Source organism: Dipodomys spectabilis, unplaced genomic scaffold, assembly GCF_019054845.1.
Source record: "Dipodomys spectabilis isolate Male_0828 unplaced genomic scaffold, ASM1905484v1 ptg000163l, whole genome shotgun sequence".
NCBI classification, from domain to species: Eukaryota; Metazoa; Chordata; class Mammalia; order Rodentia; family Heteromyidae; genus Dipodomys; species Dipodomys spectabilis.
The window spans coordinates 20603302-20726281 of record NW_024870840.1 but is presented as its reverse complement, the minus strand read 5'-3'; the positions used below and the strand labels follow the sequence as shown (position 1 = coordinate 20726281).

Below are 122980 nucleotides of genomic sequence, written 5' to 3'. Positions count from 1 at the left end.
TCTTAGCCTCCTGAGCTTGCACTCAACTTTTTATTGATTGAGATTAGTGGTGTGTGTCTCAAGACCCTTTTACCTGAGCTGACCGTGAATCATGAGAGTCTGGGTCTCGGCTTCCGGAGTAGCTAGGATTACAGACTTGAGCCGCCACACCCAGCTCAGCACACCTTATTTTGAAGCAAATTTGGGGGGTCTCTTTGGTACCTTCAGATGCTTTTTTTCTTTTTTTTGGTCTAAGCTTTGACAGGAGGCCTTGTGAGGGAAAACCTGCGCATGCTCAGAATGCACAGGCCTTAGCACTCACTGCAGGTGCTTGGTGTGTGGTACTGCCTACTACCATCAAACACAACGCATGCCCACTAAAGACCTCTTAGAAAATTTAGATTTCTTTTATGATTTCAAAGAAAGGCAGGGAAACACTTCACAGGTCATGCAACCCTTTAAACACAGATGGTAATACAAGACCGGGATCTTCTCCACAGATGCCGAGCTGCGAAATGCACAAGCAGAAATGGAGAGCTTTTGCTTTTGAAATTTCATTGATTTTTTTTGAAAATTATTATTTGACCATACTTGGTCAAAAATCACATGTAAAGCCGGGCGCTGGTGGGTGGTTTCCCCCTTGTGGAATTCTAGCTACTTAGGAGGCAGAGATCTGAAGGTCTGCAAGACTTTGTCTCCAACTAACCGGCCAAATGCCAGCCTGGAGGTGTGTCTCAAGTGGTAGAGTGCCAGTGAGCAAGAAAGACACATAAGCATGAGGTCCTGTGTTCAAGCCCTGATACAAGCATGCATACATGCATACAAACACACACGCACACACAGAACCAAAAAAAGAACAAATGTAAATAAGGTAGGTACTGTATTTTCAAATAACTACAGCATTACAGGAAGTTGTAAAAGATGGTACAGAGAGACCACCCCCAAAGGGACCATCTTAGTCGCTACCTGCTCATAACCACACCCAGAACTGACCCAGAGCTCCCTGACCCACCGTGCCCACAGCTGTACACAGGCAGATGCATTTCCAGGCAGACGCAGTTCCATCATGAGGGATGGACCTCCTCCTTTAGTGGATTTGCTTTGCTAAGATTTTATCTAGAGGGACTGGGGCATGGCTTGGGCAGAAGAGCGCCGGCTTGCCTAGCAAGTATGAGGCTCTGAGTTCAATCCCCAGTACTGGCCCTCCCACAAAGATAGGACATTAGAAATGATACTGTTCTAGCTGGGTGCCAGTAGTAGCTCATGCCTGTAATCCCAGCTGCTTGGGATGCTGAGAGCTGAGGATCCTAAATGGAAGTCAGCTCCAGCAGGAAAGTTCTATGACTCATCTCCATTTAACTAGCATTCTACTATCTGAGTGGTGGCTCAATAAAGCTAAGGAAACAGTACTCAGACCCTGAGTTCAAGCCCTAAGACTGGCACAAAAAGAAAAGATTTTATTTCAGATTTGGGCATCTCCTCTCACAAGCACAAGGACAAGGTGCTGTGCACTTTGGATACAGGAAAGCCATCTGTCTACCCAGCTCTCCCAGAGTCTCTTCCTACCTCTGTCTTGGGATTTTTGTCCCCTTCCTCCCCCCCTCCTCCTCACCCCGGTCTGTTCTGGCTTCAAGCAGTAGCCCCCACAAGTGGTAGAGAATGAGAGGCACCCCCAGGTCCCTGGAGCAGCCAGGGCTAGGATCTGCAGACCCTGGGATCCAAGCTACAGAAAGCTGACAGAGTTGTGACCTCAAAGCCAGCCCAAGGGGCCAGTCTCCTGGGCCCCTGTCTAAGAGGGGTCTTTGACTGCCTGCCCCTTCCAGAGGAAGTAGCTAAGAAGGGGCTGGGGTCAGGGGTTAATGACCCCATTGTGCTCAGGGCTGACGGATGGCCAAGCCTGTGGGGAATAGTGGGAGACCCTCCCTCCCCCTCCCCCATCCTTGGAGGGAAGGGTTCCTGCTGTTCTTTGATGGCCAGCGGGGGGCCTGTCTGCACACCACAGGGCACCAAGCCAGCCTCTGTGGTGGGGTCTGGTCTGCTGAAGGCCCGACAGAGCTCTCTACCACCTCTGCCCTCCTCTATCTGTTCTCTCCCTACCAGCAGTAACACAGGGCTGTTGGGGGGCGGGAATGTCCCCCATCCACTAGCCCCCCCCACAAGCCCAGATCATCTTCTGGATGCCTCCATCCTTAGAAGAGATCTGGTAGCACCCAGCTCCCCTACATTTTGGATGGGATGGGTGACTCAGTTACGGATCCGACCAGGAAGACAGCCAGGTCACGTGACTCCCTGCGCCTTGAGCCAGGATGTGCCAGCACCAGGGAGGTCCCCAGGAAGCAGATGCAGCCCTTCCCTGTGTGCCGGGGGCACGGGGGCTGGGAGCGGGGACCCGTGTGTGCCCCCACCTTGGAACTAAAGTGGTAAATTCAGGAAGCACAGCCTTGTGGGAGACAGGGAAGGAGTCCCTGGTCCTGCAGGAGGTCAAGGCACTTCCAGAAGAGGCTGATTCACAGAGGCTGGGAGGGAATCAGCCCGGAGCCGCTGAGGGCAGCAGGGAAGGGCATTCCACACAGAGGGAATGGCATACATGAAGGCACTATGTAGAACCAACCAGTGCAGTGTGTGTAAACCACAGCAGCTCAGTGGTGAGAGTCAAAGTCGCGTAGGTCGCCAGCCCAGGGTCTTTTACATCATGTTAAGATGTTTAGATTTACTGGAATAACTGTAATCCTAGCTACTCACGACGCTGAGGTGCAAAGGACAGAAGCTGAAGCAGCCTGGGCAGAAGAGCCTTGAGATTCCATCTCCAATTAGCCGACAAAATGAAGGTCTGGAAGCCTGGCTCAGTGGTATACAGCATTAACTGTGAGCCAGAAAGCTGAGCAAGAGAGTAAAGTCCTGAGTTCAAGGCCTGGTTAAAAAAAGAAGAAGAAGTTTATTCAGATTTGGCAGTTTGTCAACATTTCTACCATTTGGAGGGTGACATTTTGAAAAGTCTCAGTGTTCTGTGGCCCTCAGCTCAGCTCTGACAACAGCTAACAACTTTCTATTCGTTTTTTGTTTGTTTTTTTTTGGTTGGTCATGGGGCTTGAACTCTGGGCTTGGACACTGTCCCTGCGCTCTTTAGCTCAAGGCCAACGCTCTACTACTTGAGCCACAGTACCACTTCTGGTTTTTGAGTGGTTTATTGGAGATAAGAGTCTCATAGACATTCCTGCCTGGGCTGGTTTTGAACTGTGATCCTCAGATCTCAGCCTCCTGAGTAGCTAGGTTTACAGGAGTGAGCCACCAGCGCCGGGCTTGAAAATCATTGGGAAGACTGAAGTGAAACAAGCTTAGAATAGTGTCTAAGTGGGGCCCTTCCGCCCCGCAGGCCTCCACTTGCCCTATGAGCTCATTCCGCCCTTCCCCGGTCCCCACAGATCTGCGAGACTCCAGACCTTCAGGCTCTCCCAGCAGCCGAGACACCGCCAGCCCCTCCCTACGCCTGTCTGCCCCTCTGCGCCCCGCCTGGAAATGAAATGACCTTCCACCTGGTCACCCAGGCCGGAGCCCAGGGGACACTGTTTTGTCCTCCACCATCCAGTTCATCCGTCTGGATTGTGTCCCCATATCTCTGTGCCCAGCGCTCTGGTGTCTGATGCGTTTCCTTCCATCACTCACTGGCTGCCGTGCCTGGGCCAGATCACTGCACCTGTCTGAACCTTGGCTTCCCAGAAGCAGGGACAGCGATCCTACTTGTTCTGAGCATCATATGAATACAATACACAAGAGCTTGATCGATGTCCCTGTTGTTGGATACTTCACCCTCCCATGTGTGCCACAGAGGCCCAACATGGCACTGCTGTTCATTTGCCATGGCCTCTGGGTGCAGCTGGCCTCTCTGCATCGATTCTGAACCTTTACTGTGCACTGAGCAAGGTGCTGGGGACTCAGCCACAGCGCAGACTGGCACCCACGGGACAGCGATGCTTTTGTTGTGTTTTTTTTGGGGGGGGTCCAGTTGTGGGGCCTGAACTCTGGGCCTGGGCGCTGCCCCTCAGCTCTTCAGCTCAAGGCTAGCGCTCTACCATTTGAGCCACAGCGCCACTTCCGGCTTTTATCTTTTTGCTTATGTGGTGCTGAGGAATCGAACCCAGGGCCTCATGCATGCAAGGCAAGCGCTCTACCACTGAGTCACCTTCCCAGCCCTTGTTGTGGTTCTTGTACTGGGACTTGAACTCAGGACCTGGGTGCTATCCCTGAGCTTTTTCACACAAGACTGATGCTCTACCACTTGAGCCAAACCTCTACTTCTAGCATTTGCTAGTTAGAGCTACAGACTTCCCTGCCTGAGCTGGCTTTGAACCCTGAGCCTCAGATCTCAGCCTCTTGAGTAGCTATAGCAAGCATTACAGGCTTGAGCCAGTGGTGAACCAGCAGCAGTGATCTTTCTAGAACACAAATCTGACCCTTTTAAGCTCAGGGATCATCCTGTCTGTCCTCAGGAGTCCCCTTAATGCTGAGTCTCTCCTCCCCTCTGACCACTTCTGAATTGTCTCTGCCCCAGCGCCCAGCTTCATATTCCTCCACGCCACTCACTGTCTCCCTCCCCATCTCTCTCCCAATGCCAGCTCTATCCTACCCCTCTCTCAATCACCCTGCCAGCGACACCTTTACACGACTCCATTCATGATCACCTCCTCCAGGAAGCCCTCCGTCCCTAGCTTCCAGGCATGGCTAGGGGCCCTCAGTGCCACCCTGTGAAAATGAACGGTCACTCTGTTTGTGTATGTGCAGGGGAGAGATGAGACGGAGGAGCAGCAGAAGCTCCCCAGAGCTCTGGTTTCTGTGATTCTGGTGCCTGTCATCAGCCTGTGTCCCCTTCCTTCCCCTCCTCAGACTCTCTCAGGGTAGGCAGGCCGTGGAGGAGATGACCTGAGCTGGAATTAGTGGAGCAAACTCCAGACCCCGGCTGTGTGGCCCTCCTCCCAGGTGCCTCAGTTTCCTCATCTGAAAAATGACATCAGCTGGTCCCAGGCCGCCGTGGGAGGGGAGGGACAGCGCCATCCGTCTTCTGGGGCAGCAGACGCCCATTGTCTGGCGGGCTTCCTGGTTCTCGTCCTCTGTGTCATTTTGTAAACTTCCAGTGCTTTGGCCCTGGCTTTCTCTGGCGTCCCAGCCCCACTGTGGGTGTGCTCCCAGGGGTCAGAGCACTTTCTGGAGAAGTCTGGGGGAGCCCTGTGACTTGGTCCCCACGGCAGCACGGCTCACTGAGGCCCTGGGACGGACGGCACTCACCCCGTGAGCCTGGCCTCCATCTCGCTGGCCTCAGGAGGCTGCTGTGCACATCTGGCAAGATGGCGGCTGGAAAGGCTTCTTGTCTCAGAAAACGGGGAGGCAGCCTGGGCTAGAGGATTGGGGTCCAGCCTGGCCTGGGAGGACAGGAGGTAGCCCATAGAACATCACTTTGCACCCCAGCCTTCTCCACTGTGACCTTCCCCGGCCCCACAGACCTCCGAGCAGCTGGGGGTGAGCGGCCCCGCAGGGCGGCTCTCAAAATGGCCACCAAGGCCCAGTCTCCTCCCTGAGCGCTTCAGGAGAGGGAGGGCGCCACGGCCAGGCCACGGTCACTCCTCGCAGCCTAGGGGTGCAGAGCGGGCGGGAGGCGTGGGGAGGAGGCAGCCGGGGGTGGGTGGGGGGCCAGAGAAGCACCAGAGAGAGAGAGAGAGAGAGAGAGGCCGGGAGAGGAACAAAAGGTCCCTTTGTGGCTGGGCAGGGAGAAGAGGGAGCGCATTACCCAATGCCCAGAAGCCATGTTGTAACAAGAGAACCATTCTCTGCCTCGTTGGAAAACAACTTGGAGCGAGAGAGATAGGGAAAGATTTAACCCCATGGACGCGGGCGCAGGCCCCCCCCCCACCCGCCCTGCCAGGTCACCATGGGATCGGGGAAAGGGACAAGGGTACGGCTTGGGGACCCTCCAGTCCCCATCAACTCAGTTTCCTGTCTCCCAGGCCTGGGCTGAAGAGGACAGGTCCAGAGTCCCAACATGGCGGCTTGGCCAAACCCCAGCATTCTCTGGACCAGGAGCCGGAGCGGCAGACAGGCTCCCACCTGCCTGGGCCTTGTCCCCAAACCCAAGGGGACACTACTGACAGCTTTTGGCTTTAGGTCTCAGGCCCGGGGCTGTTGGGCCTCCCGTCCTACTGCTGATAGTGACTTTCTCTCTTCTCACCTTTGTCCTGTAGGTGGATATTCCCTAAAATTTAATCAAATCTCTTCATTCCCAGTCCAGCTTTTCCCCTTTCCCTCTCAGCCCTGGAACTCAGGCTGGCAAAGGCCACATCTGATACCAGGGCAAGGGACTTAACAAAACTTCTGGGGGTAACATTGTCCCAAAAGAAATGTATACTCATTATGAAACGGGAACTCCTCTGTACATCACCTTTATAATAATGATTTTAAAAGAATCTTCCGTTCCTCTCTCCCTCTCTCCTCCCTCTGTTCCGTTCTTCCTCCCTCCCTTGCCCCTCTCTCCCTTCCTCCCCCCTTCTTTCTTTCTTATTTCCTTTCTTCCGTTCTCCCTCCTTCCCTCCTTCCTTTGCTTCTAGAAACAATGACGGAGCATTGGCTGTGGCCCCAGCCTTGTTCTGGCCCTGGGCTGGGGCAGTGAGCACAAACTGCCCTTAACCTCCTAGAGCAGATCTTCTCTTTAGGGAGATGAACAAAAAAACAACCACCCTGGGGCTGGGAAGGTGGCTCAGTTGTAGAGCGCTTGCCTCACATGCCTGAGGCCCTGGGTTTGATTCCTTAGCACCACATAAGCAGAAATAGCCGGAAGTGGCGCTATGGCTCAAGTGGTAGACTGCTAGCCTTGAGCTGAAGAGCTGAGGGACAGAGCCCAGCCAGAGTTCAAGTCCCATAACCGACAAAACAAAAAACCCTGTGAGCTAATGAAGGTAGAGGTAGGCAGTTTCATTTATTTATTATTGTGCAATACAGGGCTTGACCTCATGCTCTCACTGAGCTCTTTTGTTCAAATTAACACTCTACCACTTGAGCCATAGAACCACTTCCAGCTTTTTGCTGATGAATTGGAGCATCTCACAGACTTCCCTAGGCTGGCTTTGAACCTCAGATCTCTACTTCTTGTTCACAGGTATGATCAAGCCACTGGCGCCCAGCAGTGTCATACAGTCTTATATTCCATGGTGAAAAGCAAGGCAGGGTAAAGGGAGAGAGGCAGGAGGAGTTTCACATTAGAGATGGTGGACAGGGGCTGGCTGCCGGTGGCTCACGCCTACCTACTTAGGAGTCTGAGATCTGAGGATCATGGTTCAAAGCCAGTTGGGGCAAAAAGTCCCTATGAGACTCTTAATCTCCAATTAACCACCAGAAAACCGGAAGTGGCGCTGTGGTTCAAAGTGGTAGTGTGCTAGCCTTGAGCAAAAGAGCTCAGGGACAGCACCCAGGTCCTGAGTTCAAGCCCCATGACTGACTCTCTCTCTCTCTCTCTCTCTCTCACACACACACACACACACACACACACACACACACACACAAATAAATGGTGGTCAGGGAAGGCCTCGCAAGCATGTTACTGACAGAGGGCCAAAGGAAGATGGGGGAAGACAGTTCCAGACAGTGGGAAGAACAGGTGCAAAGGCCCTGAAGTGGGAATGTGCTGCTGAGTTCGGGACAGCCGGGAGGTCATTGTGGCTGGAGCAGAATGAGCCAGGGGAGCTGAGGAAAAGAGGGTTGACCTGGGTTTGGAGATGCAGCTGTGAGATGGGAGGGGCCGGTGGGGGCTGCTGAGCTGGGGGCAGTGGGGCCCAAGCTCTATCCGGACAAGGACCTGGCTGCCTCTGGGAAATGTCAGACAGGGGGTCCGGGACGGGGCTGCCAGAACCAGTGATCTCCATGGTGGGCGAGAATGGGCCTCGTGTGGGGAGGGCTGCCTAGTCCCTCGGCTCAGTGGCAGTGGTCACGGCCTCCTGAGGGGACCCCAGTTCCTAGAGATGAGCTGCAGCCATGGCACTGGCACGAGCACCTCTCTGAATAGACAGAAGCTTCTTCTTTGGGCTTTTTTTTTTTTTTTTTTGGTCGGTTGTGGGGTTTGAACTCTGGGCCTGGGCGCTGTCCCTGCACTCTGCAGCTCAAGGCAAGCGCTCCACCGCTTGAGCCACAGCGCCACTTCTGGTTTTCTTGTGGCTTATTGGAGATAAGAGTCCCGCAGACTTTCCTGCCCGGGCTGGTTTGGAATGGCAATCCTCAGATCTCAGCTTCCTAAGTAACTAGGATGACAGGCGTGAGCCACCAGCGCCTGGCTTCTTTGGGCAATTTCTGTCCAAGCCTACCTTGCAATGGCACCTGCAAATGGGTCAGCAAAGCAGGCACACGGTGTCCTGCTCCACCCTGGGACTGCTCTCTGACCCCTCACCCTCAGGCCGGTCCCTGGGCCCACAGAGCCTCTGCTTCCTCACCTGTAAAGTCCCACATACCTGGCAGGTTTGTGAGTGTGGAGAGCTTCCAGAAAGAGAAAGCCACATGCCAGGGCTTACCCCGGCTCCCTGTGCCATCGCAATGTACCTGGAGGGGCTCAGGCGAGGCTGGGGCAGTACAGCAGACAGGAATACACACGCACCCGGCACCGTGGGGCGGGCACTGCAGAGCAGCAAGCAGGCAGGAAAGGGAGACTGCATGCCCAGAGGACGGGAGCAGGGCAGAGCTCAGATCTCCACTGAAGATGGGCATAGGACAAGGCCAGAGGAATGGCAGTGGTTCAGAGGGGCATGGCGGATCAGGGAGACCACACAGGGCAGGGCAAGAGCAGGTGGATGACAGCCCTGACTGGCAGGGTGGGTGGAGAGGGGGCAAGGGATGCTGGAAGCCTTGGTGGCCCTCAGCACCCCCCCATCCCCACTCCAGCTCCACCCCCTCCCAGCCTTGGGCCAGAAGCTCCTGGCTGTAGCTCTCTGCTGGAATCCTCTTTTTCCTTCTTCCCTTACTAACATGTGACCATGAACAAACCGTGACTCCCTTGAAGTTTTTATTTTCTCAATTGTAAAATGGACAATTCCCATTGAATTGTGCAAGGAAATAAACTTCAAGGTATGTGCAAATCCCTGGGTTCAGTCATGTGGCATGCATGTGTGTAGATTACAGGTGAGATCTGAGGATCGCGGTTCAAAGCCAGCCTGGACAGGAAAGTCCATGAGACTTTTCTTTTCCCATGAGACTCTTATCTGCAATTAATCACAGAAAAAGCTGGAAGTGGTGCTATGACTCAAAATGGAGCGCTAGCCTTGAACAAAACGAGCCCAGGGATGGCACCCAGGCCCAGAGTTCAAGTGCCAGGACTGCAAAAATAGATAAATAAATGATTAAGCTCGGCTCTAGTAGCTCAAGCCTGTAATCCAAGCTACTCAGGAGGCTGAGATCTGAGGATCGCAGTTCAAAACCAGCCAGGGCAAAAAAAAAGTCCCCATGAGACTCTTATCTCAAATTAACCACCAGAAAACCAGAAGTAGTGTGGTGGCTCAAAGCGACAGAGCACTAGCCTTGAGCAAAAGAGCTCAGGGACAACACCCAGGCCCTGAGTTCAAGCCCCATGACTGACAAAGCAAAAATAAATGATCAGTTAATCGGCTTTGGATAGCTCCCACTAGCGTCTCCCACTGGCATTGACACTGCCCTGGGGACTCTTGAGTGCCCAGTGGGTTCTCATGGGTCCAGCTCTCTGGACTCAAGCCCACGTGAATCTCCACCCCAGGATGTGTTGGTTCTATTCCAAGGGGAAGGTGCTATCATTTCCTATCTTCACAGAGGGGAAACTAAGGCTCAGAGAGATGTCTGGGGTTGCACGGTTGCTGGGAGAGCTGGGATCCTACCTCAGAGATAGCCCAGGCTCCTTCAGGCCACTGTCCACCTCCCCTCCCCACCCGCCCTGTGCCAGGCACTTCCAACCTCAGTATGGGCGGAGGGTGGGGTGCATCACCCCCCCCTCCCCTCCTCCACTTCTCAGAGGAGGGCTGGGCTGGGACTCAGCCTGATCCTGAGGAGGGGAAGGGGTCTGAGGTGGGAAGAAGGGACAAGGCCACGGCTGAGGCCATGACCAGAGTCCAGGATGTGTCTAAGAACTCAAGAAAGACATCAGGAGGACCAGCCAGGGAGGGCTGGGGGGGAGGGGAGGGTTACAGCGCACTGGGGACAAAGCCCAGCATGGTGGCCCCAGACACATAGTGGTAGAGAGGAGCTGAGCAGGGGCGGCTGGGGCCTGGGAGGACCGGAGATGGCTGGTAAAGCACAGGTGGGGGGGGGCACCCTGCCCAGCCACTTCCCCGTGGCATGGCTCTGAGACACCATCGCTGGCGCGTGTAACTCACAAAGAGCGCACGGCTGCACACTTGGGGACAGTGGGTCACGCGGGACCTGGCCCCTGAAGGCCGGGTGCCCTCGCCCACGTCACCCCGTCGCCCAGCGGCCCGGGACGGAAGCCTCTAGGCCTTTCCATGCAGCAGTGTCGTCAGTTGGCGGAGTCACGCGGGGGTGGGGTGGGGGCTGGCGCCTTCCGGTGCTCCCCCCCCCCCCCCCCCCCCCCCGCCCCTCAGGATCCTGCCTCCACGTCTGGAAAACAACTAAGGAAATCGAGTGGAAACCCATATCCGCCACCCCGTCCCTCCTGTTCCTGGGGCCAGATCCTCCCCCATCCTGGCAAGGGGGAGGCCACGCCAGCGCCGTGTGGTTTGCCTTGGCGAGGCCTCCAGGGCACAGTGGCGGTGTCCCAGAGTTCTCCACAGCCGGGCTCGTGCCCCTCACTCCCCGTCAAGCCCTCCACAGGCCCTGGGGGCCTGGGCCAGGCAGATTCCAGGCCTGACTCCCCCAAAGCCTAGCTGGTCACTCTGGGCAAGTCCCTTCCCCGGGGTCCTGGCTTTCTCATGTAACATGGCACGGGTGGGGGAGGGTGGGGGGGGTCCCAGCCCCACGGACTGGAGAAGAGACAGGAACGGGGCAGCATTCGGTAACTGCGGGGGTTTGGGGCTGCAATGAATGGTCCCCGAGGCTGCTCACCTCACACCAGCAGCCTCTGCCCCCATCCTGTGAGCCTCCCCTCTCCCTTTCCTTGCTGCTACCTTACCCCTCCCAGCCTGGCCACCCCAAACACCTCCTGGCCTCTGTTACACATGCCTGGACCAGGAACAAACTGTCATTCTTTTTTTTTTTTTTGTCAGTCGTGGGGCTTGAACTCTGAGCCTGAGCGCTATCCCTGCGCTCTTCAGCTCAAGGCGAGCACTCTATCACTTGAGCCACAGCACCACTTCCAGTTTTCTGGTGGTTCATTGGAGATTAGAGTCTCACGGACTTCCCTTGCCCAGGCTGGCTTTGAACCGCAATCCTCAGATCTCAGCCTCCTGAGTAGCTAGGATTACAGGCAGGAACCACCAACACCTGGCTAGAACTATCATTCTTTTTTTTTTTTTTTGGTCGGTCATGGGTCTTGAACTCTGGGCCTGGGCGCTATCCCTCAGCTCTTTAGCTCAAGGCGAGCGCTCTACCACTTGAGCTACGGCGCCACTTCCGGTTTTCTGGTGGTTTATTGGAGATAGGAGTCTCACGGTCTCTCCTGCCCGGGCTGGCTTTGAACCGAGATCTTCAGATCTCAGCTTCCTCAGTAGCTAGGATTACAGGCGTGAGCCAACAACGCCTGGCTAGAACTATCATTCTTTAAGGCCCAGCTCGGCTGTCCCCTGTAAGTTAGTGGGGGGCAAGCAGAGTGCTTGTGCACGTGGTGTTGCAGTAGCACAGGCCTGAGGACTGGCCCTGGGGACCCCCAAGAGCAACCTCAGAAGCTCAGGAGGCTGAGATCTGAGGATGGAGATTTGAAGCTGCAGCCCAGGCAGGAAGTCCCCAAAATATCCATGTCGCCAATGAACCACCAAAAGCCACACATGGAGCTGTGACCCAAGTGGCAGAGCACCAGCCTTAAGTGAAAAGCCAAGCTTGAGCGTGAGGCCCTGAGTTCAAGCCCTGGCACACACATACACACACAGAAAAGGCCAAACCCAAGGGACGCACTGCTCACCCTCCACCCAGGGCCCCTCCCTGTCACCAGTGTAATGGCACCGGGCTGTGCCCCTTGCTTCTCTTGCCTTGCTAAAAGAACTCAGGGTTTCCTGCCAGGAAACAGTTGCGCCTTTCTAGAAGGACCCTAACAGCAGGTGCCAAAGCCATGCTGGGAGCCAGCATGGACGACACTGAAGGGACGCTGGCCAGTTCGAGTGTGGACAAAAGCCTTCAGATTTCAGACCAAGAAAGGGACTAGACTCCTGGGCAGGCTTGAGGGACCTGCGCCATGTCCTGAAGGAAAAACCATCGTGGCCGATGATGGCCAGCCACGTGGGGATGAATGATAGGGACCGATGAGTCAAAAGTGGCCACAGAGTGTCAGGCCTGGGTCACTGGAGAACAATGGGGTGGTTGGCTGGACAGGGAAGCAGGGTGGGGCCGGCTTGGGGGCAAGCTGGTGACATGGGTTTGGGACGTGGATAATTTGAGGACCTCAGAAGTCACCCAGGTCAGGTCACGTGTGAGGAAGTGGAGGCCAGCCAGGTGTGGAGCTGCTACCGCCTGGGAACCTTCTAGAATGACAAGACAGGAGGCCAAAGCCAGCCAGACCCTGGGCTGGGCAGGGCACCCCCCAGAGGCTCATCCAACCCAATACCCATCCTCAGTGGTGTGGCCATGGTCACGTGATGGGGACTCAGAGGGCTTGTGGGAAGGATGAGAGAAGAAGGAACTTCATCTCTCAGAACTACCTCTCATTCCATCCCTGCAGCCATCTTGCTAGATGGTCCCAACGTACAGATCAGCGGAATCTGGGGCCTTGCAAACAAGTAGTTTTCCAAATGTGCCACAGCCTAGAAACCTATCTTCCCAGAGGCAAGCTGGGGACGCTGGCGGTCTCGGGCCTGCCTCCGGCCCCTCTGCGGATCTTTCTGCTGCCCACCCTGACCTCAAATCCCCTCACTCACACCCTCCGCCCCTCCCCCCCTTCACTGGTGACAGCTCGCTGGTGTGTCATACAAATGAGCTGGCTGCAGGGTGAGCTGGAGCAAGCAGGGCAGTAGGTGTCTGAGTCACCAGGCATCCTGGCACTGAGCTGACACCAGATCTTGGACTGTGGCAAGACAGAGCGCAGAGGGGCCTTGCTCATCCACGGCGGCCCCAGGAACAAGCCAAGCCAGGCTGGGAAGAGCTGGGAGATTTGAGCAATCCCGGCTCATGACCCAGGGTAGCCAGGTCCTGGGGGGGGGGGGTCCTGATCCTGAGGAGAACCACGTGTTCCATTTCCTGCACCTTCCAGGCCCATGACACTCCCTTGCACACCCAAAATGTTCCCACTGGGAGCTTTCATACCCTCAGAATCAGGATGTACCCCTCGGTTCCTGCCCCCAGGGCTGGCTGCGAAGGCATCTGCCAGCACATCACTGGTCTGGGGGGCGGGGGCATCTCTTGCTCCTGGCCGGTGCCAAGCTCAGCTCCCCAAACCTATCAGTGCTACCAACCAGGGCCCAAGAGCGCCTCTGAGCGGCCGGCCCAGCCCCGGCAGCCAGAGCCGCCAGCCGTGGGGGCATTGCCCTTGGTGCCCCATGCCTCAGTTTGCTGAGGGGACCCTGGCTCTCTGGCTGCCGCGACGCACAACACATGCCTCCCACCTTCGCTCATGACATTCCCTCGCCCCACCTCTGCCTCCTGACGTGCTCCTGCCCTGTGATGCTGAGCCACAGCCCATGGTCTGTTAATAGACATTGATTGAACCAAGGGGGGAAAGCCTGGTACCCAGAGAAGGCTGGGGAACTCAGAATCCAGCCCCCTGCCTCAACACAGAAGCCTTCCCCTTCCCCAGCTCACTCACCATCTCTGGGGGAATGGGGTGTGTGTCCATGAAGGACTCCAACCACCCAGGTTATCTCAAGGCCAGTTTCTCTTTCCCTGGTCTAGATCTTGAACTCCTCCACATCCTTCAAAACCCAGCCCAAATGTGACCTCGTGGAGAGGTCACATGCCTTATTCACCTCCTGACATCAAGCTAAGTGCTCGGGCTGCCCAGCAGGCTTAGGAGCTGCTTCTTGAATCAACCTCAATGGATTAATTACTGCCCTGGACAAATCAGTCATCCCTTCTCTTTCAGCCTCAGTTCCCTCCTCTGTGTAAATTAGACTTGAACTCCGTAGCCTCCAAGTACCTTCTAGAACATTCTAGGGCATTATCATATGGAAATGCCCATCCACCCCCACCATGAGTGGCTCACATTCTTCAGGTCTTTCCTCAGCTCCCAGCAACACTCCTTCCTCAGCTACCACCCCACCTCCTCCTCCAGACCTTCCCTTCACCCCTCAGATTCCTGAGCTCAGATTTTTAGGGTGTCCCCTTTCTGAGGCTCTGCTGAACGGGCAGGGGTCACACCCACGAGGCCTCAGCATGCCCGAGCAGTGGGCTGGCATGGGATGGCCACAGCTTGCAAGGCCCAGGGCAAGTGGGCAGAGTCCCTGCTCAGACAGGCCTAGGAGCCGCCTGCCCGTGGCGGTGGCGCCCCCTCCCACGCCCGAGGGACACTAGCCACCTGCTGCCCTCGGCCAGGACTGCTACAGCCTTCAGAGCACAGGGTGGGCGACAGCCTTCCTCCCCAGGCTACCGAGAGGACAAGGCGGCGGCCCCATCGCTGTCCTGGTCGGTCCCTGCCTCCTCCCCCTCCTGTGCACACCTGGAGACAGATGTGTGCACGTGCGTGAACAACATCCGTGAGCTCCTGTGTCGGTCTCTCCGCACCCTGTTTGGGGCTCACGTGGGTGTCAATGTGCTGTCTCATCTGCACAGACCAGAAAGAGACCATAGGGCTGTTAGAATGATTCCCAAACCCTCAAAGGCCTTGAAGTGCCAGAACCTGGGGCCACCAAGGCAGAGTGCCCTGAAGCAAGAGACAGACAGACCCTGGCTCCTGCTCAGTCACCCCAGTCCTGGTGTTCTCCTGGGCTACCACCTACATCCCTACCTTGTGCTCTATCTATCTCTCACAGGCCCAGGGGTTAGAGAATCAGGCCCAGGGTGGTGCACACAGAGGAAGGTGTAGGATGCCAGAAGTGGAAGTTGGTGTGGTCTGGAAAAGCCCAGAAGGCACAGGGGAGCTGCCCTGGATTCTCCTCTACTAAGCCCTGCACTCTGTCACAGACTCTGATCTTCAGCTCTGTCTTCCTGTGTAACCCAGCAGCGCATAATGACTAGCACTCCCTCTAAGGCAGATGATGAAATGAATTCCCAGCTGGCAGGTAGTCTCTGCTCAGTGAAGACTCGCTGCTGCCTGTGAACCACAGCACATGCTGAGCACTGGGAAAGACAGCCATGGAGTTCATGAAGATGAGGGCAGGTGCAGACAGGGAGACAGCCAGTCCCGGAGTCTGTGAACGCATACACACATGCACGTCTGTCTCAACGCACGTTGGACATACAGGCAAGGACGGAGGTGGGACTTAGCCCTGACAGAGGGGACCAGAGAGCTATGATAGGCCCCCTAAGAGGGGAGGATCTCCCAGCACAGAGAAGCAAGAGGAAAGAGAGTTTCAAGCACATGGTGGCATGTGCACAACTCACATCCCTGGGACCATTACGACCCCGCAAAGGAGCACAGAGTTTCCTTAAGGGCCTGCACCTGGCCTCTGTCACCAAGTGCCAGTCCCCAGCCTCCCTCAGGAGCCTCTGTGCCAAAAGGGTCACCTCCCCTGACAGGTGTGTAACCCCAGCATACTCTTCCATAGTCATGGGTGCATGAAACCTTCAGGATGAGGGCCTCCGTAGAGACTAGCTGAATGAATGAATGGATGGATGGGTGAATGAATGAATGGTTAGATGGATAGATGGATGGATGATAAATGAATGAGTGGTTAAATGGAGGGATAGATGAATGAATGGTTAGATGGATGGATGGATGGATGGATGGATGGATGGATGGGTGGATGGATTAAATGGATGGATGAACTAATGGTTAGATGGATGAATGAATGGTTGGATGGATGGATAGAGGAATGAATGGTTAGATGGATAGATGGATGGATGATAAATGAATGAGTGGTTAGATGGAGGGATAGATGAATGAATGGTTAGATGGATGGATGGATGGATGGATGGGTCACCAGATGACCCATGACCCTGACATCCATGACCAAACTGCACAACTCACGGGACACTGACACACACCAGCAGGCCAGCACCATCCCAGAGACAGGGCTATTGCGTGAAGAGCACTTTCTTTCTCCCTGTGCCCCTCCCCACCCAGCTGCCACCCACACACGTTCCCTTCTGCCTGGGGCAGCTGGTGGGAGGGGGCCAGGCTGGGCTGGGGGCTGGGGGAGGCTGGGAAAGTCCAGGCTGTCCCTCCTGGGGAGCGGGGGTGGTAGGAGGGGGAGCTCGCAGGGATGGAGGGAGGAGGGTCGGCAGCCCCGTACAGCTGCAGTCCCCTCCCCAGCAGCCTGTCCAGGCACAGAAAGGCCTCTTTGTTCTCTGCCTTTAAAGGGTAAGAGAAACACTTACGCATGGCAAATTAGCCCAAAAATGTATTTCTCTAAAGCACCCAATTGTCTCCCCAGCCTGCAGCTGCAGGGAAGTCTCAGGGAGCTGGGGAGGGGCGGCTTTGGGGTGACCCTGGGGGACAGGGAGAGGAGGTGGGGAAAGAGGGGCCTTCCCGGCTTCCCGCCTCTGCGCTTGGAATCTCACAGTCACACAAGGCCACAGCTGGGCAGAGTCCTGTTGGCAAGGAGATCCATCCCCTGGTGTTACAGACGGGGGAAACTGAGGCTCAGAGATCCATCATGACTAGCTTCAGATCACACTTGAAGGGAAGGGCCTGGGTCTTCACGGTCAGCCAAAGAAGGAAAGGGAAAGGCATGGTGCCAGAAGGAGGGGGGACAAGGCCCCCCATCGAGCCTTGTCCCCCTCCCTGGTGTTCACCTTGGACATCTGAAGGTCAGAAGCCTTTGGGGGATGGAGGCTGGGGCAGAAGGGAGGCCTCCAAGCATGCCAGTCAGCCCTTCTGGTATGGAGATGGTTCTAGAACTCCACATGGCACCCATTCCACAGGGTAGAATATCACCCAGCTCCCTAAGACAAACCAGACACAGCCTATATTCCCAAGAAGACCAGGAAAGAGCAAATACCACCAGGGAAGCGGCTCACTCGCGACTCCTGGGGACAGGTTCTTTCTGTGAGGGTTTCTTAGGAGGTGCCCAGCACTGGGCCCATTCTGTGGGGAAACTGAGAGCAGGACGGGGACATTGTGGGAAGAGGGAACAGAGCCAGGACTTAGCATGGCTCCTCAGAGCCCTGCCTTTGACATCCAATTCAGACTCATGGATTTTAGACCTGTTCCTCACTCCTGAGTCATGGAGCAGTAGCAAGAAGGCAGGGTCCCTTGATGGCCAAGATCAGAAAGGGGGGGGGAATCAAAAGCTGGGCGCCAGTGGCTCACGCCTGTAATCCTAGCTACTCAGGAGGCTGAGATCTGAGGTAGGAAAGTCCATTAAGACTCTTATCTCCAACCACCAGAAAGACAGAAGTGGAGCTGTGGCTCAAGTGGGCAGGAAAGTCGATGAGACTCTTATCTCCAGTAAACTACTCAGAAAAGGCCAGAATTGGTGCTGTGGCTCAAGTGGTAGAGCGCTCGCTAGCCTTGAACTGAAAAGCTCAGAACACCCAGGCCCAGAGTTCAAGCCCCACAACAACAACAAAAAAAAACATTTCTATGAGACATGGGGATTTTATACATATTTTAACACACACACACACACACACACACACACACACACACACACACACACACACACAGAGCACTTTTAGGGCAGCATGGAGATTGAACTGAGAACCTCACACATCTATGCATGCATTCCAGCCTAGAGCTACACCCCAGCATCCCCAGAGACTTTTATGAGGAAGTCCTTTGCATTGGCTTTAAGAGAACATCCTTAGCAAGGTGGCTCACACCTGTAATTCTAGCTATTAAACAGGCTGAGCTCTGGAGGACTGAAGTCAAGGATAGCCTGGACAGAAAACTCCATGAAATCCCATGTCCAATTAACTAGCAAAAAGCAGAGCTAGATGCCTGGCTTGAGTGGTAGAGTACAGGATCTTCAGAGACTCAAACTGACCTGGTGAGGTGAATGAGAACCTTAGCCTCCTTCCCATTTTTACTTTTACTGTCATTACTTTACAACTTGCGTATGTTTCGAATTGTCGAAGCTGTGAAAAGCGCAGTGGACCTGCCAGGCTGCCATCTTGGGAACCAAATAGATGTTCAGGTCCTGTCAAAGGCCCCTCGTGGGCCAAAATGCACAGGACCCAAGTGGACTGTGCCCATTGCTTGGGTTGCTAAGCTGACATTCTGGGAGCTCAGTGGTAGGGCAGGTGCCTCGCTCATGCAAGGCCCTGGGGTCTGTCCCCAGCACCACACACAAAGCTCTCCAAACTCAGCAGCCAAACACATCCAATAGTGAAGACTAGAAATCGTCTAGGACCTTGTGACCCATGTCCTTAACAAGAAGGATGTGCAATCTGACAGACCAGAGACCATCTATGGCTCCCTTTAGCATATGGGCTAAGTGAGGCTCCACCGTCCTCACTGGGTCCCCAGAGTCAGCTGTTATTGTCCCCTTACAGGGGCAGAACATGAGGCACAGACACCCAAGAGCCCCCCATGGTAGCAAGGCTGGGAAGTGGCAGAGCCAGGCTCAGTCTAACTCAACCCCCAACGGTTCTATTTGCCTGCTTCTTCTTCTCCATCTTCTTGTCCTGAGGCCTGGGCGCTGTCCCTGAGCTTATTTTGCTCAAGGCTGGTACTTTACCCCTGGAGCCACACCTCCACTTTTGGCTTTTTGGTGGTTAACTGGAGCTGAGAGTCTTGCGGATTTATCTGCCTGGGCTGGCTTCAAACCATGATCCTCAGATCTCAGCCTCCGGAGTAGCTAGGATTGCAGGTGTGAGCCACTGGCACCCAGTCCTTTCCTCCTTGACAATGGTCCGACCCTGGCTAGTGTCTCTGTGCTTGCTGTGGGCAGGTCTTGTGATCTGGGGGGAAAGGTGACTTGCTGTCCCTGCAGCTTAGGACCTGACAGCTCCTGCCCAGCTGCCCCACGCAGGTCCCTGTGAGGCCACGGGACATTTCCAGAGCAGAAGCTTCTGGAGTGGGTCCAAGGACCAGGCGGTGGTCATGAGCACTCAGAGGAGGCAGCAGACACAGCTAAGGCTGGGAGATGCTGAGGGGGTAATGCTGCCCTCATCCTGACTCAACCACAGCCACACTTCGAACCTACACACACAAAGCAAGCGCACACGCTGTGCATACACATGCACACCCGCCTTCCCAAGTGTGTCTGCACACATTAACAGGCAAAGGCAGATGTCCCCAGACTTTTCCTCTTCTGGTCCAGCCTCTCCCACACGTCCCTCCCTGGCCCATTCTTCTGCACATAAGCCATGTTTCCCAAACCCAACCCTCATTAAGAATCTTCTGGGAGTCAGGCACCAGTGGCTCATGCCTATAATCCCAGTTACTCAGGAGGCTGAGATCTGAGGATCATGGTTTGAAGCCAGCATAGGCAGGAATGTTCATGAGACTCTTATCTCCAATTAACTAACAAAAAGCTAGACGTGGGGCTGGGAAGGTGGCTCAGTGGTAGAGCGCTTACCTTGCATGCCTGAGGCCCTGGGTTCGATTCCTCAGCACCACATAAGCAAAAAGAAAAAAGCCAGAAGTGGCACTGTGGCTCAAGTGGTAGAGTGCTAGCCTTGAGCTGAAGAGCTGAGGGACAGCGCCCAGGCCCAGAGTTCAGGCCCCACGACCGGACCCCCCCCCCCCCACAAAAAAAAGCTAGACGTGGAGCTGTGGTTTAAGTGGTAGAGTGCTAGCTTTGAGCAAAAAAGCAATGGGAAGTGAGGCACCAGTGGCTCACGCCTGTAATCCCAGCTACTCAAGAGGCTGAATTCTCGGGCTAGGAAGGTGGCTCAGTGGTAGAGCGCTTGCCTTGCATGCCTGAGGCCCTGGGTTCGATTCCTCAGCACCATATAAGCAAAAAGAAAAAAGCTGGAAGTGGCACTGTGGCTCAAATGGTAGAGCGCTAGCCTTGAGCTGAAGAGCTGAGGGACAGTGCCTAGGCCCAGAGTTCAGGCCCCACGACTGGACCCCCCCCCCCCAAAAAAAAAAAAGAGGCTGAATTCTGAGGACCATGGTTTGAAGCCGTCCAGGGCAGGAAAATCTATGAGACTCTTATCTCCAATTAACCACCAGAAAACTGGAAGAGGCGCTGTAGCTCAAGTGGTAGAATGCTCTAGCCTTGAGCAAAAAAGCTCAGAGACAGTGCCTAGGCCCAAGTTCAAGCTCAAAACCAGTACCCCACCCCCCCCCCCCAAAAAAAGAAAAAGCAACTAAAGGACAGCACCCATGGCCTGAGTTCAAGCCTCAGGACTGGTATGCACATATACACGTACACTCTCTCTCTCTCACACATACACACACCTGCAAATTCTGACATCAGTGGCTAGGTTGTCACTGGGGGGAAGGGCTGGGTGAGGATTTCTCCTGCCCACATCAGCCTCATTCTCTTGAAACCAGTCCCTCCCTAGAAGCAGACTGATTTCTCCTACCTTTCCCAGGGGCTAGCTGAATTGATGACATCCTCCCCTCCCCTCTCTCCACCCCCCACCCCTGCCCCACCATGGCCTACTTCATGCCCTTTGGTGAGCTCTCTCAGTTCTTCTAGACTTCTGGAAATCGGAGACTACCATAGAAAAACCTGGATGCAGTAGGGTCCCCATGCCTGAAGTATACACTCAGGAGTTCAGCCCCAAGCTCAGCCACCAAATAGTCAGATTCAGCCTCAAACAGTGCCGACCCATTCTGCATTTTGCGCCCTGACCTCAGGCAGCCACACAGAGCTAGACACCAGTTAGAGATGATCGGCCAATGCTGGGTGATAGCCAGAAGCCCCGACCCCAGCCTGAGCCAGAGCCTGACCCTGACCCTGAGGTCTGAACTCAAAGCACGTGCTTCTCAGCCTTGATCTGGGCAACAGACTGGACCCTAGTCCTGACCCTAAAGCAAATACTTACCTCATTCATAGTCCCAGTTCTGCTCCTAGACTGAACCATTGCCCTGTCTGTAACCATTGTCTATAAACCCGGTTTTGTTCCAAACTCCAGATGACTCTGCTCTTGACCCTAGACTGAACCCAAGCTTGAACCTGATCTAGACCCTTACTCTCAGAATGAACTTCTACCTCGACTACAGACTGAGTCTTGATCCTGGACATAGCCCGAGCCTGATCCTGACCCCGGAGACAGCAGTGATGCAGTTTAGAGTCTGGGCTTGGAGCTAGTTCCAACCCGAGTCCAAACTCTGGCCATGCCCCACCCCCACCCCTGTCCTGAGCCAGTTCTCAGGAAACTCTGTCCCCAGACCTGGGGATCATGCTCCTCACCCCACCCCAGACAGTAAAAACTCCTGTCTGGGGCGGGAAAGGTCTGCAGAGCTGTCCACAGATGCCCACAATAACCTGGCCGTGCGACAGTGTAGAGACGGTCCCCTCCCCCCCACAGGGAAGGGCACAGACCCTCGGGGAGGCTTGGCCTGCTCTGTGTGGTTCCATGGAGTAGAAAGAGGCAGAAACAACAAGGAAACAGACTTCAGGAAGCACTTCCCCTAAACCCTTGGCTGCGTTTGGCTGTGGACAGACAGAGCAACCCGGGTAGAGAGATGTGAGGCCGATTGCTGGAGCTACCCCAGCCGCGGCGGGCGGCTTGGTGCCTGGTAATACAGAGACCCGTAGAAGTATCAAGAAGAGAGGCCCATGGCAGCCCTGAGACTTCCAGCGGCTTTGTGACTCTAAGGACCACCCCCGCCCTTCCCCCAGCACACACCTGGATAAGCCAGGCTGCCAGCTGGGGAGGCCCAGAGCCTATCACCTGAAGAGCAACAGCCCTGTCCAGAGACAGGAGTGGGGGGGGGGGCAGCCCAGGCCCCACCCTCCCACACTGGGGCTCCCCTCTCTCCTTCCCCCCTCCCCTGTCCCAGGCCCAGATAGAGACAAAGCTCCCAGAGCCACGCTGGTGTTGGCACTGTCATGCAAGGGCACTAAAGACTCTTGTGTCCCCAAGATCCGAAGGACACACAACCTTTCCAAAATACCAGAACAGACCTGGGACACGGAAACCTGGAGAGGCAACTCCAGGCTGCTGGCACGGCCAGGCGGGGCCGAATCAGGATGTACCCTGACCCTGGCACAGGCCCCACTCCAGTCCGGACCCACAGCTGCCCGCGGAGGGTTGGAGGATGGTGGGGGGACTTGGTGCCAGGCGGCAGAGGCTGGGTAGGGGGGCTGGCTGGCCCCTCACTCCCCCCTCCCCTGTGAACACCCCAGCCTGGCTTCATGTAGCCCAGCTGCCGACACATCCGCCCAGGCCTGGGCATCAATCTACACCAGGTCCTCCCCAGCGCTCTCTCTCTCTCTCTCTCTTTCTCTCTCTTCCCTCTCCTCTCTCTCTCTCTCTCAGTTTCTCCCCCCCCCCCAACATGTCATTACAGTAGGAACAAAAAGCGCGGGGACAATGCGGGCATTGACGGCTGCCCCCTCCCGCCCCTCCCCCGCGGTGCGTGCCAGTACTCTTTCCACCCGCCCAGGGCTGGAACCCATGCCAAAGGAGCCCTGCTCCTAAACAAGAGGAACCAGATAAACCAGGAACACAATAGAGGGATTTGTTGCACTTAGAATGGTGGGAACAATGTCAACGTCGCGCGCAGCTGCTTCTAAGCCCCCACCCCACCAAGTCCTGCCAAGCAGCCCCCTCGCCCTCAGCCCCTCTGATTTATGAAAGGTCAGAGGGCATCATGGCTACAGGGCCCCTTCCTTGCATCCCTCGTTAACCCTTGGGACACAATGGTCCCTTCTCAGCGAGGTGGCGCCTGGGGGCGGGTGTCATGCAGGGACTTCCTGGAGCATCCTGTCCTGGTTGGTGGTGGCGCAGAGGGAGGGGTGGGCTTCATCCTGTCCTCAGTGATGGCTGAATTGGAGGAAGATTTCACAGCCCACCTTGGGCTGACAAGCTGCAGCCCAGACTGCTGTCCCCGCTGGACATTTGGGGGGCAGAGTGGTTTGCTGGTGCTCAGTGGGCACCGAGTCCCTGGCTAGAAGTGTGAGCAGGGGCGGGAGAGCCCTGAATCTGCAAGGAGCTCAGGTGACAAGTGGGGACCAGGGAAGCCGGACCTGGAACGGCTGCGGAGTGGGGAGGACCCTGGGGGATAGGGAGGATGGGGGAGTGGAGAGGACTGCAGGAAAGAGTTCCAGGAAGAGGTGATGCTTGAACAGAGGCGGCGGCAAACACCAGCACTTAGGAGCCGGCCACTGTCTCCACTTAGTGCAATGCACACAACAGTACCGATGTCCCAGGGTACTCAAAGACTAAATGATAACATGTCAGATATTTGGAACCATCCTGGGAACAGCAGGGGTGGTGGTGGTTGTTACAGGCTCTCACAACCCCCCTGACTCCATCACTGTCCCCCACAGATGGGCAGCTGAGGCTGGGGGGGGTCCCCTCAAGTCATATGGCCAGCGTTTGTAGAACCAGGATTCCAGTCAAGCCTCCTTACTTCAAACGCAAGACAGACCATCTGCCTGTGCAACTCCACTGCTGTGGAGGACGCCTCAAACCAGGAACTGGGGCTGAGGGAAAGGGGAATGCTAATGACTACTTCCAGGCTGGGGCCTAGTGGGCTCTCTTTAGGTTCTTTGCTAAAAATACCACATGGAATCCTTGAAGACCCTCCCTATGGAAGCCCAAACTGTTAGAAGATGCAGGAAAACCCACCCTCTGTTGAGCAGAGGCCTCCTGATGACACACCATCTTCAGGAGACCTCTGCACCCCCACAATCATCCCCACTGACCTCATTGTGAGTACTAGCTCTTTCTCTAATGGGAGGTCAGTATCCATTATCACCAATGTAAACAATCCCTCAAACACATCAAGAATGTCTAAGCTTACTCCGTTCAACATTAGACATCCTAACCAGTGCAATAAGACAAGAAAAAAAGAAACATAAGACAGTAGATTGGAAAGAAAGAAGTAACTCTGTGTTTATATCACCCAAGCATTTGTACAGAAAATCCTATGTAGCCTGCAAAAAACTACCATAACTAATAAGTGAGTTAGCAAAATTGCAAGATACAAGCCCAATAATCAAATGTCAGTTCTATTTCTAATTCTATTCAGACATTAAGACCTTTAAGATTTTCTTTCAATATTTTATTTTTTAACTGTATTTTTTTTGTCTTTTCTTTTTTGGTACTGGGGATCGAACCCAGGATGTTGCACTTACTAGACAAGCATTTTGCCACTGAGCTACATCCCAGCCCTCAGTATTTTATTTTTTAAAGGTCAAGGTCATGGGCTGGGAAGGTGGCTTAGTGGTAGAGTGCTTGCCTAGCATGCATGAAGCCCTGGGTTCGATTCCTCAACACCACATAAACTGAAAAAATCAGAAGTGGCGCTATGGCTCAAGTGGTAGAACTCTAGCCTTGAGCACAGAGACGCTCAGGGACAGAGCTCAGGCCCTGAGTTCTGGAAAACTGGAAACAACAACCACCACCAACAACAACAAAAACCCCACCAGCGTCAAGGTCATGAGACATTTTAATATTTTTTAATATCACAAAGGTAGTATTATAAAATATCAAATACTTGGGGATAAGTTGATATTCTAAATCCATCTTATAATAAGACTGAGGAAGGTGAAGGAGAAAGGAGTTGACCCAAATACCTTTGTACAATGGTGGTTTTAGAACTCATGATGCAGCTCAGTGGTAGAGAGCTTGCCCAGCATTTGCAATATCTTAGGTTCAATCCCTAGTACCACAAAAAAACAGGATGTGTTAAGTAGTGAGTCCCCCTCTCAACAAATAAATTGGGTGAGGTGGTACGTGCCTGTTATCACAATACTCAGGAGGAAGAAAATAGGAGAATCAAAGTCCAGGCTAGAATGGCCCATGATGCTAACTGAAAAAAACACTAAAACAAAAAAGTGCTGAGGGCGTGGCTCAAGAGGTAAAGCATCTGCCAAGCAAGTATAAGTCCTAAGTTCAAATCCCAGTATAGTCAAAAGAAAATTAATAAAGCAAGTCAGCCATTGTGGCATCATGAAGCCCCTGAGACCAGGATGAGACAGGCACACATCTCCATGGGTTCCACAAATTCACCTTCCGTTTTTGTTTTGTTTGTTGTCGGTCATGGGACTTGAACTCAGGACCTGGGCACTGTCCCTGAGCTCTTCTGCTCAAGGCTGGTGCTCTGCCACTTTGAGCCACAGCTCCACTTCCAGTTTTGTGGTGGTTAATTGGAGATGAGTCTCAGTGACTTTGCTGGCTTTGAACCACAATCCTAGGATTACAGGCATGAGCCACTAGTGCCTACCTCTGACTCCCATTTAACAAAGAGAAAACATCAGTGAGGGACATGCTACAAAACATTTTGCTCTTCAAAAAGGGATGCCAGAGGCTCATACCTGCAATTGAGCAAAAAAGCTCAGGGACAGCACCTAGGAAGCCTTGAATTCAAGCCCCAGGATGGTCACACACACATATAAAAAAAAAAAAAGCGTCTACATCATAAGACATAAGAGAAGCCTATGGAGGAACTGACAACAGATCAGAGACCACTAAGGAGTCAGACAAGGCGCTGTGTGTGGGGTTCTGGCTGGAGTCTGGAACAATCACAGAACATACATGGGGAAACGGGAGACTGGAATCAAGTCTGCAGATTGGCTTGCAGGATTTCACCAAGGTCAGTTCTCAGCTTTGATCATGGTGTGCGTGCACACTAGGGGTCCACTAGGACACTGTCATTGCAGGAGGCTGATGAGGGCCTAGTACCGCCCCCACTAGCCTGCTGCAATTTATTTATTTATTTTTTATTTTTTATTTTTTTTTGGTCGGTCGTGGGGCTTGAACTCTGGGCCTGGGCGCTGTCCCTCAGCTCTTCAGCTCAAGGCGAGCGCTCTACCACTTGAGCTACAGCGCCACTTCCGGTTTTCCGGTGGTTTATTGGAGATAGGAGTCTCATGGTCTCTCCTGCCCGGGCTGGCTTTGAACCATGATCCTCAGATCTCAGCCTCCTGAGTAGCTAGGATTACAGGCGTGAGCCACCAGCGCCCGGCTCCTGCTGCAATTTAATACCACTTCAGAGCGCAAAGTAAACACAAGAAGACTTATCAGTTTATCAAGCATAAAAATAGGAAATACATAGGGATAAATGTCACAAAAGATGTGAAATCAAGCCAGGTACTGATGGCTCGTGCTTGCAATCCTATAGACTTAGGAGGCTGAGATCTGAGGATCCATCATGGATCAAAGCCAGCCAAGGGCAAGAAAGTCCATGAGACTCTTATCTCCAATAAACTACTCAGAAAAGGCTGGAAGTGGCACTGTGGCTCAAGTGGTAGAGCGCTAGCCTTACGCACAGAGAGGCTCAGGGACAGCACCCAGGCCCTGAGTTCAAGGCCCCCAAGACCAGTAGAGGGTAGGGGAAGTATTGATCAATCAAATGAATAAAAGAATACAAACCTACATTTATTTTTCTGCTAGTGTACAATCAGAAAAGGAAGACACTTGGAAGATCACACCTGTAATCCCAGCTACACAAGAGGTGTAGGTGGGAGAATCACAGTTTGGCAAAGAAGAAACTCTACTCAAAAAACAACTAAAGCAAAAAGTGCAAGAGAGGTGTGCCTCAAGCAGTAGAGCACCTGTCTAGCAAGCCTGAGGCCTTGAGTTTAAACCCGAGTACTATGAAGAAAAACAAAACTACAACAAAAAGGCAAATATTTTAACACAAGAGAGGAGGCTCCAAATAATGATTCATCATTAGGGAAATGCAAATTAAAACCGCAGTGAAGTACCTCTCCACGTTTATTAGAATGCCAACATTTAATAAAGCGACAACCTCACAGACATGGATATTCTGGAGTGTTCCCAGCGGCTCGTGGGAGTGTGACACAGCTCCACAGCTTCATAAAACCTTCCCAAGACAGGAACTACCCCTTCGCTCTGCCCAGACATTCCACCCCCAGGTATTTACCTACCAGGCAAAGCACGTGTCCACACCACTTGGACAGGCATCTCCTTCGCAGTTTGCTTTGTAATAAGCCAAACTCTGGAGCCAACCCAGACACCTGTCAACAGGCCATGGGTAAACAAAGGATGCTCCAGCCAGACCATGGGATCTTCTTGCGAAATAAATAAAAAAGGAAAACCTACCCCCACACACACACCACAACATAGATGAATCTCAAAACAATTATGCTAGTGAAAGCCAGACAGCCAGACAGCCCCCCAAATGCATAGCATAAGAGTCTCATTTAGAAAACTCCAGGGGATGTGAATTGACCTGTGGTAACGGAGCAGGTCAGTGGTGCCCAGGGGTGGGGAGGGGAAGGGAAGGCTGAGGGTGAGAAATGATGAGTTCATTCGCCTGATTGTGGTGATGGTTTTATATGTGCATACAGACAGGTGTCGGATCTTGTCTAAGTATACATTAAGTGTGACGCATCATCTATTATATGCCAGCCAAGTTCTTCCACAGCTGGAATCCAGGACCTGCCACTGTCCAGTCCCACCTCATAAAGGCAGAAAGAGTCTGGAGACTGGCTCAAATGGTAAGGGTGTGGCCCAAGTGGTAGAGTGCCTGACTAGCAAGTGCAAGGTCTTACGTTCAAACCCTTGTGCTGCCAAAAAGAGAGACAGACAGAAAGAACCCTCTTCCTGGTTTCCTCGAGGTGTTCTCCATGCCTTAGTCCAAAAGGGCACAGAAAACACCAATGGCTCCATTCAAGAGGAGGGGGACACTGGGGAGGGGGCCAGCAGGAAATGCTTGTCCAGCACATGAGTGGGAATGAGGAGGAAATGTGGGCAGATTGTAAAGGAAGTGGGTACTCTCTGCCCTGCGTAGACCTTGCCTTCCATCAGTGCTATAATTCAGAGTCCTTGGGATAGAAACCTGTCGTTTTAGGCTAGGAATGTGGCTCAGTGGTAGAGTGCTTGCCCAGCATGCATGAAGCCCTGGGTTTAATTCTTCAGCACCACATAAAAGAAATAGCCAGAAATGGCACTGTGGCTCAAGTGGTAGAGTGCTAGCCTTGAGCAAAAGCAGCTCAGAGACAGTGCCTAGGCCCTGAGTTCAAGCTCCAGGACTGTCAAAAAAAGAAAAAAAAAAGAATCCTGTGACTTTGACAGGGTTTGTTTGTTCGCTCCCTTACTCGTTTATGTATTTGTTTCTTTATTGCCACACTGGAGATTGAGCCCAGGTTCTTGCGAATGCTAGGCAAGTGCTCCCCCACCTTGTGCCACATTCCCAACTGTTCGGTTGGCAATTTGCTTTTGAGACAAAGTCTTCTTCACCAATGCTCAGGCTGTCACCTACAAAGCCAAATGGCCAGCTTCCTTTCATGGCAAAACTAGCTAGTGGGTCTCCTCCTTGCCTGCCCACAGGACAGGCTTCCCGTTATGGCTCCAGACCTGGGCCTGGCCTTCAAGGCCCTCTGTAACTGGGCCTTAGGGACTACCCACCTGCTCTCCTTCCTGCTCACTGCAAGCATGAAGCTCACTGCATTCAGCCATCTACACGGTATATCGTGACTGTCTCCTGCAAGGAATGCTCGGATTGTTGTTCATCTTCAGCCAGCCAGGTCTCTCTGTGTTTTCTGTCCTAGCTGAAGGACAGAGACACCTTTTCTGGGCTTTTTGTGTCTACCCTTTTGGCTCTAGCAGTCCCTCTGGAAGCCAGGAAAGCAAAGTGGGCAATGCCTGCATATAAAGATGCCTGCACCATCATGGATCTAACTAGTCAATGTTCTAGTATCCTTGAATTCTCCACTGTACAAGGCCCTGAAGAAAGAGTACTCACTCAGAGAATGCTCACTTAAATGCAAGACTTCTCCCAATTAATTGCACCAACCACGTAAAGACCTCACATGCAGTGGGTATCTGAACAGGATTTCAACTTGGGATTGGCAGTTTTGCATTTGAATGTTTAAGTAGTTATATGTATAATAAGTGTTGTTGTTTTACTTTGTTTTGTTTTTACAGTAAAGGCATTGCAATTCAATACATAGGATCAGAGATTGCAGCTTTATGATCTGGCAAAGTTAAATTTAGGCCAAAAAAGCATTTTAAACAAATAGGGAACAAGAATTTCCTCAAGCTAAAAGGTAATCATAACAATGACACAACAGTATACATACAGATGCACCAAACAACATAACACCAAAACTCATAAAGCAGAAACTATAGGAGAGTCAAAGAGAAAAGAATTACTCTGAGAATAAGAAACTTGAAAGAGTCCTTGGGATAGAAACCTGTGACTTTGGGCTGGGAATGGGCTTAGTGGTAGAGTACTTGCCTAGCATGCATGAAGCTCTGGGTTTGATTCCTCATAAAACTGAAAAAGTTGGAAGTGGCTCTATGGCTCAAGTGGTAGAGTGCTAGCCTTAAGCAAAAGAAGCTCAAGAGAACAGGTACCGTGGCTCATGCCTGTAATCCTAGCTACTCAGGGGGATGAGATCTGAGATCACAGTTCAAAGCCAGCCCGGGCAGGAACGTCTGTGAGACTCTTTTTTTTTTTTTGGGTCCGGTCGTGGGGCCTGAACTCTGGGCCTGGGTGCTGTCCCTCAGCTCTTCAGCTCAAGGCTAGCACTCTACCACTTGAGCCACAGCGCCACTTCCGGCTTTTTTCTTATGTGGTGCTGAGGAATCGAACCCAGGGCCTCGAGCATGCAAGGCAAGTGCTCTACCACTGAGCCACCTTCCCAGCCCCTCTGTGAGACTCTTATCTCCAATTAACTACTAGAAAACCAGAAGTGGCATTGTGGGTCAAGTGGTAGAGCACTTGCCTTGAGCTAAAGAGCTAAGGGACAGTGCCCAGGCCCAGAGTTCATGCCCTACAACTGACCAAAAAAAAGAAGCAGCAGCAGCTCAGGAACAGTGCCAGGCCCTGAGTTCAAGCCCCAGAACTGGCCAAAAAAAAAAAAAAGACATCCTACACAAATTGAATAAACAAGAGTGAGAATCTTAAAGCTGGATAGAGTGGTACACATCTGTAATCCTTGCACTCAGAAGTCACAGCTAGGAGGACTAGCTTGGGCTACATGGTAGCTTGAACAGTAGGATACTATATGGAGAAAGAAAGAAAGAAAGGGGGGGGGAGAAAGAAAGACAGAAAGAAAGAGAGAGAGAGAAAGAAAGAAGGAAGTAAGGAAAAAAAGAAAGAAGGAAAGAAAGAGAAAATGAAAAGGCTAGGTGCCAGTGATTCACCACCAGAAAAGCTACTTGAGCTGTGGCTCAAGTGGTAGCACTAACCTTGAGCCCAAAAGCTCGGGGACAGCACCCAGGCCCAGAGTTGAAGCCAGTCCATCCACAGTGGGATTCACTGCTTCAAAGTTTGGAGATATTTATACAAATCTGTTAACACTCTCTGGACATCATGATCAGGTTGAGTTTTACCTTCTTTTTGTTTCTCTAGACATCCTAATTTGTCTATAAAGAATGTTTATCACAGGTTGTTGACTTTTTTTTTTAAGTGCAAACATGAAGACTCTGGTTAGTTGAAGTTTCATTGCTGGGAAGTTATAAGGATTCAACCAGAGACACATGCTCTGAAGAGGCTGGGCCCATGGCCCTCAGAATAGCAGCTGTTGTCATTCAGCAAATATAAATAGAAGGATCACAGTCTAGGCTGGCCCAGGCAGAAATGGGGAACCTTATTTGAAAAGTAACAAAAGTAAAAGGGGCTGGGTGGCATGGTTCAAATGGTAGAGTGTGTGGCAAGCACAAAACTGAATTCAAGCCCCAATACTGCAAAAAAATAAAGACAAACTTTCACCCTTCCTCTCCCTCTTAAAACTTCCTCATGGCTCCTAATTGCCCTTAGGATAAACCCTAGGCCTGATACCTAAGACCTGCCAACCTTTGGTCACCCTAGCCCTTCCCTTGTTCCCTACATCCAGAGTCCAAAATATTTCACCTTGCATCTAAATTCTCCTGCTGTTTTTTCTTTCTCCTTCTGCTTCTCCTACCTCAACTGCTATTTGCCACTTTTCCTCCTGTTCAACCCTTTACTCCTCTTGAAGACTGACCCATGAATCACCCCCTAACCGGGAAGCCCTTCTTGATTGGCCAGGACAGAGCTGTGGTGGCTGAGCCCCCCTCAGCCTCTAGGGCGCAGGGCTACCTTCTAAGACCTTTTCAAGTCTCTCCTTTCCCTCACGCATATCAAGCAGCTCAGATCATACTTGCCTCACATGATACAGTTGGTTAAGTGGTCATAAACAAGTTCTAAAGGACTTTAGGGGATCATCCAAACTTTTGATTCATTCCTTTTTTTTTCTTTTTCTTTGTGTATTTTGCAGCTGGTATGTTTTTCTTCAGACTCAAGCATTTTTTAAAAAATATCAATAGAAAAACTTATAGACCAGACAAAGTACAGTATCTTATGTTTATAATCCCAGCTATGCTAGCGGTAGAGATCAGGAGGGTCAAAATTCAAAGCCAGCCTGGGCAGAAACCTAGAGATACCCCCTCCTCCCATCTCAGTCAATAAAGCTGAGTGTGGGGGTTCATTCCTGTAATCTCAGCTACTTGGAAGGTATAAGCAAAAAGGAACAAAGTCCAAGTCAGCCCTGGCAAAAAAAAGGCATATCTGAAGCAAGAAGTTGTGGAAGTGTGTGTGGCTCAAGTGGTGAAATGCATGCCTAGCAAGTGAAATGCTCTGAGTTCAAACCTCAGTACCCCCAAACAAGCAAGCCAGTGCCCAAGGCAAGAAGGTCCCCTGGTGCTGACCGCTGGTGGAGAGTGTTCAGCCACCCTCTCCTCTGTGACCCTGGGAGCATCCAAGACAGCACCTTTGTCCTCTCTGTGTCCGAGGGCTGAGTAAACGCATGTCTACTAGAAAGCTTTTATTCTGTGAAGGCAATGCAGGGCCACCCTCGTTTCTTTCTGCTTCTGCAGAATTCTGCACTGTGTTGATCTGCTCAGAGGCCCTGTTTACAACTTGCTGTCCCACCAGTGCAGTGGACAGACCACGTCACGTGTCACCTCGTGCCAACAGGTAAGGAAACTGAGGCTCAGGAGAGGAAATGAAGACAGCAAGAGGCAGAAGGTGAGGGCTTCTGCCACCCTGCACAGCCTTACAGTGTGCCTGCAATCCTACCGTGCACCGGGCCTGATGCCCACGACTGCAGAGACAGCACCCAAGGCCAAGGCCACAGATCGGGAGCCCCCACTCAGGGACCCAGCCCAGCCCAGAGTGGAGGGCCACACAGCCCATCACAGCCCATCCAGGAGAGCTCCATGACCTGTGTGTTCCCAAAGGAGTCCCAACTTGGAGAACATCGGAGAATGTTGCCCCCAAAGCTGAGCAGAGAACCCTTGGGCTGCCCCACCCCCTCAGTCCTGCTGGCTCTGTCCCTCAGGTATGCTGTCTGTCCTCAGCCTCCCTAGGCCCCTGCACAGGGTTTGCAGCAACATTTCAGGCAGGCCTGGCCCACCTGCTGTCTACCTTCAAGGTGTGTGTGTGTGTGTGTGTGTGTGTGTGTGTGTGTGTGTGTGTGTGTGTGTGTGTGTGTGTGTGTGTGTGTGTGTGTGTGCGCCAAAACTGGGGCTTGAACTCAGGACCTCAACTCTCACTTGGCTTTTTCACTCAAGGCTAGTACTCTACCACTCGAACCACACCTCCATATCTGGCTCTTTGTGATTAATTGGAGATGAGAGTCTCGTAGGCTTTCCTACACAGGCTGGCTTCAAACTGAACTCCTAGGATCTCAGCCTCCTGAGTAGCTAGGATTACAGGCGTGAGCCATGGGTGCCTGGCTTCAGGACATCTTTCCAGGCCACAGGTCGACGTCACGAGAGGCCCCAAAGTGACCCTGCTATAGCCCCCATACTTGCAGATCATTTCAGTTAGCTCCAGGCCCCACCTCCTTTCCCACTTTGAGCCTCTTGCCACGCTGGCTGTGGGTAAGGAATTATCCAGGTCCATCAGCGCCTGGCACCACAGGGCAGGCTGGGACCCAGGAGTCCAGCACCCAGCCCAATGCACCTCAGTCCCCTCGAGCCTTGGAAAGGCTCCTCTTTTTCAGACTCCACTCCCCCAGCACAAGTTAAAAGGGTGAGGCTGGAAAATCCCACAACCCTTTCAGTGTCCACTACAGCAAGGAGGGGTGGCCATTTCACAGAGGAGAACACTGAGGCATAGGAGCTCTCCAGCCGCTGTGGCAGGGCACAACACAGGCAGGAGGCAGCACCCCTCCAGCAGGGCCAACAGAAAGAGTCACCAAATAGGGAAACCACACTGGCCCAAGGGAGCTCTGGGTGTCACCGACTCACCCCAGCAAACCACAGCGGAGAAGGAGCCCCATAGGTCCCCCACAATGCATGTGCCCAGGAGGGCTGGGCTGCCAGGTGCCACACAGGCAGCCAAGTGGTGCCCGGTGTGCCTTCTAGCCCAAGGGTGCTTAGGAGTGCCCAGATTTCCAACAATAATAGCAATCACAATAAAAATAACAACAGCCCACAGCGGTTCACCCCGGTGTCAGGCGCTTTACACCTGTCACCCAGAAAGACGCTACTGGCTGGGGCGGATGGGAGATGAGACGTCGTGGGGTAGAGATCGGGCCCTGCTGGGGCCCTGCTTCTGCCTCTCTGTGTCCCACACTCTGGGTCCACTGTGCCCAGTGCTGGCTGAGGCTGGGGGGGGGCAGGGGGCGGGGTATTTTGCTGCTGGCAGATGGCACAGGCCATTTCCCCACAAGGTGGGGGCCTAGTGGCTGACTCCTGCTCAGGGCCACGACTGGGCCTCAGTTTACATATCCACAGCCAGGCGTGTGGTCTGACACTCCCCCAAGGCATGTGTTAGGTAGGCTGGGATGTTCCAAATGTCTCCAGACCCCTCCGATTCTGCTGGGTGGCTCCAGGGAATGAGCCCCTCTGTGAAGGCTGGGTACCCCCTTGTCTCCACACACAGACAGGCAGCTAAAGGCACCCTCAGAGGTGGGCGCATGCCTGAGCTGGACCTGGAGCAGGGCCAGGAGCTGCTGGGTGAGAGACAAAAGGCTCAGCTCCGAAGCCCAGGCTGGCACTCCACAGCAGCCCAGGGCCACCGCCCCACAGTGCACCGAAGCCCCCAAAGCAACGATGGGGGGGGGGGCGGGAAGCTGGAGGAGCTCAGAAAAGCAGGACCAGCGGCTGGCCCAGACAGGCCCACTGCCTGGGCTAGGTTCCAGGCCTCAGGGGAGGCAGCACACGGGGGTGGAGGGTGCAGCCATCTGGGAACAAGGGAAGCTGGGGGGGGGGGGGCGGCAAGGATATGACGTGTGGGGACAGGGTACCTCTGTGGATAGAGGTGGGACCCCTACTTCAACCTACCAGCCAGGGTGACTGGTAATGCCAGCCAGACCCTAAGTCCTTCCTTTGACATTTCCTCAGCAGGGCTCACATGCTTCCTCTCCTCCCTCCCTCTCTCTCTCTCTCTCTCTCTCTCTCTCTCTCTCTCTCTCTCTCTCTCTCTCTCTCTCTCGCTCACATTCCTCTGGGAGTCGATCAGGGCTTGAATGACACCCCAGATGACTCTTTGCTATTAATTCCCACACAGAGAATGGGCCCCTTGTTCTCCTCTCCCAGAGGAATGGCCAAGCCATCCCAAGAGTTCCTGACTTAACCCTTCTCCCGGCCCCAGCCTCTCCCCGCACCCAGGGCTCCAGGGCCAGCCGGGGGAGGGGGAGAAGACATGGAGTCTCCGTGGGACAGGGGCTCCTTCCAGCCCAGGGCTCTTGGCACCGAGTCCCCAAGGAGAGCAAGGGGGCCCACCTCAGCCTGTCCAGGGAGCCGCCAGGACTCTAGAGCCAAGTGCAGACCCAGGGCCCTGAGCCTCCCCAGGGCAGCCCGCATCAGATGCACCCCAGGAGGTTCAGGTCCTTGTCTGCTCTAGCCCTGAGGGGGGTTAACAAGGCCTGGAGGGAGTATATCACCTGGCAGGGGCAGGTTGTCACCCCTGGTTCTCTATCTCCATCCCCCATACACATACACACACACTCACACTCATACCTGAAGCCAGGAGAGGCCAGCTCAGACAATGTGAGCAGGGCTTCAAAAGCCATCTATGCCAGCCCATTACTGTTCATATGGGGAAACTGAGGCCAGGGAGGGGCAAAAGACACACACACACACACACACACACACACACACACACTCCCTTTCTCACAGCTCCCTGCCCAGCCCTATTCCATAGGCTTGGGAACCCAAGCAAATCTTCCTGAGCTCAGAGGTAAAGGGTCAGGACACCTGTCCCGGCTTTCTCTGGGGCCAGCAGGGGGCCGGAACCTTCCCCTGAACCTTCTCCTGCAGACAGTGCTGCAGGGCCCAGGGGCCAGGCCCCAGGCTTGAGAGCTGGAAATAGAAAGAGGGAGCTGGTACAGAGCATGGGTTGAAGGGAGGGGCAGGTGACCCTGGGCATGCAGGTGGACTGGGCAGGTGGCCGGGGAGAAGCAAGGGCAAAACAGGAATTGCAGCCAGCGCCCGGAGGGCAGGCCAGGAGGACGGCTCCAGCCTCAGGGCTGCTCTGCTCTGCTCCCTGCAAACCTTCACTCAAAGCTTGGTTTCTCCAATCTGTCACCCTCCACAACTATCTCTCACTTGTCTTCTGCCCTCCAAACCCCAAAGCAGCCTGCCCCCAGCCCCCCACAGAGAAATGCACGGGAGAGAAAGAGATGGAATCAATGTGGCAAGGAGAGAAATAGAACTAGACTTGCAGGACACAGATGGGCTTGAGGAAAGAAAGACAGGGAGACCACATGAACCAGGGCCAGGGCAGGCCTCAGACAGAAGGACTCTGAGAGACTCAACCTATCAACTATCAGGGTCAATATAAGATGCTTCCAAAGAGAGGAGGCTGGGATGGAATGTAGAGAAAAGGGGAGTCTTGAGGAGAGGGAAATCAAGCAGAGACAGAATGGAAGGGAAGGGAGAAAGATTAGGAGGAAGAGATTTCTGAGGAGGGAAGAGGGAGGCCTGAGGTAACTGGGGCAGGTGTCTGTGGCTCCTCCCGGTAACCTGTGCACCTACTGTGCTCCAGCCCAGGTAGCTGGCAGATCCCAAGCCAGAACAGCCAAGGAAGCCCATGTGGGAGAGTCCAAGGCTGGGGAGGGGGGGACTTAGAAGCCATAATGCCCCGCCACATACATCCTGGGAGGCCTGGGAGGTCACTATTTATAAGCTCCCCCAAAAGTTTGCTGTGATGGGGGCTGTGGGCCACTCTGGTGGTGAAAGAGAATGGTGGTGACCAGAGAGGAACCATGCTCCACCTGAGGTCACACAGCAATTTCTAGCAGCCTCCCAGGGGGGCGCAGGGCTCTTCCTCCTCGAGGCCTGCTGCCTGTGGAGCCCCATGGCGCCAGGCACACAGGAAGGGCCCCAGTGGGCAGTGCCCTCCCTGCCCACTTCTGCCTCCTGAGCCTCAAGGCTCAGGCCCGGTATTCTAAGGCTGCCAGGGCACTTACCCTCTTAAGGCCCAGAAATCAAATGGGGAAAGATAAAGGCATTTGGCTGGGATGAGATTTCTAACCCCCTCCCTCCTCCACCCTCCTTCCCCCTGAGTGCCAAGGGCCTGGGGCTGAAAACTCTAGCCAGAGATGGGGGCGGAGGGTGGGGCAGGGGGGAGGAGGGGAAGACAGGGGTGCTTCCTGTTCCCCTCGCCCTGCCTCCCAGGGCTCAGGGCTGGGTCCCCGGGAGCAATGTGGCTGGTGCTGACAGATCTGCCCCGTCCTTCCTGCCTGCTGGGGAAAGGGGTAGAGCTGGCTCAACCGGAAGTCCCCTCCTCTCCTCACTAGGTCTTCACAAGCCTGGCTTCCCACTAAGCCCAGCCTCCTGATGGGGGGGGGGGCAGCTCCTAGGAAGGAAGAGCTGAGCCACCCGGCCTCCATCATGGGGGGAGGAGAGGGCGGGGACCAGGTGAGCCCCTCCGGTAACCCTCAGCCTCTGCCTTGAACCACCTTTCCCAGCCTCTTGTTGCCTCCCATCCCTGTCACTCATTCCTCAAGCACCTCCCAGGACCCCTGGGCTCTGCAAACCACCAGGGGCCATGAAGCCGAGCTTTCGGGAAACACAGGCCAAGAAAATCTGGTGATAGGTACATCATCCTAAATTGCAATGAAGAGCCAGGTGCTGGCAGCTCACGCCTGTAACCCTAGCTACTCAGGAGGCTGAGATGTGAGGGTCGCCGTTCAAAGCCAGCAGGAAAGTCTGTAAGACTCTTATCTCCAATGAACCACCAGAAAATCAGAAGCAGCGCTGTGGCTCAAAGTGGTAGAGTGCTTGTCTTGAGCAGAAGAGCTCAGGGACAGCGCCCAGGCCCTGAGTTCAAACCTCAAGATGGACTAAATAATTTGCTATGAGGTTTCTAAGGAAGTGTGGGGGGCGGGGAGGGTCTGGCAAAGAGGACAGCCAGTACTGGGTCACATCTGTAAACATGAGCGGGGACCCATGGGACTGGTGTGACCTGCCAGCCCAGGCCTCTCAGTGAATTAGCTCCACTACCAACCAGTTTGACGAGCACTTACTGAGAACCTTCTGTATGCTCAGTGCCCAACCTTGAGCAGCTGGCTAGGTGAAGACCAACCTTTTCTTTAAGGAAAATCCTAAACCCTGATAGTAAATACGCTAGAATTTCTGGGGAATGCAGCCAGAGGAGGTAGCTGACTTCCCCAAGGTCACACAGCAAGAGGTGGCAGAGCTGGGAACAGCTCCTCCCTAAAGCAAGTGTCCCAGCCCTGATCTCAGCTCAAATAGGAGGCACTCACACTTTCTCATTCTTTTCAATTGGCTCCCTGGTAAGGAGAGGTGAGACGCAATACCAGGAAGTAGGAAGGCAGACCACGCCCACAGGCGGCTGGTAGGCAGTGCCAGGCCTCAGCTGGGCAGCAGGCAGCTTCACACCCTGTGAATCACAGTTCCCTGCCAAGCGTGCACGATCCCCCCACCCCCGGACCCTGCTCTTATCTCAGTGAGCTCAGCATTTCACTTAGGAAGAAGCGATCGTCCTGAGTCTCCCTCACAGACATATTCAGCACTAGGATATCAGCACCCTACCGGTGAGGCCCTCCCTGCGGCCAGTCCCAGGCGCCAGCGGAGCACCTGCCATTCCTTGCTCCTTTCCAGGCTGGTTTGGTTATCCTCACTTTACACTTGAGGCGATGGAGGTGTGGGGACATTAGGTAACTTAGCCCAGGCCTATCACCATTGGCAAGTGGGGCAAGCACTGGCCTTGAACTCTGCCCTCTCTGGCTCTGGAGCCCTGGCTGAGCTCCCTTTATCATTATATATGACATTGCGGCACCAATAAACAAGGAAGCTCACTGTGGCAGGGTCCTTCAAGCTCACACAGATGCCAAAATCCTCCTGGCTTCCCCATTTCCATGCCCAGAGGCCCAGGTAAACCATGTTCACACCCAGCCTTGCTCCTGGGTAGGGTCAGGGCTTGACAAGGTGAAGTGAGTACAGAGACCATGTCCAGTTTTTACCTGGGAGCAAGACCACCCTGACCAGCCGCTCCCCCCCCCCCCCCCCGCTGCTGCTCCTGACAGCAGAGGAAAAAGGGTTCTGTGCAGCCACCCTCATATACAGCCCCCTGGGGGGGGGGGGTCGAGGGACATCCTGGGGACCAAAGCTGCCTCCCACTCTTCCTCCATCCACCTCTGCCGGTCTCACTCCTCATGCATGTCACGTCGGCACCATGTTTTCACATGGGCAGTGTACAAATGACGGAACAATTCCCAGTCCACCCATGTACTCATTCATCCCACCGATAAGCAGGGCCTCGCTTAGGGGTGTCCCCAGGAGACAGTCCAGTTCCAGGACCAAGTGGTCACACGGCCTCCATCACGTTCACTGGGCTGATGGTCCTGCCCTTGTTCTCCCAGCCTCCAGGGTTAGTGGGAGCAGATGGAGGGATACCAGATGGCCACACCTGGACAGGACAAGCAGCGATGGCTACCATGGTAAGGTCAGGCGACAGCCACCGTAGCCAGGCAGAGCCTGAGTTGTGAATAACAATAGCTACCATTTACCACGGGCCCCTCCATGGTGCCAGCCGCTGTCTTAAGTGTTTATAGACATTATCTACTTTAATCCTCACCAAGCCTGGAAGGAAGCCGAGATCCAAAGACCTTAAGCCAAGGACGCAAGGTTAAGTGGGGGTGCAGGATCCATCTCCGAAGCCAACCTCTCCACACGCTGCCTCCATACTCCAGGCTCATGAAGGAGGGGATCAGGGCCCAGCTCTCACCCCAGCAGGGATGCATCCCTGCAGGAAGGACAAGCCAGGCAGGAGGCGGAGGCAGGAGGCAGGAGGCAGAGCCTCACCATCAGCAAGACTGAGCCCAGGGGATCCACTGCACAGCCAGGCTGGGAGCCTGGCATGGCTGTAGCTAAGGCCAAGACAGGGGAAAGTTGGGGCACTGGAGGTATGAGGGACTAAGGGATAGTACTTTTTTTTATTGTGCCAGTCCTGAGGCTTGAACTCAGGGCCTGGGCACTGTTCCTGAGCTTCTTTTGCTCAAGGTTAGCGCTCTACCACTTGAGCCACAGTGCCACTTCTGGCTTTTTCTGTGTATGTGGTACTGAGGATTGTGCATGCTAGGCAAGCACTCGACCCCTAAGCCACATTCCCAGCCCTAAGGATGGTACTTAAAGGATGGTCTGATGCTCCCCGGGTCAGAGAGAGCAAGATGCAGAGGCCAGGCACCCCTGGCTCTCACCTGTAATTCTAGCTTTTCAGGAGGCTGAAGTCCAAGGGTCAAACTTTGGAGCTAGCCCAGGCAGACAAATCTGGGAGACATATCTCCAATAAACCAGTAAAAGATGAGAGTAGAGCTGTGGCTCAAGTAGTAGAGTGGCATCCTTGAACAGAAAAGCTAAGGGAGGGTACAAGCCCCAGAAAGCTAAGGGAGGGCACAGGACCCTGAGCTCAAGCCCCAGAAAGCTAAGGGAGGGCACAGGACCCTGAGTTTAAGCCACAAAACAGAAAGAAGGGAGGGAGAGATGGGAGGGAGAGAGGAAGGGAGGGAGGGAGGGAAGAGGAGAGGGAGGGAAGGAGGGAGCAAGAGAGGGAGGGAAGGAGGGAGGAAGAGAGGAAGGGAGAAGGAAGAGAGAAGGAGGGAGGGAGGAAAGAAGGGAGGAAGGGAGGGAGGGAGGAAGGAAAAAGGGAGGGAGGGAGGAAGAGAGGAAGGGAGGAAGGGAAAAAGAAAGAGAGGAGGGAGGAAGGAAGAAAGGGAGGGGGCAGGGAGGAAGGAAGGAGGGAGGGAGGGAGGGAGGGAAAGAGGGAGAAAGAAAAAGAAAGAAGAGAAATAAAGGAGAGAAAGAGGAAAGGAAAGGAAAGGAACAAGAGGGCTCAAGTTAGAGGAAAGCAGCTGGAAAGGAAGACAGATAAGAATACAGGATAGATAAGAATACAGGAAGGTGAGGATTCAAGGCGTAAGAAACATAAGGCGGAAGGGACAGGGGCCATATTCCACTTAACCCACTCCCCTGACAGGGTCGTCACCCAGCAAATGTGAAGCCAGGCTGAATGGACTCAGAACCAAAGGCCCCGTGACTTCCAGTGGAAGCACATCCACATCTCACGCCAGGGCCAAGGCGCCTCTGTGGCCACCATCCCACCCTATCACTACCATAGAAAGACACTAAAAATTGGCTCCTAGGTGGGGGCTCCCATCTAAAGCAAAGGGAAACTTCCTAAGTACAGAATGTAGGAATGTGAACACCCTGAGATCCATCCATGGGTCTCTGGTGAAAAGCAGTATTTGCCCATGTCTCCATCTTTCCTCCATGAGTGGAAAGATAGGGAGCATGCGCTAGCCTCCTGCTTGGAAATGTGATTCTCTGGCTATCAAATCTGGCAACACCCTCCAAGATAATCTAGTCAACCGTCTTTCATATGGGGAAACAGGTCCAGGAGGAGGAGGAAGGTTGTCAAGGCAACTTGCCTCTCCAGGAGAACTCAGCTGGGTTCTAGGCTCATTCCAGCTCAAAAGTTCATGGCAGCAGAGCAGTTCGGGGCAGAAACCAGGAAGGGCTTTCCGGCAGCTGGGTCTGGGTGACAGGAACGGGCAGTCCCTTCTCTGAGGGCTTCTAAGAAGAGGGCAGAGGCCAGGCTGCCCGAGGCGGTACTGGGCACCAGCCCCAGCTTCCTTGTTCCTGGAGTGGGTGGGGCTGGGAGAGGAGGAAGATTCAGGCCTTGGAACAGCCTCTAGCTCTCACCAGAAACAGTGAGTCGGGGCCAGAGCCCCTGCTAGACAGAATATAGGCCCTCAGCCTCCAGGAAGCCACTAGTGCCGGCTCTAGCCTTCCGGTCTTTTCCTCCTTGGACAGCGACTCAACTCAGAGAACATGACCCACATGATGGTTCATGATGGACCTGAAGGTCTTCCCCTGGCCCAGGGGCAAGGGAGACTTCAGTGGGAAGTGGGGAGTATGTCCTGTACACCAGGATGCACAAGGAAGAGCAGAAGCAAGCTTTAAAAGGCCCAAAGCCCAAAGGCAGGGGCAAAGGCCCACCAGGAGAGAAGGAAGAACAGGCTGGTGTGGCTGTACCTGGGGGCTGGTGGCAGACAGAGTGGTCACGGCCGGGCAGTCCACATTCTTGTATCCTTAGCTGGGTGAGCACAGGTGCACCCTGGACCTCCTTGTGCCTGGATTCCTTCTTAGGTGAGAATAATAACATAACAGATCTGCTTGGGAGGGCGGAGTCAAACAAGAGCCAGAAAGTGTGGCCTTTCCTGCTATTGAGGTACAGACAGGAGACTCACCCACAGGGAAGGAAGGTATCCCACCCCACCTGGCCTGAGGCTGGAATTTGAGAGACAAGCTAGAGACGAAGATGTAGGCTGAAGATGGACGTGAGACTCAAAGATGAAAGCGAGGGATGGAAAGACAGACTGAAGATTCAAAGATGAAGGCTGAGAAAGGAGCTCAGAGGAAGAGTGCTTGCCTAGCAGGAAAGAGACCCTCACCATTGGGAATCTCAAGGCCACAAAGATCCAACTCTTGACAGTGCTTCTACAAGGGCAGCACAGTTTGCACCTGTGCCCTGGAACTAATGCGCACCCCTCTCCTTCAGCCTGACATCTGCATTACTTTCTCTAATGAACATTTATTGAGCAGTGGCAAAGCCAGATGTGTGTGTGTGTGTCCCTCATACAATTGGAGAAAGAGTAGTTATACAAAATTTTCCAAGTGCGTGGCCCTGCATTCAAACCCCAGTACCACCACCAAACAAACAAATAAATGCATAAATCAATAATCCACACTTTACATATGCAAAGCCAAGCCCTAAGATTTTGCATAATGAGCAGTGGGTTTTCTAATGTCTCCCTACTGAGGAAGATGTTCAAAGGCATTGCCCCAGGGCAAGCTGAGGCAAATGCACGTGCACTTGCACTCTCTCTCTCTCTCTCTCTCTCTCTCTCTCTCTCCTCTCTCTCTCTCTGCTGAGAGTTTAACCACGACTCCCCTGAACCTCTAATCCTGCTCCTCAGCCCTCCCCTTCCCCAATGCACAGCCTCTCCCCAGCATTCCCTGCACAACCTGCAGACCTGGCCTCCAGCTCTGGTTTAAAGCCCCAGCCCTATCCCTTCTTCCTGGAGACACTGACTCTGGCTTTGTAGGCCTTTCACTGTCTCAGGGATCCAGAGACTCCCTGAGGGAGAGCAAGGCCTGCCAAAACATTACAAAAAAGCTTGTCTATCCCACATCCCCAGGAACTCAGAATTAGCTAGTCTGGAATAAGATCTTGCTGCTGGATTAAAAACAAAAAAAACCTCCACAAATGCTGGGCATGGTGGGATGTACCTATATAATTCCAGTTACTTAAGAAGCTGAGGCAGGGTGCACTTGGTTCTACATTGAGAGACCCTGTATCATAAAACAACAAAAAACTCCAGGCACAGGGGCTCATATCTGTAATCCTAGCTCCTTGGAGAGCCTTGGTCACAAGATTCCATCTCAGTGGAGAAAGTTAATGTGTGGTTATCATCCCAGACACAAGTGGAAAGAGAAATCACCAGAGGAAAAAAGGGCTGGAGGCGTGGCTCAAGTGGTAGAGTACCTGCCTTGCAAGCACAAGGTGCAGAGTTCAAACCCCAGGAAAACACACACACACACACACAATTCTACAAGTGATTCTAAAGCAAGAATGAGAGTGGTCATGCGCAGTTGCTCACAAGCTTGGTAGGAAGGTAGAGTCTCAGGGCCCCTGCTGAAGACCCAAGAGCCCCTCAGGTCTGAGAAGCACTGGGAGGCCTGGGAGGGGAGCACAGGACTGAGGTAAGGGGATGTGGGGACCCCAAGTCCCTCCACACAGCACGCAGAGGTGGGACAGGCCTGCCCTGCACCCCTCCTCGGATCCTCGCCCCGTCCTACGAGGGGGGTCTGGAAAGCTCCTCCTGACCCCACCAAAAAACTGGGGCTGGGGCAGAGGTTCAATTTGACCAGACCCTTCTCTTGCCCCTCGTGGGCCTGGCTCTGACACAGCCTGATTCCTTCCCGACCTTCATCCCTGTGTGTCCTCAGGGGAAAGGAGGAGCGTGGAGGTTTAGGGGAGAAGTGATCATCGCCTGTGTGACAAATGAGGAGTCTGGGGCCCAGGGTGGAGGCACGTGAGCAGAATGTTTCACCAGACAGAAACTGCCCCCTAAGGAAGAGGTCTGGGAAGTGAGGGGTTAAGTGCCACTGCTGACTTCAGGCACCTCTGCCTGTAGGGATTTGACTGACACATCTCATTCCTCTTCCTCCTCCTCCTCCTCCTCTTCTCCTCCTCCTTCTCCTCCTCCTCTTCCTCCTCCTCCTTCTCTTCCTCCCAGGTAAGAAAATCTGGGACCAGCCTGAAAGGAGTCCAGAGGATCCCAGAAAACCCTGGGGCTCCCAAAGGGCCTCTTGTCCATGGGAGAAAGCTAGAGTCCCACTGCACTCCAAGCTGGGGACAAAGCACCCCCCCCATTGTGACCTGGGCCTGTCACAGGACATCTTAATGTGGGTTGAGGAGGGGGACAGGAGCCATCCTGGGGGAGGGCCAGAATGGGGGGAAGCAGCCCCTCCCACTCCAAGTGGCCCCTCCAGAAAAGAGCATTCTGCAAGGAGCAAGGCCTGGGGTCTTCAGATGGGGCCCTCCAAGGCCTCCAAGCCCCCTGCTCTGCAGGGCTGAATGGGAAGGAGGTCTTCACCCTCCCCTGCTGGAGAAAACTGGGCTCCTCTGGGATGGACTGATGGGATCCCAGTTGTCAGCCTGGTGGGCAGGGATGTGTTCACAGTGGGGGACCCTCACTGGAATATAGGCCTCTCTGTACCCCTGCAGGCCCCCTTGCCTCTACAGCACCTGTGGGCAGAGAGCCCAAGCACAACACACAGGACAGCAGATGCAGGGATGAAGCCAGAGAGAGAGAGGGCATAGCCAGGCTGGCACGGCTTCTCTGCACACCCGTGTGCCCACTTCTGCTCCCACCCTGCTGGCAGCGGGGGGCCAATGAGGGAGGGGGCAGGGCATCGGCCAGAGGAGCTGCCGAGAGACCCTGCTCCGGATTTCTCACCCCGGCCCTCTCCCCCCACAGCACCCCTCCCTGCCCCAGGGGGTCTCAAGTCCAGTCACAGCCACAGCAGAGAGTGAGGAGGTGCTGCTCTCCAAGAGGAGGGATCAAAGGGGAGCGAGATGAGCGGGGACCCACCGAAAGAGAGATGCTGGGCAGGCGGGCAGCGGGCGAGCAGCAACGGGCGTTGGAGCCGCCAGGATACGACTGGCTGGATGCTCGTCCCTCCGTCCCTCTGTCCATCTAGGGCGGCTCCTGTCCAGGCGCTTCTGAGGCCAGGCGGGCGCTGTTAAAAAGCTTTTTATGTGTGTGTGTGTTAATCACATGATTGCCGTTCACCTGTATTTCGAACAAAGACAGCTCACTGTTTCAAGGCCCCGAACAAGAGTCTGGGCACAGGGAAGAGAAGGGAGGCGGGGGGAGGAGGGTTGGCAGCGCCGGGGGTGGCGTCGAGGAAAACTGGGGGGAGATTGTCCAAGGCTAGCAAGCGAGAGAAAGAGAAAACCCTTATCAAACTCCTAATTCACTGGACTCCGCAGCCCCAGACACACTGGCCCAATTGTCTGGCTGCTTGTGTGCGCGAGCATGTGTGTGTGTGTGTGTGTGTGTGTATGTGTGTGTGTGTTCCAGTGTCCGCCACCCCCCCCAACATGCCTTCACCTCGCGTGACTACCTCATTGTGTCCAATTACCCAACCCCCTTTACCCCCCAGCCTTCCCAAATATGAGGCCTTATGGCTCCAGACCCCTTGTTCCAACCCCACTCCTGGCAGGACCCCTTTAGAGGGGGCCTGGGGCCTTGCCCAGCTGCAGAGCGACTGAGAGCTATGCGGTAACCACCATAGAGCAGGCCCCTGCGTGTGTCCCCTCCATATACCCCACCTCTGCCTAGCTGGCTAAGCAAGTAGGGCTGCCCTGGCTGGGAAGGGAAAGGGTCTGTGACCTTTGGAGATGAAGGGCAGCAGCGGTGGGGGGAAGGAGGGGGGCAAGGAAGGGTTGGAGAAGGGGCAGCAGGGAGGAGAGCTTGAACCAAGGTGACTCTCACCTGTTCTCAGGATTGGGAAGTGGGGAACGAGGGGACACCCAAGATCAGGACTCCCCAGTCTGGAGAAGGTTGGATCCCAGAAAGGACAGTGAAGGCCTCAGCCCCACATGAAAAGGATCCTCCGCCCACCTCGCCTCCTGTGGGACCCCCTCCCTCCCTTAGGCCAGCCCAGCTGGAGAGCCAGGACCAGGGGCTAAGCTGGAGCATCTGCACTGGCCGAGGGAGTCCAACCGTGTGCTTTCTTCCCCAGGTGAGGACCACAGTCCCTCTTGCTGTATAGGCTGAGGCAGAGAAGGTACAGGACAGGCAGCGTGAGACAGGCAGGCGGTGGTGCCTGGCACCCAGTAGGCACTTGATACAATTTCCTCCATGAATCAACACCGGCTGCCACCTTCCCAGGTGGACCAGACCTTCGCCCGTCCCTTCCCATCCTTTGTCTCCTGCCCATCCCGACACCTGAGGCAGAGATCCAGGCCCCAGATGGGCCTCATCCTCCTCACTGCCGCCTGCATCTCTCCCTTCCGTCACCTAAGCACCCCAACTCTACGCCTATCCGGGGGACCCAAGCTAAGCCCAAGGAGAAGGGTTTGGACGGGACAGTGGGGATCAGGGCTGGGGGGCCTGGGTGGGGTAGAGGAGCCCAGGGTGCTGGGGATGAAGGCAGCGCTGGAGGCTCCACCTTCTGCCCTTCCCTCCCTCCTCTCCCCTCCCCTCCCCCCTTCCTTCCCCAGCCCTCTGCAGCCGCTCAGTAGCTCAGTCAGTCTCAGGCTGTCCGGCCAGGGTGGTTGGTGGTGAAGATTGAAGCTCCGTCCCAGCGAGGCCAAGGCGGTGGCCTGAGGTTCAGGGCCCCCCGGCCCCTCCCTCCCAGCCCACCCGTCACCTCCCAGCCCCCGAGCTGGACCGCACACCTTGGGACTCCGTTTTCCACTTCCTCAGGACGAGCCCCAGGCTGGAGGAGAGGCCTGAGGAGGTGAGTGCGCAGCCCAGCCAGCTCCTCCCAGCTGACCAGGCCCGGGCCCCCACTTGTGGGGAAGGGGAGGTGACACCCCGCTGTGCCCCCCACCCAGCTTCTCCAAACTCCTGGGGCCCGGGGCTGGCGGCAGAGGGGAAGGAGGAGAGGTGAGAGACAAGGTGGGAAATTCCAGGGGCCGGGATTAGAGCAGAATAAAGGGTCCGTTTTTCTTCCTTTCCATCAACAAACCTCCACCCAAAAGGAGGCTTTAAAACACACACACATACACACCCCACCACAGCCAGAGACGGGTGGGACGGGGTGGGCGGATGCCCGGGCGGGACGCGCCCCCCTAGGGTCGGGGCACGTGCACGGGCCGGGCCGGCGGGCGCCACCTCGGGCTGCGTCGCCCTCACCGGGCTGTGTCGCGCCCTCCTTCCCGTCCAGGTGGGCGTTGGGCTCTTTGCGAGGACCCCCGCGGCTGGCCCCGGGGAGGCGGCCGAGGCGGCGGCCGGGGGTGACATGGCGGAGGAGCAGGACCTGTCGGAGGTGGAGCTGAGCCCCGTGGGCTCCGAGGAGCCCCGCTGCCTGTCCCCGGGCAGCGCGCCCTCGCTGGGCCCCGACGGCGGCGGCGGCGGCGCGGGCCTGCGAGCCAGCCCGGGCCCCGGGGAGCTGGGCAAGGTCAAGAAGGAGCAGCAGGACGGCGGAGAGGCGGACGATGACAAGTTCCCGGTGTGCATCCGCGAGGCGGTCAGCCAGGTGCTCAGCGGCTACGACTGGACGCTGGTGCCCATGCCCGTGCGCGTCAACGGCGCCAGCAAGAGCAAGCCGCACGTGAAGCGGCCCATGAACGCCTTCATGGTGTGGGCGCAGGCGGCGCGCAGGAAGCTGGCCGACCAGTACCCGCACCTGCACAACGCCGAGCTCAGCAAGACGCTGGGCAAACTCTGGAGGTGAGCCGGGCCCCGGAGAGGTTGCAGGACAGCCTGGGGACCCCCTCCCACCCCCCAAACGGAACAGCCTGGAGCTCCTCCAAAGCAGGATGGCCTCCCAGGGGAAGGCACTTCTTGGCATGACCAGGTGTGGGGGCCCTGCCTGCCCATCTGCCACCAGGGGCCTCGTGGGGCTGAGCTCGCTGCTGCTTACCCTTGAACACCCAACTCCTGTGGCGGTGTAGGCCTGGCCTCCCCACGCCGGTGAAGGGGGACAGAAAGCGCCCCCGCGTGGTGGGAATCCTGTGCATCGAGAGCCACAAGGGCCACAGGAGATGGTGGCAGGGGGAAGGGGGGTTGATGGAGGCTTCACCGACTCATTCCACATTCACACACAAGTATCAGGGTGCCACCACCAGTTCCAGTGCTCAGGAGGGTGGGATAAAACTGAAGGCCTTGGCCAGAGACATGGAGAAACTGAGGCAGCCAGATGGAGAATCCAGGGGAGAGTCTTTAGAAAGTATGTGTGGAGGGGGGGGGGTGAAATGCACTTCCTGCAACCACAGGGTCCCTGTCCCAACTGTCTCCCCAGGCTTCTCTAACCCCACCCTCTGTCCCCAATTCCCCTCCCACCCTGTCCCAGTCTCTCTCCGAGGCTGGCGCCATCTTCTCTCCCAGGGCTCCACCCAGCATTTAGCAATGTCTTCCCCTTCAACCCCGGTTGTAGCCGAGCAACCTGGCCAGGAGGAAGCTGCCTTTCTTGCCCAGGGTCCCCCCAACTCCCAGGCTGTCTGAGACCAGCTGAAACCCCTAAGAAGGAAGCCTCCAACCCTCGCCCCTGGGGCTCACCTGGCCCTTGGCAAATGTGTGAAGCCGGGTATCTCCCACCCAAATCCAGGAGCCCCAAGGCAGCTCCCAGAGGGAACAAGGACTCCAGCAGATGCCAGCCTAAAGAGGTCGCCTGATCTCTACTACTGGCCAGAAAGGCTCTGCAAAGGTCACCTAGCAGTTGGTACCAGAGCCAAACCCAAATCTCCCAATTTGCTGCCAGAGGTCATCTCCGCATTGCCCCTCCCTGGTGACAGTGGTCGGCCACCCTTTGCTCTCGAGTGGTCTGGAAATGGTGAGGCAAGCAGAGAGGAGTAGTGGTGCTTCTGGGCTTTGGGGAGTCCAGGGTCTGCTGGAGGAGTTGGTTTCCACCCACTCCAAACACCCCCTGCAGGCCCAACTTGAAGACCAAGAGCTTAAAGTAGTGAAAGGAACAGAAGGGTTCCCAAGAGACTGAGATCTGCACCCCCTTTCTCCCTCCCCCACCCCCAGCACTTCCAGCCCTCAGCCCTCTGGGTTCACCATGGGCAGGCTAAGACTGAACCACCAGCTACCCATGGGCCCTGGAGCAGAGCTGGCAGCCAGTTCCTCTAACCAGGGTCTGTCCAGGTCCCAGTAGGGCTCAGTCAGGCCAGTGCCTTTTGGCTGTTGGACAAAATAATAATAATAACAACAACAACAATAATAAGGTCCATGAGTGAGCAGACTGATGAGAGATAAAACAAAGGTAGACTCCCCGGGGCTCCATTGTCAAGGTTTAAGAGGGGCCCCTCCATTGTCCCCACCCCAGTTCTACCACCAAGAACCCTCCAGCAGGACTTACTCCTGGCCAGTACTCAGGCTATGCTCATAGGAGTACCTAGGACAGGCAGGAAAGCAGGCTCTGCTAGCAGAGGACCCCACCTGAGCGGTGGGAAATGACGGGACAATGGCAAGGCTCCAACCTGTTTGGATCCTTTGGTTGTTTCAACGCCCTGCAAGCTCCTCTGGAAAGGGGATGACTGGGTGGACAGAAGAACAGGAGTCCCAACAGAGAAATCAGAGGGCAGAGCTGGGGTGCCAGAGCAAGTCTGCAGTCAGGCAGGTCCTCAGTGGGCTCCTGAAGCCCACTAGAGGCCAGCTGAGGAAGATGGAGATGCTCAGTACATGGGTGGCTACATGTTGGTTGATTCACCTGGAAAGAACAATTGGAGCCAAGAAGCTAAAGCCAGGAAGGTGTCAGGCTGGAGGTTCTCCCATCCCCAGTCCCACAAGCCCAGCCTAGGAGGGTCATTTAAATGCTGTTGGTTTGCAGCCAGTGCCCCGCCCACCAGAAGAAGTCCCCTTTTCCTTCTTGGCCCTTTTCTTTTCTTTTCCTTTTGTCAGTTGTGGGACTTGAACTCTGGGCCTGGGCGCTGTCCCTCAGCTCTTCAGCTAGTGCTCTTCCACTTGAGCCACAGCACCACTTCTGGCTTTTTTCTTTTTGCTTATGTGGTGCTGAGGAACTGAACCCAGGGCCTCATGCATTCAAGGCAAGCACTCTACCACTGAGCCACCTTCCCAGCCCCTCTTGGGGCTTCTCAACTCCTAAAAGCAGGGAAAAGGTTCCATGGGGGCAGAGTAGTGAGTGCAGCATTGGCATCAAGTTTAGCTGGGAGACTGGTTTCTAGACTCTGGTCCAGGGTAGGGTAGGGGTAGAAGTGGGATTCACTGTTGGCAGCTGGTGGGGATGGAACTGAGGTTAGTTGGGGGAGCAGAAGCAGTGGTGAACCCTGACTTGGGTTCTTTTTGTTGTTATTGTTGGTTGTGGGGCTTGAACTCAGGGCCTGGGTGCTATATCTGAGCTTTTTTGCTCAAAGCTAGTGCTCCACGACTTGAACCATAGCTCCACTTCTGGCTTTTTGGTGATTAATTGGAGAAAACAATCTCATGGATTTTTTTGCCTGGGTTGGCTTTGAACCATGATTCTCAGATCTCAGCTTCCTAAATAGGTAGGATTACAGGTACGAGCTTGGGTTCTTGTCCCAGTAATGTGTGGTACTGCTGAGGACTAGTTTCAGAGCTCACAGTGGAATCAAGTTTTGGAATCCTCCCTATTCTGGCCACCACACCCCCTGCCATTTTCTTGCTGACTGCTGATTACCTGCTGGCAGAGAACCCAGGCTATGGTTAGAGCCAGAGTTCAGTGACTAGCCACCCAGAAGCCTCTAGGCTGGGGCTTGCAGCTGGTGAGGTACTGACCCTGGCAGCGTCTTGCTCAGCTACAGGGTCCCTTGGAGAATGCTGGGCGGGCAGGGGCTCACTGGGAGGCTAAGCTGCAGAGGAATGCTGCTGCTGGCTAGGAGGTGGTGCCTGGCATGACCACCCACTCCCACCTCAGCCTTCTGCCACTTGGACATGCAAGGTGGGGCCACTGGAGGGAAGAGGCCTTCCAGAGAGGGCCAGGGCTGCTCCTATGAAGACTAGCAGACTTCACATCCCAAAGGCTGGGAGTCTACAATCTCTGCTCTCCCTTCTGCCCATTCTGCCCACTTCACCCTGGGGCAGCCAATCCTAGCCTGAGGCTGGCGTCAGGTGGGTGGGGCCCTCTGTCAGGGCTTTCTCCTACCACCCTTGGTCATGGGACTGTCCCAAGGTCTGGAAAGGGTCCTGTGCACCCTCTAACCTTTGCTAAACCCAGGTATTTGGGATCTTTCTCCACCAGACAATGTTCCTAGAATGAAGGGCCTCACACCTGGCCCCTCAGTCCCACTGCACTGGAATTTCTAAGTCAGTATTCCAGAGTTAGGGAGCACCCCAGCCCCCCTCTCCCCTCTAGCATCAGAGCCACATCCATTTCTGAGGTTTGGCAAAGGACAGTCTACATCCATTATTTCCGGGGCTCCCACACCCCAGGTAAGAGTTAGATCCCGTGTCTTATAAAACCTCAGATCCAGAGAAGTAGCTTCCTCAAGGTATCATACCTGGCTAGTCAGTGGCAGAGACTGGGCTCTGTTTGCATACCTCCAGCTCCAGGGAGCTCACTTCCAGCTATGAAACCAGCTCTACTTGGGAGAGTTTTGGTGATGAGAACCTTTTTTCTGTCCTAGAACTTAAGTCTTTCCCTTGTATAACCCAGGTTCCTGCCTCTATCCCAATTCTCAGGAACTGACCTCTCATGCTCTCCAGCCTGAGAGGTTTAGGGCTGGAAATCAAGGCCTCTGATGCTCAGCCTGGCATCTTCCTGGCCTTCCTGGGCCCTGCACTTCCCATCCTTCCATATGCCTTGTAGAGCCAACACTCAGAGGGAAGCCAGCCTGGGTGCTCTGGCACTCAAGCTGGCTCCGCTGTATCCCCCACCCCAGGCTGCTGAATGAGAGTGACAAGCGCCCCTTCATCGAGGAAGCTGAGCGGCTCCGGATGCAGCACAAGAAAGACCATCCGGACTACAAGTACCAGCCCCGGCGGCGGAAGAACGGAAAGGCGGCCCAGGGGGAGGCAGAGTGCCCAGGCGGGGAAGCTGAGCAAGGGGGGGCTGCTGCCATCCAGGCCCACTACAAGAGTGCCCATCTGGACCACCGGCACCCGGAAGAGGGCTCTCCCATATCAGATGGGAACCCAGAGCACGCTTCAGGTGAGTGCTGGGCTGGGGGAGGCTGGTTGGCCTGTGTCCCTGCCGCTCCCCAACAGCACTGGGCGCTGGGAAGGACTGGGCTACAAGAGCCCAGAGACAGCTCAATGGGGGCTCCAGGTCCTCCCAGGGTGGAGACGCGGTAGTGATGACATGGATGTGGCACTGCTGCTGGGGTCTCGGCTCCCTAGGGTGAGAGATGGCCAGTGCAGTTACAAGGAAAAGGGGCTTGAGGAGTAGGAGATCAAACGGAGGGGACAGACAGGAGCAGTGCCTCTTCCCACCTCCTGCTCTGACTGGGGACACCGTGGGGCTGAGCTGGTGCCGTGCAGGGTCAGCCATGGCCATTCCTGTTTAAGTCTCATGAATGACAATACGATCGGAGCACCTACTGTGTGCTGGGCACTGAGCCAAATGCCTTGTATGTACTACCACCTTCAATTATCCAGTCAGCCCTAAACATGGGAGTGGCATACCCAACAGTGGTGGCAGGTTACTGTCCTCTTATGGATGAGGAAACAGAAGAGGAACTTGCCAGGTGAGGTCTGAGCCCGTCAGTTGGGCTCTGGGGCCTTGCTCTGCTACCTGGCTGTATCTCTCATGTACAGAAGTGCCACATTTGGGTCTGGCATATGGAAAGTATCCAGTGAGCAGCTTTTACCAACTTGGAGTCAGGCAGTGGAGGAGACACCAGAAAGGGATCATAAGGCTACAGTCCCTGACTTCAAGGAGCTCATACTCCAGGAAAGCAAGCGAATTGTACATAAGAACAAACAAGGACATGAGAAGCCCCTCTGAGAGCCACGGGTGCAGTCTCTAGGGAGAAGCCACCCACTCACCCATCCACCCAGTCAGGGCTCCAGAAATGCCCAATACCCATCAACCTATAGTCAAGGAAGCCATGTCTGAGCTACCTGGTCTTGTCTCCTCTACTCAGAAGGAAACTGCTTAAGATGAGGGATTTGCTGAAAGTCACACATTAAGTGACAGAGCCAGGATTCAAACTGAGGCAGGTCTCCTGAAGTCCAGAGCCTTTGGCCTGTTGTATGACACAATCATACAACACACATCACACATGCACAAAACACACCACACACACACACACACACACACACACACACACACACACACACACACACACTAGCTACCACAGAACAAAATGGTCAGCATGGACTTTCTAGCCTTCAAGGCCAGTCCTCACCCCTAAGGAGGCCTCCCCAAACCACCAGGGCAGTAGGTGGCTTCCTGCTTGTTCTTTAGTCTCTCTTATCCCATCCTCACAGCACTCTCATCTGGGGGTGTCCCAGATCTCTCCCAGACCAGGAGATCTGGAACAGGGCCCTGTTTTACTCTTCATTTGTATCCTGGCACCTGGCACAGTAGCCCTGAGTGTTGCTAGGTAGTTGGGTAGCTAAGAAAGTGAACAGGGAACAGAGACCAGTGATCTCAGTATCCTCCGGAGCAAGGAGGGAAAGTGGGCCAGCAGGCGGCTCCACCCAGGGTGTCACAGAGCTGGGCAAGGCCAGTGGGACTGGCTCACAGGCAGGGTAGGAAGGTCTGGGGTTCTGGGGGTAGGGGGCCCAGCACTATTTGGGAACCCAGGCAGACACAAGTGAGGCAGTTACAAAAAGACAGGCAGCCCCAAGTGGAGAGGGTATATGAGTTCCAGCAGTAGAGAAGCCAGCAGAAGCCCAGGGTGCCTTGGGGAGCAGGCAGGGTCCAGGCAACCACATGGGGTAGGCCACCAAGGAGCAACAGGAGCAGAGAGGACAGAGCAGCAGGAGAACCAACTGTAGCCACATGAAGAACCTGCAACGAGAGACTTTGCACAGGGAAGCAGCAGCCCTCTCCATGTGGGGTGGATGGGCTGCAGGGGTCGAGGAGGAAGACCCAAACCCTGAGGTTGGAGAACATTCTCAACAACTGGACTCCAGCAGGTAGAAAAACAAATGCTGGTGTGTCAACAAAATACGGAACAGGAGGCTGCCAAAAACTAGGCCAGTCCATGTGGCCCCGCTTAGGCCCACCTGTCTCTGACCTGCTCCCTGCCTTGTTCTCTCCTTTCCATCCAGGCCAGAGCCATGGCCCGCCTACCCCTCCAACCACCCCAAAGACAGAGCTGCAGTCGGGCAAGGCAGACCCCAAGAGGGATGGGCGCTCCCTGGGGGAGGGCGGGAAGCCTCACATCGACTTCGGCAATGTGGACATCGGTGAGATCAGCCACGAGGTAATGTCCAACATGGAGACCTTTGATGTGGCTGAGTTGGACCAATACCTGCCACCCAACGGGCACCCAAGCCACGTGGGTAGCTACTCGGCAGCTGGCTATGGGTTGGGCAGCGCCCTGGCCGTGGCCAGTGGACACTCTGCCTGGATCTCCAAGCCACCAGGTGTGGCTCTGCCCACGGTCTCGCCCCCTGGTGTGGATGCCAAAGCCCAGGTGAAGACAGAGACCACTGGCCCCCAGGGCCCCCCGCACTACACCGACCAGCCATCCACCTCGCAGATCGCCTACACCTCCCTCAGTCTGCCCCACTATGGCTCGGCCTTCCCCTCCATCTCCCGCCCCCAGTTTGACTACTCTGACCATCAACCCTCAGGACCCTATTATGGCCATTCAGGCCAGGCTTCTGGCCTCTACTCGGCCTTCTCCTACATGGGGCCCTCTCAGCGGCCCCTCTACACGGCCATCTCTGACCCCAGCCCCTCAGGGCCGCAGTCCCACAGCCCCACACACTGGGAGCAGCCAGTATACACGACACTGTCCCGGCCTTAAAGGGGCCCTGTCGCCACCAGCCCCCTCCCAGCCCTCGAGGTCCCTCCCCGTAGCCCAGATGCCCTGCTCCTCACCCATCCCAGACCTGGTGGTAGTGGTGGAGGAGGCTGCAGAGGCTGACAGCGGAGGGACTCCTCTCTGCTGGCCCCTGCCCTGATGACCCACGGTCTCATCCCAGCCTGGCTGACAGCTAGGCAGAGGAAAGGGTTCCCCAGAAAGGACCCTCTCCCCAGGACCCGAGAAGGACCACTTACACAAGTCTCCAGTGTTGCATGGGCATCGCAGGCCTGTTTCCTGTCATGGAAAGAGGTCCCTGTAACACCAGACTTGAGAGCCAAGGGACCTGAATCAGAGCCTGGAGCCAGCCCTGTCCCATCACTCGGGCTGAGTACAACAACTCTGAACAGCCTTGTGGAGAGTAGGGAGGCTCAGTGGGGGCTTTTGTACCTTCACTGCCTGACCCCTACTGAATGCAGGGAGGAATCGACAGAGGCCCCAGGACGCAGGCCTCTATGGCATCAACCCCATCCTTTGTGAAACGGGAGCCCCTAGCCATCCTCCACCACAACTTCCTAGACCTTGAGACCTACGCCAGGCAGGAGGAGGCAGGGACTGCAGGAAAAGGGTTCAGAGACAATTCACAGAGCCTTCCTCCCCAGGCTCCTAGCCAGCTCCCTCTTCCCTCACTGGACGCTGTCAGCCCACCTGCCTGGACTCCAAGAGTCAGTACTGCACAGACCCAAGCCCTCGGCTCCAGGGGGAGACACAGGGCCCAGCACCCATGCTGGCAGCAGGCTGGACAGGAAAGTCCTGCTATGTACATTCTGCCCTTGCCTTTTTCCCTTTGCCTCTCAGTGGTATGTAGCTGTCACCTCTATTCTCCTGTTCTACCCCCTCACCCACAGTCCACGTGTAACGCATTGCTGTCCCCCTTTATTTATCTCCGTAGCCCCCTTGCTGCCTTCTTTCCTAGCTACTATCCAGTCCCTATTAACTCTGCATTAAGCATTTCAAGTAATAAAGGTTCCGGTTATCTGTGTGGTGGGCCTGAGCTGGCCTGTCTGTTGGTCTCTTGTCCCTGTCCCTGTGTCTCCTCAAAGGGTACACTCAAACATCTCTCTCCCCTAAGGAATTGGTATGGTGGAGTATGTCAGGACTGCCTGTCTGGGGGTGGGGGGGACTCTGCATGGGACTAAACCTCAGAGGTTTAGGTAAGAGCATGGCTGGGCTTTTATCCAGCCCAGCTGGCACTCACTACAACCCCTCTGCTCACCCAGCAGAGAGGACTCTACCAAAAAAAAAAAATTAAAAGATCAGACATTTGAAAGGGAGCAAGTGGGTTGGAGTCTGACGGGGCAGCAGTTAGGCCTGGTCCCTTAGGACGTATGCAGAGGGGCTTCTTTTGCCACAACCCTCCAGCTGCAACATCCAGCACACACCAGTCAATAAATACCATCTTTGCAGCTGCAGCCTACACCTAAGCCTAAACCCAGGCTGCCAATCTGGACCTTCAGTGCTCTCCCTAGGAACTCTGCCCCCAGTGAGGGCTGAAGGCCCCTTACCTCACAACCACACCACCCCAGAGACAGAAGTCTCTTCACCCTCTTACTCCACTGACAAGCGGCTGTAGGTCCTCACTGGGAGAGCCAGCAACTTTATTGTGTGCACCCTGGCCACAGATTCTTCCGAGGGTTCTGTCATTCAGGCCGGGGGGGGGGGGGGGGGGGGGGGTGAGGAGAGTGTCCCTGGCATCATCCCAGATATTCTGATGGGGAGACTGGAGCTTAGGGAGGCTGAAGCTAGGAAATGCTGGCACTCACCTCAGTGAAGCCAGCTCACCATCACCTCCTCCACCTGCCCAGGTCTGTGGGCTTCATTTCCCTTCAAATCTAGAGCTGTTAATCTGCTCCAAGCTCCTCCCTTCATGAGAGCCCTGGCCCCTGTCTCTCATCAGGACCCTGGGGAGGGTCAACACCAGTCCCCCACAGTGTGGCCAGAGGCTGTCCACCCAGAAGCCATGTCCCACAAGCTCTCTAGGACACCTCCCCAAACTGCTGGCCCCCCTGAAGCTCAGTGACCTAAACCCTACTACCAAATTATCTCTGCCAAGTCAGCCCACCTGGACCAGGTATTAAGCTAGTTCTAGTGTTTTGTAGATAAATGTGGGATTCGTGGATTTCATTTTCCAACAGATTCTTTGTACCTAGGTCTCCTTTGATAGCTTTATGAATCTGAAAACTTGAATCTTCTCATTTAAGTCACCAATAAAGGAAGAGGGGCAGGGCCTCTCGCACACCAAGAACTTCTCCAGGCCTCATCCTACACGCAGGCAAAGTGTCTAACTGGTTCTAAATTTCTCATCCCAAGGACACACTTCATCCACCACAGCCATGTAGACATTACCCAAGGCCTTGTGAAACTCAAGGTTCAGGATCTCTGGCATTCCCTAGACCTACCAGACCAGAAAGCAGAGAAAAGAAAGTGACTTGGCACTGATCTCAGAAACCCCATGCCAAGCTGGATCCCCCACTGTATCTCAGGGGTCTCTGACACACAGCACCAGTCTGGAATTGTCAGGGTCCATCAGAACTGCCCTGTATGCTCAGTCTTCACAACTCCCCCTTCCCTTCCCAAGGGGCCAGACACTTGTCCATCTCCCATTGGGGTACTGCTCTGGCATGCAGGGGTGCTGTGGACAAGGTTGAAGAAGCTGAAGCCACTGCCAGGACCTTGGACCTCATGAGACAGGGTAGGAAGTCACCAAGGGTGGGAGGAGAGATGGTCCCAGGGGAGGACAAAACCCAGGAAGTCAAAAGAGCAGGGCTGTAGGCTTCCCTTAGACCACTAGTTCCGGATGGATTTGGCTGCAGTAGTAGCTTCCCTGTCAGGAAAAGAGCCAGGTGTTTCTCGAACAACTGACAAAACTACATGTAAACCCTAACAGAACTCTGAGGATGGCAGGTGACTACACTCAAGGCAAGTCTAACCCAGACCTGGTGGCTGAGTTACATGTGGCTCCCCAAAAGAGAATACCAAGGGCAAGGTGAGAGCAAAAACACCCTTTCCTCCCATTTCCTTACCCCTATCCCCTAAGGGTTAACCCCCCTCCGCTCCCCTCAGCCCCCCCCAACACTCCCCTTAATCACATCTGATACTGAGCAGCCCAGCAGGGAACAAAGAGGCCATTTAGAGAAATGGGGCCGAGAAAGTGACCCCCGCACTCTGGGGCGGCTGCCTGGATGCCGGCACAAAGGCGGCATTTCAGAGCTGAAATTTCAGCACCCAACTTGATTAAAGGATTCCACAGGCTGGAGGAGGGTGGCAGGGGTGCTAAGTCCACTGCTCCCTGAATTAACCCTTTTCCAGAGCAGCAAACACCCCTCCCACTCTTGTGGCCGCTCATGCTCCCCACTCTGCCCAGTATCCCATCACGTCCTGGGGCCCTCCTCCTCCAAGGGAGTTGGAATGGGGGCTGGCTGAAATACTGGGGAAGCAATCTCCCCTTCTATCTCTGTTGGTGTCCTTACCCACTTTCTCCCCATCCAGGAAAAGGGAGGAGCCGATGTAATTGGTGCTCCCTGGGAGTCAGGGAGGGTGAGAAGAGGCCCATGGACCCTGAGGCAGGGGAGAGGGAGCTCTGGCCCATCATCCCAGCACCCATCCTGTCTAGAGCAGAGATTCTCAGCACCCACAGCAGGGAAAGGGCATTTTACAGGAAAGGGTTGGGATGCAAAGGGCACAGGTGGCAGACCAGAGGTGGGCCATGGAGGGCAGTGTATGGAAGGGGCCTGAGGAGGACAGGGTAGGGACGAAGGTGGTCAGGTGGTCAGATGGGCAGGTGCTTGGTCCAGCTGCTGACTTGCCCGGCAGGGCTGTGCTTGGGGAGGGTGGGGGATCATGGCACCCCATGCTTCCTGCTGGGGCACTGCTCCTGAAAGGGGATCTGAGCCCTCGATAAGAGCTCCAGGCAGGTCCTTAGGAAACAATGGGTGGCTTGATGAGACCTGCTCTGTGATACTCCTGAGAAGGGAGAAGCCCCTGCAGCCAGTCCCCACTGGAAAGGAAATTGGGGGTTTCCGTGGCAACCAGCTCCCTGGGCACAAAGACTCTCTGTCTGCTGGGAAGGCAGCTGAGGTGTCTCCCCTGCAGCAGACTTTGCTGTGGTGTGTGGGGAGATGGAGGGAGGGATGTGGGGGATCCATGGGGCCAAGGGCCCCTGGTCGCAAAGATAGCCACAGAGCCACTGTGACAAGTGCATGCTCCAAGCAGCAAGGGAGGAACAGGGAGAAAGTGGCAGCATCAAAGAGAGCTGGAGGGGTAAAAACATTCATGGATTTATTATTTACAAATATAAAGCGAGCATAAAAATGGAGCCTGGGGCACAGTCGGAAAGACGCTCCTCCGGCTCAGTCCGTGATGATAAGCTCATCCACCCCCCAATCTTCATAGCTCCCATCTGGCAGGTAGCGGCGGATGATGATGGGGATCTTTCGGGCCCTGTGGCAGGACACAAGTCACAGGACGTGAGGGCTTCCGCAGAGGACCAGACGGTAGAAGTCCACGTCACAGCAGTGCCCTCCCTCTGACTGCCCTCTCCCCATTCCTCCCTTTCCTGGCAGACTGACAGGAACAAGTATCAACTTCCCCAGCCAAGGAGGTCCAACAGATGCCCGCCAGGATTCTGGGTGGGGGAACCATGAATCGGGGACTTACTTGAGTTCCTTCATAGCAATGAGTAAAGGGTCTGTCTCCCCCTCCAGCTCCACCATCACAGGGGCACACATCCTGCAGAGACAGGGCAGGTTGGAGCCTGCAAACAGGGAGGGGCTTGCAGGCGGTGTGGTGGGTCTGGCATCCTGGTCTTCATCTAGTAAGGGTACCCTCTAGGCAGGCAAGAATGGAGGGGAAAATACAGGGCACTGCCAGAGACCTGCCCCAATGAACCTGGGAGCCAGCAGACTGGATTTAACTTGGACTTTCAAAGACTAGGCATTAGGTTCTCTCTAAATCTCAATATCCTCCTTTGAATGGGAAGAAAATCCCTGCCTCCCCTTGACAATGATGCCAAACTACTACTGTCAATAAGCAAAGGCTCACTGGGTACCAAGGCTGCCGTTGGCTTTTTTTTTTTTTGGTCCGGTCGTGGGGCCTGAACTCTGGGCCTGGGCGCTGTCCCTCAGCTCTTCAGCTCAAGGCTAGCGCTCTACCACCTGAGCCACAGCGCCACTTCCGGCTTTTTTTTTCTTTTTGCTTATGTGGTGCTGGGGAATTGAACCCAGGGCCTCAGGCATGCAAGGCAATGTTGGCTTTTTTTGTCAGTCATAGGGCTTGAACTCTGGGCTTGGATGCTGTCCCTGTGCTCTTCAGCTCAAGGCAAGCGCTCTACCACCTGAGCCACAGTACCACTTCTAGTTTTCTGATGGTTAACTGGAGATAAGAGTCTCATGAACTTTCTTGCCTGGACTGGCTTTGAACCACAATCCTCAGATCTCAGCTAGGATTACAGGAATGAGCCACTGGAGCCCAACTATTGTTGGCTCTTTACACTTAGCTCAGCTAAGGTAGGCTTTATTATTATTTGTTGTTATTTTTGTACCAGAGTTTGAACTCAGGCCTCAAACTGCTTGAGCCACGCCTCCAGCCTGGTAAGTAGCATTTTGATAAGAAACCAAGGCCCAGAGAGGTTAGGCTTAGGAACACCTCCCATATAATATGGGACACCTTCCATATAATAATAAGCTAAGCTAACTAAAGATCTGTAAAGTTAACCTCCCAATAGCCCGGGCACTCCTTTCCAACCTGACTCCATGAGCCCTGCACCAGTGCCCGGCCTGCTTCCCACCTTTTCCTTCTCTATCACAGCAATGCAGCCATCCAGGCTGCACTCTTCCAGCACTGTCCCCTCTGCAGCCTCACGCTCAGCCTCTGCTCACAGTGTCCATCTGTTACAACCCCTTCCATGACTCTTCATGGCCACAACACCTGATGCCAGAGTGGGCCCCACTCACCTTTCTAGCACCTTTTCATGCCATTTATTTCCCTGTTTTAACTCACATTCAAGCTATGCCAAACTATTTATGGCTCCCGAGTGCTACGGTTTAGAAGTGTCCCCCAAACTCATATCAATGGTACTTGGAGGTGGGCCCCATGTGGCATTAGTGACTGGATAAGAAGAGGGACAGAGACGCAAGCCAACATGCTGGCTCTGACTCAGCATGTGATGTTCTAGGTCTTGCACTGATGTAGCAAGGCCTGTGCCATGCTCCTGACTTCCAGCTCCAAGGTTCTGAGCTCACTGAACCATGCCAAATGAGCCAGTCTCAGAAAACAGACTAAGGCATGTGGGCATTCCAGGCTGCATTCCTTGCTATGAGCCACTCTAGAGACCGCCTGCTGAGTGCTCAGCACCCTGACTCCATTTGCTGTGCTTCTTTGGCACCCATCTCATTGAACACTGAACACCATAGGCCATGAGCTCTTTCTTGGTGACCTCTGACCAGGACTACATGTGCTTCACTATGGAGCCTAGCACAACGCTTGGCACACAGCAGAGCCTCCAAAGTCAAGAGGATGCCAGTTCCTGACCCATCCCGTATGAGAAGCCACCTTCATTAGAAAGCTGAGTTTACACTAATGGATCCAGAATTATTAGCAGACTGTGCTGAAAATACAGGTTCCAGGGTTCTGCTCTAGAATATTTAATGTCTCATGAAGAGACCTGAGACTCTATATTGGTACATCTGTCTAGGTGATTTTGATGATCAACCAGAGTTATCTTTACTAATTTTATTGATTTTAAGGATCAACCTTTCTAACTTTATTGCTAAATAATTTCCTGGTTTCTGTTACTCTTGAAAGTGTGGAAATTTCTCAGAGGTAGAAATCATGTATTTTGGGGCTGGGAAGGTGGCTCAGCGGTAAAGCGCTTCCCTTGCATGCCTGAGGCCCTGGGTTTGATTCCTCAGCACCATATAAACAAAAAGAAAAAAGCCGGAAGTGGGCTGGGAAGATGGCTCAGTGGTAGAGTGCTTGCCTTGCATGCCTGAGGCCCTGGGTTCGATTCCTTAGCACCACATAAGCAAAAAGAAAAAAGCCGGAAGTGGCGCTGTGGCTCAAGTGGTAGAGCGCTAGCCTTGAGCTGAAGAGCTGAGGGACAGCACCCAGGCCCAGAGTTCAGGCCCCACTACCGGACCCACCCCCACAAAAAAAAAAAAACAAAAAAGAAAAAAGCCGGAAGTGGTGCTGTGGCTCAAGTGGTAGAGCACTAGCCTTGAGCTGAAGAGCTAAGGGACAACGCACAGGCCCAGAGTTCAGGCCCCCCGACTGACAAAAAAAAAAGACAGGAAATGTTTGAGGCCAGACTGGGCAAAAAGTGAGATTCTATCTTAAAAACAAAGCAGAAGCCAGTGCTGGTGGCTTATGCCTATAATGCTAGCTTCTCAGGAGGTTGAGACCTAAAGAATCATGGTTCAGAGCCAGCCCAGAAAGAAAAGTCTGAGGCTCCATCTGCAAACATCCAGCAAAATGCTGGGTTAGAGGTGTGGATCAAGTGGTAGAACATTAGCTATGAGCAAGCTCAGCATGGGCAAGCAGGCTGAGGGAGCGCATGAGACCCTGAGTTCCAACTGGGTGCTGTTGCAAAACAAATAAAAAGCCATCCTGGTAGCATGTGCCTTTGGTCTCAGTTACTCAGGAGGCATAGGCAGAAAGACTGCAGTTTGACAAGACCCAGCTGGGTGCTGGTGACTCATGCCTATAATTCTAGCTACTCAAGAAGCTGAGATCTGAGGTTTGTGGTTCAAGCCATCCCCAGCAGAAAACCTCATGAGACTCTTACCTACAATAAACTACCAAAAAATTCAGAGGCAGAGTTGTGGCTCACATGAGCTAAAGAGCTCAGAAATAGCACCCAGGTCCTAAGTTCAAGCCCCAGGACTGGCACCAAAAAAAGGAAAAAGGAAAAAGGGAGGGAGGGAAAAAAGGAGGGAGGTAGGGAAGGGGAAAAGAGAAGAGTTTAAGACTGGGTTTGATAGTGTTAAAAAAAAAAAGAAAAGAAAAAAAGAAGGCTGGGAAGGTGGCTCAGTGGTAGAGTGCTTGCCTCACATGCATGAGGCCCTGGGTTTGATTCCTCAGCACCACATAAACAGAAAAAAGTTGGAAGTGGCGCTGTGGTTCAAGTGGTAGAGTGTTCGCCTTGAGCTGAAGAGCTGAGGGACGGCGCCCAGGCCCAGAGTTCAGGCCTCATGACTGACCAAAGAAAAAAAGAATAAGAAAAAAGAAATAAAAGTCCCTAAAATATAAATCATTAAAGAATGTGGCAAAATGCTACAGATAAGAGTGGGCACTCATTCACCCAGTACCTACCACACACATCTGATGTGTGTGAGGGGGCCCTTAGTGAATAACCACTTTATCCACCTAGTCAAAAGTGGAGATGGTGTGGGCCACCAGATGGTGCTAGTGAGCCAGATGGAAACTTCATTTGGCTTGTCTAAGTACACCTAAGTACACAGTAACAAGCCCAGTGAGTGGCAAGGTTGGGTTAAGATCCAGCCTGTCTGTGCATAGGCTTGAGGAGGAGGGCGTGGCAGCTCAAGATGGCATCCTATCCCTTAATAGGAAGGAGCACTACAGACTAGACTACACTGGATTATGCTTTGCTCCCCAAGGAAAAAGGGACACTTGCATTTGGGAGTGACCTGGATGTCAGCTTCATCAAACAAATGTCATTATGAACCTGTCACTCTAGGTATGAGTGACATATTCTCCACTGTGCTCCAAGGGGTTCCCTAAGAGATCTGCTCAAGAATGAGAAAGAATAATGTTGTCTACTCATAAAAACCTTCATTGAGACAGACAGCTGATCACCTTCACTTCACAAGACTACAGGTAAAGTCTATCTCAAAGGGGATATGCACAGATGGCAGGGTACCAGAGCATGCAGGCCTCCTCATACCTGGCTCAGCTGTTCTTTGTAGCCCCCTCCCTGACTCCCCCTATTCCTTCTTTGAGCCACCCTCCTCCAGATACCCATACCAGATTATAGGAAATTTTAGCAGGGACGCCTTTCCTCAGCCTCATGTGTCCCCATGAGGGACCTTCTACTGGAGTACCACTAGCCTTGCTGTCCCCTCCCTGTCCCCCTCACTCCTGCCCAGGTAACGGGAGAAAAGCAGGCATCTGCTTCTTCAAGAGTTCTGCTTGGGGGCTGGGAAGGTGGCTCAGTGGTAGAGTGCTTGTCTCGCATGCGTGAGGCCCTGGGTTCAGTTCCTCAGCATCACATAAGCAGAAAAAGCTGGGAGTGGCACTGTGGCTCAAGTGGTAGAGTGCTAGCCTTGAGCTAAAGAGCTGAGGGACAGCGCCCAGGCCCAGAGTTCAGGCCCCAGGACTGATGGTGGGGGGCGGGGAGGGGGGGGTCTGCTTGCTCAAAGATGCATGCTGACAGAGGTCTGGACTGTTTTCCACGATGCCCACCACTGAGGAGGAGGGACCTGCAGGCTGTACTGCCTGCCTGTGCTAACTGGGTGACAGCCTGATCCCATCTGTCCACTGATTCTTCCTGAAGCTTGCTCTTCTAAAGTTGAGAGAAAAGGAAGGCTGCTCATTCTGCAGCCCCAGAAGCCTACCACTACACAGGGCTTTCCCAAGTGAGGAACTGCATTGGCCCTTGTCTCCCTTGTGCTGAGAAGCACTTAAGCCTGCTGGGGTTGCCTCAGCCCTCCCTAACAGCTCACAGTCTAGGGCTTTCTGAATTTACTCATTTTGCTTCCAACCTGACCAACAGCAGTTCTGCCTAGAATTGTTATTTTTCTTCTCTACTGTTATTTGACTTCTTATATGGTATTTCTGCTGTGAACTCACAGGTTCCCCATGAGCCAGGATCCAGCACAATGCCTGGCAGAGCTCTGCTCAGACAGGAAGAGCTGGATTTCAGGTGCTAGGCTGGGCAGGACCAGCAGCTCAGGGGCTCTCTGTGGCCTGACAGATGGGTAAACACTCACGCGATCTGGAGTGCTCGGGTGCCCAGCACACGGGCTCGCTCATACTTGGTCATGTACGGGGTGGTGATTCGCTTCTGGTTGGCCTGCGGTCGCTCTCCAGAAGGGAGGATCTCCACATTCTCTTGACCCTCCTGGATATCAAGACAAAAACAAGAAAATTTCAGGTTATCTATTTTGGGTGAGGGGAGGTTGACAAAGACAGAGAAAAGCATCACTACTGTTAATGCTTACTGCATGCCTAGGAAAAGTTCATGAGGCCTCATCTCTACCAACAGCTGGGCACAGTGACAGTACGCTTGACAGCAAGGTGGCTCAAGCTGTAATCCTAGATACCTGGGAGATGGAGATTGGCGAATCCCTGTTCAAGGACAGCCCAGACAAAATTTAGGAGGCTCCATTTCAACCAAGGACAGCCCAGACAAAATTTAGGAGGCTCCATTTCAACCAATGGTTGGATGTGGTGGTACCCACCTTTCATACTACCTATTCTGGGAAACATAAATAGGAGGGTCACAGTACAGGCAAGGCCCTATCTCAAAAATACCCAATGCAAAGAGAGCTGACAAAGTGGCTCAAGCAGTAAAACACCTAAGTAGAAAGCTTAACAATCCTGAGTTCAAACCCCAGTTTGTCAGAGGGGAAAAAATTCCTGCCTGACCCAGGCCCTGATTATTTCTAAGCTTTAGCAGGCTATTCTCCCTGCACTCATCCCCAAAGAAATGTACCAGGCAGCCGGGCGCTGGTGGCTCACGCCTGTAATCCTAGCTACTCAGGAGGCTGAGATCTGAGGATCACAGTTCAAAGCCAGCCCGGGCAGGAGAGACTGTGAGACTCATCTCCAATAATCCACCAGAAAACTGGAAGTGGCACTGTAGCTCAAGTGGTAGAGCGCTCGCCTTGAGCTGAAGAGCTGAGGTACAGCGCCCAGGCCCAGAGTTCAAGCCCCACGACCGACAAAAAAAAAAAGAAAAGAAATGTACCAGGCAGGTATTAACACTGACCACATTTGCTGAAAGAATAAAGGTAATGTGGGGCTAGGAAGGTGGCTCAGTGGTAGGTGCTTGCCTTGCATGCATGAGGCCCTGGGTTCCATTCCTCAGCACCACATAAGCAGAAAAGTCAAAGGGGTGCTGTGGCTCAAGTGGTAGAGTGCTAGCTTGAGCTGAAGAGCTAAGGGACAGCACTTAGGCCCAGAGTTCAGGCCCCACTACCGACAAAAAAAAAGAATAAAGGTCATGTTTTATCTTCAAAAAAAAAAACCATAATTGCCCCAGAAGTCATGGGCTGTGGACCAAGTGAATTAATGGCACATCCTGCAGGGCTGTCAGGACTGGAACACTACTCACTTCTACTGGGATGCTATGTCAGGGTCTAGGAACACAAACTAGAGTGAAAAACATATGGGTAATAATCACCTAGCTCATACTCAGCAGCTAGGCTGCAGAGGTAGGAAGAAGCCTACAGCTAAATACTGACCTCCTCAGCATTCTCCAAGTCATCTAGCCCTTCATCCTCTTCAACGTCATCAAAGTCATCACCATCAAAGCTATACAGAAAGAGATGGGATGGTTAGTCACAGATCACTTTCCAGAATCAAGAGACAAAAATCTGTCTCAGATGTAAGGAGGCACTAGAACTCAGTAAACCTATACTTAAGGAGTGACTCAACCTTTGCTTTCATTTTACTCCTTCAAACTTAACCCAACTGCCCTCCAATTTTGCTAGAATTTGTCTATCATTACTACTTCATATTGAATTATTCCAGTCTGCACTTAAGCATGCAGTTCTTCTGCCATCTTTTTCCTTTTTTTTGTAATGCCAAGTGCAAGTGCTATATCAATTAAGCAACATCTTCAGACATTTTTTTTTTTGTTATTGTTGCTGGTCATAGGGCTTGAACTCAGGGTCTGGGTGCTGTCTCTGAGCTTTTTTTTTTCAAGGCTAGCACTTGACCACTTTGAGCCACAGCACCACTTCTGGTTCTCTGGTGATTAAGTGGAGATAGTCTTATGGCCTTTTCTGCCTGGGCTGGCTGCTGGCTGTGATCCACAATCCTCAAATCTCAGCCTCCTGAGTAGCTAGGATTATAGGCATGAGCAACCAGCACCCATCTTAGTTTTGGTTTTGAGACCTTTTTTTTGGCCAGGGCTAGCTTTGAATTCATGACCCTCTAGCCTCAGCCTCCCCACTTTGGCTGGATTACAGATGTAGGAGGATCCTGATTTAGTTACACAGTGAAATCTTGTCTCAAAAAACAAAAACCTTCAGGGCTGGAAGTGTGGCTCAGTGGTAAAGCAAATGCTTAGTATGTGTGAGGCCCTGGGTTCAATCTCCAGCACCAAAACTCCAAACAACCTTCTCCCGTAATACTAACACTGTGTTCCCTCTGGAGTAAAATCTGTGAAGCTTTCCAACTTCACTATGTCCAATTCCTCTCTTCCCAATCAGTCACAATCTCACAAGACTGCACCCTCCATCAAAACCACTCTTGAAGTTAATGGTCTCCATCCACACAGTTTCTTAGTCCTAATATATTTATGCTGATGACTCCCCAATTTTTTTTGGGGGGGGGGGTCCGGTCGTGGGACCTGAACTCTGGGCCTAGGCGCTGACCCTCAGCTCTTCAGCTCAAGGCTAGCGCTCTACCACTTGAGCCACAATGCCACTTCCAGCTCTTTTTTCTGCTTATGTGATGCTGAGGAATCGAACCCAGGGCCTCAGGCATGCAAAGCAAGCGCTCTACCACTGAGCCAACTTCCCAGCCCATGACTCCCAAATTTTTATCTTCAGACCACAGAGGTACAATCCCTGAAAAAATATTTTCAAGGGATTAAGGGAATAAAATAGTGGAGGAGGAAGTTGATCAATGTACATTATGAAATATCTATGCAATTAGCACACTAAAGGCTCCTTGTGCTATTAATGTACACTCATAAATACAGATAAATACAAGGGAGGGGAATCCTTTTGTAAATGGTACATGCCTGTCATCTCAGTATTCCTGGTGAGGATGAGGCTGGGAAATTCAGAATTCCAGGCCAGCTTGGGCTATATATAGCTTCTAAAAATAGGAAAGAGCCCTCTATACAATACCTTAAAAATAACAAAATTATATTTAAAAAAATACACCAACAAGAAAAAGACTCAAGTGGTAGAGTGCTTGCTGCTTGCCTTGTAGGTTGGAAACCTGGGTCCAAACAGAAGAGGAGTAGGAAGAAGAGGAAGTAGAAGAAATGAAAGGAGCGGGGCACGGGAGCTGGTGGCTCACGCCTGTAATCCTAGCTACTTCGGAGACTGAGAGCTGAGGATCACAGTTCAAAGCCAGCTGAGGAAGGAAAATCTGTAAGACTTTTTTTTTTTTTGGGGGGGGGGGGGCCGGTCATGGGGCCTGAACTCTGGGCTTGGGTACTATCCCTCAGCATTTCAGCTCAAGGCTAGCACTCTTATCATTTGAGCCACAGCACCACTTCAGCTTTTTCTGCTTATGTGGTGTTGAGGAATCGAACCCAGGGTCTCATGCATGCAAGGCAAACCTCAACCACTGAGCCACCTTCCCAGCTCCATCTGTAAGACCATCTCCAATCAACCATCAGAAGTGTCACTGTAGCTCAAAGTGGTAAAGTGCCAACCTTAAGCAAAAGAGCTCAGGAACAGCACCCATCCCCCAAGTTCAAGCCCCACCACCAACCAAAAAAGAAAAAGAAATGAAAGGGATGATGAAGGAAGGAAAGAAATGAAATCCTTTTGCTGTCGGGAAAGTGGCTCATACCTATAATCCTAGCTGCTCAGGAGACTATCTGAGGATCATGTTTAGAAGGCAGCCGGGCAAGAAAGCCCATAGGACTCTTATATCCATTAAATCTACCAAAAAACCTGGAAGTGGAACTGGAATTCAAGTGGTATAGCACTAGGCTTGAGCAATAAAGGTCAGGAAAAGTGCCCAGGCACAGATTTCAAGCCCTAGGATCAGCAAAAAGAAAAATCCTTTTGCCTGTCCTTTTAAAATATATCCGGGACTCAAGGAGTGGCTCAAATGGCCCAGCTCCAGCTTTGCAAGTAGGAAGCCCTGAGTTCAAACCCCAGTACTAGCAGGGCTCTAGTGTCTCATGCCCGTAATCCTAGTTACTGGGGAGGCTGAGATCTGAGGACTGAGGTTGGAAGCCAAAACAGGCAGAAAAGATGATGAGACTCTTATCTCTAATTAACCAGCAACAAGCTGGAGGAAGAGCTGTGGCTCAAGTGGTTAAGAGTGTCAGCCTTGAGTAGAAATGGCTAAGGGCTACCACCCAGGCCCTGAGTTCGAGCACCAGTACCTCAATAATCTTGTTTTATGTGTGCCAGTGCTGGAACTTGAACTCAGGGCCTGGGTGCTGTCCCTGAGAATTTTTTGCTCAAGGCTGTTGCTTTACCACTTGAGCCACAGCACCACTTCCGAATACCACCATATATATATATATATATATATATATATATATATATATATATATATATATATATATATATATATATGTATGTATATATAAATCCAGAATTCAAGCCCACTTCTCACCTGCTCCAAGCTCTCAGCCTACATCCAAACCCCGATGTTCTCTCCTCTGCAGGCCATGCTCTGGATGGCCGCACTTCCACCAACAGGTGGGCTGCCACGGCACTATTTCTGCCGATGGGCCTGCCCCCTCTTCCCCGAAGTGACGGCCTGGGCGCAAAGGCTCTCGCCGCCTTGCGGTGCCCCGGGGCCGCGTAGCGAGCCGGCCAGGGGGTGGCTGGACCCCGACACCTCTTGTGCTTCTTTCCCATGGGGAGACTCCGGACCTCCATCCGGGGCCTTCCGCGCCGAGCCCCTGCCCGGCCTACGCTCCCGGCTCCTCGCTCTCCGCTCGGCTCCTCGCTCTCCGCCCCTCGCACCCGGGTTTCCTCGCACCCGCCCCGCCACGCCAGGCTCCTAGGCCGCCCTTCCACGCCCCGCCTCAGCCGCCCCCTTCCCAAGCTCCCGCAAACGCCGCCCGCCCCCGGAAAGCACGGCCCGCTCCGGGCACCCACTTGTCCTCGTTGTCTGACATGACGTTCCTGTCAGAGCGCCCGGCTCGGCGCCCGAATCCCGCGCGCAGACCCGCGCCCAGCGCGCCGCCGCCTCGCGCAGCAACCACGCGTATCCTGCGCCTGCGCCGTGACCCAACGGAAATCACTTCCGGGAGGACAGCGCAGACGGTCTACGCATGCGCCTGGCGGCGAGTGCCGGTTACCATGGGAACCTGGACGCGGCTCTCCCGGATCCCCTGGGATTTGGTCTGGGCTTCCACCCGGTGCCGCTGTGTGCAGGAGGGGGACACCCAGGAGCGGTCTCACCCGACTCAGCCCCGCGTGAGGCTTTAACACGTGGGTGTATTTACTCGGTGGGCTCGCCTGTGACCCGGCGCTCTTCCTCTAGAGGCGTCTTACCTGCCACAGACGGAACCACGGTCTGCCCGAGTCGGGGAAGCAGGGCCGGGCGCTGCGCCCCTTCCCCGCCCTCACTCCCTCCGCCCGACCCCACTCTCGCCGGGGGGCGGGGGGCGGCGAGGGGGCCCGGGTGGGGAGGGCGAGGCCAGGGCGAGGGCAGGGTGTCTCCTTGCGTCTCCCCCCCCCCCCAGGACCCGCCCATGGCTTCGCAGGAGAGGACGGAGACCGCGGACAAAGGGCCGAGACTCTGGCACGCCCCCAAGAGCGCCACGTACACCCCGGAGACCTGCGAGCTGCTCCGAGGTAGCCTGCCTTGGAGGGCCGAGGCGGGGCGCGGCGGTGGTGGTTACCCCCGTCACTCGGTACTCCCTGCCTTGGAGGGCCGAGGCGGGGCGCGGCGGTGGTGGTTACCCCCGTCACTCGGTACTCCCTGCCTTGGAGGGCCGAGGCGGGGCGCGGCGGTGGTGGTTACCCCCGTCACTCGGTACTCCCTGCCTTGGAGGGCCGAGGCGGGGCGCGGTGGTGAGCGGCTTAGCCCTCGCTATGTTCTCCAGGTAAAAAAAAAAAAACGTGGGGTTCTGGCTGGGAAGGTGGCTCAGTGGTAGAGCGCTTGCCTTGCATGCATGAAGCCCTGGGTTTGATTCCTCAGCACCAGAAAAAGTCGGAAGTGGCGCTGTGGCTCAAGTGGTAGAGCGCTCACCTTGAACTGAAGAGCTCAGGGATGATGCCCAGGCCCAGAGTTCAGGCCCCACGACTTAAAAAAAAACAAAAAACATGCGGAGTTCAGAAAGGTTTAGGGTGCTACCTTCTTTTGAGGGTACAAGTCAAAGAACTTGTTAAGTGCAGGTGGTTCACACTTTGTAATCCTAGCTACTCAGGAGGCTGAGATGTGAGAATCACAGTCCAAAGCCAGCCCTGGTCAGAAAAGTCTGAGACTCTTTTTTTTTTGGGGGGGGGGGGGGAGGAGTCCAGTCATGGGGCCTGAACTCTGGGCCTGGGCACTGTCCCTCAGCTCTTCAGCTCAAGGCTAGCGCTCTACCACTTGAGCCACAGCGCCACTTCCGGCTTTTTTCTTTTTGCTTACGTGGTGCTGAGGAATCGAACCCAGGGCCTCATGCATGCAAGGCAAGCGCTCTACCACTGAGCACCTTCTCAGCCCCATGTCTGAGACTCTTATCACCAATTCACCACCAACTCCTAAGTGGAGTGGAGGTATGGCCCAAATAGTAGAGCACCAGCCATAATCAGAAAAAGTTCAGGAAATGGATATTGATCAAGACACATTGTGCTCATAAACTGACATTTATTGTAACCCCTTTTTACAACTACTTAAAGATAATAAAAGTACAATTTTTAAAAAACCAGCCAAGCTGGGTGCCTGTCATCCTAGCTAGTCAGGAGGCTGAGATCTGAGAGTTGCATTTCAAAGCCAGCCCAGACAGGGAAGTCCATGAGACTCTTATCTCCAATTAACCACCAGAAAACTGGAAGTGGCGCTGTGGCTCAAGTGGTAGAGTTCTCGCCTTGAGCTGGAGAGCCCAGGAACAGAGCCCAGGCCCAGAGTTCAAGCCCCAATATACTAACACACACACACACAGAGCCAGGTATGGTGATTCATGCCTATAATTCTGGCTCTTTGGGAGGCAGAGATAGGAAGAATCAAAGTTTGAAGCTAGACAAATAAGCTCATGAGACCATCTCAACTAATAAAGCTAGTTATGGGAATATATACTTGCCATCCAGCTATTCAGGAACCTGAAATAGGAAGATCATACTTCAGAAAAGCAGACCTTAGAAGTGAAAATGTAATTCTGTAAACCTCCCCAACCTTGGGACAGTGACTCTTTTCCATGAGCTGGTTCTGAGGAGGGACATTCGAAACCCCTTCACTTCAATAAAAATGTGTGCTGGATACTAGAGGTAGTACAGTGCCAGCTTAAAAAAAAAAAAAAAAAAAAGCTGAGTGAAAATGCAAGGCCTTGAGTTCAAGCCCCAGTATACACACACACACACACATACACACACACACACACACACACACACACACACACACACACACACAAATAAAATTCAACATCTAACCCTGAGCAGAAACTTGTACTGGGGTAAAAAATTATTATGATTTTTTTTCCAACCTACTTTCAGTCTACTGGTAATATATTCCTCTCCTAGTAAACTTTCCTATCACTTTTACTACACAAAAGAGACTGTGGGGCTAGGAATGTGGCTTAGTGGCAGGCTGCTTGTCTAGTATGTATGAAGCCCTGGGTTCCATTCCTCAGTACCACATAAACTGAAAAAGTTGGAGGTGGTGCTGTGGCTCAAGTGGTAGAGCGCTAGCCTTGGGCAAAAGAAGCTCAGGGACAGTGCCTCGGCCCTGAGTTCAAGCCTCAGGACTAGCAAAAAAAAAAAAAAAAACCAACAACGGGCGGGAGGGTGGGGGGGAACTGTAGGCATGTGAAGGTCCAGGATTAAACTGCTGCTGGGTGTAACTCAAGGGAAAAGCCCATGCTTAGCATATGCACAGCCCTGGGTCTGATCCCGCGAACACTTATTTTAGGTGAGTATTGACACCTGTGTGCTGCAGCCCAGGAGGCTTCACAGAAGGGCTTTATTTTGCAGTGATGATGAAGGAATCCCAGCTGACCAACCTCCAGCAGCGCCACATCATGGACACCATAAAAAGTAAGAAGTGAATAGTCCACAGACTTCTTAGGCCGAGAGGCTAGAGCCATAGTCCCTCTGTGTGTGATACCAGTACTGGGTTTGGATTCAGGGCCTGAGCCCTAGCTATCTCTTAGCATTTGTGCTCAAGGCTGGTGTTGACCACTTGAGACACAGCTCCATTTGTGGCTTTTTGCTGATTAATTGGAGATGAATCTCATGGACTGTCCTGCCCATGCTGGCTTCAAACTGTGATCCTCAGACCTCAGCCTCCTGAGAAGCTAGGTTTACATATATGAGCCTACTAGTGTCTAGCTGGAGGCATCTTTTTCTTTTTAAAGAAAACAAAAAAATTGAGGGAGCAGTCCTGGCCTCTGAACTTGAATGAAGAAGTTAATGGATAGTGCCCAGGCTCTGAGGTAAAGCTCCAGTACTGGCACATGGGTGTGTGTGTGTGTGTGTGCGCACACACACACACACACACACACACACAGCCTTCAATCCAAACACTCAGGAAGCTGAGGTAGGAGGATTACAACTTTGTGACCAGCCTGGGCTACATAGCATGACATCATCTAAAAAAAAAACCGTGCTGGGAAGGTGGTTCAATGGTAGAGCGCTTGCCTTGTATGCATGAGGCCCTGGGTTTGATTCCTCAGCACCACATAAGCAAAAAAGAAAAAATCCAGAAGTGGTCCTGTGGCTCAAGTAGTAGAGTGCTAGCCTTGAGCTGAAGAGCTGAGGGACAGCGCCAAGGCCCAGAGTTCAGGCCCCACGACTGGACCTCCCCAAAAAAATAAAAAATAAATAAATAACCCAACTGGACTAGGAATGAGGCTCAGTGGTAGAATGCTTGCCTAGCATGAATGAAGCCCCAGTTTGGTTCCCCAATACCCCATAAACAGAAAAAGCTGAAAGTGGTGCTGTGGCTCAAGTGCTAGAGTACTAGCCTTGAGCAAAAGAAGCTATCGGACAGTGCTCAGCCCTGAGTTCAAGCCCCAGGACTGGCAGAACAAAAACCAAAAAAAAAAAACCCAAAAAACATAAAACACCAGCCTCCAAACCTTGGTAGCTTCAGCTTCCCCTCCTGAAAGTCCTCTGCCTTTCTCCTGACCAAATTGTCCCAGTCGTTTTTGAGGTTTGAGTCTGTTGTTAGGTTTTTGGTTTGTTTGGTTTTTTGTTTTTGTTTTTTTTGTCGGTCATGGGGCTTGAACTCTGGGCCTGAGCAATATCCCTCAGCTTTTCAGCTCAAGACTAGTGCTTTACCACTTGAGCCACAGCGCCACTTCCAGTTTTCTGAGTGGTTTATTGGAGATAAGAGTCTCGCAGACTTTCCTGCCTGGGCTGGATTTGAACCATGATCCTCAAATCTCAGCCTCCTGAGTAGCTAGGATTACAGGCGTGAGCCACCAGTGCCTGGCTTGTTGTTAGGTCTTTTAAAAGACTTTGTTTTTTGTGCCAGTAGTAGTGGGGCTTCAACTCAGGGCCTGAGCACTGCCCCTTAGCTTTGTCATTCAAGGCAGGCACTCTACTACTAGAGCCACAGTTCTTTATAGCTTTTTGTGGTGATTGGACATTCCTACCCATGCTGGCTTCAAACCTCAGATGTCAGCCCTCTGAGAGTTAGGATTTCAGGCATGAGCCACTAGCACCCAGCTGTTGGCTGCGCTGTAGGCGCGCGTGCACACGCACGTGTGTATATGCACATGTGTGCCAGTACTGAGGCTTGAACTCAGGGTCTGGCTCTCTTGCCCCACCGCTAGGGAGCCACAGCTCCACATCCAGGATAGAGGGTCTTGAGGAGGGCCGGATAGGTGGGGAAGAGCGGCAGGCCTGTCCTCTGACTCCTTCATGCTCTTTGGGTCCCATCTCACACCAGCCACCTTTCTGCTTGTCTTTCGAGTCACATCCTGACTCCAACCACCTCACCTTCACCTTCTGGGCTACCACGGGGCCCGGGGCTGGATTATCATGCTATGTTACCTGAGCACTCTCACTGCTGGTGACCTCAATCTGCCCTTGGCTGTGCACTGGACCTTCAGCAGCCACTGAGAAGGGCCAGGCTTCCCCTCACAGCCCTGCCATGACTTTTCCACACCACAGGGTAAAAGGACCTTTCCAGAGGCCGTGTAACCTCTGACCTCCCCTTTCGCCCCCTTCCTGCTACCTTAGACTCTTGGCTGTGCCTTAGACACAGGGGGTACTCTATCTCATCATCTTTTCCCTCCACCTGGAATGTTTTTCCCCACAATATCTGCAGCACCATTGTCCTCATCTTCGCTGGTCTTTTCTTCAATGTTACCCTCTTCATGAGGCCTTCTATTCCTGGCCACTCTTAAAACTGCGCATCCAACCAGTGCCAGTGACTCACACCAGTAATCTTAGCTACCCCTGGGAGGCTGAGAATGAGAGGATTTGCAGTTTGAGGCCAGCCTGGGCAGAAACATTCTTGAAGCCTTTTTTTATACTCATAGCTGTGTGTAAGGATACTTACCTATCAGCTCAAGCTCTGTGGAAAGCTGCAGTTGGGAGGATTACAGTTCCAGACCAGAAAAGGACACAAGATTAATCAATTAAAACAAAAACAAAAAAAACTAAAACAATGTGCTAGTGGCTCATGCCTATAATCCTAGCTACTTAGGAGGCTGAGATCTGAGGATCATTATTCAAAGCCAGCCAGGGAAGACTCCTATCTCCAATTAGCTATCAGAAAAATAGAAGTGGCACTGTGGCTAAAAGTAGTAATGTTGGGCTGGGTAGTGGCTCAGTGGTAGAGCGCTTGCCTTACATGCCTAAGGCCCTGGGTTCGATTCCTCAGCACCACATAAGCAAAAAGAAAAAAGCCGGAAGTGGCGCTGTGGCTCAAGTGGTAGAGCGCTAGCCTTGAGCTGAAGAGCTGAGGGACAGCGCTCTGGCCCAGAGTTCAGGTCCCACGACCGGACCCCCAAAAAAAAAGTAGTAAGGTTAGCCTTGAGCAAAAAGACACCAGAACAACACCTAGGCCCCGAGTTCAAGCTCCACACCTGACAAAAAAAAAAAAAAAAAGAAAGAAAAACTGGATACGGTGTTGTTAGGCAGATTGAGGCTCAGGCATAAGCCCAGGTAGAAAGCAAGACTTTTCCTAAAAACAATCAGTAAAAAACAGAAGACACTGTATGAAAGGAAACGTACTCATTACCTGACATGTAATCAGAATCCCTCTGTACATCATTTCTATAATAACAATAAATTAATAATTAAAAAGAACAGGGCTGGTGGTGTGGCTCAGCAGTATGGTGCCAGCCTAGCAAGCACAAAGCCCTGAATTCAAACTCCCGGTACTTCTCGGGGCTGGGATACTAAACTGCAATTCCACCATACCCCTCAGTGCCCCAGCCGCCAAACAAGTTACTTATGCCAAGGTCATATCATACATACCTCTCAGTGTCTCCCCGCCCCCCGCCCCCAGCTCCTCCAGGGGCTCAGAAGACAAAGTCCCAGAATGCGTACTGTGTCTACATTCCATGATATGGAAAGCTAGAGAGGTAGAAAGGAGCCAGATCCAAGCAAGGGGTGAGGCCTGCTCTATGCTGGGCATGAAGGCAAGGAGAATGGGCCAACAGGAGAGGGCACACTTAGCTGGTGTGGGGAAGGAGCCATGGGTATCAAGAGTAGCCTAATCATCTCCTTCCTCCCTCCCCCCCCCCCCCCCCCAGGGCACCAAGCAGCACAAAAACAAAGAAAACCTCCAGTACATGAGTGGATTGCTGTACAAGAATGTTTATTGCAGCATTATTTGAAGTAGTAAAAAAAAAAGCATCAACAAAACCATTGCAAATTCTGAATGTCTGAAACTAGGAGACCAGCTAAATAAATAATGTAACCCCTCTAAGATAGATAGCAAATAACTTACATAGAAACAGGGTTTTCTGGAAAAATGAAAAATTGTTAAGTGAAAAGTTATTGGCTGCAACACAATCTGATCCAGTGTTTGCAAACAGAATCTTATATGCACATATAAAATATATGCACACGTATCTCGGAATACGTTTGTCTGAGTGTCAGGAAGTAAGGAAAGACTAGCCGTGTTTCCATTGCTTGGAGGAGAGGGATGGGCTTGGAGGGCTTCATCCATTTGACTTAGGATCACAGACAACTTGCTTTTTTTTAAATATAGAATGCTTCATGACTTTGCATGTCTTCGTTGTGCAGGGGCCATGCCAATCTTCTCTGTATGTTCCAGTTGAAGTGTATGTGCTGCCCAAGTGAGCGCAGCAACTCCCTTTTACTTGGGGGTGAGGGAAGCCAGGCAGATTCTCCTACCCCACCCTTCTGTCCCCAGGAGGAGACCCTTTGCCCCTACAATGCAACCCGACTTCCAGCCCAAGAAGATGCTCTGTCAAGCAGCCCACCTCCAGCCATCTGCCCCCCATCCTGACCGCCCGCTCTGGCCTCCGGCCCGCCAGTGTGTGCCAGGCCAACGGGGCCTACAACAGGGAGCAGTTCAAGCCTCGAGCCACAAGTAAGTGACAGAGCACCAGCTAGGCACTCCCTTCAGTCCTCTGGAGATGTAGGGGGCCAGAGACAAGCAGCCCCCAGGGCAGGTCACCTGCTGTCTAATCAAATGCCTTATACAAATGCTTTTGAGCCTTTGCACATGTTAGCATGGGGGAGGGGCTGTGGAGAGTACAGGAGAAAACAGGTCAGGGTTGGAGGCAAGGCTCAGTTGGTAGAGCACCAGCCAATGAGCAAAGTGTCAGGTACTGAGACTGAATCCTGGTCTCACAACAAAAGAAGAAAACAAAAACAAACACAGGTGGTCCCTTACCCTCTTAAATGTTTTCTGTTTGTTTGTTTTTGGGTTTTTTGTCCCCCAGAGTTGGGTGCCAGTGGCCCACTCCTGTCATCCTAGCTCCTCAGGAGGCTGAGATCTGAGGATCACGGTCCAAGCAGCCAGCGGAGGAATGTGCATGAGACTCTAATCTCCCAATTAACCAGCAAAAAAGCGAAAAGTGAGGTAGTAGCTCAAGTGATAGAGCACCAGCCTCGAGTGAGAAAGTTCAAGGACAGTGCCCAGGCCCTGAGTTCAAACCTCAGATCCCCCCCCCCCCCAAACCCCATCCCCCACAGACACACACATCCCCAAATTCCTTTATTTTTTTTTTTTGGGGGGGGGTCTGGTCATGGGGCCTGAACTCTAGGCCTGGGCGCTGTCCCTCAGCTCAGCTCAAGGCTAGCGCTCTACCACTTGAGCCACAGCGCCACTTCCGGTTTTTTTCTGTTTGCTTATGTGGTGCTGAGGAATCGAACCCAGGGCCTTATGCATGCAAAGCAAGCGCTGTACCTCTGAGCCACCTTCCCACCCCCCCCCTTTTTTTTTTAATTAACTGTGTTCTCCTAATCCCTGAGATTAGGAGGTGGCTGTGCTCCAGCTGCCTCCCAGGTCCTTCGCCCTGTTCCTGCCTGGCCCCAGGCAGCACCCCCAAGCTCCCCATACTGTTAACAGGCTGAGGAGGCCAAGGTTCCTGAGTTTCCTTAGCCTTGCTCTGCTCCAAAGTGTGTAGATTTTGGCAAACCTCTTGGTTCTTTTTTTTTTTTTTTTGTCGGTTGTGGGGCTTGAAATCTGGGTCTGGGCTTTGTCCCTGAGCTCTTCAGCTCAAGGGTCATGCTCTACCTCTTGAGTCACAGCGCCACTTCTGGTTTTCTGGTGGTTTATTGGAGGTTAAGAGTCTCATGGACTTTCCTGCCTGGGCTGGCTTTGAACTGTGATCCTCAGATCTCAGCCTCCTGAGTAACTAGGATTACAGGTGTGAGCCACTGGCACCCGGCTCTTCTTGGTTCTTTCCTTTCTTTCTTATTTCTTTTCTTCTTCCTTCCTTCCTTTCTTTCTTCTTTCCTTTCTTTCTTTCTTTCTTTCTTTCTTTCTTTCTTTCTTTCTTTCTTTCTTTCTTTCTTTCTTTCTTTCTTTCTTTCTTTCTTTCTGTCATGGGGCATGAACTCTGGGCCTGGGCACTGTCCCTCAGCTCTTCAGCTCAAGGCTCGCGCTCTACCACTTGAGCCTCAGCCCTACTTCCAGCCTTTTCTGTTTATGTGGTGCTGAGGAATGGAGCCCAGGGCCTCATGCATGCAAGGCAAGCGCTCTACCACGGAGCCACCTTCTCAGCACCTCTTCGGTTCTTTCAAGCACTGTCTTGACATGACAAGCTCAGAGTCAGCCAGGGGAGAAGAGGCTGGGTGTGCAGAGGCCCTCTCCACATGACCCAGACACCCTGCAATGCGCATGCCCATTGCAAACATTCTGGAGAAGGGTGCTATTTGCACCTTAACAAGGCCATTTCTGGGCCCGACAGGAGATCTGGACAAGGAGAAACGAAGGCTCCAAAACATCTTCGCTACTGGGAAGGACCAAGAGGAACGGAAAAAGAAGGAACCCCCTGTGCAGCAGCAGGACCCAGGCCCGGAGGTGGACCGGTTTGAAGAACGTAAGCCAGCTGGGGGAGGAGGGTGCAGAGTCAGATGGGACCAAGAGAGCAACATCACTTCACACAAAACCACAGCGAGGCCAAGGCCAGCATGGGTGGGAAAGTCCATGAAACTCTTATCTCCAATTAATCAGCAAAGGGCCAAAAGTGGAGCTGTAACTCAAGTGGTAGAGCACAGACCTTGAGTGAAAAAGCTTAGAGACAGCACCTAGGCCCTGAGGTCAAACCAGAACCAGCACAAAAATAACTACAAATCAAGAACCACTGTGAGGCACTGCACTAGCCCGCGCAGCTCATGGAGCCTGGGGTCCCATTTGCCTGGACACTGACGCCCATTTCCCTCTGTGCAGTGGTGAAGGAGATCCAGGACAGGAAAGAATTCCTGACTGCCATGGAGGCCCTGGGGCAGGGCAAGCAATACCGAGGGCTCATCCTCGCTGAGATCTCCCAGGTAGGAGCAGCAGCCAGAAAGTGGGGAAAAGGGGGGGTACCCCAGGAGGGGGGGGCCAGGATGGCAGGACCCTGAGCCAGCTGACCCCAGTTTCCCCTTACAGAAACTCCGGGAGATGGAAGACATTGACCGCAAGAGGAGCAAGGAACTTAGCAAGGTTCTAGCCTCCACGTAAGATGAGCAGGCCAGCGCAGCCTGGCCACAGGATCCCACCCACACCGGCCTCCAGCCATGTCAGCTGGTGGTGTGCCACTTCCTTGATGTACAGAAGCCAAGGGGCTCCCTCGACCCTCCAGGGATGTTTGGCACCCACAGTCAGACACAGACTTGGAATGCTGGAATCTTTTCTAGGGTGAGCGCCCAGATCCAGTGAAGGCAAGGCCCAAGCCTCACCCATCCCGGACATGCTGCAAGGCCACCCAGCGGTCCCTCCCACCCACCACCCACCTCCGCAGCCTCTGGGGATCCCGTTTGTGGCCTTTCCGAACTTAGGAATGAAGAGGACTCCTTCCATCTGCTGTCTTAGGACCTATTATTTATTTGACTTTTTGTAGCCTCTGCAAGGATTAATTGGCCTTAATAAAACACATTTAACTTGGGGGTCTCCACATGCAACTCCCTGCTTTCAGAGGGAAAATTATTTAGAACTTGTCAAGAACATATGATTTCCATCCAACAGGTGCTGGATGGAAAGAAAATCGTGAGACTCCGGTTAGCCACCAGAAAGCTGGAGCACCAGCCTTGAGTGTCCAAGCTCTGTACAGGTGTGTACATGCATGCACACATGCATGTACACACACACACACACAAGCCAAGCACCAGTGGCTCATGCCTATAATTGGAACTACTCAGGAGGCTGAGATCTGAGAATCACAGTTCAAAGCCAGTTCAACAGGAAAGTCCATGAGACTCTTATCTTTAATTAACCACCAGAAAGCTGGAAGATTCAAGTGGTAGAGTAATTAGCCTTGAGCAAAAAAGCTCAGGGACAGCACTCAGGCCCTGAGTTCAAGTGCCAGTTCTGGCACAAAAAGAGAAAATGGGACCCAGGCTCTTTCGAGCCCTCCATGGCAGCAACGATAGCGGGCACTGAACTTCAGTAGACAGTGGGCCTGGTTCATACAACCAAGGGCACTTAAGCAGCAAACAGCCTACTCAGATTAAAGCTTAGTTTAGTCTTCCATAAAGCAGACAAGAAATGAAGGGGTGGACAGGGCCCGTACTTGAGTGGTCCCAGCTTTGGCGTTCCAGCCTCACTATGTACTACATGACCTCAACCTTAACCTCTGAAAAACTCCAAACCCACAGCCTCCATGCTGGGTTATGCTTCTGAGAGGCTGAGGAGCGATTGACAAGAAAGCAGCCCATGCCGAGCCTGCCACAGAGTACTTCAGGGCTAGTACCCGCCCCTCAGGCTTCCGCCACTCCTAGCCCAATCTTCTCCAGGGCTCTCATCTTCCTGTCCCCACAAATCACCAAAATATTTTGGATATATCAGCCAATGCTGAGGGCAATCTCCTGTACCTGCAGGGTACCACATGATCCCATCAGATCACATGACCCAGGTTTTGGTTTATACAGCCGTCAACTATGTAAGGCTGACTGAGAATATCCCACAGGAAGCCCATGTCACTGTCCGAGGTATGACAGGGACGTCCTCCACACTGCCCCAAATTGGAGACCAGAACAGATTCAATCCATTCCTGACCAGATTAGGTATACATTCACAAGTTTCATATACAAAGTCTGGATTCCTCAGTTGCTTTTGAAAAAGGGGAAAGATCTGGCAGCCCTGGACTTGCGGGCTATAGCCCATGTTAAGTGGGTGTCAAGGTCCCCTTGAAGGATGGGACCTGACACCCAGCCTGAGGAGCCATTCAGGCCAGCTGCCTGCCCCAAAGGGCCTTGGAGGTGGCAGCCCCGCTCCAGATCAGGTGCCAGGAGCTGGCTGTCCCTGCAGAGGAAGAGAACCCTGCCCAGTGCCAGGCAACCCTCAGCAACCACAGGCTGGACACAAAGTGTGGCAATGGCAGGCAAGAAGGCAGACACGGCTATGCCCAAGGCTTCAGGGCAGAAACAAAATTATGTCCATTTATTGTTGGCAAAGAGCACCCTAGAGTTAACACAGTGCTATCTTTTCTCCCAAGACGCATGGAAGAAGAGCGCAGGGGGGACCCCCAGCAGCTTATAGAACAGTGCTTTGACCAAGAGCTGCCTGGACAAAACAAAACAAAAAGCAGGGCACTGGTGGCTCATGCCTGTAATCCTTAGCTACTCAGGAGGCTGAGATCTAAGGATCATGGTTCAAAGCCAGCCTGGGCAGGAAAGTTCATGAGCCTCATCTCCATCAGAAAATCGGAAGTGGTGCTGTGGGCTCAAAGTCATAAGCACTGGCCTTGAGCAAAAGAGCTCAAGGCCCTGAGTTCAAGCCTCACGACCTACCAAAAAACAAAAAAACCCACAAAGACAAAACAAAACTGTCTGTAGCACTCCTCCTGTCCCACAACGATCCAGAAGGTGGTAACCATCAGTCCCTCAGGTGGAAATCGGGAGGGAAGAGTACCAGAAGAGGCTGACTCGTAAGGACCAGAGGCAGGTATGGGCCCCATCCTTGGGTGTGGGATAGAAGAGGAAAGCCAAAATCAGGGGTCAGGCTACAACGTGACTGAGAACCATGGTTAGCACCTTCCTGAAGTGCCCCTTCCCTAGGCTGACAGTGGAGCCAAGAACTTCCCTGCCAGGGGACTTGGCACAGAAGCAGCTAATGTTGGCACCCACCTGCCCTGGTGCATTATCGAGGGCCCTCTGTGTGTGGGGAGAGGGGAGGGGGAATGCGAGGCTTCCTATAGAACAGAGTGAGTGAGAGAAAAAGCTTCTAGAACTCTGAGGGAGGGGAGGTGGGATTTGCCATTCAGGTCTGACAGCACAGACCACCCAGAAACCAGGAGCTGAAGACATCATAAATAGAGCAACTGATCGAGGGAACACGAGAGATGAGGCAGTGCATGGGAAGACAGAGAATCAGGTGGACTGGGTAGGAAGGAGCCACCTGGGGGCAGAAACGGCCCCAGGCCAGGAGCCCCAGGTGGAGTCCAAACCTGGGCAGAACTCTGACAGCAAAGCTTCCATCTGGCCTGGTCCAGAAGGGAGGAGACTGGCCAGGGAGCTTGCACCAAGGGGACATAACCTGCTCAGTCTCTGTCCCTTCCTTGTCCCCAGGTCCCTGCTTGCCTTGTGTGTCTCTCACAGCATCTGAAATGGTCAGAATTGGACCGGACACGGCTGAGTCACAGCTGTTTGGGATGCAGAGAAGAAGGAAGGAAACTCTTTGGCCCAGGTAAGTCAGAGGACCCCAGGGCGGGCAGGGCTCACCCCGACTCCCTCTGTGGATTGGAGGGTAGGAGGTTTCTCCAGCCCTTGGGGCTCCAGGAGCGGGCAGCCAGCGGGCAGCCAGCGGGCAGCCAGCGGGGGCAGCCACACGGCTCCTCTTGCTGTCAGCTCTTGTCCCGGGGAGACTTGCTCTTGGCATCGCGCTTATTTCCCAGCAGCCTCAGCATCTTCATGCTCTTGAACTTCCCCTTCTTCTTGCCCTCAGGTTCAGCCTCCTTCTGGAACTCTGCAGCAGAGAAAGGGGAACGCTTAACCAGAAAGGAGGGGTCATCGGGGAGGCCAAGGGGGGCCCAGCCACTCACCCCTATAGAAAACTTGGGACTAATCAGTCCACTAGTCCAAGTCCCACTTTGCTCCCCAGGATGCGGAGACCAGCCTCTCCCAGTGTTTTGGAAAGAACCAGGGACCCACAACTGTCAGCCCAACGTGGGACCCCTGGATCCCACATTGTGTGCTCTGGGTAAATGAGAACCCAACATGGACTGCCCAGCCAGCCGGGTCTCACCTTTCTTCTTCATCATGGCTGCCACCATCTTGTCTTCCTCTTCTTCCCTGAAGTGAGCAAGGGACACCTGAGTACCCATAGGAGGGTGAGGTCCCCTGAACTCCTTCCAGCCCCAGGGTGTGGGGCTGTGCCCAGCTGGTACCAAGGAGCTGCCCCACCCACCGAACCCCAACCCAGCACCTCTGCCGGTCCTCGTCCAGGCAGTTGATGATGGCATTGCGTTGCTCAATGAGGGTCACAATCTCCTGCATCAGCACCTTCTCCCGACCCCAGTCCTCCTCTGTCCAGTCTTTTTCTGTCAGGCAAGAAAGCCCAGATATGAACGGTGAGAAAATTTGTCCTCACTGGGGTGACAGGAGGTCCCTGGAGAGTCGGGCCCCTCAGGTTTCTTAGGGAAGTGAAGGTCAATGGAAAAGGAACCAAGAATACTAGGCTACCTTCCCAAGACACCCTTCAAGGAGCCTGAGCAAGACCAGCACCATGCAGCTGTAAGGACAGGAGCCAGCCAGTTGCTCACCCCTACAATCCTAGCTACTCAGCATGGCTGAGATCTAAGGATCCAGGTGCAAAGCCAGTCCAGGGCAGAAAAGTCTGTGCGACTCATCTCTAATTAACTACCAAAAAGCCAGAAGTAGAGCTGTGGCTCAAGAGGTAGAGTGTCAGTCTTGAGCAAAAAAGCTAAGGGACAGTGCCTTGGCTCTGAGTTTAAGCCCCAGCATTGGCACACACACACACACACACAGAAGTCAGAACTCAAGAGGCAGCTGCCTTCCACTTCCATGCTGCAAGCAAGTGGGTACCAGATGGCTTCCTTGGGGAGGCGCCATTGGGGTGGGACGAGGGGGGCAGGGGCGGGGGCAGGGAGACAGCAGGACACCCTCAGGGGTTCTCTTGCAGAAGCAAAGTAGCCCAAGAGGCACACAGGGACATTCACTCAAAGCCACAGAGGAGGACAGATGGAGGGGACCGTGGGGACAGGCCCCTCGCCAGGTTCCCTGCATGTGGTGCTTGTGGCCCCTCTGGTCTCCTCCCAAGTCTGTCACTGCAGAGGTCCATCTGACCTGTGCCTTTGTTTCCCTTTCCCGCAGTCTGTGGGCTCCAGAGGATGGGTGCCCCATTTCATACTTCCCCCCTACCGTCTGCCCCATGTTCAGAAATGAACACCCTGAGGCCACTCAGCCACTGCCCCATCCCCCAGTACCTCACGTGGCCAAAACCCAGGAGCAGATGACTAGCTCTGTCCCCTAGTTCTGGGGAGAGAACACGGGCTGAGAGCTATCACCCAAGTGCAAATCCAGCTCCACCACTGGGTCTGGAAATGAGTTAAGTCCTTGTTTCTGAGGTTCAAGGAAATCCGGCCCATGACATAGCAAAAGTGGGATCAGCGTTTTAATTGGGGCAGCCTGACACTCCAGTGGTGGCCATTGTCTTTTGGATCTCCAACCCTCATGGGGCCCTGTAGACCAGCTTCACCCTCCAAAATCAGCATCAGGGCCAAGCTGACCAGCCCAGGTTGTGCAGTCCCCATAGAAGCAACAACAACAACAAACCAAGCCCAGGCTGGCAGGGGAATCTGCATTCGTACGTCCACTGTGACCACAGGGTGTCGCTGTGGCTCCCTGAATAGTAGCCAGGCTCCAACCTCCTGGAGATGTGGGTGTGACTCACACAGCTGGCACTGGAAGCCTGGGACATTCTGTGTCTTTCCCAAGGCCACTCCAGCCTCCCAAGGTCCCAGTCACAAGAGACAGGGGGACTGTGTGTGCAGGGCAGAGAGCAGCCAGACCAGGTACCCTCCATTTCCTGGGCTGTGAAATGCAACTCCTTGCCCAGGGCTGGTGCCCTCCCTGGCCACAGGGAAGAGATCAAAAGCCCTGGCTCTTGGGTCTGTGGTGCCCTGACCACAGAGCAGGTAAGGAGCCCGCCCACCCTAGAACCCAGCTCACTGACAGCCCAGCTGACTTATGGAGTGCTTTCCCATCTCCTGTCTCCTGGTTACACAACACCTTCCAACGTGGGTCCCTTCATTTCTGTCCTACATACAAAACTACTGAGGTCCAGTGAGGCAAAGAAACCAGCCAAGGTTACACAGCAAGTTGACTGCCTGTCTGACTCCCATGTCCAAAACAGATCAGGCTGCTCGTGGGCCTGGTGTTTTCTGAGAGCCTGCCAATGTCACACACCCCAACCCTGTCCCGGTGGTTTTCTCTCATGGCTGGTGTTATTTATCACCTATAATGCTTGATCCCATCTTTTTTTTTTTTTTTTGGTCGGTCGTGGGGCTTGAACTCTGGGCCTGGGCCCTGTCCCTGCGCTCTTCAGCTCAAGGCAAGCGCTCTACCACTTGAGCCACAGCGCTACTTCCGGTTTTCTAGTGGTTAATTGGAGATAAGAGTCTCATGGACTTTCCTGCCGGGCTGGATTTGAACCACAATCCTCAGCTCTCAGCCTCTTGAGTAGCTAGGATTACAGGCGTGAGCCACCAGTGCCCGGCTCGATCCCATCTCAAGACTGCCCACCTGGCCCCTCCTGCCTCACTCCTGGCCCTGTAACCAGCCCCAAGGGGCAGACCCCAGCCCACTCCTCCCCACCCCAGCTGTGGACAGCGGTGCTCACCAGGTTTGTTGAGAAGACACCGGAGTTCGTACTCCACATCAGCCTGCCGCTTCTCCAGGTTCTGCTGCTTGAAGCTAGGGGGTGGAATGAAAGCATGGATGAACCTTGTGTCAGGAGGGTAGAGGGCAGCTGGCACCGGGGTTTTCAGTCCCCAGCTCCATGGACCCCGGGCAGAGGCGGGCAAGACTCACATGTAAATGAGCTCAGATTCCCGCCTCACCAGCAGGTGCTTCTCATGAATCAGCTTGAACCAGTCCACCAGCATGTCGTCCTCATGGCCCTCTGCAAGACACAAAGCCACTGAGGCCAGGGCTACAAGTATTTCCCAGCTTAGCCCACCCTCCACCAGGACAAGGGGCTCCCGCCACCCCCAAGCCCCTCAGTCAGCTCCCAGCGGCCCAGACCAGGCGCTCCGCCACGCAGCTTCTCCTCCAGCAGGACCCCATGATGTTCCAGGGCATCCAGTTGGCGCTCGATGCTGTCCATCTCTCCGTGAATGTCCTCCTCGGGGACATACTGGTCAGCCTGGACCTGCCAGACAGGGTCCTGGTTAGCTGGAGGATAGCCATCCCTCCTACTACCTGCCCTTCCTTGGCTCAGGCTGCTGCAGAGAATCTTATACTTTCTTTTGATGCTGATACTGGGGCCTGGGTACCGTCCCTTAGCTTTTATTTGTTTACTTGAAGTTCTTTCTTTTTTCTTTTTTTTTTTTGGCAAGTCTTGGGGCTTGAACTCAGGGCCTGAGCACTGTCCCTGAGCTCCTTTTTTGCTCAAGGCTAGCACTCTACCACATGAGCTAAAGCACTGCTTCTGGCTTTTTCTGTTTATGTGATACCGAGGAATCGAACCTGGGGCTTCATGCATGCTAGACAAGCACTCTACCACTGAGCCTCATTCCCAGCCCTGTCCCTTAGCTTTTAGGCTCAGGTCTGGCGTTCTACCAACTTGAGCCACAACCCCACTGGATTTTTGGTGGTTAACTGAAAATAAGATTCTCATGGCCTTTTCTGCCCAGGCTGGCTTTGAGCCCGGATCCTCAGATCTCAGCCTCCTGAGTAGCTAGTTATAGTCATGAACCACAAGTGCCCAGCCCATCTCTCTTTCCAGTTAGTGCTGGTCACTGCAGGGTGCAGGGACCTGGGTCTCCTCTCACCTGTCATCCTGAACAATAGCAGATGAGTGGGGAAGGGTTAAGGATCACACCCAGCACACCCTGAGTCCCAGTACCCACAGAGGCCCCCAGGGGGTGGAACTTCCTGCCCTTTCTCCCTCCCTCCCTTCTCCACTATCCCATAGAAGTTTCCATGCTTTCTGGCCACCCAGGGGGATGAATGACCCTTACAGAAACAACCTTGAGGTTACAGAAACAACCTTGAGGTTACAGAAACAACCTTGAGGACAGTAATTCAGTCTAAGTAGAGGCCTCACAAGTCTTAGTAACAAGTTAAATGCCCCACCCACTGCTCCTGGTTGCCTAGGGCCCAGCTGCTGTAAGAGCACACTGGCTGTACGTTCAGCCTTCCAGTCAGGCCACCCAAGAGCCTCTGATTACAACCCAGGCCCAGACACCCAGCCTAAGATGCCAAGAGGAGGGCCAGGGCCAGCTGGGTGTCTCTGGAATCCCTGGCACCTTGCGTTTGATGAGTGGAAAACCGTGCCCCGGGGCAGGTGGCCTGCTGGGTTTGGCTCCTTTGGTGGCCTTCTTTGTGGCTGGAGATGCTGCAGGTGATGGCTTCCGGTTGAAAGGGTTCTCCTTGCAGGAAGACTAAGGGGGAGGGACAGAATTGTTTAGGAATGGGAAGGAGGCAGCCTGATCACAAAGAAAATTGGAAAGTAAACCCAGATCCCAGCAGTAAGAAGGCTCCCCATAGGGAAAGAGGGCCCTGACAAGAACAGGATCCCCTCCAAACACTCCATTTCAAAGAGATCCTGCCACTCACCAGAGTGAGTGAGTTTTTTTTTTTTTTTTTGCTGGTCGAGGAGCTTGAACTCTGGGCCTGGGCACTGTTCTGAGCTCTTCAGCTCAAGGCTAGCACTCTACCACTTGAGCCATAGCACCCACTTCCAGCTTATTCTGTGTATGTGATGCTGAGGAATCGAACCCAGGGCTTCATGCATGCAAGGCAAGCACTCTACCACTGAGCCACCTTCCCAGCCCCCCAGAGTGAGTGTTTTTATCTATGCCATTACTGGTGTTCTACCACTTAAGCCACACCTCAACTTCCAGCATTTGGATGGTTTATGGATTTTTTTCTGTCCGGTTAACTTCTACAATCCTCAGATTTCAATCTCCTGAGTAGCTAGGATTACAGGTGTGAGCCACCAGTGCCCATCCACTGGCTGCTAAATCATATGCCTTCCCATTTAAACCTCCTAAGCAGGACCAAGGGTGTGTACCTCAGCCTAAGTGCTTGCCTAGCACACACAAGACCTCTGTGATCCATCCCAAACATCAGACACAAAGATTAAGTCTCTCACAACCTCCCTGCGAAGTGGGTATTGTAATGCCCATCTTACAGCTGAGCAAGTAAGTTGAGAGGTTAAGCACCACGCCCAGTGCTGCCCAGGCAGGCCTGGCAGTCACCAGCACCAAGGGGAGGAGGCCAGACTTTTTTTTTTTTTTGTCAGCCGTGGGACTTGAACTCTGGGCCTGGGTGCTGTCCCTCAGCTCTTCAGCTCAAGGCAAGCGCTCTACCACTTGAGCTACAGCGCCATTCCAGTTTTCTGGTGGTTTTATTGGAGATAGGAGTCTCACAGTTTCTCCTGCCCGGGCTGGCTTTGAACCGCGATCCTCAGATCTCAGCCTCCTGATTAGCTAGGATTACAGGCGTGAGCCACCAGCACACGGCTGAGGAGGCCAGACTTTGAGATCAAGTGTAACACACAGCTAGATCTGCTTCAGGCCTCACAACCAGACTCTGAGGCTCAGAGAGGCAGAGCGTCTACCCAAGGTCACCCATCCAGGAAGGGCAAAAGCAAGAACCTTGCCCTCCTTCTGGCCAGTAGATGCCTCACTCCACCACCTAGCCCATCACCGGCACTCCCAGACCCCTTGCACCCTTCCGCTGCTCTGCAGAGGCCTGTGCCCCTTTCTGAGGGGCAGGACCCAAGTTGCTGCAGGCAGGGCCCCGTCTGTCACGTGGCAGTGGCAGTGCTCCCCAGCTCATCGGAAGCGGTCATGTCAGGCCCTAAGTGCTCCAAGGAGAGTCATCCCCCAGCCAGGGAGGGAGGGCCTGGCCTCCCACGAGGACCGACAACTGCTCATCCAGACTACAGCTGCCCAGTGTGAGCTACCTGGCCACCCTCTGCCCAGAGCTGGCCAAGCCTTGGGGACTAGGAAAAGTCTGAAGAAGAGGTACCATAGCCAGGAAGGAGAGGTAACTGGATATCAGGCCATGCCAGGTGACCACAGGCTCTTGACACAGGACTGAGAACATAGGAGTCCATATGCACAGAGCATCTGAATACTGGCTGCCCAGACAAGGGGTCCAGCCAGACGTACCTTGTGTCTGCTTCATCCCTAAGGAAAGACACCCAGCAAGGGCTGGGAGGGGTCCAACAAGGGGCCTGAGTCTGCCACCCCCCTGCAAGCACCCCACACACAGCTCTCAACAGAGCTGCTCTGTAAGGCCTGGGTCCTGAGCCTTCCTCTTCTTGCAGACTGACCCTGTTCCTTCAGATGTCAGCAAGATGGCAGAAGGAGCCATTTACTCCAGCATCTCTCTGACCTGGTTGTGAGCACCCCATTGCCAGGATCACCCTGCTGGCAGTACCCCAGGATCCTAGGCTGCTTCCCTGCACCCCCCCCAATCTGCAGCAGGAGACAGGTGTCTGCTGAAGGGCATCTTCCCTCTGCTTTGTTGCAGACAGCCTTCTAAGAACAATCAATGTCTCTTCTACATGATCAACAATCATATGTAAGCTTCTAAATGGCAAGGAAGGTCTTAATACAATTGTGGCTGGGACCTGGGAACAATGGAGCCCCAGGGAGTAGAAGAATGGACAGGAGGTGTGTGGGTGAAGGGTGGCAGGTGAATAAGTCTCAAAATAGGGCAGGTGAGGAGATGGGTGGGAGTTCTGGCAGATGGATGGAAGGATAGACCAATGGATTGCGCCTCATTGCACAGAGTGGTAAATGGATGAGTGGACATAGCCAAGGCCACTCAAGCCAGCGGCTATCAGGGTCTTCAGACCCTGGACACTCATGGTGGTGGTGATGGTCCTGGGGTTTGATCTCAGGGCCTCACGCTCACTTAGCTTGCTTGCTCAGCTGGCACTCTTACCATTTGAACCACACCTCCAGCCTTGCTTTCTTCTGATTGTTTTGAAGACTCACATTTTTCTGCCTGGGCTGGCCTCAAACTGCAATCCTCTAGATCTCAGCTTCCTGAGTAGCTGGGATTACAGGAGTGAGCACCAAGGTGTAGCATCTTTGTACCATTCTTGCCCCACACCAGACCCACATCCACTAGCAAAGATGTAGCTTTGGGGAGGATGGGGACCACTCACCTTGACCTGCAGCTGTGGGGACGAGCTCCCCAGGGAAGGCACAGGGCTTTTGTCTCCAGCCAACACGAGAGGGGTAGGGGTGGCACCAATGCAGGGCTTGGCTAGCTGGGAGCCGGAGCTAGTCCTGGCCTGGGGTGCCCGCTCCCCACCAGGCGGTGTCAGCTCTCCGGAGGACAGGGAAGAGTTGGCTGAGGGGCTGGCAGAGTTGGCGGGGGTGCCAGGGGCAGTGGGGGCATGCACAGCAGGCTCTGAAGAGCTCTTGGGCACGGCAGGGGTTTCCAGAAGCTCCGTGCTAGCCGTGTGGCTACAGCTCTCGGATGCCAGACTTTCCACGCTGAGGGCTGGTGAGGGCGTGGCCGAGGGGGGCTCCGAGTGCGAGAGGCGGGAGGCGTGCAGAGCTGTGCAGAAGAGTAAGGAGGGAGCACACAGGGCACGGTCAGGGCTTCCATCCTCCCCCTCGTGCCCCTCCTCTGAGCTTCGGGTTGCCATGGAAACCAAGCCCTCCCCCATCCAGAGGGAGCCAGAGCCCAGAGATCAGCAAACAGGGCAGAACTCTAGTCACAAAGTATGCCCGCCCCGTGCCATGCCACTTTGTGGCTTATCTATGGCTCTCACCCACCCCACAGGACTGCTACCTCCGCTTCCCCATCTGTCCCATGTGTCTACGACCACTCAAAGACAAGTGGCTAGGACAGAGGAAGTGAGACTAATGGAGGGGAAGGCCAGGGAAGCGAGGCTCTCCTCCTGGTCTCCGACCTGCAACGCAGAGGCTGGAAGGGAAGCAACATGGCTACACGCTGAGCACTGTAAATACCTCTATTGCTACATACTTCCCACATGAGGCCGCAGATCCCAAAGCAAGGAGGCACTCACCCCAGCCAGAGCTGGCTTCAAACCCAGAGCTCTAGCCCCATGCTGGCTCCTGTCCTCTATTCCTAAGAATTGTGCATCTACTCTATGCATACGGAAGGGACCTCAAGACCACCTGGTGTCTGTCTGCAGCCGTGTCTCATGTCTAGCATGCTCATGGTCCCTCTGAGCTCTTGGAGGCAGCCAGAGCCCAACGGTGATGGAAAGGGACCAAGATGAGGGGAAAGGCAGTGCAAAACCTGCCCCATGTCAGGATGCTGGGCAGTCCAGGTGCTGGGCCCACATGGGCAGCCTGAAGACCCTCAGTAAAGGAGCTGCTCAGATACTGAGTGACAGTAACTGTGTGCCAACAGCTCCCACGGGCCCTCCAGCACAACACAGGGAAAACCACTGCCCCAGCTCCCATGTTGGATCAGCACAGCAGGAGGGTTAGGAGTACAGACTTCAGGGCTGGGCGCTGATAAATCACGCTTATAACCTAACTACTCAGGAGGCTGTGATCTAAGGATCATGGTTTGAGGCCAGCCCAGACAGGAAAGTTGGTGAGCCTCTTGATTCTAATTAACCACCTAAAAACTGAATGTGAAACTGTGGCTCCAAGTAGTAGAGCACTGTATTTGTGTAAAACAGCTCAGGGACATTGTCAGGTCCTGAGTTCAAACCCCTGGATAGGCATTAAAAAAAAAATTAGGCTTGGAAGGTGGCTCAGTGGTAGAGTGCTTGACTAGCACGCATGAGACCCTGGGTTCAATTCCTCAGCACCACATAAGCAGAAAAGGCTGGCAGTGGCTCTGTGACTCAAGTGGTAGAGCGCTAGCCTTGAGCTGAAGAGCTGAGGGACCGTGCCCAGGCCCAGAGTTCAAGCCTCAGGACTAACCAAAAAAAAAAAAAAGAGGAGCTCAGTGCCAGTGTCTCATGCCTGAAATCCTAGCTACTTAGGAAGCTGAGATCTGAAGATCAAGGTTTGAAGCCAGCCCAGGCAGGAATGGCCTCAAGACTATTATCTCTAATTAACAACCAAAAAGCCTTCTGGCATGTGTCTCAAGGAGAACATTAGCCTTGAGTGGAAAAAGCTAAGGGAGAGCGCAAGGCTCTGAGGTCAAGGTTCAGTACCAGCATTTAAAAAAAAAAGAAGTTACAGCCAAGCAACGGTGGCTCACGCCTGTAATCCTAGCTACTCAGGAGGCTGAGATCGAGGATCAAGGTTCAAAGTCAGCCCGGGCAGGAAAGGCCAGGAGATTCTTATCTCCAATAAATCTCCAGAAAACCAGCTCAAGTGGTAGATTGCTTGCCTTGAGCTGAGGAGCTGAGGGACAGCTCCCCAGGCCGAGTTCAAGCCCCACAACCGACCAAAAACAAAAGTACAGACTCCAGCTAGAGGCAGAGCCATGATTCAAATCCTGTCTCCAGTACTTCAGCACTGTGAGGTCTCAGGCAACTCTTCTTCCAGGCCTCTCATGCACAGGCAGAGGTACTGACACTTGCTCCAGGCCTGCTCTAGGAGGAAATGGAGAGGCTCCGGCCACATCTGTAGCCCCCACCCTGCCAACCCAAGGGTCCAGACAGCTCCAGGGACAGCACTCACCAAGAGGGGACGCGCTGGGTGCTCTCGGGGCAGGACGCTTCTTTGTCTTGGGGCTGCTGGTGGGGGTGATGCCGTACCAGGGGTGCAAGGACTTGGGAGTGGACTCGGAGGGGGCTGGGGCCGGGGCTGGGCTGGGCGCTGAACTGTGCACCACAGGGGCTGGCACCTCTTCCTCTTCCTCCTCTTCCTCAAAGGGGTTGTAGGGCTTGGGCTCTGGGCCTGCCGCGGGGCTCTGCTGGGCCCCATCTTCCACACTGCCATTCTCCACCTGCCTGCTGGCCTGGCCTGGCGGCCCGGGGCTGCTGCTGGGGGGCAGTGGAGCCGGCTTCTTCTTTGGCTCTGTCTGTACGAGTGTGATCCATGGGGGGTCTTTCCTGGGGGCTGGTGACCTAGAGGGAGGTCAAGGGAGGGTCAGTCTCCTGCTCTCTCAGGACAGTGTTGAGTCTATTTCAAAAGGAAAGGAGTAAGCCAGGCACTGGTGGCTCACGCCTATAATCCTGGCTACTTCAGGAGGCTGAGATCTGAGCATTGCAGTTCTAAGCCAGTCAGGGAAGAAAAGCCCATGAGACTCTTATCTCTAATCACAAAAGAAAGACAGAAGAGGGCTGGGAAGGTGGCTCAGTGGTAGAGTGCTTGCCTTGCATGCATGAGGCCCTGGGTTCCATTCCTCAGCACCACATAAGCAGAAAAAGCCAGAAGTGGCCCTGTGGCTCAAGTGGTAGAGCACTAGCCTTGAGCTGAAGAGCTGAGAGACAGTGCCTAGGCCCAGAGTTCAGGCCCCATGACTGACAAAAAAAGACAGAAGAAGTACTATGGCTCAAGTGGTAAAGCGTTAGCCTTGAGCAAAAAAAGAGCCCAGGGACAGCACCCAGGCCCTGAGTTCAAGGCCCAGGGCCAGCAAAAACAAAAAAAGGAAAGAAGATACTCTTTCTTCACCCAGCCCAAGGGCCAAGTATAGGCCGGAGGTTAGCCCATAACCATCACACCCCAATCAAGTGCTTTGAAGACTCAGAGAGAGTGAAGAAAAGAGGCTTTGTATAAGACCTGAACAAGAGTCGGGCGCTGATGGCTCATGACTGTACATCCTACTCAGGAGGCTGAGATCTAAAGACAGTTTGAAACCAACCTGGACAGGGCAGCCCATGAGATTCCTCTCTCTAATCAACCACCAGAGAACTGGAAATGGTGCTGTAGCTCAAAGTGGGGTAATTGTGCAAAATTGCTCAGGGACAGTGCTCAGGCCCTGAGTTCAAGATCCACAACTACCAACAACAACAAAAAAAGATCTGAACAAAGTCACCTGGCCCTCTAGGTGTCATCTGCTAATGAGGATAGTAATGTCCCCCCGCCCCACAGGGCAGCTGTCAAGATCCTCCAAATTGGATGTCAGGCTATGGGCACAGCAGTAAACCAGCAGCTCCACTGTCATTAACCTATGACACACAGCCATGGCTCTCCCACATACACAGGCCAGCCAAAGCATGGCTCCCAAGGAAAAGCTTCAAAGCTAAGTGCTGCCTGCTCTCTCCTGTAATCCTAGCTACTCAGGAGGCTGAGCTCTGAGGATCACAGTTCAAAGCCAGCTTGAGTAGGAAAAACTGAGACTCTTATCTATAATTAACTACCAAAAAGCCAAAAGGGGAGTTATAGATCAAGTGATAATGAGCCAGCCTAAAAAGGAAAAAGCTAAGGGGCAGCAATTATGCCCTAAGTTCAAGCCCCAGTACTGGCACCAAAAAAGAAAAAAGAGAAAGAAAAGAAAGAAAAACTACAAATATGCATCTTCCCCAGGGGTGGAGGACCTGGGATCCAGGCACCGAAGGGGGCTCCTCTAGGCCCTTCTACACTCTGTGGACAAGGCCTGGCCCCTTGTCTGGGAGACAGGCCATGCTTAGAGAGGACGGCTGTCCCCACCTGTGGAGGAGTGTCACAGAGGAAGGGGCCATGTTGGCACAGCTCTCTGTCCTCACCCAGAGATCAGCTTCTTCCTGAGCTGGCCCTGTCCATCCTCAAGGACCCCATTCCCACTCAGGCTCCAGAGACCCCCAGGGCCAACATACCTCTCTGATGGCTTGGGTGTCCCTCTCGGCTTGGGCACAGGGGGGTCCTGCAGTCTTCCTAGATGGGAAAGGAGAGTGAAGCAGGCCTTCATGAGCGGCAGGGAAGGGCCCCAGGAGCCCGCTAGAGCGCCTGCCTGGTCAAGGGTGCCCTTCCTCCACACCCGGCAGGTCATGGAGCCCAGGTGGCCACGGCGCCTCCCTGCCCAGGCCTTAGGAGATTAGATAAACACCAAAGGTGACCAGGAGAACAGTCAAGGCCAAGACCAAGAGCTCTGGAGACTCTGCTTTCCACTTAAGAGGAAGCTCAACTCCACTGGGACAGGGCAGGGGTGCTCTCAGCCTAGCCTAGACACCCTTTCTCCTAGAATGCTCCCCTCAGCCCCCCACCCCCATGTCCTTTATTAATCCCTCCTTCCCTCCCTCCCTCCTCTTTCTCCTTCCACTTTCACAAGCTTTCCATGTTCTACCAAATGCTCATGTTTGTCTCTGTGTATGTCTCTCTCTCTCTCTCTCACACACACACACACACACACACGCACACACACACACTGTTATGACCAAGTAGGTACAAAGACATCTGAACATTATTTGTGTCCCTGTCCCCAGGCTGCAGGAATGCCAAGTTGAACATGTAGAATGTTCTGGTGGAAGTACCAGGGAGCCCCTGGGCAGCTCCCTAGGTTTCCAGTGCATCTCAGGTTACCAGGAGCCTGTTTCCCCTGAGCTATGGGAACCCAGGCAGGCAGGGCGCCCGGGGAAAGGAGCAGCCCGCAGTGCAGTGAGCGGTGGAAAGCGGCCTCCACCGCACTGCGCTAGCTCAGGGGCCACCTGACCTTTTGTCCTCCCCAGCAAGCCGAGGAATAACCAGCCAGGCTGGACACAGGAGGTCGGGGGGCGTGAGGGGGGGACTAGCAGGACACTCAAATGATATCAACATGTGCAGGATTCCTGAGACACTCAAGAACACCCAGGATGGACACTCACCCCACCCCCAAAATGCAAGAGCGCATAAATCTCAGCACACACAAGCAGACTGGACCCCGACATGGGCCAGAACTTGGAGACAGAGGGAGGCAGTGACTGCTCGTGAATCACGAGCTCCCACACAGGTGATTCCCAGCACGCTCACCACACATGCAGTTACTAACACTCCCAGGCACACGGGGACATTTACATGCCCAGGTGCACAGATCCACTCACCCGTGAAGCCTGCCCACACCCTCACTCACCGTTCACGAGGCCACCACTGCTGCCACTCTGCTCCGCAGAGCCGTCCTGCTGCAGGCTGGACCGGGGCCGCGGCGTGGGGGGTGTGGAGGCTATGCTTTCAGAGGCTTTCCTGGGAGCAGGCGTAGGCCGGGCCACAGGGGGACTGGCCAGCTCCTGAGACTTGCCAGGAATCAGGGGCTTGGTGGGGACCTGAGGCCGGGCCTCGGTGCTGACCTTGGGTGCATCTGCAGCAGCCCCTGCAGGTGCCCTGGGGCTGGAACCACCTCCATCATTCTCCTTGGCTTCTGTGCTTTGTGGCTGCTTTGTCTGTAGGAGAGATCCAGGCCTGGATCCTGCCCGGGCCCCCGGGCCCAGCCTAGTGCAGCGTTCAGCACATACGAAGGTCCCCTCCTCCAGCCCATTCCTGTAGGCCCCCGGGAGCAGGGTGCTGGAGCACTGACAACACCTGCAAGCGACAGACAAGGACACCTTTAGCAGGGCAGCCCTGCCAGGTACTAGCTGTCTGTGCCAGGAGGATATAGACTTCTATTCAGGACTTCCCAGAAACAAACAAACAAACAAACAACAATCCGGGCACCGTGGCTCACGCCTGTAATCCTAGCTATTAAGGAAGCTGAGATCTGAGGCTCGCAGTTCAAAGCCAGCCCCAGTAGGAAAGGTCATGAGACACTCATCTCCAATTAACCATGAGAAAACCAGAAGTGGCTCTGTGGCTCAAGTGGTAAGAGTGTTCACCTTGTGCTGAGGAGCTGAGGAATAGCGCCCAGGCCCAGAGTTCAAGCCCCACAACCGGCCAACAAACAAACAAAAACAATAACTGTCAGAAACAACAAAACAATAAAACTGCTTGAGCTGGGCACCAATGACTCACACCTGTAATCCGAGCTACTCAGAAGGCTGAGGGTAAGGGTCCAGGTTTGAAGCCCAGGCAGAAAAAAGTCCATGAGATTCTTGTCATCCATTAACCAGCAAAATGCCAGAAGTAGAGCTGTGGCTCAAGTAGTAGAACACTAACCTTGAGCAGAAAAAGCCAAGAGAGAGCATACAGCCCTGAGTTCAAGCCCCAGTACCAGCACAAAAATAATCTGCTTGAAATCAACAACAGAAATTGTGAAATGCACCTTCAGTTTGTGCTGTAAGAGGAAGAGCAAAGGTTTGCCCCAGAGGAAGCTCTCTTGGCGGGGCTGCCACCAGATACTGCTACAGGAAATTCATTTGGCAGTTTTCAACCAACCATATTTGTGTATTTTTTTGGGGGGGGTCCGGTCGTGGGGCCTGAACTCTGGGCCTGGGTGCTGTCCTTCAGCTCTTCAGCTCAAGGCTAGCGCTCTACCACTTGAGCCACAGCGCCACTTCCAGCTTTTTTCTTTTTGCTTATGTGGTGCTGAGGAATCGAACCTAGGGCTTCGAGCATGCAAGGCAAGCGCTCTACCACTGAGCCACCTTCCCAGCCCGATATTTGTGTATTTTGTTTGTTTTGTTTTCCTTTTTGGGGGCTGTGTTTGTGTACAAGAGACAGTAATGGGGCTGGGGCTCAGAGCCCCACACTCCCAGCTTTCCTGCTTGTGGCTGGAATTCTGCCACTTGAGCAGTTCCTCCAGTTCTAGTTTTTTGCTGATTAAGTGGAGATAAGAATCTCTCCTATATTTGTGCAGGCTGGCTTCCAACAGTGACCCTCAGATCTCAATTTTTTTTTTTTTTTCTGACGGTCATGCGGCCTGAACTCTGGGCCTGGGCGCTGTCCCTCAGCTCTTCAGCTCAAGGTTAGCGCTCTAACACTTGAAGCACAGCGCCACTTCTGCTTTTTCTGCTTATGTGGTGCTGAGGAATCGAACCCAGGGCCTCATGCATGCAAGGCAAGCGCTCTACCACTGAGCCACCTTCCCAGCCCTGTTTTGTTTGGTTCTGATGCCAGTTCTGGGGGGATTAAGCTCAAGGCTTGGGCACTGGTCCCCTGAGCTTTTGTGCTAGCGTTCTACCATTTAAGTGGCAACACCACTTCTGGCTTTACTAGTGTTAACTGGAGATAAGAGGCTGGCTTTGTTGGCTTTGGTTGGTTTTGCAGTGATAGGGATGGAAATGTAACCCAGGGTGCACAGAAGGCTAGGCAACCTCTTCACCATTAAGCCACACCCCCAACCCAGGTTTGTTTGGAATTTTGTTGTTGTTATTGTTGTTGTTGTTTGTTGTTGGTTATGGGGCTTGAACTCTGGGCCTGAGCGCTGTCCCTCAGCCCTTCAGCTCACGGTGAGCACTCTACCACTTGAGCCACAGTGTCACTTCCAATTTTCTGATAGTTAATTGGTGATAAGAGTCTCACAGACGGGCTGGGAAGGTAGCTCAGTGGTAGAGCACTTGCCTTGCATGCATGAGGCCCTGGGTTCAATTCCTCAGCACCACATAAACAAAAAGAAAAAAGCAGGAAGTGGTGCTGTGGCTCAAGTGGTAGAGCGCTAGCCTACCACTTGAGAAGAGCTGAAGGACAGCGTCCAGGCCCAGAGTTCAGGCCTCACGACCGACCAAAAAAAAAAAAAAGAGTCTCACAGACTTTCCTGCCCAGGCTGGCTTTGAACCAAGATCCTCAGATCTCAGCCTCCTGAGTAGCTAGGATTACAGGTGTGAGTCTCCAGCGCCGGGCTTCATTTTTAATGAAACACAATAAAATAAAGTTTTGTAATTCCTATTCCAGTAGTATTTATGGATATACCGCAGGTATTTACATCTAATAGATGTCAAATGCATTTTCTTTAAACTAAGAGTCAGTAAAAAGTTGCTAAACGGCTGCCTAGGGGCCAGTTCAACCTGTTTCCCTACATCTCAACCCTGCAGTCAGATGCCTGGAACTCCAGGCCCAGCTCCCACCCCTCCCTTCCCTCATGCACACACTGAACTCAGTCCTACTGGTAATCAGTTTTCTTTTCTGGTAATATAAAACATTTGGGCTGGATTCTGGTGCTCACACTGTCATCCTAGTTATTCAGGTGACTGAGATCTGAGGATCATGGCTCAAAGCCAGCTCAGGCAGAAAAGTCTGTAAGACTGGGGCTGGGAAGGTGGCTCAGTGGTAGAGCGCTTGCCTTGCAGGCCTGAGGCCCTGGGTTCGATTCCTCAGCACCACATAAGAAAAAAGAAAAAAAGCCAGAAGTGGCGCTGTGGCTCAAGTGGTAGAGCACTAGTTTTGAGCTGAAGAGCTGAGGGACAGCACCCAGGCCCAGAGTTCAGGCCCCACGACCGACCAAAAAAAAAGTCTGTAAGACTATTATCTCCACTAAAATTCAAGTGGTAGAGGGCTAGCCTTGAACAAAAAGAAGCTCGGTGATAGAGACCAGGCCTTGAGTTCAACCAAGGACTGGTACAGACACAAAAAAATGGGGGGCTGGAAGTGGTAGAACTTGTCTATCATGTTCAGAACCTGGATTCAATCACCAGAATTTTTGTTTTGTGACAGGAACCCATCCTGTCAGCCCCACCTCCTCCACCCCCACCTCCCCACGGCTTCCACCCCCACCCCCACTCACCGGAAGCAGTGGCGGTGGTAGAGCCTGCCCTCTGCTAGGTACCGCTGCACCAGGTGCACATGCTTCCCGCAGGCCATGCATGTGCTGCTGGGGACCCGGTGGAGGCCCTGCTCCGCCAAGCTGCCGGAGAGCTCCTCACCCTGCAGAGGGATGGGGGTGGGGGGCGGTCACCAGCTGTGCTCTCTAACCTACCTCCCCCTTATGCACACGTGAAAAGATCAGAGAGTCAGAGGTCAGGAGGCTGTCACCACGTTCCAGAGGAAGCCAGAACCCAGAAATGAGTAGGACTCGATCTAGACTCCCTGAGTCAGGATAGAAACAAAAACAAAGAACAAAAAACAAAAAAACAGACTTCTAAGCCAAGCACCAGTGGCATACACCTGTAATCCCAACTACTCAGGAGGCTGAGATCTGAGGATCACAGCTTAAAGCCAGCCGAGGCAGAAAAGTCCCCATGAGACATGTATCTATAATTAACCACTCAAACACCAGAAGTGGAGCTGTGACTCAAAATGGTAGAACGCAGGCTGGGAAGGTGGCTCAGTGGTAGAGTGCTTGCCTCACATGCATGAGACCCTGGGTTCGAGCCTCAGCACCACATAAATAGAAAAAGCTGGAAGTGGTGCTTGGCTCAAATGGTAGAGTGCTAGCCTTGAGCAAAAGAGCTCAGGGACATCTCCCAGGCCCTGAGTTCAAGCCCCATGAGAAGCAAAACAAAAACAAAAACCAGACTTTCTAAGCTGGACCTGGTGACTCATACTTCTAATCCTAGCTACTCAGGAAGCTGAGATCTGAGGATCATAGTTCAAATCCAACCTGGGCAGAAAAGCCTATGAGACTCTTATCTCTAATGAACTTCCAAAAAGTTGGAAGTGGAGATGAGGTTCAAGTGCAAAAAGAAGCTTAGGGACAGAGCCCAGGACTGGTGTGTGTGCATGCATGCACACACACACTCACCCCTTGGAGGGGGGGTGGGGGAGGTCTCTGCCCTTAGGAAAGGCTATGGCCACTCCCAGTGGCTCCTCCTTTGGGGTGGCCACCAGACAGTTCCTGGGGGACTCATTCCTCCTGGCTCCCCTACCTGTGCTTCCTCCCCCCCCCCCCCCCCCCCCCCCCCCCGCCACCGCTGCTCTTCCAGAGCTGCAATTGAACCCCAGCTGTGGGATCTGAAGCACATGGCCGCCCCTGGCCCCGACCTGTTAGATGGTCTGGAAGCACCCCAGCTGGCGGCCCCAGCCCACACAGCCTCCCTGTGCCTGGCTCTCTAGAGCATGGGAAAATAAGATGTCCTTAGACAGGTGACTGGCAGGGTGGCCTCCACTTCACACTAGACTCAGATCCCAACCTCCCATCCTCCAGATTACTAGGAGGTCTAGACAGAACCAGGCTCGGTGGTCTGCATTTTTGCCTCAACTGGAAGCAGGGGGAGAAGGCCAATCAGCCTGCCCTCCCTCCCCATCCCAGAGCTGCCAAAGCCCTGGACTCAGCCTACAGCATGCAAGTGGCAGCCTGTCCCATGCCACCACACACACATACACACACACACACACACACACACACACACACACTGCCCACAACCCAACTTCCTCCCATGACAGTTACCACAAAGACAGTCGTCCCCAACCAACTTCTCCACTCCGGGCATCTGCCTACCTGAGCATCATCTTCTGGTTCCACAGCGGTGGGTGCCATCGGTGGGGAAGAGGGTGAGGATGGAAGGTCCTTTCTGGGTGGCGAGACACCAGCTGCCATGAGACAGGAAAGGTCCTGAGGCAGTCAGAGATCCTAGAGCCCAGGAGGTCCCAACCCACCGTCTGCGGCCGTGGCCTCTGGGCAGCACACCTGATGCCACTGCAAAAAGCAAGCTTCCCCAGCACAGACCAGAGGACACCTCACTTTCTTTTTTCTTATTTTACGTCGGTGCCAGTACTGGAGCTTGAACCCAGAGCCTGAACATTGTCCCTTAGCTTTTGGCTCAAGGCTGGTATTCTACCACTTGGGCCACAGCTCCATTGGAGATAAGAGTTTCTTGGTCCTTTTCCTGCTCAGGCTTGTTGTCTTCACATCGTGATCCTTCTATCTCGGCCTCCGAGTAGCTAGGACTACAGGCATGAGCCACTGGTGCCAGGCTGGCATCTTCACTTTCAAACACATTCTGAAGATAAGCCACTGATCGGCTGAACCTCCAGAAAGGAAGCCAGAAGTCGCTACTGCACTGGGTCATTATAAACATCAATGTCACAGGAGAGGCCAGTTTCCCAGCATGCACAGGGTGAGGGGCATCCGCTCACCAGGTTAAGGGGTAAGAAAGAAAAGCACAGGAGGCTGACCTGAAGGCTGGGGAAAATGACCTGTTCCAGGTGAGCAGAAGTGGCCCAGAACCCTGCCTGTACCCCTGATCAGAGAAAGCCCACCCCCCAGCCCACCCGGGGCTCCTCTCAGACCATCACCTTTCTCTTCAGCAAGTATTAAACAAAGCACTTGCTCTCCACCCAAGAACAAAAACAAAACTCCAAATTCCAGAGAATGGCATTCCCACCCAGCTCATTGTAAAACAAGCGAAGTTCCTCACTGTGATCTACTCTAGCAAGAACCAGACTTTATGTACTCTAGCAAGAACCAGATTCCAGAGCCAGGAGCTGGTGGCTCACGCCTGTAATCCTTGCTACTCAGGAGGCTAAGATCTGAGGATCGAGGTTCAAAGCCAGCCCGGGCAGCAAAGTCCGTGAAACTCTTATCTCCAATAAAAAAAAAAAAAAATTTACCAGAATACCAGAAGTGGTGCTGTAGCTCTAGTGGTAGAGTGCTAGCCTTGAGCTGAAGAGCTGAGGGATAGTGCCCAGGCCCAGAGTTCAAGCTCCATGACCCCAAAAAAAAAGAACCAGACTTCATTTCAGTCTACTCATAGAGCCTGAAATCATTCAGTGGATGCTAACCCACGCTTACACAAGACAAAAAATCCAGGACTGGGAAGGTGGCTTAGTGGTAGAGTGTTTGCCTAGCATGCTTGAAGCTCTGGGTTCAATTCCTCAGTACCACATAAAAAGAAAAAGTACCACAATACCTTCAATACCTCAGTATCACATAAAACAGAAAAAGCAAGAAGTAGCACTGTGGCTCAAGTGATAGAGTGCTAGTCTTGAGCAAAAGAAGCTCAGGGACTGTGCCCTGGCCCTGAGTTCAAGCCCCAGGATTGGCAAAAACAAAAAACTGAACCAAAACAAAACCTAGGTACTGGTGGCTCACACCTGTAATTCTAGCTATTCAGGAGGCTGAGATCTGAAGATGGTGGTTCAAATCTCAGACATGGTGGTTCAAATCTCAGACAGAAAGTCCCTGAGACTCTTATCTCCAATCAACCAGTAAGTGGAGGCGTGGCTCAAGTGACGGAATGCCAGCCACTAGTGAAAAAAAGCCAAAGAAAGTGAAGCCCTGAATTTAAGCCCTTGTACTAGCATAAATATAAACAAATCAAACAGAAGTGCAGTTATCTGTCGTGTGGCATATGTTACGTGCTGTATGGGGAAGAAGTGTGTGAGTTCTTGGAGTGGAACAGGAAATGTATTTCTCACTGTGACTCATGCTAGAAATCCCAGCAGTCTAGGCAAGTCCCTACAAGATTTTCCCACTGGGACAACACCCCCTCCCGCTTCCTCATCTCTTCTCCTCAGCAGCACACAAGCCCTACCACCCCTAGCCTGCAACATTCTATCTCAGATCTTCTCAAGGCTGCCTGGGTGGCCCCTCCCCATCCTTGTCTAAAGACTCAGTCCGAATAGCATCTTCTCGGAAGCCCTCCCTTGTCACCCATCTGAGATCTGAGGACGGGTGGTTTGAAGCAGTTGCTTAGTTCAATGCTAGTGGCTCACACCTATAATCCTAGCTACTCAAGAGGCTGAGATTTGAGGCTCACCATTCAAAGCCAGCTCAAGCAGCAAAGTGTGAGAGTTTATCTCCAGTTAACCACACACACACACACACACACACACACACACAAGCTGAAATAGAGGTGTGTCTGAATTAGTAGAGTACTAGTCTTGAGCAAAACCACTAAGGGGCAGTGCCAAGGCCCTGAGTTCTAGCCCAGTTCTAGCCCAGAAGAAGAGAGGAGAGGAAAGGAGAGGGAAAGGAAGGGAGGGGAGGGGAGAAAGGGGGAATGCAGAGGAATGCAGAGGAGAGCAGAGGGAGCTGGGAAGGTGGCTTAGTGGTAGAGTGCTTGCCTAGCATGCATGAAGCCCTGGGTTCGATTCCTCAGCACCACATACACAGAAAAAGCAGGAAGCGGCGCTGTGGCTCAAGTAGTAGAGTGCTAGCCTTGAGCAAAAGAAGCTTAGGGACAGTGCCTAGGCTCTGAGTTCAAGCCCCAGGACTGGCAAAAAAGAAAAGAAAGTTGGGCTAGCATGGTCCAGAGAATAGAAGCAGGAAGGAGAAGGGAAAAAGTGAAATCTGGAACCCTCAGGCAGCAGGTCTCATTTAAGAATATCCTAGCTCACCCTGCCCAAATTCTCTGCTGCGTGTTCTTAAGTACCTTGCTTCCCTCTCTGGGCCCACTTTTACCCTTTAAGAAAGGGAGGCCCAGCTGCCCCAGGAGAGGGTTCTGCCCAGGGACAACCAGCAGCCTCACAAGCAGAAGGAGCCTGACACCAAACCCCACACTCTGTGTTCCCCAGGCACTTGGTTTGCAGGCCTTGAGGTGAAAACAGCCCATGGAAGGGGCCATGATCTTCGGGAAGAAAGTGTCTCCCCATAGGAAGTGCAGGGAGGTGAACTCAAAGCGGATGAGCTCACCCTGCCTTACCTCCTCACTTCATTGTGTCCATTTTCTGGTTTCTGTATTTGACGTCCCCCACCCCGGACAGTGGGCAGCGATCATGCCCTGGCCGTGACCCCCGGCCCTGCAATCGCTGTCTTAATGAATATCTGAACAAGCGAACATATGGTTCGGCGAATGAAGGACGGGCTGCCTTCCCGGCTGTGTGTTCGCAGCCTTGCGCGTGCACGCACGGCAGAGCTGGGTCCCCCTCACCTTGGCCAGGGCTGGTGAAGTGGTTATAGTACTGGGACACGTAGGTCATGATGCTGAGGCAGTCGGGGACGCGCATGGAGACCATGTCACTGGGGTCCAGGAGAGCAGGGATCCCCAGCTCCTTCTCCGCCACTTCAAAAGCCTGGGGTGGGGCAGGTGTTGGGGTGGGGGCAGGTACAGTCATGGCAGGGAGAGGAAAACACAGGGAAGGCTGTGTGAATGGCCACCTCCCAGCGAGGCTGGGCTGGGATGAGGTGACAGGGGCTCCCCTCGGCTTTAGTACCACCAAAGCCCCACAGATGGCCTGGAGAAAGGAGAGCCTTTGGAAGCGGGAGGAGGGGAGGAGGGGAGGAGAAAGGGCAGGAAGAGCCTTCCACATGCAAGGCCATGCAAGTCCCCTGTCCCCCAAACACATGTGCATGGGCATGCATACAGTCTCAGGAGCTTGATTCTGTCTGGGAACTCACCAAACGGTTATTCTCGAAGACATTGTCCTTGGAAAGTGAGTCAAAGTCTCTGTAAGAAGCAGGGAGGAAGAGGTCAAAAAAAGGAAATGATTGCTAGGTGCCAGCTGCTCACGCCTGTAATCCTAGCTACTCAGGAGGCTGAGATCTGAGGATGGTGGTTTGAGGCCAGCCTGGGGAAAGGAAAGTCTGTCTATGTGACCCTTTCTCTTCAATTAACCACTCAAAAAAGCCAGAAGTAGAGCTGTGGCTCAAGTGGCAGAGTACTAGCTTTGAGCAAAAAAGCTCAGCAACAGCGCCCACGCCCTGAGTTCAAGCCCCAGATCAGAAAAATAAAAAATAAAAGAAGGAAAAAGAAAGGAGGTAACAGGTAGAAGTTGAAGACAGAAGGCAGCAGTTGGCCTTTTCCTGGCCAGTGTCAGATTCAGCTCAGCAGAGCTGAGGTTCCTGGAGAGAAAACTGAGGCAGCAAGCCCATGCTAATAGAGCTAGAACAGAAGAGTGAGCTCTCTGCCTCCTAAGCCCCAGAGGACAAGACATCACCTAGAAGCTGGGGAGTGGTGTCAGATCCCTTCCCTTCCCTTCCAGACTCTTCCTCTAGTGACCATATCCTGGTCAATTGCAATGACGCGACCAAGGCCAGGAGTTCCACCTGTGGACCACTGGTGTCACACTCAGCCCAGGGCTGAGCCTATATTTTCAGAACAATTCTATTTGGCAGGTTTTTTACTCATTCTACAGATGGGGAAACTGAGGCTGAGAAAGAAGAAGCCACCCAGGCCTGGGTTTCTATACTTCTGACAGTCACACTCCCATAAACCACAGCAACTCTGAGTGCACCCCCCAGCCCAGCCCAGCCCAGCCTCAGGACAAGTGTTTTTTTCCTTTCCTTTTCTTTTTTTTTTTTTTTGTCGGTCATGGGGCTTGAACTCTGAGCACTGTCCCTCAGCTCTTCAACTCAAGGCTAGCACTCTACCACTTGGGCCACAGTGTCACTTCTGGTTTTCTGGTGGTTTATTGGAGGTAAGAGTTTCATGACCTTTCCTGCCCGGGCTGGCTTTGAACCGCGATCCTCAGAACTCAGTCTCCTGAGTAGCGAGGATTACAGGTGTGAGCCACCAGCGAGTGGTTTTTTCTTTTTTTTTTTTTTGGTCTGGTTGTGGGGCCTGAACTCTGGGCCTGGGCACTGTCCCTCAGCTCTTCAGCTCAAGGCTAGCGCTCTACCACTTGAGCTACAGCACCACTTCCGGCTTTTTTCTTATGTGGGGCTGAGGAATCGAACCCAGGGCCTCAGGCATGCAAGGCAAGCACTCTACCACTGAGCCAACTTCCCAGCCCCGAGTGGTTTTTTCTTTCTGAACTTCTCGTCCATCCTCCTGTGTAGTTGGGTTACTCCTGGGAACCCCTTGGGACCAGCTTCCATTAAGGGATCAGTGGAGGGGTTTTCACAGTTTCTAAGTTGGGACAGGTGAGAGACGGCAGGACCTGCTGTGGTGAGGGGCAGCTGGCAGGCCTGCTGCTTTATTTAGCCCCATTCACCCTCCCTGCAGTGGGGCCGCGAGCAGCCCAGCTACAGCCTCATAAGCGCACAGGCATTCACTTCCTTCTATGGTGAAAAACTGCAGCCCAGACAGCCAGACAGGTGAATGCCAGATGAGGACAGCCTCCTATGGCCTGGATTCCAGGCCTGCCGTCCCAAGCTGGGCTGTGTGACTATGGATGGACCTTCTCCAGCTTCTATTTCCCCATATGCAAACTGCAAAGAACAAGGACCCCAATTCCCAGGCCTCCTAGAGACTCAGAGCAGGAGAGCACACCCCCCTCCCCACCCCAGCACTTGCCAGGCTCTTGTGCATCCCATGGACCCTGGACAGAGGGAGGGCAATGTGGAGTCTACAGAATCATAGCAGCTCCAGACCTCCTTAAGCCACGTGTGGCCAGGACCCTTGACTCCCTCAAGGACTAACTCCCTGCCTAACAGTGGGCCTCAGCAAAGACACCACCTTGTGCGTCTCAGTCTATGCTAGGGACCACCAGCCCCAGCGTAGAATGGTTCCAAGACCAAGTGACACAAAAGCCACCCCGCCATTTATTTACATCTCCTCCACAGAGGTCACAGTAAGACCTACATTTGTCCCCCCCCTTCCCATAACCCCCAAACTCTACACTCTTCCTAGTACTTAGGGAACACTGCATAAATGTTTGTTGAATGAGTAATGGGTGAACACTGGTTAAACTAACTCCCCCACCCCCTCCAAGCAGGATACTGCAGTGTCCCCCGACTCCTCTCCCCACCCATCTCTGCCCCTTATGAACAGCTGGGTAACGGAGATCTTGTCAGAAGCCTGGAAAGTTCCATTTGGCTCTAGGAGAGATGAAAGAACAAAAAGGAAATCCACAGGGTCCCTTGGCCTCTAGGGAACTCAGCGACGCGTGTGAGGGAGCTGCAGGAGCCTGACTGGCACCTAGGCAGGGCACAAGGCCCCAGACACAAAGTACAAGATAGCTATGACTCTCACCCCAGCCCTATCCCTCAGGGAGGCCTGTCCCTTACATAGATTGCTTGCCTAGCATATATGAGGTCCTAGCTTCAATCCCCAGCAATAATAATAATAATAATAATAATAGCAGATATGGGCCTCTACCCATCACTGAGGCCTTCCCTATATACCTTTTTGTGGGATCAGGGCCTTGGTTTCTCTCCTATGCAACTGGTTGGCTGCCCAAGCACTGGCCTTCCTGGCAAATGCCTAGTCTCAATTCTGGAAAAGTCCTGGAGGAGAAAAACCCTCCTCTCTACACGTTCCAAAGCTACATCCCTCTCCCCAGTCCACCCCCCTCCAAAAAAAAAACCCACATGGCTCTGGGGCTCCTTAGCCTGCTGAAGAGGCCCCCCGCAAACCTGGCGCAGCCCTGCGTCCTGACTCTGGCTGTCTGCGGTGGCCCAGCCCCCAGCATTGGGCATACCTCAAGCTTTGCACTCAACTGGGGCTCAGGCCCAGCCCTTAGCTGACCCGACCCTGACTTTATCCTTGAAGACTGTGCTATCCCAGAGAGGGCTTCCATTGGGGAACTTAGACAGAGCACATGGGCTGTGTGGGAGTATGTGTCAGGTTTTTGTGCTGCCGGCTGGTATCTCCATTACCAAGTACAATGTCCAACACACGGCAGCAACTTCCTAAATACTTGTTACATAAAATGAAGGAGTCAAACATCATCACCTCCTCCTACCACCCAAGAACACCTCTTAAGGTAGCTAATGTTAATTGCATGCTTACTATCTCATCTAACCCTCAAAACAAGCCTGTGGAGTAGGTCCTGCTATCCTACACCTATCTACATGCCTGGCAGGACCAACAATTTACCCACAGACCCAAATCCAAATCCAGTAATCAGGCAGCCATGCCAACAGACCTAGACCTACCACCCAGCTCAGCTTGAAAGATCCATCACTCGATACCTGATGCCTGTCTCTTGCCTTAGCAACTATCCCAAGCCAAAACAGAAGACCTTTGGAGCCAGGGCTCCAACACAGGGTCAGGTCCTAGGCCCTTCACCTCACGCCCTGCTCCTGACTCCAGGGTCCCGGCCGCTGGGCCTCCATTAGGAATGGCATGTGTTCTGTGGCAGACACTACTCCGTGGCACCGAGTAACCCAGGAACGTGGGTACCTTCGAATCTTTGAGGAGATCCTTCAAAGCCCTCCTGTGGAAGTGCAGACACTGTCGCAGGCCCTGCAGGGGTGGGCTGCAGGGAGGGGGCTGTGGACAAGCGCCCAGGACCAGGACTTTTTGTTTTTGCCAGTCCTGAGGCTTGAACTCAAGGCTTAGGCTCTGTGCCTGAGTCTTTCTGTGCTCAAGGCTAGCACTCTACCACTTGAGCCACAGCACCACTTCCAGCTTTTTCTGTGTATGTGGTACTGAGGAATCGAACCCAGGGCTTCATGCATGGTAAGCAAGCATTCGACCACTAAGCCACATTCCCAGCTAAGGACCAGGACTTTTGTCTCAGAACTTACTACTGAGACCTGAAGCAAAAGGAATGGTAGGTACCAAATGAACATTCACTCATTGTTTTGAGTGAATGAATGAATGAATGAATGAATGAAGAGGCTTTGAAGACACAGAGAGATGAGATAGAAGCCCCAAGTCAGCTACTCTGGAGGTCTGAATACATTTTTCCATGAGAACCTAACTGCGCAGCTCTAAGCAGGAAGGGGCCACTTCCCTGCGTGGGACAGCCAGGGGATGGCTGTGTATAAGTCCCGGGGAGTCTTCCGCATTGCCCACCCTGGGGCCACACACCTGGGGAGGGGGGATCCTAACTTCTAATTGAGGGGTATGTGGTAGACCACCAATGACCAGCAATTATTCACTAAGCTAGGGTCTCAGAGACAAGCTCCCCCTGCCAAATCAAAAGTAGGGTTCAGGGATGGAGGCATGGCTCAAGGGGTAGAGCACCAACTAAGCAAGCAAATCTAGCAAGAGCCAGTCCCCAAGTATTCACCCCTAGTATCAGCAGGGGGGAAGGGGAAAAGAGGGGGGAGAGGTCTGTGTCCTCATAGGGCATAAAGGTCCCACAGGGGACCAGCCAGCCCTCGGGCCTTACGGGAGCGGGGGAGGGCTTCCCTCCCCATCTGGGTTCTACGGCTGCTAGGAGTTTGACACGGAAAAGAGCTGAAAAGAAAGAAAGGGGAAAAGAACTAGATGTAATGGCCTACATTCCTATGGGAAACTCAGGAAACAGGGCTTTGAAGAGTCAGATGACTATAGATAGCGTCCTGAGCCCTGGAGGGAACCGGGCCGGGGCCGCAGGCCGGGGCCGAGGGCGCGGCAGGCCGGCCCGGGTACCAGCCGCCCGGGCGCCTCCCCGAGACACGGCCTCCCCTAGATCTCCCTCACCGGGGTACACTTTACAAAAGGTCGGCTGTGGGAGCTGCCCACACCAGCTCCAATCAGGGCAGATGAAGTCTATTTGGGGGTGGCTTATTCTCATCTCCCAGAGACCTATTTTGGGGTGCTGTGTCCAGAGCCCCAGTGTGAGCGCCCGCCGAGGGCGCCCGCCGGGGCGCAGGGTCCCGGAGGGCGGGGCCGGGGAGGGGCGGGGCGGGGCTCGGGGACGCCCCCGCCCGGGGTCGGGGTCCGGTCGTCGTCGGGGGTCCCCGGGGTGGGGCGGCGCCCCCCCCCCCGCGTCACTGAGGGGGGCGGCGGCCCCGGCCCCCCACCCGACCCCGCGCACGCCCGCCGCCCGCGCCGCCCCGGGACTCACAGCAGGTCGGGCCGGTGCCGGTGCAGGATGGCGCAGAAGGCCAGGCCGTCCCGGAAGGAGCCGCTCAGGTCGCGGACGTCCACGCCGCGGTAGCCCTCGCACTGGCGGCGACACCAGGCCAGCAGCGCGCCCCGCGGGCCCGCCATGGCCCCGGCTGCGGGATCGGCTCGGCGATCGGCTGCGGGATCCGCTCCGGGATCGGCTCGGCTCGGCTCGCGCCGCCGCCGCCGCCGCCGCGCCGGCCCGGTTTCCGGGCGCGGAGCCCCGGCGCCCACCGGCGGGCGGGGCGGGGCCTCGGTGTCCTCGCTGGGCTCCGGGCTCGGCTCCGCCGTCCCCGCCCGCCCTCCTGCCCCGACCTGCCCGAGCAGCCGCCGCCCGCGTGGCCCGGCCCCGCCGGCCGCCGCTTACTCACCGCGGCCCGCCGTCCTCCCTGTGGGCCGGCCGCGGGCGCCCGCCGCCTCCGTCCCCGCCCGGGGCCCGCCCGCGCCGCGGGGGAGCGGGGAGCCGGGGGAGGGGGGCGGGCGCCCCACCCAACCGAGGCCCCGCCCCCAGCGCCGAACCCCCCCCCCCCCCCGCAGCACACACGCGGAGAAGGCGCACCCCCATGGTCCCCCTCCTGGGCCATCCCCTTCGGGAGTCCCGCTGAGAAGTGGGGACCACCCACTGTAAGCTAGCTCCTCCCGGGCCAGCCGGCCTCCGCCCGCCCCAGGGCCTGCGGCCCTCCAGGCTGGTCTCCAACCCACCCACTCCTGGCCTGAAACTTTGTTGGGGAAGTTCCCCAGCAGACCTCAGGACACCCCCCCCACACACACACACACCTCACACACACACCTCCACCCTGCTCTCCCTGCAACGCCCCAGCCTGCTGGCTCCACCTTCCCCATCCCCTCCCCCTGTGCCTGCCTGGGAGGTTCGGGCCCCCTCCACCCACCATCTGGCCTGGCATCATCCATGGGGTGCTGGGATTGAGCCCACAGCCAGCTGGCCCTGCTTAGCTCCCCTCATCCCGGGATCCCTACACACACACACACACACCCCTTCTGGGGCACTCATTTTACTAGGACTGGGCACGTGACCCATCTGTGTGTCTCTGGGGTCTGAGGCCTAGAGACACATCTGGCTTTGGAAGGGCCCAGCCTCCCTGTCCATCTGCTGGCCCCTTCCAGACCCAGGCCAGTGGACCCCTCCTCAGAGGCTGCCTGACTCCAGAAGCAGATGAATCAGCCTGGCTGTTGCACAGGCAGTGATGTCACGCTGACCCAGGCAATAGCTCATTGGAATGAGTCTGTTGCTCTCTCCCCAGGAACAAGGTCTTAGTCACTGGGTTCTAGAGGCATATCCCAGGCTCCAGTCCTGGTTCCCCACCACTCCTCAGCTATGTGACCCCTGCCTTCCTAAATCTGTTTCTACATCTTGAAAAGGGAGCTGGCTGTGGTGGTGCCCTCCTGTAACTTCAGCAGACCAGAGGCCGGAGTTCTCTAGTTCAAAACCAGCTTGGGCCACATACTGAGTGCAGGCCAGCCTATGCTATATATAGACATTCTGTCTCAATACACAAAAAATAAGGATCTGGAGATGTGCCTCAAGTGGTAGAGCACCAGCTATGAATGGAAAAAGCAGAGAAAGAGTTCAAAGCCCTGAGTTCAAGCACCAGTAATGGTGTATACACACAAAGTATTTGAAAGCAGGGAGCCTGTGGCTCATGCCTATAATCTTTGTTACACAGGAGGCTGAGATCTAAGGATTGTGCACAGTTTGTAGCTAGCCTGGGCAAGAAAGTCCATAAGACTCTTACTTCCAATTAATCACCAAAAAGCTGCAAGTGGAGCTGTGGCTCAAGCACTAGCCTTAAGCAAAAAAAGCTCAGAGACATCATCCAGGCCCTGAGTTTAAGTTCCAGGATCAGCACCAAAAGAAAAGAAAAAAAAATGGCTGGCTGGGGCTGGAAAGGTGGCTCAATGGTAGAGCGCTTGCCTTGCATGCATGAGACCCTGGGTTCGATTCCTCAGCTCCACATAAGCAAAAAGAAAAAAGCCAGAAGTGGTGCTGTGGCTCAAGTGGTAGAGCGCTAGCCTTGAGCTGAGAGACAGCGCCCAGGCCCAGAGTTCAGGCCCCATGACCAGACTCCCCCCCCCCCAAAAAAAAAGCTGGGAAGATTGCTCAATGGTAGGGTGCTTGCCTAGCATGCATGAAGCCCTGGGTTCAATTCCTCAGTACCACATAAACAGCAAAAGCAAGAAGTGATGCTGTGGCTTAAGTGGTACTATGTTAGCCTTGAGCAAAAGAAGCTCAGAGATAGTGGCTAGGCCCTGAGTTCAAGCCCCAGGATTGGGGGGGAAAAAAGAAAGAGAAAAAAGGAAAGAAGAAAAGGCAAGCAAGAGGGCAAGACTATGAGTTCAAGTACTCATACTGGCAGTAAGAAAAAAAAAAAAAAGGAGGGCTGAGAAGTTGGCTCAGTGGTAGAGCACTTGCCTCACATGCATGAGGCTCTGGGTTCAATTCCTCAGCACCACATGAGCAGAAAAAACCAGAAGTTGTGCTGTGGCTCAAGTGGTAGAGCACTAGCCTTGAACTGAAGAGCTGAGGGACAGCGCCCAGGCCCAGAGTTTGGGCCCACGACCGACCAAAAAAAAAAAAAAAAAGGAAAGAAAATATACAACCAGGAGGAGTTGAGAATGTAGGTGGGAATGTATAGGATTTAACAGGCAAAAGGTCCTGGGTTCCATCCTTGAACCAAAACCAAAAAACAACAAAAACACAACTCAGCAGGAGAGGCTGGGAAAGTGGCTTAGTGGTAGAGTGCTTGCTTAGCATGCATGAAGCCCTGGGTTTGATTCTTCAGTACCATATAAGCAGAAAAAGCCAGAAGCGGCACTATGGCTCATGTGGTAGTGCTAACCTTGAACAAAAGAAGTTCAGAGACAGTGCCTAGGCCCTGAAGTTCAAGCCCCAGGACTGGCAAAAACAAAAACAAAAAACAAAAAAACTCAGGAGGAATTGTACCCCTGCTTTAAGGGGCTTCCTTTAGGTCCCCAGATACTGCTCTAGATCTGACTTTGGTCTCTTGCAGGCATAAGAGCTCACACTGCACTGTCTATAGCCCTATTAGCATTCTGTGGGTTCTGTGACCAGCTCACCCTGTTATGGAGTATGGACCTGCAGGCCAGACACCTCACCCCCATGAGCCCTAATTTCCTTCCCTATAATGTGGGGATAATAATCTGTGCTCTGCTTTGACCCAAGTTTGTGGGCAATCTAGGCAGATAATGGTGGAGAAAATGCTAGCCAACTGTGAATCCAGGGTGCAGATGGAGGGTGGGTCTGTGTTTACAGGTGAAATCAGAAGCCACAGACAGATACAGGCAAGTCAGACTACGTGGCCAAAGTTAGGCTGTGATTTTAGGATTAAGACTGAGAGCCTTGGGTCCTTTAGTGAGGCTGTTGTTTCCTCTGTAGTTTGAACTCAGGGCCTGCACTCTTGCTTGGCTTTTTCATAGATCAAGGCTGGCATTCTACCACTTGAGCCACAACTCCACTTCTAGATTTCTGGAGATAAAAGAGTTTCATTGACTTTTTTGCCCAGGCTAGCTTTGAACTGTGATCCCTAGGTCTCAGCCTCCTGAGTAGCTAGGATTATAGGTTTGAGCCATGAGTGCCCAGCCCAAATGCTGTTCCTAGTTAAATCTGGGGGTTAAGTTAGGACTCACGAGAGTTTTTGTTTTTTGTTTTTGCCAGTACTGAGGCTTGAACTCAGGGCCTGGACACTGTCCCTGAGCTTCTTTTGCTCAAGGCTAACACAGTACCACTTAAGCCACAGCACCACTTCTGGCTTTTGCTGTTTACGTGGTACTGAGGAATCGAACCCAGGGCTTCATGCATGCTTGGCAAGCACTATACACTAAGCCACATTCCCAGCCTCAATTTTTACAAGTAATTATAGTTCAAATTTGTAACCACTAGCAGATATACCCCTGCAAAATAACAACCACAAAGGGTAGAGTATCAGCGGAGCAAGCAAGCTGAGCAAGCAGGAGGAGGCCCTGAGTTGAAACCCCAGTACTGGGGATAATAAATAACGAGATTCATTTCATATATACGTGACATTTTGTGCTTTTAAACATATAGTTCCAACGTCCACTGAGTTGTGCAACTCACACCACTGTTAGAGTATATTAGATTTTGCCAGAAAACCACGCAAGTATCCAGGTACAAAGAACAAAGAAAAGGTTTATTGCCAGACCCTTCTCACAAGAAGAAGTGAGAAGTGTGGGCTATTGTCTGAGGTAACAATATAACCTACTGAGGTTAGGAGGGGCTAGAAGAATCTAAGAGGTGGAGAACTTGGTGTGGTGAGGGCCAGGGGCCTCATCATGGTGGATTAAGATTTATGGCTGCTGCCCAAGTAGTAGATAAGGGGTCCTGCAGCTATCTAGACCTGAAGGTCACTCTAAGGGGCTCTTGCTGCCTTATAGGGTGGTAGCTGCCCCAGAGGCATGCCATCCCAAGGTAAAGGGGGTTTGGAGGCTGATTATCTACTATCTACTAAATGGGAAAGAAGCATGCTCAGCTATGGGAAGGGGAGGAGTGTGCTAAGTCATGGGAAGGGAGCTTATTGGGCCAACAACCACTTTTTTTTTTTTTGGGGGGGGGGTCTGGTTGTGGGGCCTGAACTCTGGGCCTGGGCGCTGTCCCTCAGCTCTTCAGCTCAAGGCTAGCGCTCTACCACTTGAGCCACAGCCCCACTTCCGGCTTTTTTCTTTTTGCTTGTGTGGTGCTGAGGAATCGAACCCAGGGCCGCATGCATGCAAGGCAAGCGCGCTACCACTGAGCCACCTTCCCAGCCACAACCACTATTTTTTTGGTTGGTCGTGGGACTTGAACTTAGGGTCTGGGTGTTGTCCTTGAGCCCTTTGCTCTATCACTTTGAGCCATCGTGCCACTTACAGTTTTCCACTTATAGAGGTCAGCATCTCACCGACTTACCTTCCTGGGCTGGCTTTGAACCATGACCCTCAGATCTCAGCCTCCTGAGTCGCTAGGATTACAGGCGTGAGCCACCAGTGCCTGGCACCACTGTTTAATTTTAGGACATTTTCCTCACATTTAAAACTATGCACCCATTCGCAAGCACTCCTAAGATCCCTTCGTTCTCCCCTTCTCCACTCACGCCCTTTCCATGTCTATGGATTGGCCTGCTCTGGGTATTTCATATAAACGGCATACAGCCGGGCGCTGGTGGCTCACGCCTGTCATCCTAGCTACTCAGGAGGCTGAGATCTGAGGATCACGGTTCAAAGCCAGCCCGGGTAGGAAGGTCTGTGAGACTCTTATCTCCAATAAACCATTAGAAAACCAGAAATGGCGCTGTGGCTCAAGCGGCAGAGTGCTGGCCTTGAGCTGAAGAGCACAGGAACAGTGCCCAAGCCCAGAGTTCAAGCCCCACAACTGACAGAAGAAAAAAAATGTTGATCACATAAACGGCATACAGTATGCAGTCTTTGTGGCTGTTTGGCTTTCCACTTATCATAACAAGCTAGCATAACCTTTTAACTTTTATACTGTACATACACATGTATGACTTGCCATTTTAGCCAAGTTTAAGTGTACAAATCTGAGGCGATCAGTACATTTGCCTCCTTAGGCCACCACCACCCATCACCAGAACTTTTTCATCTTTCCCAAACGAAGCTTAGTGCTCACCAAACACCAACACATTCCCTCCTCTCCCCACTCCTGCGACTACTCTTCCACTTTCTGATTTTTTTTCATAAAGGTGAAAACTGTCCTGCATCTACCTCTATTTTATTATATTTATGTATTTAATATTGTTGCCAATATTGGGGTTTGAATTTAGGGCATCATGCTTTTTTTTTTTTTTTTGTCGGTCATGGGGCCTGAACTCTGGGGCCTAAGCGCTGTCCCTCAGCTCTTCGGTTCAAGGCTAGTGCTCTACCACTTGAGCCATAGCACCACTTCCGGCTTTTTCTGCTTATGTGGTGCTGAGGAATCGAACCCAGGGCCTCATGCATGCAAGGCAAGCACTCTACCACTAAGCTACCTTCCCAGCCCCAGCTTCATGCTCTTGCTTAGCCTTTATGCTCAAGTCTGGCACTGTACCACTGGAGCCACACCTCTGCTTTTGGCTTTTTGCTATTTTGTCTGTTCACACTGACTTAGAACTGGGATCCTCATATCTCTGTCTCCTGAGTAGCTAGGATTACAGAAGTGAGCTACGAGCATTCAGCTGCCACTGAGCTTTAAACTTTTGGTTTGCTTGGAGGATTAAGCATCTATTTGAACTTCTTTCACATCAATACAACCTTGCTAACAGTGAACCTCTCCAGAAGGAAATCCAGCTCTAGCTATATTCTATGATTACTATTATTGACAATTTTTTGTAATGCCAGAGATCAAACCCAGGGCCTTGCCCTAGGCAAGTGCTCTATCACTGAGCCACATCCCTAAGTCGTAGGCTCTAATTTAAAAATAAAACGAGCCCCAAGCAAGAAAAAAATTTGTCTACTCAGCACTGGGGCCACAGGCTAATGACTGGGAATATGAGAAGCCTGGGTTACTCAGGGTGGTGGTGGGGGAGCAAGAATCATTTTTCTAACAAACAGAAGATGATGAGGAAGTGGGCCTATGTCCTTTAGGCGGGACAGACTGGGGCCAGGACACCTGTGACTGTCTAATCCAGGGCTGCACTTTTCAATGCAACTCTGAGCTTCAGGGTTCTTGACTTAGGATTCTCCAAGTTCCATAGCTGCTTCTGTGGGTCTGCCTGGGATTGGCCCTGCCCTTGCCCTTGGCTTCAGCTGCTCCCTGGGGGGGCAGCCTGGCAGAACAGGGACAATGGGAGCATTGTGGGACCTGAGGAGCAGGACCGGGGCCAGTGGAAAGTGGGTGGGAGGCTCTGTGGCAGGAGTGGCAGCATTTTCCCCTCCCCATCATCCTTGCTGTGCCAGAGCAGCCGGAGCCCTGGCTGATCCCACCCAGATGAAACCTGGGTTCCTAGAGCCCAGATATCTCCAGATGGTTAATCCCAACCTTCCACCATCCTGCCCAAGCCTATACATGTTCTAGAAAATTCTCCTGACAATAAGTAGGCTTGCTGTCTTGTCTCCAAATAGAACTCCTTCCAAGGGAGTGGTACTTAACTGAGCTGGGTAATCTTTGTTACCTTGGACTGTCCAGGAGGGGACAAGCAGGCAAGGTCCCCAACCTAGCAAAGCTCCCTCCAGGAATGGATGGTGCAAAGACTGTGAATGAGGCACTCCAGGGGGGCCCATACCCCCCCCCCACACACACACACAGAGCGCTAGGCTGCTCTTAGGGAGCCCAGCCTGTCAGACTGTCTGTCTCTCCCTACTTTTTGGCTGAGCTGAAATGCCTACTGCTATCTCTTCGAAGCCATCCAAAGGCTCTAAGACTGGTTCAGACAGAAGCTGGCTCTAAGACTTCTCACTGAAAGTTGCCCTTATGCGGTGGGACCCAGAGGGGAAGTCCATGCTGAGAGTGGATTTCCACATGCCTACCCAGGAGGGCCCAGGGATAGTGTGGAAGACAGATCACGGGATAATTACCCCTAACAGGCACAGGAAGGCAAGGTGGAAGACGAGGAGAAAAGCAAAGTGGTAGCTGTGTGGTAGCATTTGAAGTTACCCATGTTGTCTGTCATGTGTTTGTGCAGATACTGAGACTTGAACTCAGGGCCTAGGCATTTAGCCTTTTCCACTCAATGCTGGCAGTGTAACAGCTGAGCCACAGCTCTACTTTTGGCTTTTTGGTGGCTAATGGAAATAAGAGTTTGAAAGAGCTAGGTGCCAGTAGCTCATGTTTGCTGAAATTTGAGGATAGCTGTTCAGACCCAGCCTGGGCAGGAAAGTCCACGAGACTCTTACCTTCAATACACTACCAAAAAAAAAAAGCCAGTAGAGCTGTGATTCAAGTGGTAGAGTGCTAGGCTTGAGAGAAAAAGCTCAAAGATGATGTCTAGGTCCTGAGTTCAAGCCCTAAGACTCCAAAAAAAAAAAAAAGTCTTTTGAACTGTGATCTTCAGATCTTGGCCTTATAGGCATGGGCTAATAGCATCTGGTTTATGTTGTCTGTCTTGCATTTTTACAGGGTTCTTTCTGCCAATTGACTGCAAGATGTTTAAGTTCATAGTCGGCTAAACTTAACTGTAGTTCAGGCTTCTGGTATGTTTGTTTTTTAGGCCTTTTTCCTGGTTGATTCCTTTGACAACTATGAGCTAGACTCTAATCTTCATTCCTGCTTAGCCATAGGAGTAAGGCTGGTGGGAGGGGTTAAACACTCAAAGCTAGGTGCAGGCAGCTCATGCTGGTAATCCTAGCTACACAGGAGGCTGAGGTCTGAAGATTACAGTTTGAAGCCAGCCTAGGCAGGAAAGTCCTTGAGATTTTTTTTTTTTCAGGCACGGGGCCTGAACTCTGGGCCTGGGCACTGTCCCTCAGCTCTTCGGCTCAGGGCTAGTACTCTTACCACTTGAGCCACAATGCCAATTCCGGCTTTCTCTGTTTATGTGGTGCTGAGGAATCAAACCCAGGGCCTCAAGCATGTAAGGCAAGCACTCTACCACTGAGCCACCTTCTCAGCCCAGTCCTTGAGATTCTTATCTCCAATTAACTGTCAAAAAGCCAGAAGTAGCCGGGCGTGGCTCACGCCTGTAATCCTACTCAGGAGGCTGAGATCTGAGGATCATGGTTCAAAGCCAGCCCGGGGAAGGAAAGTCTGTGAGGCTCTTATCTCCAATAAACCACTAGAAAACCAGAAGTGGTGCTGTGGCTCAAGAGAGAGAATGCTCACCTTGAGCTGAGGGACAGCGGCCCAGGCCGAGTTCGGGCCCCACAACCAACAACAACAACAACAAAAAAAACCCAATAAAACAGACTGCTGGGAGCCACCCAGCAGGCACAAGCTACAGTCAAGACACAGCCTGGCTCTTTCTGACCTAACAAAGAACTTTCCTCACCACTAAGAATCATGGCAGGCATTGTGTCCACTTCAACACTGCATAAGGTTATCAAATAACTTCATTCATGTTAGCTTTCAGGGAGCTGGTGAATCAGAACCCTCTCAGGAGCTCTGGCCCCCCAGCCCCTGGTCACTCCTGTGCTAAGGCCAAGTATGAACAAGGCAGCCTCCTGGTCTCTAGCCTTAGCCTTCTGGAAATGTCTATTCCACTGCAGTATTTATTGCTATTGGATTTTCCCACCTGGCCAGCTGGGCCAATGTTTGGGTCTAATGTGACATTCAGGGCCCTGTTAGGCTCTTGCTGCTCTGGAGCTTCTCAGGGGCAGAAATTTGGCAGGAGGAGGAAGGGACCAGAGGGCCTGACTTAGGGATGGTATGCATAGCAAGCCTCTTGTGGCCCTGGGCAAGTCACAGGCAGGGAGAGCCTCCCTGCCAGGAAGGACTGAGGGGCAAGCAAAGGGCTATCGCACACCGGAAGCAGCCTGCTTGTCAACCTTACTTGATGTGGTGCTCTTCCTGTCACAAGCACAGTACTTTCTGTCCGTGCTCTAGAGTCTCTTTCCCTCTGAATAAAGCAGGGATGGGGCAGAGTGCCCCTCAACTCAAGTAACCACCCTACAGTTGGAAAAACACCACCCAGCCACGCCTCGTCCCTGGCGTCAGATGCTGATAATTGGGGAAGCCCAGTGGTTCCTGCAGCAGTGGCTCAGTGAAGCTGAGCTCTGTGTGTATGTGTGTGTATTTGTGCACATACAGGTACTAGGCCTTGAACTTAAGACTTTGCTCTATTTGCTTGGCTTTTTGGCTCAAGGCTGGCACTCTACGGCTTGATCCACAACTCCACTTCCAGCTTTTTAGTTTTTAATTGCAAGTTGTTTTGTTTTTAGCCCAGACTAGCTCTGAACCATGATCCTTAGATCTCAGCCTTCTGAATAGGGCTAGGATTACGGAAGTGAGCCACAGAGCCGGGCTTCAGTCAAGTTGTTGCTGAAGCCCCCACCCCAGGCTGAAGGGGCAATGTCAGGGGCAATGAACCATGAAGGAAATCCCTCCGGTCCCTATCCTCAACCAGGAGGAGAGGCTAACCTCTCTGGATCCAAGGAAAGATGTGGGGCCAGCTGGGGAGGGGAGTGGGGGGAAGGGAGGAGGAGGAGGACCCTGCATAGGGGCAGGGTGGGACCGGAATGAGGCTTCTGCACAGCAGGCTGGACAGGAATGCAGGGAGCAGACACCAGGATAAATGGCTATTTCCTATTCTTCAGGAAACTGCTAGTCGGGCTTCTAACCTTGACATTGGCCATCCCACTGCTTCCCTCTTGGCTTCCTCCTGAAACCCTGCCCCCACACCAGAGGCCAGCTCCTGACCCCAAACCTTACATACTGCTGTGTCTCTAGTTTGCAGGGCAGGCTGGGATCAGAACAGGCAGTCACCAGTAGAAGAGCCGGCAGCCCTTAGTCTTTAGCAGGCAGTAAAGACTACCTTATTGCCTGTCCATGTATCCGCCACACTGTCTTCTACATGCTGCCAGGTGACCAGACCGATTCCAGTTCACCCCACTCTCATTCACTGACTCCTCCACACACAAGATCCTCTCACTGCCAGGGTCATTGCTACCCAGTGCTGCCTCTTTTCTGTGTGCACAGGGGCTCCTGGCTCAGGTTGATCCAGATCATACATAAAATTCTATCTTAGCAGGGCTGCAGTCCTCAGACAACAGCTGGTTTCACTGCCTCATTTGGTCTAAAGATCAAGGATCTGGCCACAGCTGGTTACACACACAGCCTGGCCCCAAATCCTTACACTCTGGCAACCATCACTCCACCCCTACTGCCCTGCCAGGTTCTCTGTTCCTGTCCTGCCCAGCACCACCCCTAATGGCCCTACCATGCTGAGCTGCAACACAGTGAACTAGACAAGTCTCGTCCTCTGTAGCTGCCCAAATCTTGAATTCTCCTGGTTCTTTCCATACCCACTGCTGTCTGTGCAAGCAGCTCGTGCGTAGCTGGGCTGCTCTAGAAAGTGCTTCTGGCCAGGGGCTGGTGGCTCATGTCTATAATCCCAGATACTCAGAAAGCTAAAATCTAGGGTTGAAGTTTTTTTAGTAGGTCCTGGGGCTTGAACTCTGGGCCTAGGCGCTGTCCCTGTGCTCTGCAGCTCAAGGCAAGCGCTCTACCGCTTGAGCCACAGCGCCACTTCCAGTTTTCTGGTGGTTTATTAGAGATAAGAGTCTCACGGACTTTCCTTGCCTGGGCTGGCTTTGAACCGTGATCCTCAGATCTCTCAGCCTCTTGAGTAGCTAGGATTACAGGCGTGAGCCACCTACATCCGGCTGAAAATCTGACTCTTATCTCCCATTTTCCAGCAAAAAGTCAAGTGGTCAAAGCAGTTTTGGGGGAGGAGGGGAGGGAGAGCAAGCACGAGTATGAGACACTGAGTTCAAGCCCAGAACTGGCACAAAGAGGTGGGGGACAGGGAAGAAGAGAAAGTGCTTCAGCCACTCTGTGAACTGGCCTCACCACTGCCCTCCCCCCTCTGATCCTGAGCTGCACCCCAGGATGAGCTCAAGCACTACGGGTCAGGCACACCCCAGCCCTCACCCTCCATCCTGTCCTGTCCTGGAGGAAGAGGCAGTGGGGAACGCCCCTGGTTGATGTCTATATGCTGCAAAGACCCAGATCCACCATGAAGATGCCAGACTGTCTGTCCTTCATGTGACCTTTCCATCTCTATAATCCATGGCTCTGACAAGGGCACTGCCAGATACTAATAATGGCCTTCACCCCTTAATTACACACCAGGTGCTGTGCTGAGAACTTAATTAGCAGAACAATCCTAAGGTAGGTGCCATCTCCATTTAATAGATGAGAAATACAAGGTACTGAGGACTAAGTTGACTTGCGCCAGGCACATAGCTACTACTTGAGAATCTGGACTCACACCCAGGTCTGACCAGGCTGCATACTGCTGTGCTGCCGGACAGCACAACCCTGGCTGGTCATGCTCACAGGATTCTGAACCTGCTTGCTCTGGGCAAGACAGAATCAAGCTCCTGTCTTGGCTGCAGCTGCTGATCCCGCTGCATTCCTCAAGCGGTGCCAGGCAGAGATCAGCTGTGCCTGCCCCTCATAAAGCTGCTGGC

At 53.5% G+C, this 122980-nt stretch overlaps 4 protein-coding genes and 1 non-coding gene across 7 annotated transcripts; 2 read left to right on the top strand and 3 right to left on the bottom strand.

Moving 5' to 3' along the window:
• Positions 1–46468: 46468 nt before the first annotated feature.
• On the top strand, positions 46469–54798 carry Sox10 (SRY-box transcription factor 10). The gene is made up of 4 exons (XM_042693274.1): positions 46469–46683; positions 47113–47618; positions 51749–52017; positions 54087–54798. The coding sequence occupies exons 2-4, from the start codon at positions 47188–47190 to the stop codon at positions 54788–54790; spliced, it is 1404 nt and encodes a 467-aa protein (XP_042549208.1). The 5' UTR covers positions 46469–46683; positions 47113–47187; the 3' UTR covers positions 54791–54798.
• Positions 54799–59100: 4302 nt separating this feature from the next.
• On the bottom strand, positions 59101–69953 carry Polr2f (RNA polymerase II, I and III subunit F). Its single transcript, XM_042693277.1, has 5 exons — positions 69832–69953; positions 66268–66337; positions 64792–64922; positions 59504–59575; positions 59101–59287 (listed from the first exon to the last, which is right to left on the bottom strand). Exons 1-5 carry the CDS (start codon positions 69849–69851, stop codon positions 59197–59199), a joined length of 384 nt encoding a protein of 127 aa, XP_042549211.1. The 5' UTR covers positions 69852–69953; the 3' UTR covers positions 59101–59196.
• Positions 69954–70081: 128 nt separating this feature from the next.
• Positions 70082–80589, top strand: CUNH22orf23 (chromosome unknown C22orf23 homolog). 2 transcript variants are annotated; one of them, XM_042693275.1, is made up of 7 exons: positions 70082–70167; positions 70422–70533; positions 72853–72915; positions 77216–77395; positions 79224–79355; positions 79706–79806; positions 79910–80589. In XM_042693275.1, exons 2-7 carry the CDS (start codon positions 70431–70433, stop codon positions 79979–79981), a joined length of 651 nt encoding a protein of 216 aa, XP_042549209.1. In that variant the 5' UTR covers positions 70082–70167; positions 70422–70430; the 3' UTR covers positions 79982–80589. The 2 variants fall into 2 exon arrangements, with proteins under 2 accessions (XP_042549209.1, XP_042549210.1); XM_042693276.1 differs by having other exon boundaries at positions 70097–70152.
• On the bottom strand, positions 77041–77146 carry LOC122119328. Its single transcript, XR_006149536.1, has one exon. It is a non-coding gene; the product is annotated as a U6 spliceosomal RNA (small nuclear RNA).
• Positions 80590–82212: 1623 nt separating the features above from the next.
• Positions 82213–110994, bottom strand: Micall1 (MICAL like 1). Of its 2 annotated transcripts, XR_006149526.1 has the most exons (17): positions 110847–110994; positions 105583–105631; positions 105116–105257; positions 101743–101834; positions 100090–100229; positions 96571–97016; positions 95342–95399; positions 93282–93670; positions 90827–91224; positions 87948–88082; positions 86722–86848; positions 86509–86599; positions 86318–86391; positions 83882–83996; positions 83702–83748; positions 83179–83422; positions 82213–83058 (listed from the first exon to the last, which is right to left on the bottom strand). XR_006149526.1 is itself a non-coding variant. In XM_042693305.1 (16 exons), exons 1-16 carry the CDS (start codon positions 110990–110992, stop codon positions 83301–83303), a joined length of 2571 nt encoding a protein of 856 aa, XP_042549239.1. In that variant the 5' UTR covers positions 110993–110994; the 3' UTR covers positions 82213–83300. The 2 variants fall into 2 exon arrangements, 1 of the variants encoding a protein (XP_042549239.1); XM_042693305.1 differs by having other exon boundaries at positions 82213–83422.
• Positions 110995–122980: the final 11986 nt, after the last annotated feature.

Coding starts and splice junctions, on each gene's coding strand:
- Micall1 (XM_042693305.1), bottom strand. CDS start 110,992: ATGGCGGGCCCGCGGGGCGCGCTGCTGGCCTGGTGTCGCCGCCAGTGC. Junction 100,230..101,742: donor AACCAGAAGATGATGCTCAG/GTAGGCAGATGC, acceptor ATCCCTCTGCAG/GGTGAGGAGCTCTCCGGCAG. Junction 93,671..95,341: donor ACACCCAAGCCATCAGAGAG/GTATGTTGGCCC, acceptor ACCTCCCTCTAG/GTCACCAGCCCCCAGGAAAG.
- Polr2f (XM_042693277.1), bottom strand. CDS start 69,851: ATGTCAGACAACGAGGACAA. Junction 66,338..69,831: donor ATGTCAGACAACGAGGACAA/GTGGGTGCCCGG, acceptor CTTTCTGTATAG/CTTTGATGGTGATGACTTTG. Junction 59,288..59,503: donor ATTGCTATGAAGGAACTCAA/GTAAGTCCCCGA, acceptor GTCCTGCCACAG/GGCCCGAAAGATCCCCATCA.
- Sox10 (XM_042693274.1), top strand. CDS start 47,188: ATGGCGGAGGAGCAGGACCTGTCGGAGGTGGAGCTGAGCCCCGTGGGC. Junction 47,619..51,748: donor ACGCTGGGCAAACTCTGGAG/GTGAGCCGGGCC, acceptor CCCCCACCCCAG/GCTGCTGAATGAGAGTGACA. Junction 52,018..54,086: donor GAACCCAGAGCACGCTTCAG/GTGAGTGCTGGG, acceptor CTTTCCATCCAG/GCCAGAGCCATGGCCCGCCT.
- CUNH22orf23 (XM_042693275.1), top strand. CDS start 70,431: ATGGCTTCGCAGGAGAGGACGGAGACCGCGGACAAAGGGCCGAGACTC. Junction 77,396..79,223: donor GTTCAAGCCTCGAGCCACAA/GTAAGTGACAGA, acceptor TGGGCCCGACAG/GAGATCTGGACAAGGAGAAA. Junction 79,807..79,909: donor TCCTCGCTGAGATCTCCCAG/GTAGGAGCAGCA, acceptor TTCCCCTTACAG/AAACTCCGGGAGATGGAAGA.